At 46.6% G+C, this 142,005-nt stretch overlaps 6 protein-coding genes, 1 long non-coding RNA gene and 2 pseudogenes across 8 annotated transcripts; 3 read left to right on the forward strand and 6 right to left on the reverse strand.

Annotated features, from left to right (window-relative positions):
• Positions 1-556: 556 nt before the first annotated feature.
• Positions 557-2,264, forward strand: LOC143670308 (heat shock transcription factor, X-linked member 3-like). The gene is made up of 2 exons (XM_077145014.1): positions 557-1,138; positions 1,571-2,264. The coding sequence occupies exons 1-2, from the start codon at positions 647-649 to the stop codon at positions 2,147-2,149; spliced, it is 1,071 nt and encodes a 356-aa protein (XP_077001129.1). The 5' UTR covers positions 557-646; the 3' UTR covers positions 2,150-2,264.
• A 1,758-nt stretch (positions 2,265-4,022) lies between these two features.
• Positions 4,023-47,526, reverse strand: LOC143670457 (uncharacterized). The gene is made up of 3 exons (XR_013169363.1): positions 47,505-47,526; positions 12,073-12,230; positions 4,023-4,579 (listed from the first exon to the last, which is right to left on the reverse strand). It is a non-coding gene; the product is annotated as an uncharacterized LOC143670457 (long non-coding RNA).
• Positions 40,911-43,412, reverse strand: LOC143671196 (ATM interactor pseudogene; annotated as a pseudogene).
• A 698-nt stretch (positions 47,527-48,224) lies between the features above and the next one.
• Positions 48,225-62,330, forward strand: PLXNA3 (plexin A3). Its single transcript, XM_077146271.1, has 32 exons — positions 48,225-49,006; positions 49,345-49,884; positions 50,170-50,352; positions 52,361-52,489; positions 52,562-52,662; positions 52,943-53,066; positions 53,171-53,327; positions 53,413-53,512; positions 53,722-53,836; positions 53,955-54,155; positions 54,302-54,398; positions 54,791-54,981; positions 55,080-55,225; positions 55,333-55,453; positions 55,557-55,693; positions 55,810-55,980; positions 56,293-56,386; positions 56,470-56,709; positions 56,797-56,940; positions 57,027-57,261; positions 57,376-57,518; positions 57,604-57,860; positions 58,194-58,260; positions 58,360-58,506; positions 58,607-58,766; positions 58,875-58,978; positions 59,124-59,220; positions 59,393-59,583; positions 59,870-60,039; positions 60,538-60,750; positions 60,890-61,040; positions 62,004-62,330. The coding sequence occupies exons 1-32, from the start codon at positions 48,407-48,409 to the stop codon at positions 62,097-62,099; spliced, it is 5,622 nt and encodes a 1,873-aa protein (XP_077002386.1). The 5' UTR covers positions 48,225-48,406; the 3' UTR covers positions 62,100-62,330.
• Positions 62,331-65,540: 3,210 nt separating this feature from the next.
• On the reverse strand, positions 65,541-67,583 carry LAGE3 (L antigen family member 3). Its single transcript, XM_077146270.1, has 3 exons — positions 67,411-67,583; positions 66,859-66,987; positions 65,541-66,606 (listed from the first exon to the last, which is right to left on the reverse strand). Exons 1-3 carry the CDS (start codon positions 67,581-67,583, stop codon positions 66,492-66,494), a joined length of 417 nt encoding a protein of 138 aa, XP_077002385.1. The 3' UTR covers positions 65,541-66,491.
• Positions 67,584-83,380: 15,797 nt separating this feature from the next.
• On the reverse strand, positions 83,381-84,435 carry UBL4A (ubiquitin like 4A). The gene is made up of 4 exons (XM_077146597.1): positions 84,338-84,435; positions 84,100-84,205; positions 83,632-83,852; positions 83,381-83,512 (listed from the first exon to the last, which is right to left on the reverse strand). The coding sequence occupies exons 1-4, from the start codon at positions 84,383-84,385 to the stop codon at positions 83,402-83,404; spliced, it is 486 nt and encodes a 161-aa protein (XP_077002712.1). The 5' UTR covers positions 84,386-84,435; the 3' UTR covers positions 83,381-83,401.
• A 735-nt stretch (positions 84,436-85,170) lies between these two features.
• Positions 85,171-88,871, reverse strand: SLC10A3 (solute carrier family 10 member 3). The gene is made up of 2 exons (XM_077144904.1): positions 88,799-88,871; positions 85,171-86,930 (listed from the first exon to the last, which is right to left on the reverse strand). The coding sequence occupies exon 2, from the start codon at positions 86,808-86,810 to the stop codon at positions 85,389-85,391; it is 1,422 nt and encodes a 473-aa protein (XP_077001019.1). The 5' UTR covers positions 86,811-86,930; positions 88,799-88,871; the 3' UTR covers positions 85,171-85,388.
• An 11,293-nt stretch (positions 88,872-100,164) lies between these two features.
• On the reverse strand, positions 100,165-107,747 carry FAM3A (FAM3 metabolism regulating signaling molecule A). 2 transcript variants are annotated; one of them, XM_077146684.1, is made up of 10 exons: positions 107,631-107,747; positions 107,220-107,295; positions 105,213-105,326; positions 103,516-103,539; positions 102,894-103,017; positions 102,721-102,779; positions 102,357-102,407; positions 101,897-101,981; positions 101,695-101,821; positions 100,165-100,901 (listed from the first exon to the last, which is right to left on the reverse strand). In XM_077146684.1, exons 2-10 carry the CDS (start codon positions 107,230-107,232, stop codon positions 100,806-100,808), a joined length of 693 nt encoding a protein of 230 aa, XP_077002799.1. In that variant the 5' UTR covers positions 107,233-107,295; positions 107,631-107,747; the 3' UTR covers positions 100,165-100,805. The 2 variants fall into 2 exon arrangements, with proteins under 2 accessions (XP_077002799.1, XP_077002800.1); XM_077146685.1 differs by lacking the exon at positions 107,631-107,747 and adding an exon at positions 107,402-107,622.
• A 23,177-nt stretch (positions 107,748-130,924) lies between these two features.
• On the forward strand, positions 130,925-132,860 carry LOC143671409 (KATNB1-like protein 1; annotated as a pseudogene).
• Positions 132,861-142,005: the final 9,145 nt, after the last annotated feature.

The raw sequence follows: 142,005 nt of genomic DNA on the forward strand, positions 1-142,005 counted from the left end.
GATAACATGGTGGAAATGCTGCTTTAGAGGCAGCTACTACAAGGCAGTCCACTGACAGAAAGGTCACTGACTGAACTTGACTGTTTGGGGAAGGAGATTTGGAAGGGACAGTCAAAAGCAGGTACTCCATAGTGAGCACGCCCTTGGGCAGCGAGAACAATATTTATGGGGACGAAATGGAAATTAAAGAAAATACCATCATGATATATAAAGAAATGAGATTTGGAGGCAACAGAGCTGAAAAGGAGCCCCCAAATTGTGGTGGAGAATGTGGTCATCCTATCATGAACTCTGTGGTGATTTGGGTACACTATCATTGAGGAAGGAGTTCCCACCATTCGTTCTACTGTGAATGATTATGTTTCCACACTTTTAGAAAAGAGAGAAGCTGGCGACCCTGGTACTGATCCCCTCCCCCTCACCTGCCCAGGGTTCTTTTCCCCAGACTGCCTCTGCCCCATCGTTCTGACATCACATGTCATATGAAGAGGATGATGACTTCAGCTGGTTGCCCCACGACCAAGGTTCTAGAATTTTCTGGACACTATTTATTGGGTACCGCTGGGCTCACAGAAGCCATTTTGGACTTGACACAAAGGTGCTCTGGTCTTGAGTACAAAAGTGCTCCTGATGTTAGCCTAGCTCCATGGCTACTCAGGATACCAAAGAGAAAAATAAAGTCAAGCTTCCTCCATCTATTGATGAGCAGCAGGAAGAAGGGACTCCATGTAAATCTCCTGTTGATCTGAATATGGATTCCAGGGAGTTCCTGGAAGGGCACAGTGACCAAAGCGCAAACCCAGGTCCAGCCTTCCCACACAACCCGCAACCACAAGACCAAAACCAAAGCAAAGAAAATGAGGAAGAAGCCAATGTTCTTGGGCTTGCCTTCCCAAGAAAGCTTTGGATGATAGTGGAGAATGACGCATTCAAGTCTGTGCGCTGGAACGACAGAGGGGACACTGTGATCATCGACGCAGATCTTTTTCAGACGGAAATTCTTCATCGGAGAGGCGCAGAGAGATTTTTTGAAACAGACAGCTGGAAGACTTTCATTCGAGAACTTAACCTCTATGGATTCGGCAAAATACACCAAACCAACTCTTCAGATCACTCTCCAGAGAACAAGAGAATCATGGTAAAGTAGAAAGTTACCCATTTTCTCTGTTACTTAGTACCTTCATAATACACCAGATGAATGATATAATGAGAGAGTTTACTTCTCTGAAACTGTTCTTTTCATATGGGACATTATTTAAGGAAAGATTAAAGTATAGATTTTGAAAACACAGATTTTCATATTAAACTACAATCCCTTTAGAGATAATCTGCAGGCATGACTGAAATTTCAAAGAGGCCAGTTAAGATTAGACATCAACTCCGTAATCTAGGAAAAGATTTACCTTTAGTGAGCTCATGATTTAGGGCATAAGGAAACTTGCTAAGAATTATTGAACAAAAATATTTTTCTGTAGTCCCACGAGCAAAATGAGACCGTTATGATTGGGGGGCAGGGTAGAGGAATGAATACTTTTTCCTGGAATAACTAAAATGTTTCATTTTGTTTTAGAGCTACCGCAACTCAAATTTCAAGAGAGACAACCCTCTGCTCCTCCAAAATATTCAGAGAAAATTCAACTTCCCCCAAAGTATTGCTCAGCCACAGATCTATACACCATCTCCAAAGAGACCGAAGCTGGCTGCTACAAGACACTCACCGAGATTCCAGAAGGATAACTCCATGCAAGAAACCAAGCAAACTTCGCATAACACCTCCCCAAATGTTCAGGGACCCAGGGGCAGCCCGGCCTTTATGGCCTCTAATGTCTGGCCTTTGAGGAGTGTAATTGGGCGTTCCATGGAAAACTGGCCCCTTACTCAAGTTCCAAGTGAGGAGGGCACCTCCCAACAAGCTATACCTGCATCTCTGGCTGTTGCTGGACCCTCAGGTGCAGGGGCACTGCCCATGGGCCCCACAGGTTACCCAGCTAGTGCTTCCATAATGCACCTGTTCAATACCTGTTACTCCATCCTGATGAGTGCCCTTTCAGTCATGGCTCCAAATGAGCCCTTTGACGAGCAACAGGAGAGTCCCTCTGATTACCACTGCGTGCTGTGTGAGCAGTTCAAGGACCAACCACCTCCATAAACTCACAGGTCCTTGGGGACTGAAAAAGATAGCTGTTTTGGACCGATCAACCTATTTCAGAAGTTAATAAAGAAAAACAAAACCCCAGGACGGTAAATAAACAGGTTAACAAGAATTATGAGTGTGTTGTTCCTCATGTTCTGTTTCTTACACATCTCATCACAGAAGCCAGAGGCGGCTGAAAATCTTTCCCATGAAAGGTTTTGGTCTGCATTGTCTTGTTTCATTTTTAGAAGTAGCATTTTTCACATACTCACGTAAGGGTTTCGTTAGGGAGTGCTGAGGGCAAGCCCAGTTAGCTCTGGTTCACTGAGACTTGCCTGCTGGTCAGGAGACACACCAGACTTGCAACTAACTTCTTGGGTACCACCTAACATTATATATATACCTTCTAAAAGGAGATTTTTTTCCTCACAGCTCCTCTCAATGTTGCTAGGAATTTTCTGACCAACAGCTGAATGTCTCCAGACAAAGAGGCCACTTGCCAAGAGTTGTACAACCACCACATTCCAGCTTGGAAAAGAAGGGCCATTCCAGTCAGTGTCAGGGGTGGGACAGCAAGCCCATCATCCTCGTGGGCAAGAACATTAGAAACTTTGCTAATAAATGACACACACAAGAGAAAAGAAGGAACACATTTGAGACAAAATAACACTAGTTACCACTTTTCAAAGTCAAATTCTAACAAATTCTAAAGGCTGTGTTTAGGATCTTTTCTTTGGACATGAAGTAGCTGTGTCATATGTGACACAAGCATGCGTCATGAACTAAAGAACACTTTTTCAACACAGCAAGGGTAATTTGGAAGAGCAGATGGTTGCTGTTTCAAATTATGATATTGTCTTCACTGTGCAGTGGTCCATCAATGGCTGGTCCCCACCAGGAAAAAAGCAGTCAGTGCCTGGTCCTAGCCTTTCCACGATGTCCCTGGATGCTGTTAAAAAAAATCTATGTGGGGCTCTCCCTTTCTCTCAGCTGATATGGTAAGTGAACTCACTGTCCTTTCCCCCTTACATGGGACATGAATCCCAGGGGTGTAAACCTTCCTGGCAATGTGGGACAGAAATCCTAGAATGAGCTGGGACTCCGCATCAAGGAATTGAGAAAACTTTCTTGACTGAAAGGGGAAAGAGAGAAATGAGACAAAATAAAGTGCCTGTGGCTGAGAGATTTCAAACAGAGTCGAGAGGTTATCCTGGAAGTTATTCTTACACATTATATAGCTATCACCTTTTTAGTTTATGGTGTATTAGAGTGGTTAGGGGAAAGTACCTGAAACTGTAGTGGTGTGTTCCAGTAGCCGTGTTTCTTGAAGATGATTGTATAATGATATGGGTCTCACAGTGTGACTGTATGATTGTGAAAATCTTGTGTCTGATGCTCCTTTTGTCTAAGGTATAGACAGATGAGTTAAAAAAATATGGATAAGAAATAAACAAATAATAGGGGGGCAGCTGGTACAATGGTGGCTCAGTGGCAAGAATTCTTGCCCACGGAGCTGGAGACCCAGGTTCAATTCCCGGAGACTGCCCATGCCAAAACAAACAAACAAACAAACAAAATAATAGTGGGAACAAAGGTTAAAATAAATTGAGTAGATTGAAATATTAGTGGTCAATGAGAGGGAGGGGTAAAGTGTATGGATGTACAAGTGTTTTCTTTTCTCTTTCTTTTGCTGGGGTGATGCCAATGTTCCCAAAATATGATCATAGTGATGAATACACAACTATGTGATAATATTATGAGGCACTGATTGTAACCATTGTCAAAAACGTTTGTATGTGAAGGAAGTTTGTATGTTTGTCATTTACAATAAAAATACTTAAAAAAAAATCTATGAGTTTGGACCAGAATAAAGAGAAGGGAAAACAAATAAGGGATCCCTCAAAGAATGTTTATTTGTCCAATCCAGAAATGATCAGGACCAAAATCAGTGGCAGTACTGAGACTCTTACTAGTAGCTTTTCATTTTTAATTAAGGTCAAAGTTGACGAGCCCAGAGACAGGATGCCAAGGAAGTCTTGATCTATCCCCCCTCCCCTTTCTCTAAGCAGAGATATCTGTTTTATGAACAGCATTTAGTCGATAGCACTCTAAAATGCAGTGGCATTTAGAGTGAAATCCTGATTTCAACTGGATTTCTTTATTTGCATCATGATGGTAAAAGGCATGTAGCTTGCTTCTCCATAATGTTCCTCTTAGGAGCCTATACTTCCTGCCCCAAAGGGATTAGGTACTCTGGGATGTCCACCTGGAATATATCCTTTCCCCCTTTTCTAGGTATGGGCTCTAGTAACCACCTGGCGTTTGAAATCACGGTCAGGTACTTCTGTTTCAGGTCGGTCAGTATAGCTTGATTTTCTAGTTCCACAACCTCGTCAGGAGCTAAGTCTTCAGGGCACTGTGAAGTTTCCCCAATGTCAATGAGCCCTGTGCACAAAGAGAAAAAGACAGAGGTATTTTTCAACTTCCATAAGCCAAACCCTGCGTGTGTGACATGGTTATTCAAAGTGACCATCACCACAGACTAAGATGATACCATCAAAAGGAAATTAGAATTGAATCCCTTTTACTAAGCATTTATTATGTTTCAAATTGTTCAGGGAATTTGGGGGAAGGCAGAGGGAGGGCTCCAGAAATAAAGACAATGAGGGGCTTATCGTCAGTGAACCCACAGAGGTAGTGGGTGAGTCCAAGCAGAACTGCTAAGGGGCAGCAGTTACAGACTGGAAGGGCACCAGCCACTGTGAGGGAACTTAAAGTCAGGTGATGCCTAAGCTGCTCACCAGTAACAGGTGTAGACCCTGATGACATACCTCCACACCTGGAGGTCAGGGGCGTTGCCCAGGATCTCGTGGGCAGTGGGGGTGGGGCAGCTGTGTGAATCTGGCAGACAGTGTGACTCCCAGAGGGCATCCCAATCTGCTGTGTGCTGCCTCTCCTGGTCTGACAGACACACACACGTAGATATGGACCTGTCTCAGCCGCTCTGATCACACATGGAGGACTGAGGCCCAGAGTAAGGATATGATTTATGCAAAATCGCAGAGACTGTCCCAGGCAGAGCTCCAACTGGTACCTAGGCCTGCTGAACCCCTTGCACTGTTCTGCTGTCCCACTGAAGGTATGTTGCTTAAAGAAACCACAACAAACACAAGATCAACTATATAGAAAACAGAAGCCACCAAAACTCCCCAGTAAGATCCTGGGTGATAGCATTTAAACCTATCACATACACGCACTGTGCCATGCCCTGACTTCGCCTCTGTGCCTCCACACCCTGCACCCCTCATGCCACATGCCCTGTTCCCTCATGTCCCTCTGGCACTCCCCATGCCTGTGCCCACATGCCCCATGCCCGCTGTGCCTCATGTCCAATGCTTCCATGCTCCCATGTCCTACCACATTCCATCATCCCTCTTCCCTCTGCCCTCTGCCCCATGCCACACCCCACACTCCACAACCCTCACCCCTGCCCTGCATTGCACACCCTGCCCTGTATCCTGTGCAACATGTCCTCACACTGTGTGTCCTAGCTGGCATTTCCAGGTTAACTGTGATCAGGGTCTGCTCACATACTGAGTCCTAAAGCCGAAGGTCCTTCCAAGAAGGTGACTGGGGGCTATGAGACCAACTGGGCCAACAAGCAGAATCTCTGTTGAAGTGCATACTGTCCATTCTCCACTCCTGGGGTTGGCAGCCTTTACCATGCTCTACAACCAGCAGACCTGGCTGGAATTCCGCCAGGTCTCCATTCAGCTCACCCAGCTGCCTCAGTTGGGAAGGAGGCCTGAGGGGGAAAGGAGGCACAAGAGTACCATCTACTGAAAAGTAACAGGAAGTGGAGTCTGGCAAATTGCCTATCTGTCTACCTTAAAACAGATACTCAAGTAGAGTTGTATCCCCTGTATGAGGTTCATGACTTGGTTTGGTGAGGAATTCCTGACAAACCTAGTGCAAAATGCAAACCCAAGCAAATACAAAACCTTAGATGACTGAGGGAAATCAACTATCAATATAACCCTGTCAAGATAATCAAATGCCTTAAAGCCAACAGAAAATCACAAAGCATAAAAGAAGCAGGCAAATATGGCCTAGCCAAATTACCAGATTAAAACACCAAAGGAGACATGAACTTTGGAAGAAATAATCAAAGGTGGTCATACAACTTTCCTAAAAAAGATTCAATGTGTTGTCAAATGACAAAAAAAAGGATTTCAAGAACATACTAGAAGAGCAGAAAGAAGAATTAGAAAGAATAAGTAGAAAAACAGCAGATATTACAGATGAAAGATACCATAGACCAAATTAAAAATATAGTAGAGACACAAAACGGGAGATTTGAAGAGGCAGAAGAAAGATTGAGCAAACTATAGGACAACCAAATTTGAATGTGCAAAAGAACAAATGAAGAAAAAAATGGAAAACTTTGAATTGGATCGCATGGAAATGATGGAAAATACGAAGCACACAAACATAAGAACTACTGGTTTCCTGGAAGGTGAAGAGAAAAATAAAGGGCTAGGAAGATTGGTTGAGGAGATAATGGGGGAAAACTACACATCCCACATAAAAGACATAAATATGCAAAACAAAGAATCCAAATGGACCACAAAGAGAATAAATACAAATAGGCCTACTCCTAGACATATACTAATCAGTCTCCCAAACGTTGAAGAGAAGCAGAATTCCTAAAAGCAGCAAGAAAACAATGACTCACCACATACAAGGGAAAACACACAACACTGAGTTCATACTACTGAACAGGCAAGAAGACAGTGGTATGAAATATTTAAGATCCTGAAAGAAAAAGACTTTCAGCCAAGAATTGTTGATCCAGCAAGTTGTTCTTCAAAAGTGGGGGAGAGAGCAGGCCATGGTGGCTCAGCAGGCAGAATTCTCACCTGTCATGCTGGAGATCTGTGTTTGATTCCCGGTGCCTGCTCATGTAAAAAAAGCAAGCAAGCAAACAAACAAACAAAAAACCCACTGTTTATAAAAAATGGGGGATAGGTTAAAATATTCACAGACAGAAAAAGACTGAATTTGTCAACAAGAGAACATCCTTCCAAGAAATACTAAAAGGAGTTCTGTCATCTGAATAAAAAACACAGGAGAGTGCAGGCCATGGTGGTTCAGCAGGCAGAGTTCTCGCCTGCCAGACCAGAGACTCGGGTTCGATTCCTCGTGCCTGTTCATGCAAAAAAAAAAAAAAAAAAAATAGACAGGAGAGGGAGATCTGGAAGAGGGCACAGAATTGAAGAGTACCAGTAAAGATAACTTAAAAGACAAAAAGAGAAAGGGAAAGTAATATATAGACCTGGCAAATAAAAACCAAAGGATAATATGGTAGATTCAAGAACTGCCTTTACAGTAATAACTTTGAATATTATGGAGTAAACTTACCAATTAAAAGATACAAATTGTCAGAATGGAATAACAAGTGTGGTCCATCTATATGCTGATCACAAGAGACTCATTTTAGACCCAAGGATGCAAATACTGGAAAGTGAGAGGATAGAAAAAGATGTTCCATGCGATCTGTAACCACAAGAAAACAGGACTAGCTATACTACCATCAGACAAAATACTTTAGATGGAAAGATATCATAAGAGACAAAGAAGACACTACACAGTAATAAAAGGGACACTTTGCCAAGAAGAAATAATAATCATAAATGTTTACACTCTCAATCAAGAATCTCCAAAGTACATGAGCCAATCGTTAGCAAAACTGAAGGGAGAAATAGATGTTTCAACAATTACAGTGGGAAACTTCAAAACACCAGTCTCCTCTATAGCTAGAACAACCAGATAGAGGCTCAAAATGAAAAATAGTGAATATAAGCAACTTGATAAATTAATTAGACTAGTGGACATATATAAATCATTACACCCCAAAACACTAGGACATATATTTTTCTCTAGTGCTCATGGGATGTTCTCAAGGGCACATCATATGCTAGGGCTCAAAACAGGTCTTTGTAAATATAAAAACATTGAAATTATTCAAAGCACTTTCTCCGATCACAGTGGAGTGAAGCTGGAAATCAATAACCCTCAAAGGAGGAGAAATGTCACAAATACATGGACATTAAATAACACACTCTTAAACAAACAGTGGATCAAAGAAGAAATTACTAGAGAAATCAATAACTATCTGGAGATGAATGAAAATGAGAATACAACATTTCAGAAATTATAGGATGTAGCAAAGGTAGTACTGAGTGGGAAATTTAATGTCTTAAATGCCTATATTATAAAAGAAGAAAGAGCAAAAATTGAGCACTTAACTGTTCACCTGGAGGAACTAGAGGAAGAACAGCAAACTAACCCCAAAGCAAATAGAATAAGAGAACTAACAAAGAGTAAAGCAGAATTAAATGAATTGGAGAACAAAAGAACAATAAAAAAATCAATAAAAGCAAAAGTTGGTTCTTTGAGAAAGTCAATAAAATTGAAGGAACCCTAGCTTGGCTGACAAGGGAAAAAAGGGAGAGGATGCAAATAAGCAAAATCAGAAATTATAGGGCAGTCATTACGATGGACTGAGGAAATTAAAAAAAGCATAAGAGGGTACTACAAACAACTATATGCCAACAAACTAGACAAGTTAGATGAAATGGACAAATTTGAGTCAGCTACACTGACTCAAAAAGTAGAAGATGTGAACAAACCAATCACGAAAGACATTCAATCAGTCCTAAAAACATCTTCCTACAAAGAAAAGCCCAGGGCCAGATGACTTCATAGGGGATTTTTTATCAAATATTCCAAGAAGAACTAACCAATCCTGCTTAAACTCTTCCCAAAAAATGAGGAAATAGGAACATGACCAAATTCATTTTATGAAGCTAAGATCACTCTAATATCAAAAGCAGGTAAAGACAGTGGAAGAAAGGAAATCTACAGGCCAATCTCCATAATGATCCCAGATGCAAAAATTGTCAGCAAAATACTAGCAAATCCAATCCAGTGACATGTTAAGGATATTATACATCACGACCAAGTGTATTTTATACCAGGAATGCAAGGATGGTTCAACACAAGAAAATCAGTCTGTGTAGTACAACCCATTAACAACTCAAGAAGGAAAAGTCACATGATCATCTCAAAGGAGGCCAAAAGCATTCAACAAAATTCAATGTCCTTTTCTGAGAAAAACACTTCAAAAGGTAAGAATCAAAGGAAACTTTCTCAATAAGACAAAAGGCATATATGACAAACCCATAGCCAGCATTGTACTCAATGGTTAAAGACTGAAAGCCTTACCCCTAAGGTTGGGGATGAGATAAGAATGCCCTTTGTTCCCACTATTATTCAATATTGTACTAGAAGTTGTAGCTAGAGAAATTAGGTAGGAAAAATAAATAAAATGCATACAAACTGAAAAGGAAGAAGTAAAACTTTCATTATCTTCAGATGACTTGATACTATACTTGGAAAAACCAGACATCAATTACAAAACTTCTTCAGCTAATAAGCAAATTCAGTAAAGTGTCAGGATATAAGATTACTGTGCAAAAATCAGTAATGATTTATACACAAGCGATGACCTAACTGAGGAGACAATGAAAGGAAAAAAATGCATTCAAACTACCAACTACAATAATCAAGTATCTAGGAATAAACTTAACCAGGGATATAAGGGACCTGTACACAGAAAACTACGTAATATTACTAAAAGAAATTAAAGACGTTCTAAGTTGGCAGAAGGGCATTCCCTGTTCATGGATAGAAAGCTTAAATGTAGTTAAGGTGTCAATTATACATAATTGCTTTAAAGAATCAATGCAACCCCAATCAAAATACCAACAACTCACTTCGAAGACTTGGAAAAGCTAGTGACCAATTCGTGTAGAAGGGAAAGAGACCTTGAATAGCTAAAAATATTCCAAAAGGAAAAAGAAGTGGGAGGATTGACACTTCCCGATTTTAAAGGCTTTATAAAGCCACAGTGGTCAAAACAGCATGGGTACCGGCACAAAGATAGAAGATTTGACCTATGAAATTGACTTGAGAGTGCAAAATGGACCACCAAATCTATGAACAGCTGGTCTTCAACAGGGCTCCCAAATCCACTGAACTGGGATAAAATATTCTTTTCCATGAATGGGCATGGGAGAACTGGATATCAATAGCCAAAAGAAAGAAAGAGGAAACTTACCTTACACGCTATACAAAAATTAACTCAAAGTGGATCAAAGACCTAAATATAAGAGCTAATACCATAAAACTCCTAGAAAAAAATATAGAGAAACATCTTCAAGATGTAGTACTAGGAGGTAGCTTCCTAAACTTTACACCAAAGCACAAGCAGTAAAAGAAAAATTAGATAATTGGGAACTGTTCAAAAGCAAATGCTTTTGTGCCTCAAAAGACTTTGTCAAAAAGGCGAAAAAGCAGCCAACACATGGGAGAAAATATTTGGAAGTCACGTTCAGATAAATGTTTGATACCCCGTAAATGTAAATAAACCAATAAACTAAAAGTCAAAAGAACAAACAACCCAACTATAAAGTGGGCTAAATACATGAAGACATTTTTCCAAAGAGCAACTACAGATGGCTAAAAAGCACATTAAGAGATCTTCATTCTCATTAGCTATAAGGGAAATGTAGATCAAGATTATAATGAGATACCACCTCACACCTATAAGAATGGCTGCTATTAAACAGGAAACTACAAATACTGGTGAGGATGTGGAGAAATTGGACACTTATGCACTGCTGATCATAGTCACTATGGAAGACAGTTTAGTGGTTTCTTAGAAAACTCAATATCAGGTTGTCCTATGACCTGGCAATACTGCTACTCGGTAGATACACAGAAGAGCTGAAAGCAATGACACAAAAAGACATTTGCACACTGATGTTCATTGCAGCATCATTCACAATTGCCAAAAGATGGAAACAATCCAAATGCCCATCGATAGATGAGTGGATAAACAGACTGTATTGCATACATACAATGGAACATTGTGCAGCAGTAGGATGACAGGACGTCCTGAAGCATATGCAACATGGATGAACCTTGAGGATATAATGCTGAATTAAATAAGCCAGACACAAAAGGATGGATACTGTATGGTTTCACTTTTATGACCTTGGTAAAGGTAAACTCAGAGGTTTATAGTACAAAATATAGGGGACCTAGTGATACATGGAAGCTGGAGATTGGTGAATGGTTAGCTAATGTGGTTGAACTCCCTAATGTAAGGAAATAGATAGACGTGAAGGCAGTTCTCTAGTGGGTCTATAGGTAATATCTCCATATTGAAGGTGAACATGATTGAAAGGGGTTGTATAGAGCCATGTATCTCACCGATTAACACTATAAACGGAAATAAGTTTTTGCATGAATTACTTCAAAGGTGTGAATTTTGTAGAAGGAGCAAATAATATCTGGATATAGGGGGAAACTACTATTGCATGCTATGGGCTATGGTTAACTGGAAGACTGCAACAATACCACATCAATACCAGGAGTAAATAATTGGGGGGAAGGACAAGAGTAAAGGGAATGTTTGGATTTTATATTTGGTGAGAATGTGTTTATCCCGTTATATTTCTCTTGGGAGCAATGAAAATTGTCTAAAATTGAGTGTTGATGATTGTACAATTCAGTGAGGATAATTGAAACATAGACTGTTGGCTTTAGACATTATGCATGATGCCTAATGGACGGAAGGGGCTGAAAGATACACTGAGAAGTAGAATGGCAAATACTGGTGGATACATATTACCAAATATTGTGCTGCGACAGAAAGAAATGAAGTCGTGAGGCAAGCAAAGATGTAAATGAACCTGTGGGACATTGTGTGATTCAAAATAAGCCAGAACAAAAGAGGAAATATTGCATGGTTGCATTTAGAAAATACTTGTAAGAAAGTTGGGGCATAGATTGTAAGCTCTTGTACTCACATTTAGTCCAGAGCTGCAATTAGTATTTCCAGGTTTTGAAAGGCTGTGCTATATATGTATACCCTGGTTTTTCCCTGGAAATTTGGGGCCCTATGTGGCACCCAAGACTCAGCGTAGGAGTTCTCCAGGTATGAAGGCAGCATTGTTACATACACCAACTGTTAAAGAAGCAAAAACAGCAATCAGCTTCAACTAGAGATCAGAATAAAGCTGGTTAGGTCGTGAGGAGGGTAAATCAGAATACAGGGTTAAGGAGGACACCGTCTGTATTTTAGAACTTAACCTCTGTGTGACCAAAGGAAAAGAGGTGTATTTTGTTCAAAACCTAAATTCCTGTAGCACATTATCTAAGTCAACCCATCTGGATAGATCATTTATACAACCCAAACACATGGAGCCCAGATTGGGAATGAGGGCTTGGAATTCTGTATAGCTTAATGTAATGCCTGGATACACCACAGAGTATGTTCGGCAGATAATAAAAAAGGATTGGCAATTGATTGCACACCAAGTATGGAATGTTCATACATTAAGAATGTTCATGCTGTATGTTGATTGGTTTTAATAATATAAATAAAAAAATAAAAATAAAAAAGAGTACTCAGAACAAACAACTACAAAAAACCCTAGCTGGGCTGACAAGGAAAAAAGAGAGACTCAGATCTAACAACTACAAAAAAAGTATTGGTAAAGTCCCTTGAGAGATGGGATATAAAATATGAAACTATTAAACTTTCCCACTGGAGAAAGCCCTGATACTGTCTCAATTATTATGGACTCCCAGTCAATAGACCAAACCCTTGGCATCGGGGATTGCTCTTGGGAAGTTTATTTACGTAGTGGAGAACATACGCCTCCCTACAGTTACACCTAAGAGTGACTTCCAGAGGACCTCTTTTGTTGCTCACATGTGGCCTCTCTTACTCTAAGTCCAACACTGCAGGTAAAATCATTACCCACAAACCTACATGGGACATGACATCCAGGGGTGAAAGTCTCCTTGGCAATGTGGCATATGACTCCCAGGGATGAGCCTGGCCCTGGCACCATGGGATCAACAATGCCTTCCTGACCAAGAGGGAGAAAAGAGTTGTAACAAAATAAGGTATCAGTGGCTGAGAGGGTTCAAATACATTCGAGAGGCTATTCTGGTAGCTACTCTTATGCAAACTTCAGCTCGATATTGCGATCTATCATGGTTTGCGAAACCTGAATCAAAACCATTCCTAGGGTGGGCGATGGTGGGTAGTGGCAGAATTCTCACCTGCCATGCCAGAGACCCAGGTTCGATTCTTGGTGCATGCCCATGCAAAAACAAAACAAAACAAAACCATTCCTTCCATTCCTAAAGAACACCTAGGGCTCTACCTGAGATTCTACAAAGGTTCCATGTATATGATGACTTTCCAGAAACCTATAACTGCAAGAGGGGTTTCTAGGCCAGATAAGTCCTGAAATCCAGAGGGGCCAGTCTCTCCAGAATATCAACTATTTCCATCCCCTTATGTGTTACTGACAGCCCTTTCCAACATGAAAAAGTTAGAATGGGCAAAGCCTAAATACCCTCAAGTTGGGAGAAAAATCAAAGGAGAAGGTGGAGATCTAACAGTGAAGATAAGATTCAAAAAATGAATGTGACTGCTGAATCATTATGTTGATATTTCTTTTAGTCTCCAGTGTCTTGGAGCAGCAAGAAAGTAAAATCTAGTAAGCCAGGCCAAACGCTGAAATCTGTTCAATAAATAATTGTTCTGGTGTGCTTTGAAATTGATTGCCTTTCATATGCGTATTAGTTTATTCACAATGGGAAACAAATAAAATGAATCAATTGACCATAGATCCGAGAGTCTATTTCTGAACTCTCAATTCAATGCCACTGATCAACATGGGTATCTTTGTGCCAGCGTCATGTTGTTTTGAGCACTGTAGCTTTATAATAAGCTTTAAAGTCAGGAAGTGTAAGTCATCCCATGTCATTATTAATTTTTAGGATGTTATTCACTATTCAAGGCCCCTTTCCCTTCCAAATAAATTTGTTAACTTAACTTCCAAGTCTGCAAAGCAGGTTGTTGGAATTTTTATTGGTTTTACATTGAATGTGTAGATCAATCTGGATAGAATTGACATCTTAATGATATTTAGCCTTCCTATCCATGAACACAGAATATCTTTCCACCTATTTAGATCTTTGATTTCTTTTAGCAATATTTTGTAGTTTTCTGTGTACAGGTCTTTTACATCCTTGGTTAAGTTTATTCCTAGGTACTTGATTGTTTCCTACCAGTCATAGATTTCTCAGGATTTTCCAAATATAGGCTCATGTCACCTGCAGATAATGAAAGTTTTACTTCCTCCTTTCTCAATTTACATGATTTTTATTTCTTTTATTTTCCTAAACGGTCTGGCTAATACTTATAAAACGTCAAGCACAATGTTGAATAGCAGTGGTGACAGCAGGCATTCCTGTTTCATTCCTGATATTAGAGGGAAGGCTTTCAGTCTCTTATCATTGAGTAGGATTTTGTTTTTTGTTGTTTTATTTTTATTTTTTTGCTGTCGGTTTTTCATATATGCCCTTTATCATGTTGATGAAGCTTACTTAGATTCTTACCTTTTGATGCATTTTTATCAAGAAAGAATGCTGAATTTTGTTGAATGCCTTTTCAGCATCAATCTAAGTGATCATGTGATTTTCCCTTTCAATCCGTTAATGTGTTGTATTACATTGACTGATTTTCTTGTGTTGAACCCCTCTTGCATGTCTGGTATAAACCCCACTTGATCATGTGTGTAATACTTTTAATGTGGCTTGGGATTTGATTTGCAAGTGTGTTGTTGGGAATTCTTGCATCTATTTTCATTAGGGAGACTGGCCTGTAGTTGTCCTTTCTTGTAGTATTTTTATCTGGCTTTGGTATAAGAGTGATGTTAGACTTATAGACCAAATTGGGGAGTGTTCCCTCCTCTTCAATTTTTTGGAAGGGTTTGAGCAGGAATGATGTTAGTTCTTCTTGGAATGTTTGGTAAAATTCCCCTGTGAAGCCATCTGGCCCAGAGCTTGTTTTGTAGAGAGGTTTTAGTTGACTGGTTGAATCTCTTTCTTTGTGATTTGCTTATTGATGTCTTCTATCACTTCTCAATACAGTATACGCTGTTCATGTGTTTTTAAGAAATTATCCACTTCATCAAAGTTGGCTAGTTTGTTGGCCTACAGTGGTTCATAGTCTACTCTTATGATGCTTATTTTATTTCTTCAGGGTCCGTGGGAATGCCCACCACTCTCATTTTGATTTTATTTATTTGCATCTTATCTTTTTGATTTTGTCAATCTAGCTATGGGTCTGTCAATCTTGTTGACCTTCTCAAAGAAAGAACTTTTGGTTTTATTGGTTCTCTCTGTTTTTGTACTCCAATACATTAATTTCCCCTTTAAACTTTGTCATTTCTTTTCTTCTACTTGCTTTTGGGTTAGTTTGATTTCTCTAGTTTCTTCTGTTGTTCAGTTAGGACTTTGGTTTTAGCTCTTTCTTCCTTTTTAACATAGCATTTAGAGCTGTAATTTTCCTTCTCAGCACTGCCATCCTTGAATTCCATAGGTTTTAATATGTTGTATTCTCATTTTCATTCCTCTCTAGATATGTCCAGGTTTCTCTTGCAATTTCTTATTTGACACACTGATGGTTTATGAGTGTTTTGTTTAACCTCCATATATTTGTGAAAGTACTCGTTCTTTGGTGGTTATTGATTTCTACCTTCATTCCACCATGATCAGAGAAAGTGTTTTGAATAATTTCAATCTTTTACAAATTATTGAGATCTGTTTTGTGCCTCAGCATACGATCTATCCAGGAGAATATTCCATGACCCCTTGAGAAGAATGTTCCTCATGTACTTTGAAGCTCCTTGATTTGGGCGTGTAAACATTTATGCTTGTTATTTCTTCTTGGTGTTATTCCTTTTATTAATATATGACGTCCTTCCTTGTCTCATGACATTCTTTCATTTAAAGTCTATTTTAGTTGATATTTTGTATAGCTACACCAGCTTTTCTTTAGTTACTATCTTCATGGAATTTATTGTCCATCTTTCACTTTCAAACTTTTTGTATCTTTGTGTCTAAAATGTCAACAGCATATAGATGGATCACACCTTTTATCCCTTCTGTCAATTGGCATCTTTTGATTGGGGAGTTTAGTCCATTAACATTCAAGTTATTACTGGAGAGGCAGTTCTTACTTCAAACATCTCATCTTTTTTTTTTCTCTCTCTCTCTTCTTTTTATCCTTTGAGTTACCCTTACTGATTGTGCCAGTGTGAAACTTGTTTCAGACAGAACAGGGTCCAGAAAAGCCAGGTTCTTTAATCCTGATTTAGTATTGTAGGGTGGGGTATTTTTCATTAAGCTGTTTGCATGGAGATATGATCCATCTAACTGTGCGTGGGACTTTTTGATTAGTTGGTGTCCATGGAGATATGTTTCCACCCATCCAAGGTGGGTCACTTTCTGGAGTCCTTTAAGAGGGAACCATTTTGGAAAAAGCTTCAGAGCTGACACAGACAGAGATGTTTGGAGATGCCGAAAGAAAATGCCTCCAGTGAAGCCATCTCTATGGAGAAGCCAAGAGAGAAAGCCAGCAGCTGTCTCTATGTGCCTTCCCAGCTGACAGAGAAACCATGAACATCGTTGGTCCTTTCTTGAGTCAAGGTATCTTTCTCTGGATGCCTTAGTTTCAGCATTTTTATGGCCTTAGATCTGTAAACTTGTGACTTAACAGCCAACCCTTTTCTAGTATATTGCATGTCCAGCAACATTAACAAATGAAAACACTAGTACTCTTCAGTTTTGTATCTTCTTCAGACCTCTCTCTCCTGTATTTTTCTTTCAGCTAACAGAACTTCCTTTAGTATTTCTTGCAGGACATGTCTCTTTTGAACAAATTCCCTCAGCCTTTGTTTATCTGTGAAAATTTTAAACTCACAGTTCTTAAGGACAGCTCTTCTGAATGATGAACTCTGGTTGGCAATGTTTTTCTTTCAGAATCTTAAATATATTGCCTCCTCTTCATGTCCTCCCTCAATTTATTGATTTGGTTTTTTTTGTTTTGTTTTGTTTTTGTTTGTTTGTTGTTATATATATATATATATTTTTTATTAATTAAAAAAATTAACTAACACAACAATAGAAATCAATCCATTCTACATATGCAATCAGTAATTCTTAATGTCATCACATAGGTGTATGGTCATCATTTCTCAGTACATATGCATCGATTTAGAGAAAGAAATAGCACTACAACAGAAAAAGAAATAAAGTGATAACACAGAGAGAAAACACAAATAAAAATAAAAAGTACAAAAATATATAAGAGAAAAAAAAACAAAACAAACAAACAAAAAACTATAGATCAGATGCAGCTTCATTCAGCGTTCCAAGATAATTACATTACAATTAGGCAGTATTGTGCTGACCTTTTTTTTTTTTTTTTTAGACGTCATACCATTCTACATATGCAATCAGTAATTCTTAACATCATCACATAGATGCATGATCATCGTTTCTTAGTACATTTGCATCGGTTTAGAAGAACTAGCATTATAACAGAAAAAGATATAGAATGTTAATATAGAGAAAAAAAATAAAAGTAATAATAATAAGAACAAAACAAACAAAACAAAACAAAACAAAAACCTATAGCTCGGATGCAGCTTCGTTCAGTATTTTAACATGATTACTTTACAATTAGGTATTATTGTACTGTCCATTTTTGAGTTTTTGTATCTAGTCCTATTGCACCGTCTGTATTCCATCAGCTCCGATTACCCATTATCTTACCCTGTTTCTAACTCCTGCTGAACTCTGTTACCAATGACATATTCCAAGTTTATTCTCGAGTGTCGATTCACATCATTGGGACCATACAGTATTTGTCTTTTAGCTTTTGGCTAGACTCACTCAGCATAATGTTTTCTAGGTCCATCCATGTTATTACATGCTTCATAAGTTTATCCTGTCTTAACGCTGCATAATATTCCATCGTACGTATATACCACAGTTTGTTTAGCCACTCGTCTGTTGATGGACATTTTGGCTGTTTCCATCTCTTTGCAATTGTAAATAACGCTGCTATAAACATTGGTGTGCAAATGTCTGTTTGAGTTTTTGCCCTTAATTCCTTTGAGTAGATTCCCAGCAATGGTATTGCTGGGTCGTATGGCAATTCTATATTCAGCTTTTTGAGGAACCGCCAAACTGCCTTCCACAGTGGTTGCACCATTTGACATTTCCACCAACTGTGGATAAGTGTGCCTCTTACACCGCATCCTCTCCAGCACTTGTCATTTTCTGTTTTGTTGATAATGGCCATTCTGGTGGGTGTGAGATGATATCTCATTGTGGTTTTGATTTGCATTTCTCTAATGGCCAGGGACATTGAGCATCTCTTCATGTGTCTTTTGGCCATTTGTATTTCCTCCTCTGAGAGGTGTCTATTCAAGTCTTTTTCCCATTTTGTAATTGGGTTGGCTATCTTTTTGTTGTTGAGTTGAACAATCTCATTATAAATTCTGGATACTAGACCTTTATCTGATATGTCGTTTCCAAATATTGATTCCCATTGCGTAGGCTGTCTTTCTACTTTCTTGATGAAGTTCTTTGATGCACAAAAGTGTTTAATTTTGAGGAGTTCCCATTTATTTATTTCCTTCTTCAGTGCTCTTGCTTTAGGTGTAAGGTCCATAAAACCGCCTCCAATTGTAAGATTCATAAGATATCTCCCTACATTTTCCTCTAACTGTTCTATGGTCTTAGACCTAATGTTTAGATCTTTGATCCATTTTGAGTTAACTTTTGTATAGGGTGTGAGATATGGGTCTTCTTTCATTCTTTTGCATAAGGATATCCAGTTCTCTAGGCACCATTTATTGAAGAGACTGTTCTGTCCCAGGTGAGTTGGCTTGACTCCCTTATCAAAGATCAAATGACCATAGATGAGAGGGTCTATATCTGAGCACTCTATTCGATTCCATTGGTCGATATATCTATCTTTATGCCAATACCATGCTGTTTTGACCACTGTGGCTTCATAATATGCCTTAAAGTCTGGCAGTGCAAGACCTCCAGCTTCGTTTTTTTTCCTCAAGATGTTTTTAGCAATTCAGGGCACCCTGCCTTTCCAGATAAATTTGCTTATTGGTTTTTCTATTTCTGAAAAATAAGTTGTTGGGATTTTGATTGGTATTGCATTGAATCTGTAAATCAATTTAGGTAGGATTGACATCTTAACTATATTTAGTCTTCCAATCCATGAACACGGTATGCCCTTCCATCTGTTTAGGTCTTCTCTGATTTCTTTTAGCAGTTTTTTGTAGTTTTCTTTGTATAGGTCTTTTGTCTCTTTAGTTAAATTTATTCCTAGGTATTTTATTCTTTTAGTTGCAATTGTAAATGGGATTCGTTTCTTGATTTCCCCCTCCGCTTGTTCATTGCTAGTGTATAGAAATGCTACAGATTTTTGAATGTTGATCTTGTAACCTGCTACTTTGCTGTACTCATTTATTAGTTCTAGTAGTTTTGTTGTGGATTTTTCCGGGTTTTCGACGTATAGTATCATATCGTCTGCAAACAGTGATAGTTTTACTTCTTCCTTTCCAATTTTGATGCCTTGTATTTCTTTTTCTTGTCTAATTGCTCTGGCTAGAACCTCCAACACAATGTTGAATAATAGTGGTGATAGTGGACATCCTTGTCTTGTTCCTGATCTTAGGGGGAATGTTTTCAATTTTTCCCCATTAAGGATGATATTAGCTGTGGGTTTTTCATATATTCCCTCTATCATTTTAAGGAAGTTCCCTTGTATTCCTATCCTTTGAAGTGTTTTCAACAGGAAAGGATGTTGAATCTTGTCAAATGCCTTCTCTGCATCAATTGAGATGATCATGTGATTTTTCTGCTTTAATTTGTTGATATGGTGTATTACATTAATTGATTTTCTTATGTTGAACCATCCTTGCATACCTGGGATGAATCCTACTTGGTCATGATGAATAATTCTTTTAATGTGTTGTTGGATACGATTTGCTAGAATTTTATTGAGGATTTTTGCATCAATATTCATTAGAGAGATCGGCCTGTAGTTTTCTTTTCTTGTAATATCTTTGCCTGGTTTTGGTATGAGGGTAATGTTGGCTTCATAGAATGAGTTAGGTAGTTTTCCCTCCACTTCGATTTTTTTGAAGAGTTTGAGGAGAGTTGGTACTAATTCTTTCTGGAATGTTTGATAGAATTCACATGTGAAGCCGTCTGGTCCTGGACTTTTCTTTTTAGGAAGCTTTTGAATGACTGCTTCGATTTCTTTACTTGTGATTGGTTTGTTGAGATCATCTATCTCTTCTTGAGTCAAAGTTGGTTGTTCATGTCTTTCCAGGAACCCGTCCATTTCCTCTAAATTGTTGTATTTATTAGCGCAAAGTTGCTCATAGTATCCTGTTATTACCTCCTTTATTTCTGTGAGGTCAGTAGTTATGTCTCCTCTTCCATTTCTGATCTTATTTATTTGCATCCTCTCTCTTCTTCTTTTTGTCAATCTTGCTAAGGGCCCATCAATCTTATTGATTTTCTCATAGAACCAACTTCTGGCCTTATTGATTTTCTCTATTGTTTTCATGTTTTCAATTTCATTTATTTGTGCTCTAATCTTTGTTATTTCTTTCCTTTTGCTTGCTTTGGGGTTAGCTTGCTGTTCTTTCTCCAGTTCTTCCAAATGGATAGTTAATTCCTGAATTTTTGCCTTTTCTTCTTTTCTGATATAGGCATTTAGAGCAATAAATTTCCCTCTTAGCACTGCCTTTGCTGCGTCCCATAAGTTTTGATATGTTGTGTTTTCATTTTCATTCGCCTCGAGGTATTTGCTAATTTCTCTAGCAATTTCTTCTTTGACCCACTCGTTGTTTAGGAGTGTGTTGTTGAGCCTCCACGTATTTGTGAATTTTCTGGCACTCTGCCTATTATTGATTTCCAACATCATTCCTTTATGGTCCGAGAAAGTGTTGTGTAAGATTTCAATCTTTTTAAATTTGTTAAGACTTGCTTTGTGACCCAGCATATGGTCTATTTTTGAGAATGATCCATGAGCACTTGAGAAAAAGGTGTATCCTGCTGTTGTGGGATGTAATGTCCTATAAATGTCTATTAAGTCTAGTTCATTTATAGTAATATTCAGATTCTCTATTTCTTTGTTGATCTTCTGTCTAGATGTTCTGTCCCTTGATGAGAGTGGTGAGTTGAAGTCTCCAACTATTATAGTATATGAGTCTATTTCCCTTTTCAGTGTTTGCAGTGTATTCCTCACGTATTTTGGGGCATTCTGGTTCGGTGCGTAAATATTTATGATTGTTATGTCTTCATGTTTAATTGTTCCTTTTATTAGTATATAGTGTCCTTCTTTGTCTCTTTTAACTGCTTTACATTTGAAGTCTAATTTGTTGGATATTAGTATAGCCACTCCTGCTCTTTTCTGGTTGTTATTTGCATGAAATATCTTTTCCCAACCTTTCACTTTCAACCTATGTTTATCTTTGGGTCTAAGATGTGTTTCCTGTAGACAGCATATAGAAGGATCCTGTTTTTTAATCCATTCTGCCAATCTATGTCTTTTGATTGGGGAATTCAGTCCATTGACATTTAGTGTTATTACTGTTTGGATAATATTTTCCTCTAACATTTTGCCTTTTGTATTATATATATCATATCTGATTTTCCTTCTTTCTACACTCTTTTCCATATCTCTCTCTTCTGTCTTTTTGTATCTGACTCTAATGCTCCCTTTAGTATTTCTTGCAGAGCTGGTCTCTTGGTCACGAATTCTTTCAGTGACTTTTTGTCTGAGAATGTTTTAATTTCTCCCTCATTTTTGAAGGATAATTTTGCTGGATATAGGAGTCTTGGTTGGCAGTTTTTCTCTTTTAGTATTTTAAATATATCATCCCACTGTCTTCTAGCTTCCATGGTTTCAGCTGAGAAATCTACACATAGTCTTATTGGGTTTCCCTTGTATGTGATGGATTGTTTTTCTCTTGCTGCTTTCAAGATCCACTCTTTCTCATTGACCTCTGACATTCTAACTAGTAAGTGTCTTGGAGAACGCCTATTTGGGTCTAATCTCTTTGGGGTGCACTGCACTTCTTGGATCTGTAATTTTAGGTCTTTCATAAGAGTTGGGAAATTTTCAGTGAAAATTTCTTCCATTAGTTTTTCTCCTCCTTTTCCCTTCTCTTCTCCTTCTGGGACACCCACAACACGTATATTTGTGCGGTTCATATTGTCCTTGAGTTCCCTGATACCCTGTTCAAATTTCTCCATTCTTTTCCCTATAGTTTCTGTTTCTTTTTGGAATTCAGATGTTCCATCCTCCAAATCACTAATTCTATCTTCTGTCTCTTTAAATCTATCATTGTAACTATCCATTATTTTTTCTATGTTTGCTACTTTATCCTTCACTTCCATAAGTTCTGCGATTTGTTTTTTCAGTTTTTCTATTTCTTCTTTATGTTCAGCCCATGTCCTCTTCATGTCCTCCCTCAATTTATCGATTTCATTTTTGAAGAGGTTTTCCATTTCTGTTCGTATATTCAGGATTAGTTGTCTCAGCTCTTGTGTCTCATTTGAGCTATTGGTTTGTTCCTTTGACTGGGCCATATTCTCAATCTTTTGAGCGTGGACAGTTATCTTCTGCTGCTGGCGTCTGGGCATTTATTCAGATTTCTCTGGGTGTTGGACCCAGCAAGGTTGTAAGATTTTTCTGTGAAATCTCTGGGATCTGTTTTTCTTATCTTGCCCAGTACGTGGCGCACGTGGCACACGTTTGTCTCAAGTGTTTGGAATGGGTCTCCCCCAGTCACCGATCTCCGTGGCCTGGGGCTTTCGGATCCAAATCTCTCCGTTGGTTCAGGGGCCGCGCGTGGTGGGGGCGTCAGCTGCCGCGGCTTGAGGGGACCCTGTGGCTGGTTGCGGGCCGCAGCGGGCCTGGGGGATTCCCCACCGGACCAGGAAGCCTCCCGTGGGGGGGGGCTTCCGCGGCTTGGATAGCCCTCCTATCTGAGACTCGTATCCGCGGACTCGAAGCAGAGGCTCGAAGCCGCCCGCAAAAGAGGGGTGCCACCTGCCTCGGCTTGGGAAACTTGCTTCTCCAATACTCTCAGCCGGCCCGGAAAGGGGGGAGGGAGTAGCTCGGACCACCGCAGCTGCCGCTGAACGGGAGATCGCACGCCGCTCGGGGGTCTCACTGCAGCCGAGTCTCGCAGTCAGTCTAGCCAGCCCAGACTTTGGATAGCCCTCTGATCCGGGACTCGTAGCCGCGGACTTAAAGCCGAGACTCGAAGCCGCCCGCAAAAGAAGGGCGCCGCCTGCCTCGGCTTGGGGAACTTACTTCTCCGATACTCTCAGCCGGCCCGGGAAGGAGGGAGGGATTAGCTCGGACCGCCGCAGCTGCAGCCGCTCGGGGGTCTCGCCGCAGCCAAGTCTCGCAATCAGACTTGCCAGCCCAGACTTTGGATAGCCCTCTGATCCGAGACTTGTAGTCGCGGACTCGAAGCCGCCCGCAAAAGTGTGGCGCCGGCCGCCTTGGCTGAGAAGCTTGTCTCTCCGAGTCTCTCAGCCAGCCCCGGAAGGAGGGAGGGGTTAGCTCGGACCGCCGCAGCTGCGGCCGCTCGGGGGTCTCGCTGCAGCCAAGACTCGGAATCAGACTTGCCAGCCCAGACTTTGGATAGCCCTCTGATCCGAGACTTGTAGTCGCGGACTCGAAGCCGCCCGCAAGAGTGTGGCGCCGGCCGCCTTGGCTGGGAAGCTTGTCTCTCCGAGTCTCTCAGCCAGCCCCGGAAGGAGGGAGGGATTAGCTCGGACCGCCGCAGCTGCGGCTGCTCGGGAAATCGCCCGCCGCTCGGGGATCTCACCGCAGCTGAGTTTCGCAGTCAGACTAGCCAGCCCAGACTTGGTTACGCTGTGTGTCCATTCCCTGCTGTAGCCCCGGGAGTTGTTTTGTACTGTTTCTGTTCACCTATTAGTTGATTTGGAGTCGGAGGAACTAAGACGCATGTACCTTACTAAGACGCCATCTTGGATCTCTTGATTTGGTTTTTGAAGAGGATTTCCATTTGTTCGTATATTCAGAATTAGTTGTCTCAGCTCCTGTATCTCATTTGAACTATTGGTTTATTCTTTTGATTGGGCCATATCTTCAATTTTCCTGGTGTGATTTGTTATTTTTTGCTGGCGTCTGGACATTTAATTACCTTAATTAGTGTATTCTGGAAATTGCTTTCACTTATCTTACCTAGGGTTTTCTTGATAGATGAGTTTGTTGTCTATCTGTTCATTGACCTTCAGTTCAGCTTTTTCTGGGCCTCTAGCTTAAGTTTTGTTTAACAGAGGGTAAATTTTCCAGTTCTTATTTTCTTGTTTCTTGTCCTGCTTGTAAGGTGCCTTTTCCCTCCCTACCCTTAGGAGGGTCTACATAGGTATTACAGACTCCAGCCAGGTTTTCCCGGACTAAGCTGGCCTCCTTTCGGGGGAAAGGAATCACCTGCATCAGTTTTCCCAGAGTGTGAGACCCAGCAGGTTGAAACTGATCAGGGCAGAGGTCGCCTGTTGGGCTGACTGAAAGAGAAGAAAGGGGATGAAACAGAGCCTTCTGCGGCTGTTTCTGTGGAGGCCTGGTTGCCTATGGACCCCGTGGGAAAGGCCCAGGTGGCAGACAGCCCAAAAAGCAGCCTGCTTCTGCGTTTGGGGCAGTTGCAGCCTGTGCAATCCTGGCACTGAGTCCATAGGCAACCAGTTTCGCCTGAGCTGGGGGCCCACCCCTAGTAGTCAGAATTTGTCCATCAATGCCACCACCGGTGTTTGGTTGGACTCAGTCCCTGCTAATGTTGGAGACTCTTTCCTTTCCCTCCAGGAAGCCGCCTGTGGGGGAGGGGCGCGGTTGCCGGCCGCTGTGGCTTGGGGAACTTGCCGCTCTGAGACTCGCAGCCGGTCCGGAGACCCGCAGCTGGTCCAGGGAGCCGCCCGTTGGGGAGAGGTGTCGGCCACTGGCCGCCACAGCTTGGGGAACTCGCCACTCCGAGACTCGCAGCCGGTCCAGAGACTCGCAGCTGGTCTGGGAAGCCACCTGTGGGGGAGGGTCGCCGGCCGCCGGCCGCCGCGGCTTGGAGACCTCACTGCTCCGAGACTTGCAGCCGGTCCGGAGACTCGCAGTCGGTCCGGGAAGCCACCTGTGGGGGAGGGGTGCCCATCACCGGCCGCCACGGCTTGGTGAACTCGTTTTTTCTGAGACCCGCAGCCGGTCCGGGAAGCTGCCTGTGAGGGAGGGGCGCCAGCCGCCAGCCACCACGGCTTGGGGAAGCATGCGCTGCTCAGGAAACTCACTGCTGCGGAGATTCACAGCCAGTCCAGCTGGTCCAGACTGGGGTACGCTGTGTGTCCGGTCTCTGCCGTGGCTCCAGGAGCTGTTCTGTACTGTTTCTGTTCACTTAGTAGTTGCTCTGGAGGATGAACTAAAACGTGCGCACCTTACCAAGCCGCCATCTTGGCCCCCCACTCCAGTTAAAAGGAACTTTATGTAAGTACTATAGTCTAGTTTATAAAGCAGTTTCCCACAGAATTCATAATTCTGAGACCACTATACATTTACAAAGGAATTGACAAAGTAATTATATGGATGGTAGATGGTAGGAGGCTGTCTTCCTGCTGTTGGAGTGGAAAGTTACAGATAAACAAAGGCAAGAGACTAAAATGAACCTTGTAGTAATGAGTTGGAGTTGGAAATATCAGTATGAATTCATGTTCAGTTCAGTATATACACAAGTGGTTATATATAAAATATTTATAGAAATGTGTATTAGTTCGGGTTCTCTAGAGAAACAAAATCAACAGGAAACACTTGCAAATAGAAAATATATAAAAGTGTCTCATGTAACCAGGAGAACACAGAGTCCAAAATCCATAGGGCAGACTGTGAAGCCAATGATTCCAGTGGAGGATCTGGATGAACTCCACAGGAGAGGCTCAATGGCCAAAGCAGGAAGAGAGCTTGTCTCTTTTGAATTCTCCTTTAAAGGCTTCCGTGATTAGATTAAGCATCACTCATTGCAAAAGAAACGCCCCTTGGCTGATTACAAATGGAATAAGCTGTGGATGCAGCTGACGTGATCATGATTTAATTCTATGAAATGTCCTCATCACAACAGACAGGCCAGCACTTGCCCAACCAGGAAAACACGTACCACCACTTGGCCAAGTTGACACATGAACCTGACCATGACAATATGTTTATATCTATGGCTAATATACCCACATACATTTCATTGCTCTGTTAACAGCAAGAATACACAAGCAAAAGCTCAGCAATGAGCACATTTAATTAAATTAATTAATTTATTTATTTATTTTTACATGAGCAGGCTCTGGAAAACAAACCCACGTCTCCAGTACAACAGGCGAGATTCTGCCACTGAGCCACCAGTGCACTGCTCTTATTTCTAGATCTAGGACTTTGATACTAGGATTCTAATTCTCTAATTAAAGAACCGGAGGTCCATGAGAAATGACTTACCCTATGACTTGGTCTGGAAGTATATAAGATGTTGTACTTGTAGTGCGAGAAAAAATGAAATGCTAAAAATTAATGTAATGATGGGCAACATTAAATGGAAATAAGAACCAACTGAAAAAGCATGAAAAATTTCAGCAACTAATGTGGCATTTTATCATAAATCTAAGCAGAAAAGAAATGTCTGTGCATACATAATGAGATAAGTAAGTGATTGAGAAAGTACATAAATGGGAGAGAGTAGTCAAACAACCTGATTTGGTTTGTTAAAGTTGCCAGAATGCAATATACCAGAAATAGAATAGCTTTTGAAAAGGGAAGTTATTAAGTTGGAAATTTACAGTTCTTAAGTGTCAAAACTAATGCATGCATGGACAGCCACCTCGACTCATGAGAGGGCTGGTGATGTTCAGGGTTCTCTATCAGCTAGGAAGGCACATGGCGATGTCTGCTAGCTTTCTCTCCTAGATTTTTCAAACAGCTTTCCCAGGGACATTTTCTTTCTACATCTCCAAAGGTTTCTGGCTGTGGGGGCTTTGAAGCTTTTCCCAAAATGGTTCCCTCTTAAAGGACTCTAGTAAGCAGATTAAGACCCTGCTTCAATAGGTGGAGACACATTTCAATGGAAACCACCAAATCAAAAGGTCCCATGACAAGTGGGTGGGTCACATCTCTATAGGAACAACTTAAATTAAAAAGATCCTGTGCAACAATACTGAATGAAGGTTAAAGAACATGGCTTTCCTGGGGGTACACAACAGTTTCAAACTTGCACATTCCACTCTGTGGACCCTAAGAAAAAGATATGTTCTTTCCATATATAAAATACATTCATTCCATTACAATTTCACAAAGCCATAAATCATTTCAGTAGCAATACAGATACAATACAAAGTGAAAAGCAGTACAAAATCTCATCAAAATTTGGGTCCTTGGACCAGATAAGCCCTGAAATGCAGAGGGGCCAGCCCTTCCAGAATATCTATTAATTCCATCCCCTATCCCATGTTATTGACAGGCCCTTCCAACATGAAAAAGTTAGAATGGCCTTAACCCAAATACCCCTAAAGAGTGGGAGAAAGATTAAAGGTGATAGTGGAGTTATACAGAGAAGGTAGGATTTAACATATGAATATGACTGCTGAATCATTATACTGATATTTCTTTTAGCCTCCAGTACCCTAGGGCAGCTAGAAATAAGAACGTAAAATTGTGGAATTGTAACCCACACCAAACTCTCAAATCTGATCTACAACTGATTGTTGTGATGCACTTTGACATTTATTGCTTTTATGTATATATGTTATTTAAAGAGAAGCAGAAGTATAACAGAGAAGATAGGATTTAACAAATGAATATGACTGCTGAATAGCTATATTGATATTTCTCTTGGTCTCCAGTGCCTTGGAGCAGCTAGAAGAAAAAAAAAACATAGAACTGTAAGCCATACCAAACTTTAAAATCTGTCCTATAACTACTTGTTAAAACGTACTTGTACCCATTTCGTAAAGGCAGAATAATCCCTATTCAATACTATATGTTTGAAACTGTAATCAGATCATCTCCCTGGAGATGTGATTTAATCAAGAGTGGTTGTTAAACTGGATTAGGTGACGACATGTCTCCACCCATTTGGGTGGGTCTTGATAAGTTTACCAGAATCTTATAAAAGAGGAAACATTTTGGAGAATGAAGGAGATTCAGAGAGAGCAGAGCAGAATGTCATAGCCACAAGAAGCAGAGTTCACCAGCAAGTGACCTTTGGAGATGAAGAAGGAAAATGCCTCCTGAGGAGCTTCATGAAACAGGAAGCCAGGAGAGAAAGCTAGAAGATGATGTTGTGTTCACCATGTGCCCTTCCAGATGAGAGAGAAACTGTGACTGTGTTTGCCATGTGCCTTCACACTTGAGAGAGAAACCTTGAACTTCATCAGCCTTCTTGAACCAAGGTATCTTTCCCTAGATGCCTTTGATTAGACGTATCTATAGACTTGTTTTAATTGGGACATTTTCTCGGCCTTAGAACTGTAAATTAGAAACTTATTAAACTCCCCTTTTTAAAAGCCAAAAAAATGTACTTGTAAATTTATTGCTTTTTTGTATATATATATTTCACAATACAAAATAACGTTAAAAAAATCTCATCAAAATCAATTACAAGCATAGTGTGTTCTAAGGCAAGATTCTCCTCTAGTTCTGGGCCTGTAAAATTCCGAACAAGTTATCTACTGCCAACATACAAAGGAGGAACATTCATAAGGTAGACAATCCCACTGCAATTGGAGGAGACTGGAAGGAAATTGGGTCTCTGGACCCATATAGTCCCAAAATCCTGTAGGGCAAACTCCATTAGATTTCAAAGTCCGAGGGTCATTCATTATTAGGGTTTAGAAAGCAATAGTCCCACCCTTAGTGTTTGTGTTTCTATCAACTGTCTCTTTAAAGCATACAGGCATTCTTTATCAAGCTCCTCAGGCTCTCCCAGAGTCTTCCTTTATCCATTTAAAAAGCTTCTCTAACATTTTTGGTATTGGCAAGCTGCAGTCCCCCACCTATCTGATACCAAAACCTGTTTTGGTTTGTTAAAGCTTAGGAAATCCAATATACCAACAATGAAATGGCTTTTAAAAAGAGAACTAAGTTGCAAGTTTACAGTTCTAAAGCTATACAAATGTCAAAAGTAAGGCATCCAGGGGAGAGACCTTTGACTCAAGAAAGACCTGATGATGTTCAGGGTTCTCTGTCAGCTGGGAAGTCACATGACAACATTTGCTAGCTTTCTCTTCTAGCATCTCCAAACAGCTTCCCTGGGGACATTTTCTTTCTGCATCTTCAAAGGTCGATGGCTGTGAGGAATCTGGTGCTTTTTCTAAAATGATTCCCTCTTAAAGGACTCCAGTGGATGAATTAAGACCCATTTTGAATGGGGGGAGATATATCTCCATGGAAACCACCAATCAAAAAATCCCACCTGCAATTGGGTAGATCACCCCTCCATGGAAAGAACTAAACAAAAAAGATCCCACCCAAAGTACCTGAAACTATTGATCTGTGTTCCAGTGGTGTTCTAGTTTGCTAGGTGCTGGAATGCAAACACCAGAGATGGATTGGCTTTTAATGAAAGGTGATTTATTTCATGTAAAATGTGTAATAAAAGCAGTCTTAAAGGGGAAGGCAAAATGGTCCTCTTAAAGGTACCAAAACCTAGAGAATTGTAGCCATTAAACAATATAAGCACCTGGGGGGGACATCAGGATATTTCTGCAACCATTAAAGAACTCTGAAGGAATAGGAATATTAGTACCAAATCATAGCCCTTATAATAGCCCTGTATGGAAACCTGATAGAACCTGGCACATGACAGTGGATGACCATGAATTAAATAAAGCAACACCACTTTTGTATGCAGTAGTTCCAAGCATTGCCTCTTTACGACAAGAAATTAGCACTCATTTATGTCATCATTTTGGTTTAGATTTAGTTAATACTTTCTTCAGTATTTGCTTAGATAAAGTCTTCCAACCTGTTTTTGCCTTCACCTGAGAAGGACAACAGAGGACTTTCACCATGATTCCACAAAGCTGTTTATATAGCCCAACCATTTCCCATGGTTTAATGGCAAAAGACTTGGTCCATTGGGAGAAACCCAAATTTGTGACTTTATTTCATTAAATTGATGATATTATGTGAACCAGCAATTCTCTTTCAGAACTAAAAGAGGTATCAGAGACCTTAATATCTCATTTTGAAACCCAGGAATGGGCACTCAACCGTGATAAGCTACAAGGCCCTGGCTTCTCTGTCAAACTCTTTTGGTCGTATGGTCAGGTAAGGCAAAAACTATCCCTTCTGCAGTAATTGATTAGGTGGAATGTATCCTATGCTTCATATGCTAAAGCAGTTAATGGCTTTTCTAGTAGGATAGAAAAAACTACTAGGATATTCGAGACCTTGCATTTCCCATTTGGCTCAAATATGAAAACCATTGCATATGCTAATTAGAAAAGATCATCCTTGGGAGTGGGATGACGCCCAGCATGCTGCTTTTTGTAAAGATATTTTCTTATTGTGAAATATAACACATATACAAAAACCAATACATTTCCATGTACATTTTAACAAGTAGTTGTAGAACATAGTATAAAGTTTGGTATGGGTTACATTTCCACAGTTTTAAGTTTTATCTTCTAGCTGTGCCAAGACAGTGGAGACCAAAAGAAATATCAAGATGATGATTTAGCAGTCATACTCATTTGTTAAATCCTATCTTCTCTGTTATGCTCCTCCTTCTCTTTTTTCTTTTTTGTGAAAAATAACATATATACCAAAGTGTAATAAATATCAAAGTATATCACAACAATTAATTGTAGAACAGATTTCAGAGTTTGGTATGGGTTACAATTCCACAATTTTATGTTTTAGTAGTAGCCGCTTTAAGGTGATGGAGACAAAAAGAAACATCAATGTAATAATTCAGCAATCATATTCATTTGTTAAACCCTACCTTCTCTGTTTAACTCCACCATCACCTTTGATCTTGCTTCTTCTCTTTTGGGGGATTTGGTCTGTGCCCATTCTAAGTTTTTCATCTTGGAAGGGGCTGTCGATACCATGTGATAGGGCTATGAACTAGTTGATGTTCTAGAGAGGCTGGTCCCTCTGCATTTCAGGACTTATCTGGCAAAAGCAACATTCTAGGGTTCTGGTCACAATTATGGAAAGGGACAGAATTAAGATATGATCCCCTAGAAAAGCAACTGTGTGGTGCATATAGAACTCTATTGCAAGTGGGCAGTCTTAGGCAGAAATATCCTGACATCTTGAAGACCATCCTCCCTATACAGGAGTGAATTGCAGACATCCCAATAAGTTGCCCTCTGGCAGTGCACAATTAAGTACCTTAGCAAAGTAGAAACCCTACTTGTTGCAAAACAGCATTTTAAGTACTAGTTCTCTTAGTGCCATGATGCAAAAAATTTTAGACCATTGTCCTTTGTAGAGGATTCAACACCAAAATTGCCACACCTGAAATAGCTACTGAAATACCCACTATATAGGGGACAGACACAATTCCCGAGTCTGCTTGATATACTGATGGATCTGCTAGCAGGCAGCCTGCCGCATGAACACCATGGCAGTACAACTCAGCACTGACAAAACATGGTGGGAGGCTGTGCTATGCAAAGCAGTCAGTGGTCTGAGTTAAAAGCAGTATGGATGTAGCGTGCATCAACCTGGTGATGTGTCTCATGACCTAGGTGGCAACCTGGAAACAAGAACAATGAATAGTCATAGTTCACCCCCTGTGGGGATGAGAGCTATGGGAAGACATCTGGGATGCATCTCAATGACTAACGGTAACTATCATGTTCCTGACCATCCTCCTAATGCACTACCCAAGAAGGTTGAGGCAGATGCCCTTGTTTGAGTCTGGAGTCATACTACTGAAACCCAAGAAGCTGCTGAGTGGCTTCATCGAAAGAGTGCCTCTCAAGGATTTCAAATGTTATCGGTTTAGCCCAGCAGTTCCAGCTACCCATCAGCACCGAAAACTTATAGACATCACATGGGAGTGCCCATTGTGCTCCCTGCAACAACCACACTGATTGCCCCTCTAGATGGAACACATTGGCCAATCACAGGTCTAGTAACCCCATGGCAAGTGGTCTATATTGGCACCCTCCTGCTCTTGGAGGGGCAAAGTATGCTTTCACCTCAGTAGATACTACCATGAGACATCTTTTAGCCTTTCTGGTGAGGAAAGCAAATCAGTGAGCAACCATATGCTGCCTAGAAAGGGAAGGTGCCCTTTATGGAATACCTATGTAAATTGACAGTGATTAGGGAACCTCCTTCGTTGGACAAATGACCCATGCATGAGCTGTAAACTAGGATGTAATGTGGACTTTTCATCTACTCTATAACCCCATAGATGTAAGCCTTACAGAAGGAATGAATGGCCTCTTAAAGGAACAACTGAAAGATGATAAGAAATTCCTACAATTGACTAAAGGCTTTATCAGGCCATAACCTGCTTAAACTCTACATCAGGGGCTACACACCCAGTCCCAATTGAAATGCTAATGGCAAGGCCAGTGCAAGCACTAGGGATATAAATTTAAGGGCCAGCTGCTTTATAGCCTAAAAGGAGAAATAATAAATAATGTATTGTGGCCTATGTATCAAGCCATACAAATGGGGGAAAATGAGGTTCATTGACCTTGGTGCTGGCCTATGCAGTGGTGCTGGATAGAAATCTTAAGTGCCTGGGGAAGAGGAGTGCCCCAAAACATCATAATATGGCCACAATTTATACCAAAAAATGCCTGTTACATTTTTTTTCCACCAAACTTGGGCCTGCTATTCACACAAAAACCTTATATATAACTGTTTGGCCCTTTCTTATGCCTAGACTAGCGATTGATGTCATGGTGGAGGACTCTCAAGATTTGCAGGGAGAGAATATCTGGCATTTAAAATCTCCCCATAATGTCTCTTTGCCGAGTACCTTACTATCTACCAGTGAAACTCTTGCATGTATATTAGATCAACAGTATTTACCTGTTATTGTTTCTTTTTATCAATAGCCCCCTATCAAAAACCTTTCTACAGTGGGCTTCAGTGGTAACTCATCCCCACAATCAAACCCAATGTTGGATTTGCACAGACTAGCCATCTTTGAGTGCTACTGGCCTTCCCTGGACCGTAACTCCTGCCTCCTGGACTATGTAGAATGCCCTGTTAATGTGGCAGAGCTTGACACACTGGCAAATCTGAAGTGAGATTTTCTCTTTTAAAATTGAAATCCAGTTACCATCTCATAATGACATTCAGGCTTATATCTTTTCCATTGTAAGGAAACAGGTAAATAACCCCAGGCCTATATTAGAGTATGCTGTACATGATGGAATAGGATGGCTGACAGCAGAAGCAGTAACCTTTGACCCTATTGCCGCTCTCTGCATGGAATGTCTTCATGGGAACTGAGATATCAGGTGCTTACCCTCAAAAACGTGAAATTTTACAATCAGTCTATTAAAGTATAGCTTTTTCCAATGGCAAAGTTCCCCCAACAGATATGGAGCATGTGCCTCCCCCATTGGGTCGCTATGGACCTGTGGGCAATAAGGATGACCCTGTTTACCTTATGATAGACAGGATGATGTGCTTGGGGGCAACCATAAGTCCCTGCCACACTTTATGATTCTTTAGCATACACTTCTAGCAATTGAGAAATGGTTAAATATAGATATTGAGTGAAGCATAACCCATGCTGGTTTTAACCTTTAACTATTCTTGCCCCAGTGGAAGCTGTGATGGTTACCAAAAAGCATATAACAACTTTAGCTAATCATAGAGCTCATGCATTTAATGACTCTAAATTAGCAATATCATAGTTGAATGATGAGACCACCCAATTATAGAAAGTGGTCTTACAAAATAGAATGGCTTTGGACATTTTAACTATGGCACAAGGCAGAACCTGTGTCCTTATAATCATGCAATGTTGTACATATATATTCCTTATCACTCACGTAACATTTCACAAGCTTTAAGTCATATGCAAGGGCACATACACAGTATTGATGATCTATTTACCCCATTCCTACTTGTTTTAATTCTCTTAGCCTTGGCAGGATTTCTTTATAGGATTATCTGCCTATGTGTTGGATTCTTACTCTTCTGTTTTCTTTTATATTGTTGTTGTGGTATACGGATGCAATCTGTTACATGGGGATAGATTGTGGTGGCCTAGAACCCAGGCCACCACCTAAAGAGGAATGACGCGCTGAGCACATAACAGGACTGCTTTGACCAAAGGCTGAGAAAATATACAATCTCCTGAAGGAAAAAGAATGCAATCACAGATGTAAAATGACACTGATGGTATCTGTGCAGTTTTGAAATTATGTACCCCAGAAGAGCCATATTTTCTTTCCTAATCGAATCTTGTGAGGACACAACTATTGTTTAGGGTGGAGATTTTGATTGGATAGTTTCCATGGAGTTATGACACACCCAGTTATGGGTGTTACCTTTTTATTGGATTGTTTCCATGGACATGTGACAGACCCAATTGTGGATGTGACCTTTTGATTTGATGGGATATGGCTCTGCCCGTTCAAAGTGCATCTTTATTAGTTTAGTGGGGTTCTTGAAAAGGGAAACATTTTGAAGGAATTTCAGATGCTTGGAGAACAGTTGCTTGAGAACTGACAGAGACACAGATATTTGGAGATGCTTTGAGTGCTGACAGAGAGAGCAGATGTCTAGACAAGGACGTTTGGAGATGTGGAGCCCAGCAGACATCGCCGTGTACCTTCCCATGAGATGCTAAGCAAGCCAACACCCAGAGTTGTGCCCCAGAGGAGCTAAGTGAAGGCCCACAGATGCTTAGAGAGAAAACCACTGACATCAGAAGCTGAAAGAAATAGAACCAGGAACAAGGATCAGCAGTCACCAGCTACATGCCTTCCCATATGACAGACCAGCATTTCTTGAGTCAAGGTATCTTTCTCTGGATTCCTTAGTTTGGACATTTTTATGGCCTTATACCTGTAAACTTGAACCATAATAAACTCCCTTTTAAAAACCATTCTATTTCTGGTATATTGCATTCTGGCAGCATTTAACAAAGTTAAAATAGGATCTTAGTCCATTCAATGATTATACTACAATCCTGATATTTATCCTAGAATCCCGATGTCCTCATATTCTATAAAATGCCTTTGTCCTTTTTTTTAATTAAAAAATTAACTAACAAAACAATTAAAAATCATTCCATTCCACATATACAATCAGTAATTCTTTACATCATCACATAGTTGCATATTCATCATTTCTTAGTACATTTGCATCGATTTAGAAAAAGAAATAAAAAGACAACAGAAAAAGAAATAAAACGATAAGAGAGAAAAAAAAAACTATACGTACCATACCCCTTATCCTTCGCCTTCACCTACCACTATTTCAAACTGAATTCATTTTAACATCTGTTCCCCCTGTTATTTATTTTTATTCCATATGTTCTACTCTTCTGTTGATATAGTAGCTAAAAGGAGCATCAGACATAAGGTTTTCACATTCACAGAGTCTCATTGTGAAAGCTATATCATTGTTCAATCATCATCAGGAAACATGGCTACTGGAACACAGCTCTACATTTTAAGGCAATTCCCTCCAGCCTCTCCACTACATCTTGAACAACAAGGTGATATCTACTTAATGCGTAAGAATAACCTCCAGAATAACCTCTCAACTCTGTTTGGAATCTCTCAGCCATTGACACTTTGCCTCATTTTATTCTTCCCCCTTTTGGTCGAGAAGGTTCTCTCAGTCTCTTGATGTTAATTCTCAGCTCATTCTAGGGTTTTTCTCAGTCCTTTGATGCTGAGTCTCAGCTCATTCCAGGATCTTTGTCCCACGTTGCCAGGAAGGTCCACACCCCTGGGAGTCATGTCCCACGCAGAGAGGTGGAGGGTGGTGAGACTGGTCATCATGTTGGTTGGAGAGAGAGGCCACATCTGAGCAACAAAAGCGGCTCTCTTGGGGGTGACTCTTAGGCCTAAATTTTAAGTAGACTTGACCTATCCTTTGTGGGGTTAAGTTTCATGTGAACAAACCCCAAGACTGGGGGCTCAGCCTATAGCTTTGTTTGTCCACACTGCTTGTGAGAATATCAAGAATTCAACTTGGGGAGGTTGAATTTCTCCCCACTCTCACCATTCCCCAAAGGGGGCTTGCAAATACTTTTCCAGTCACTGATCAAATCATTCTGGGATTCATCGAGGCATCACTCTGGACAAACCAAAAAAACTCATGTGCTACCTGAGATTCCAAGTACTTATGACATTCAGTCAAACTATCTACATGAGTTATATTAGGAAATGCTCTAGTCAAAATCTAAATTTTGTAACAAATAAACATTTTTTGCTTTAGTCTCACACATAAGGTGACATTTTAAAGTATTAATTATCATCTATTTTCAGCACCCTGCAATAATGACATTTCTTTGTTCCTCATGCCAAAACATTTTAAAAATTTGTACATTGTACATTTCACTATTATTATACACTCTAGGCATTCCTAGATTATACCATCTCGATCTTTAACATCTATCTTTCTTTCTGATTTCATTTATGTCCCCAGCCCTCCTCCCTCTATCATTCTCACATGCAGCTTCATTCAGTGTTTTAACATAATTACATTACAGTTAGGTAGTATCGTGCTGTCCATTTCTGAGTTTTTGTATCCAGTCCTTGGAACAGCTTTTAACAAGGGGAATTTAATGAGTTGCTAATTTACAGTTCTAAGGCCATGGAAATGTTCCAATTAAAGCAAATCTATAGAAATATCCGATCTAATGCATCCAGGGAAAATACCTTGGTTCAAGAAGGCCGATGACGTTCAGGGTTTCTCTCTTGGCTGGAAGGGCACATGGTGAACATGGCAGAGTCTGCCAGCTTCCTCTCCAGGCCTCTTGTTTCATGAAGCTTCCCCGGGGGCATTTTCCTTCTTCCTCTCCAAAGATGGCTGCGCGGGCTCTGGCTCTCATCATTCCCGTGACTGTGCCCTGTTGCCCTCCCGTCATTCTTAGGCCCTCTCCAAATTGCTTCCTCTTTTAAAGGATTCCAGTAAACTAATCAAGCCCCACCTGAAAAGGATTCTAAATATTTTTCTACCTGACAGGAACCAGGGCTCCTTGGAAGAATGGCCAATTCCGGCGGGGGTAGGGGGAGGGCAAAAGGGCAAAGAAGAGCCTGGAACTTCTTGTTGTGCGGAGAGTGAGGGGGTTGTCAAAGAATGGCAGGGACATATGGGAGGGGCACAGGAGGCAGCCTGAAGGAACCAAATCAAACACAATTTGAGCATCAAAATCAATAAATAGCAATAATGAATTATAAGCCCAGTGAAGAAAAAAAAACCTGTGAGTCCATCCTTGTTTCGCTTTGCTAAAGCTGCTGAAACGCAGTACACCAGAAATGGGCTGGGTTTCTTCAATGGAACTTCTATTAGCTTACAGATTTACAGTTCTAAGGCCATGAAAATGTCCTAATTAAAGCATCAAGAGGAAGACACCTTCTCAGAGGAAAGGCTGCTGGGGTTCCTCTGTCACATGGGACGGCACATGGCAACGTCTGGTGGCCCTTCTCTCATGGATTCTGGTTGTAAAGTGGCTCTCTCAGCTCCTGTGGGTCCTTCTGGCTTCTCCTGGGGGCGTTTTCTTTCGCTCTGAGATCTCCCCAAAATGTCTCTGCCTTTTATCTGCTCATAAAGGAGGCCAGCAAGGGGATTAACACTCAAGTTAAGTGGGCTGGGCCACCTCTCCCTGGAGACAACCTAGGCAAAAAAAGGTCCCATCACAGTAGGTGTGCACCCACAGAGATGCATTAAAAGAACAAGCTTTTCTGGGGTACATCACAGTTTCAAACCAGCACAAAACTGATAACGGACACACAGATCAATAGAGGAGCCCATCCTTACAGCAGAAGGCCAACAAACAACTGCAGAAGGAGTGATGGAGGGAGCAAATTGGCATTTTGCTACAATCATAGTAATTATTGATTCAAGAGACTTAACAACTAGGTGAGATTTTGATGGGGAACAGGATATTTATCTGGTCTCAAAGCATCTTCCTACAAATTAATTACTAGTCACAAAGGGAAAGTGGCAGCCATCACCTCATCCAAAGGGATCCAAGGGATGTGCCTCCTGGTAAGACACACCTGAGGAACACAACATCAGACAAAGCCAAACTGAGGGATGGTCTAAAGAATAAACTGGCCTATAATCTCGACAAAATGTCCCTGTCGTGAAAGGCCAAGAAAAGCCCAGAGGTTCTTCCAGATTGAAGGAGGTAAAGACTCCTGGAATTTCCGGAACTTCTCAAAGGCCACGTGTGATCCTGAATTGGATCCCAGACCAGAAAAACCAAAGCTGCGAAGGGCGTTATAGGGACAACTGGTGACATTTGAACAACAGCTGTACGATAGCTAACATCGTATCGATGTTAAGATTTCTGATTTTGCTTATTATTCTTTAGCTATGTAAGAGCTTACGGAAGCCATACTGTAGTTATGAAATGCACAGTGAAGCACTGAGGGGCAAAGGGGCAAGGCGTACTCAACTTACTCTGAAACGGTTCAGAAAAACATTTTGCAATATTTTGCAAACACGCAGACACACAGAGGCAGAGAGAGGCAGCATGAGCAGGAATGACGAAGGAAATGGGACAAAATATGAGCAATCGGTGAATCTGCGTTAATGGTCCGTGGGAGCTCTCTGTACTGTTCCTACAGCCTTTCCGTCAGTTTGAAATCATTTCAAAATGTACAATTAAAAAGAGGGCTATGTATAGGACATGAGATTTTGTTGGTTTGTCCAGGTGATGCCCTGATGAATCCCAGAGTGATTTGATCAGTGAGTGGAAAAGTATTTGCAAAGTCCCCTTCAGGGAATGGTGAGAACGGGAGAAAACTGAACTTCCCCAAGTTGAATTCTTGATATTCTCACAAGCAGTGTGGACAACCAAAGCTATAGGCTGAGCCGCCAGTTTTAGGGTTTGTTCATATGAGCCTTAACCCCACAGGGGATAGGTCAAGCCTACTTAAAACTGGGCCTAAGAGTCACCCCCAAGAGAACCTTTTTTGTTGCTCAGATATGGCCTCTCTCTCCAACCAACACAACAAGCAAACTCACCACCCTCCCCCTGTCTATGTGGGACGTGACTCCCAGGGGTGTGGACTTTCCTGGCAATGTGGGACAGAAATCCCAGAATGAGCTGAGATTCAGCATCAAGGGATTGAGAAAAACTCTAGAATGAGCTGAGACCCAGCATCAAGGGATTGAGAGGGTCTTCTTGACCAAAAGGGGGAAGAGTGAAATGAGACAAAGTGTCAATGGCTGAGAGATCCCAAACAGAGTCGAGAGGTTATCCTGGAGGTTGTTCTTGCACATTAAGTAGATATCACCTTGTTATTCAAGATGTAGTGGAGAGGCTGGAGGGAACTGCCTGAAAATGTAGAGCTGTGTTCCAGTAGCCATGTTTCTTGAGGATGATTGAATAATGATACAGCTGTCACAATGTGACTGTGTGATTGTGAAAACCTTGTGTCTGATGCTCCTTTTATCTACCTTGTCAAGAGACAAGCAGAACATATGGAATAAAAATAAATAATAGGGGGAACAAATGTTAAAATAAATTTAGTTTGAAATGCTAGTGATCAATGAAAGGGATCAGTAAGGGGTATGGTATGTATACTTTTTTTCTGTTTTCGCTTTATTTTTGTTTCTGTTTTCTTTTTCTGAATTGATGCAAATGTACTAAGAAATGATCATATGATGAATATGCAACTATATGATGATATTGTGAATTACTGATTATATATGTAGAATGGAATGAACATATGTTAAGAATGTTTGTGTTTCTTTCTTGTCATTTTTTTAATTTAAAAATTAATTAAAAATTTTTTTAAAAAATGAACCAAAAAAAATCGATTGTAGGGTGCACGGGTGGTTCAGTGGTAGAATGCTTGCCTCCCATACAGGAGACACGGGCCCGATTCCCGGACCATGCACCCCCCTCCCAAAATATCAATCATATTTGCATACATACTTGCAATAAACAATATGAAAATGAAATTAAGACACCAATTCTACCTACAAAAGCATTCCAAAGAATACAACAGGAACAAGTTTAACAAAAGGAGGGCCGGACCTGTAAACTGAAGACTACAAAACATCACTGGAAGAAATAAAACAAGACCTAAATAAATAGAAAGATATTCCATGTTTATGGATCAGAAAGCTTAACCTTGTTAAGATGGCAATACCCGCCACTCCCAAACTGATCCACAAATTCACTGCACCGCCTGTCAAAATTCTAAATGCTTTTATTTTTCTGCTCTAATCTTCATTATTTCTTTCCTTTTGCTTGCTTTGGGGTTAGTTTGCTGTTCTTTCTCAAGTTCTTCCAAGCGGACAGTTCATTCCTTGATTTTTGCTCCTTCTTCTTTTTCGATATAGGCATTTAGGGCAATAAATTTACCTCTTGGCACTGCCTTTGCTGCGTCCCATAATTTTTTTTTTTTTTAGATCAATATCATACAGTTTATAATACACTCACATTTATACACAAATTTCAGGTTTACAAATACTAAAGGCAAAAGAACCACAAAGAATCTAGACATCTACATTCAATAGTTAATACTGTTGTCCCCAATCCCCACTTTGTAAATCCAGAAGAAAACTAAATGGCATCCTGAATGTGGACTTCACTTTTAGAAGTTGGAGACTGTGTGTAGTTCTGCACATGTCTGAGTTTCCACAGAACTGAACTGAGACTCCATCGTGTTCCAGGCCAAATCAGCCAGAAGGAAATCATCCATGGCTGTCTGAGTTTCATTGCTGGTGAAAAACAAACTCCCCAGGGTTTCAAAACCAGAATTCATGGTCTGTGTTTCTGTACTGTTCAGCTGAACTTTGCTTTCTAGAGCAGGGAGGTTTTTAGTGGAAATCACTTCTGTTTGGGTTTCTGTGTCAGATGAATCAGTGCTCATGGAAAAGCTGGAGTGTTTCAGAAGACTGCCCAGAGGCAGATGAGGGCTACTGTCTAAAAAGAAGTTTAAGTCTGTCTGCATCTGCGTATCAAACATTTCAAGGCACAAGAAGTTAGCATTTCCCCTACAACTGTAGGACTGAGCAGAGGTGTCTGCAAGTAAAAAGTCAGTCTGGGTCTCTATGTCCAGTGATTCCAAGACTGGTTCAGTGTTCATACTGCTAAGTTCACTCTCTTCTGTTTGAGTTTGGATGTTTGAGGCTGAAAAGAACTCTTCAATATCAAAATCTATTCCGGGATTCTGGGTTGGGCCAGATGGGAGCTGGGTGTCGGGTCCAGTGTTCGTGTCAGACAAAAGACTGCGATTATCCAATGTCTGACCTGGCAGGTTACTTGACAAGATGTTTTCTAAATCGCTTAATAAATCTATGGTTTGGGTCTGATTATCTGTCATGTTTTGTGAAGGAAGTATACTGTTCTGCTCACTGAAGTTTATAATTGGTGCAGATTTCTCAATATCTTGATTTAAAGTCTTAGGGTCATTCTGAGGTAACAAATCATGAGTTATGGTCTCTGCTACCAAACTGTTGCTTATAATATTGTCTGTAGAAACCCTGAATGAAGAATGGACATTCTCAAAAATGTCTCCACACATTACTGCTGGGTCCATGTGGACTGCGTCATCTGTGGAACTTTGCAGTCCACTAGTTTGAGTTTCTCTGGAGATCCCACCTGACTGGAAACCAGCATCTGAAAAAGGATCGGTCTGAGCAGTGATGGATGAAGTTGCTCTGGAACTGGGTAACAGTGTTTGCGTATGAACACTAATGGGAAGTGAAACTTGAGAACCAAATGTCAAATCAGTCTGAGAACAAGACGATACAGAGGAGTCTGGGGAAGCCCATTGTGCAGAAGGCATGAAGCTTGGTGAGGCATAAGACAGATCTGTCTGCACAGTGCTGGAAGAAATGCTGTTCTTCTGACATGTATTCCCTAGTTGTTGTAAAGTACTAGGTGGACTTTTACCCAAGTTCACTTGAATACCTGTGCTAATTGGCTCCACATTAATGGGATTCACAATTTTTGAGAGAGGCAGGCTCTCCCTAAGAGAGCAAGTCTCTGAATCTAGGCCGAGGATCAGGGTTCCTATGGACAAGGGAAGCAAGTGAATGGTGCCCACGGCAGAGCCCTGCTGATCCACACCCACCACCACAGGCTGGCTGAGGAGTCGGCTGTAGTAGGCACAAAGACAGGCATGGGAGAAAACTGCATAACTGGTAGTTTTACTAAAGCCACTTTGGGCTTTGGTAAAAGCAACTTCTGAGGATATCTTGGAGGTGTTGTAAGAGTCTGTTTTCTGGCATTAGAGCTGCAGGAGTCTTCAAAGGAAGCCACTAGCTTTATTTCTGAAGTTTCTAGTTCTTGTGTGTCTGGTGTTGAGGATGGTTTACTGAGCAATGATTCAATGGTCTTTTTTGACAACTTCTGGTTGTTCATGGAGTTCTCCATTTTCCTTTTCTTACTAGGTGGATCCCTGTGCTCAGCAGGGATCTCATGGCCAGTTCGGTAGATGTGTGACTGCAAGGCAGTTCTGCTGGCATAAGGACAGCCACACGTGCACTGGAAGGTCTTGCCACAATCCTCTGCATGTCTTTTTAAATCCCATTCAGTACCATAAGAATTGCTGCACTTACTACATTTATGCTTCTTTTCAGCATGCATTTTCATAAAGTGCTGTTTAACAAGAGAGAATTGAGAAAATGGTCTGTCGGGGCCTCTAGGGCATCCTTCAATTGGACAGCAGTAGAATTTCGGTACAGTTTTCAAATCTTTCCTTATAGTTGGATTTACTATGCCATCCTGCAGGCGGTGGCTCTTGACCAGGTGCATGTTGAGCGCGGGGCTGTTGGGTAGGATCTTGCCGCAGCCGCGCACGGTGCACAGGATGTTGGTGCGCATGGCCCGGGACAGCTCGCTCACCGACGGCTGGATCAGCTCCTGGGCAGGCAGCGCCGGGGTTGCAGGCTGCTGCCCTGGCGCTGCGGGCTGCGACCGACTGCCCCTCAGCGGTCCAGGGGGACCCCACGGGCCGAGGCGGCGGCGGCTGCCCTCGCGGCCGCCAGGACGGCCGGGGTGCCCGAGCACAGAGCCGCGGGGTCCGCCGCCGCCGCCTCAGAGGCCGCCATGGCTCCCTGCGTTCCATAAATTTTGATATGTCATGTTTTCATTTTCATTTGCTTCGAAATATTTACTGACTTCTCTTGAAATTTCTTCCTTGACCCACTGGTTGTTTAAGAGTGTGTTGTTGAGCCTCCACATATTTGTGAATTTTCTGGCACTCTGCCTGTTATTGATTTCCAACTTCATTCCTTAATGATCCGAGAAAGTGTTTTGCATAATTTCAATCTTTTTAAATTTATTGAGACTTGTTTTGTGACCCAGCATATGGTCTGTCCTTGAGAATGATCCATGAGCATTTGAGAAAAAGGTGTATCCTGCTGTTGTGGGGTGTAATGTTCTATGAATGTCTGTTAAGTCTAGCTCATTTATTGTAATATTCAGATTCTCTATTTCTTTATTGATCCTCTGTCTAGATGTTCTGTCCATTGATGAGAGTGGGGAATTGAAGTCTCCCACTATTATGGTAGATGTGTCTATTTCTGTTTTTAGTGTTTGCCTCATGTATTTTGGAGGATTCTGGCTCGGTGCATAAATATTTATGATTGTTATGTCTTCATGTTGAATTGTTCCTTTTATTAATACGTAGTGCCCTTCTTTGTCTCTTTTAACTGTTTTACATTTAAAGTCCAATTTGTTGGATATTTGTATAGCTACTCCTGCTCTTTTCTGATTGTTATTTGAATGAAATATCTTTTCCCAACCTTTCACTTTCAACCTATGTTTTATCCTTGGGTCTAAGATGCTTTTCCTGTAGACAGCATATAGATGGGTCCTGTCTTTTAAAACCATTCTGCCAGTCTATGTCTTTTGATTGGGGAGGTTAATCCATTAACATTTAGTGTTATTACTGTACAAGCAGTACTTTCTTGTACCATTTTGCCTTTTGGGTTTTATATGTCATATCTAATTTTTCTTCTTTCTACCTTTACTGATAGTTTTCATTTCTACACTTTTCTCCACACCTCTCTTTCTGGTCTTTTCCTATCTGTCTCTAGTACTCCCTTTAGTATTTCTTGCAGAGCTGGTCTCTTGGTCACAAATTCTTTCAGTGATTTTTAAATGCCTTTATTTTTGCAGAAATGGAAAAGCTGATCCTAAAATTCATATGCAAATGCAAAGGGACCTCAAATAGCAAAACAGTCTTGAAAAGAAGAACAAAGTAGGCGAATTCAGAGTTCCCAATTTCAAAACTCACCACAGAGCTAAAGCAATCAAACCACGGTGGTATTGATATAAGGATAGAAGTCCAGACTGGTGGAATAGAATTGAGAGCCCAGAAATAAACCCTCACATTCACGGGCAACTGGTTTTGTTCAACAGCACCAAGACAAGTCGCTGGGGAATGAAAAGTCTTTTCAACAAACGGTCCTGGGACAACTGGAGATGTACAAGCAAAAGAATAAGATGGGCCCTTACCTCAAAACATAAATAAAAAATGAACTCAAAATGGATCAGAGACCTAAATGTAAGGGCTAAAACTGCAAAACTCCTAGGAGAAAATATGGGGGGAAATCTTCAGGAGCTCAGATTTGGCAATGGATTCTTAGACATTCTTAGACAGACATCAAAACCACGATGCAATAAAAGGACATGAGCAAAATTTAAAACTTTTGTTCTTCGAAGGACAAGCATCAAGAAAGCAAAAAGACAATGCACAGTATGGGAGAAAATGTTCTCCAATCCTAGACCTAAAGGCCCGTATCTCCTTCAATGCCATAATGCATAGATAAATAATCCAGTTGAAAAATGGGCAAAGGATTTGAAGGGACATTTCTTCCAACAACAGACACTAAGAAGCCAATGGAAAGATGCTCAACATCATCTTTGATTTGCAGAAAAATGCAAATCGAAACCCACAATGAGATACCATTTTGTGCCCACTAGGATTGCTGTCATCGAAAAGACTGACAAGGATGAGAGTTGGTGAGGATGTGGAGATACAGGTACCCTGGTGGGCGGGACGTGGTGGCAAACAGTCTGGCGTGCCTCAAAGGGTTAAATAGAGAGCTACCCTGTGACCCAGGGATTCCACTTCTAAGGCAAATATCCAAAAGAACTGAAAGCAGGGACTCAATGAAAGCTCTGTAAAGGAATGTTCCAGAAGCACATTCACAGTAGCCCCAACGTGGAAACCACCCAAATGTCCATCAGCGGATGAACGGATACACAAAACGTGGTCTAGTCCCACAATGGAATCTTAGCCACTTTAGAGAGCACTGAAGGGCTGAGACCTGCTCCAACGTGAATGAACCCTGGAACCACTGCACTAAGGAAAGCAGCCAGACACAAGACGCACATTTTATCAGATTCCGTCTATGTAAGACACCCAGCAAGAGGCAAATCCGTAGACACAGAAAGCAGCTGAACGGCTGCCTGGGGCTGGGAGACGGTGGGCGGGGGAAGAGGGAGCGCCCGCTAAAGGGTACCCCCCCTTGCTTTTGGGGGTGCCGCAAATGTCCTGGAATTAGTGGCCACGGCTATACAAGCCTGATACTCGACTAAGAGCCACCGGGCGGTAAGCTTTAAACGGGGGGATTGTCTGGCACTGAATGAAATCTCGTTGCTGCTGCTGAAGCAGAGAACAGGACCAGACAGGCTGAGCCCGGGGAGCGGGTCGCGGCGCGCGGCCGGGGAAGGCGCCAGGTGTCCGTGGCCTGCGCTGGGCGTGTGTATTCTTCCCAGAGGGCCCTCGGGGACCGCAGCCCGTCACCGGGAGGGCGACCAGGGTGGAGCCGCCGACCCCGGGGCCCCGGGCGCACCTGAGATGAGGCCGGGACCGGGGGTGGGGGGGCGGGGGGGCCGCGGCGGGGACGGCGCGCGCTCCGGGCAGCAGGTGTCTCGGGCCGCGCCTCGGAGCGACGGGGTGGGGCGGGCTATCCCACCCCGGCCCAGCCCAAGCGCGCCCGCGAGATCGGGGCCGCGCCCGGGCTCCGTGGGCCTGAGGGGGGTGTGGCGCGGGCGCGCGGGGTTGCGGGGGGACTCCCGGTGGCCGGAGGCGGCCGGCGGGAGCGCGGGGAGGCGCGCGCCGCCGACGCGGCCATTGAGCGAGTGGGGGTGGGCTCGCGAGGGCCCCCGGCGGTGCCGCGGGGCCGGGCTCTGCGCGCCGGGTGGGGGTGGAGTGGGGCTGGCGGGTGGGGGACCCGTTCCCTCCCGGGCCTGGCGGTTGCCCCGCGCCCCGGCCGGCCCTCCCTGGGCGCCCCCGCCCTGCGCGGTGGTACGGTCCGGGTTTAAAAGGCCCCGGCGGCCGCGGGCTGGCCCAGTGTGTGGGCGGCGGCGGCGGCGGCGGCGCGCGCGGGGCGCGGGCGAGCGGCGGGAGGAGGGGGGGCCGCGGAGCCGGGCGCTGCGGGGGCCGGGGGCGTCCACGTGGCCGGGGCCGCCCGGAGCCAGCGGCGGCGGAGGGACAGGTAGGTGGCCGCCAGCCGCCTGCCCGCGGCCCGGGGCTCGGCCTGGCCCATCCTTGCCCACGCCGCTGGAGTCTGGCCGCCCGAGCCCAGCCCCCCTGGCCCCCAGGGGGGGCCCCTTTGTGGCGGCGGCGCGGCCCGGTGCAGGGCAGGGCGACCCGGGCGGGCGCGGGACTCAGCGCGATGTCCGCGTCCGGGCTGCCGGAGCGAGGGTCGGAGCAGCAGGCCGGGGGCTGGGGTGGGGTCCCGGGTGCACGCCCTGCCTCTCCGGGTCTGCCCCCCACACCTCCACGTCGCCCCTTCCTAGACTTGCATCCCAGCTGTTTTGTGGAGGGGGCGAGGCGGCGACGTCGGATGGCGGAGCGGGACAGATCCGGCCTCCCCCCACTTTCTCTCTCTCTCTCTCTCTCTCTCTCTCTCTCTTTCTCTCGCGTTCCTTTCTTCTCTCTTGCTTTCGGGGACCGGGAGGTATCTACGGCCCGAGGTGACAGAGCCGAGCTGAAACTTTGCGGTTTCTAGCCGGGGGCGGTGTGGGGGGGCGCTGCTCCTCGTTCTCTCAGAGGCGTTCCCCCCCCCCCGTCGCCCCCGCCCCGCGCCACCTCCTCCATCGTTTGTTTCCCCGCCTCCCCCCCCTCCCCGCCGGGTACCTCCCGTCTCCCCGGGGACTCCGGCGAGAGGGTGGTGCTGAGCGCTGACCGCTGCCACGACGCGCCTCTGCTGTCTTCGCAGCCCAGGGTGGCCGGAGGGCTGGGTGTGGCCTGGGAGGGGGCGGGGTGAGGCGTCCGGTGGGCACTGTCCCTCCTGCCCCGTTGTATATGGGGGCACTGATCCCCTTTCCTTAAGCTCCTGGGGCTCCCGGGGATGGGCCAGGCGCCCCGCGCACCTCCCCTTCCCCAGCCAACCTGTGGCGGCGGCGGACGCGCGGGGTGCAGGGCGTCTCAGCTCGTGGCTGGGGCTGGGGCGGGGCGGGGGCGGGCAGGCGCGCCTCGCTTTGTGTTGCAGCGGGGCTGCCCCCGGGACCCTGGAGGTGGCTGGGGCCGGGAAGGGGCGGGGTGGGGTATGTGGCGGGGCAGGGGCCAGCCGCAGTCCTTGATTTTCCAGAGCCTTGTCCCAGGGCTCTCCGTGGCAGCATTGCTTTGGGAAGGCTCCCCTATCCCCACCCCACCCCCCTCCTGGGCTTCTGATTGTCTCTCCCTGCTTTTGGGGGCTCGGGGAGTCTCTGCCGCCTGGGGGCTTCCTAAGTTGGTCCTTATATGGGGTGGACCACTCTGGGCTGTGGGGTCGGGAAGCAGCTGGCTCTGCTGCCCCTTTGGGTGTGGCCTGGCCCCGGGGCAGGTCTCCCTGGCTCCCTTCCAGCGCGGGATGGGTGGGTGGGTGCGGGGGTGTGTGATTGATGGCCCCCAAGTCTACCAGAGCCCCTGCTGGAGGCCCCTCCTCTCCAGCCGTGGCCACCATCTGGCACTCCAGGGTGCCAGAGTGGAGGGTGGAGGGTGGGGAGCAGGAGGGGGACCTGGGCAGGTGGGGCAGGACTCCACCAAAGAGGAGGCTGCCTGCCACCCGCCATCTCTCTTTAGGCCCCTGGCCAGGCGCAGCTGCCGATGATGCTCGGCCTCTCCGTCCTCCCGCTGCTCCTCCTGGTCGTGGGGGGGGCCCTGGGCCGCGCTCGGCCCTTCCGCACCTTCACCGTGACAGACACCACGCTCACACACCTGGCCGTGCACCGGGTAACGGGGGAGGTGTTCGTGGGCGCCGTGAACCGCGTCTTCAAGCTGGCCCCCAACCTGACGGAGCTGCGCGCCCACGTCACGGGGCCCGTGGAGGACAACGCGCGCTGCTACCCGCCGCCCAGCATGCGCGTGTGCGCCCACCGCCTGGCCCCCGCCGACAACGTCAACAAGCTGCTGCTCATCGACTACACCGCCCGGCGCCTGGTGGCCTGTGGCAGCATCTGGCAGGGCATCTGCCAGTTCCTGCGGCTCGATGACCTGTTTAAGCTGGGTGAGCCGCACCACCGCAAGGAGCACTACCTGTCCGGGGCCCAGGAGCCCGATTCCATGGCCGGGGTGATCGTGCAGCAGGGCCAGGGGCCCAGCAAGCTGTTCGTGGGCACCGCCGTGGATGGCAAGTCTGAGTACTTCCCCACCCTGAGCTCCCGCAGGCTCATCGGCGACGAGGACAGTGCTGATATGTTCAGCCTGGTGGGTGAGGCCCGTCGCCCACGCCCCCCCTCCTACCGCCCCCCACCCCCGCACCCCCCCTCCTACCGCCCCCCACCCCCGCACCCCTCCTCCACCGCTCGGAAGGGCGCTGGGCCTGGAGCCGGGATGCCGGCACCATGGAAGGGGCTGATGCCAAGCTGCTGGGGGGTGGGGTGGGGTGGGGTGGGGTGGGGGTGGGGGGACGGCCCCGGGTGCGGGGACCCTGGTGCCTCTGCCCACTGGGGGAGCCTTCCTGGCCTGGGATTCCCGGGCCTCAATCCCCCTTCCCCCCACCCCACCCCTGCCCCCGCCCCCTTCTCCCCTGCGACGGCCCCCAGGTGTACCAGGACGAGTTCGTGTCGTCCCAGATCAAGATCCCCTCGGACACGCTGTCCCTGTACCCCGCCTTCGACATCTACTACGTGTACGGCTTCGTGAGCGCCTCCTTCGTCTACTTCCTGACGCTGCAGCTCGACACCCAGCAGACGCTGCTGGACGCGGCCGGCGAGAAGTTCTTCACGTCGAAGATTGTGCGCATGTGTGCCGGCGACTCCGAGTTCTACTCCTACGTGGAGTTCCCCATCGGCTGCTCCTGGCGGGGGGTGGAGTACCGCCTGGTGCAGAGCGCCCACCTGGCCAAGCCGGGCCTGCTGCTGGCCCAGACCCTCGGCGTGCCCCCCGACGAGGACGTGCTCTTCACCGTCTTCTCCCAGGGCCAGAAGAACCGCGCCAGCCCGCCCCGCCAGACCATTCTGTGCCTCTTCACGCTCAGCTCCATCAACGCCCACATCCGGCGCCGCATCCAGTCCTGCTACCGGGGGGAGGGCACACTGGCCCTGCCCTGGCTCCTCAACAAGGAGCTACCCTGCATCAACACCGTGAGCCCCCCGACCCCCACCCCCACCCCCGCCTGCGCCCACCGGCACCGGGAACCCTGTCCCCACCCCCAGCCCCGCTGTTGCTCCCTCGTCCTCTCCCGACACCTGCTGGTCCGCTTGGCTCCCAGCCTCCTTCTTTCCCACCGTGTCTCTTTGCCCCGTGCTCCGGTGGCCCCTGGGGCCCCAGGGAGGCAGTGGGCTCCCACCTGGCACAGGGGCGTCAGGGTCGCTGGGCTGTGTCTCCTGCACGCCCCTGAAGCCCCCCTCCCCTCTTTCTCTCACCAGCCCATGCAGATCAATGGAAACTTCTGCGGGCTGGTGCTGAACCAGCCCCTCGGCGGCCTGCACGTGATTGAGGGGCTGCCCCTGCTGGCAGATAGCACCGACGGCATGGCCAGCGTGGCCGCTTACACCTACCGCCAGCACTCGGTGGTCTTTGTGGGCACACGCAGTGGCAGTCTGAAAAAGGTGGGCCCAGGGCATCTGGTGTGTGTGTGTGTGTGTGTGTGTGCGTGTGTGTGTGTGCAGGGGGGCGGTGCAGGGAGGGGAGCCCCGGGATCTTGGGAATGATGCCCAAGGCCGAACCCAAGGGGACTGACTTCGCTCTCCCCAGGGCAGCCCCAGCAGCCACCTTGCCCCTGCCAGCTTCCCTGCTGCCACTGCCCAAGGCGCCAGCTTCCTGGAGCTCTGGGGACAAACACCTGACCTGCCGGGAGGTCTCCCTGTTGGGAAAGCAGGGGCTGGGGCTGGCAGTGCATTTCGGGGCCTTTGACTGGATAGGTGAATGGGGCCTCGAGCAGAGGCACTCCTTGTTTGCAACCCCTCTCTGGGCCCGGCCTGGGGTCTCACGGCTGCTCTTAGTCTCCTGGTCAGCCCCGGGGCCTTGCTGCCACTCTCTCACCCGGGGACACTACTCCTCCTGCCCTCCTACTCAACTCATCCTGTCATCCGGTCTCCACCCAAATGCCACTTTCCCAGAGAGGGCTCTCTTGATCCTGTCCCCATCCTACCAGGTCCACCTCTCCATAACACCTGTTTTTGCTTTTTCACCGTCTCGTGTATTTGTGGGCACTGGGGCTGCAGGGCTGGCCAGGCTGTGGCGCTGTCACTAGGGAGAGGCAGAGCTGCTATGCTCCAGTCGTGGTGCTCCAGCGGGGAGCCCAGGGGCCTGGAGAGCCCTGAGCGGCTGCTGGGGAGGGTTCCAGGGATCACCCATAAATTAGCGTGGAACGTGGGGTGGGGCAGGCTGCACCCCCAACCAGCAGGAGAACATGCAACCCCCCACTTGTCAAGAGGCCATTGGGGAGAAAGAAGGAGTCTTTGGTGTCTGCTGCAGCTGGGTGGGGTTGCCAGGCTGACCGGGCAGGAGGCTGCAGAAAGGACTTGGGATCAGGCTCGGGGAAGCTGGGCAGCCAGGAGCAGGGCTCCCTGGTGGAAGCACCCTGCAGCTTCCACCAGGGAGCACCCCCACCCACCCACCCAGCTGCAGCAGACACCAAAGACTCCTTCTTTCTCCCCGATGGCCTCTTGACAAGTGGGGGGTTGCATGTTCTCCTGCTGGTTGGGGGTGCAGCCTGCCCCACCCCACGTTCCACGCTAATTTATGGGTGATCCCTGGAACCCTCCCCAGCAGCCGCTCAGGGCTCTCCAGGCCCCTGGGCTCCCCGCTGGAGCACCATGACTGGAGCATAGCAGCTCTGCCTCTCCCTAGTGACAGAGCCACAGCCTGGCCAGCCCTGCAGCCCCAGCCCGGTCACTGGTGGAAGGATCCATTGGGAAGGGACAAAGCAGGACGGCCAGCCCTGCTTGGTGTGGAGTGCAAGGGGAGCTGGCTCCCAGGAGCTCAGATACCTCCCGAAGGGAGAGGGGTGCAGCCACCTGCTAAGTTCCCTTCCCCACACACTGGGGTAGATGGGATGCTGTTGGTGGGGATGGGGAAGCAGTGGCCTGGGGGTAGGGCAGGCAGGGCAAGGTTTGTGACAGGAGACACTGCATGGAACACAAGGACCCCTGTGGGTAGATTTGAAAGCGCTCTGACATACAGCTCACCTGCCACACTGTTCTCCCATTTCAGAGTTGTGCAGCCATCAGCACTCTTTCCCAAATGCTTATATCACTCCAAAAGGAAATCCAGACCCGTTAGGTCAAGGCCCCCCTCAGCCGCTAGCCCCAGGCAGGCAGCACTCTCCTTGCTTTCTGACTTTCTCTCCTGGGACCTCACTTGCTGTCTGTGTCTCCCCCGAGGACCTCCAGGAGGCACCCTCTGAGCCCCGGTGTTGGGATGATGTTGGGGGTGCCTGGGATGGGAGGCCCCAGTTCCTGGTCCAGGTCTGGCTCCAGCCAGGCCTCCCCCTGGGAGGGTGCTGGTTGGAGAAGAGGACACTGGGGTCCGAGGGTGGGAGGCTGTGTGCAGAGCAGGCCCCTCACTCTTCTGTTCCACCCCTGCCCCGCCCTCCCCTCCCACCTCCTGGACCAGGTGCGGGTGGATGGCTTGCAGGACGCCCACCTGTACGAGACGGTCCCCGTGGTGGACAGCAGCCCCATCCTGCGAGACCTGCTCTTCAGCCCCGACCACCAGTACATCTACCTCCTGAGTGAGAAGCAGGTGGGCCCGAGGCGGGCCGGTGGTGGGGCCTGCGGGGTGGGCGCGGGGCGGTGCTGACACGGGTGTCCCCAGGTGAGCCAGCTCCCGGTGGAGACCTGCGAGCAGTACCTGAGCTGCGCGGCCTGCCTGGGCTCCGGGGACCCGCACTGTGGTTGGTGTGTGCTGCAGCACAGGTGAGGGTGGGGCATGTGGGGTGGGTGGCGGGACCCGGGGGTGGGGGTGGGGGTGGGGGTACTGCTCTGTCCCTCCCCTCCTTCCATGGAGCTTAGGGCCTGGAGGCCGGGGCCGTGTGTGTGTGTGTGTGTGTGTGTGTGTGTGTGTGTGTGTGTGTGTGTGTGTGTGTGTGTGTGTGTGTGTGTGTGTGTGTGTGTGTGTGTGTGTGGCCCCTCCCTCCCTCCCTCCCTGGGCGGCTGCGGGATAGGCTCTGGCGTGCCCCACCCCCACCCCGCGCAGATGCTGCCGCGAAGGGGCCTGCCCGGGCGCCTCTGCTCCGCACGGCTTTGCGGAGGAGCTGACCAAGTGCGTCCAGGTGCGGGTCCGGCCCAACAACGTGTCGGTGACGTCGCCCGGCGTGCAGGTGCGCGTGGGGAGCAGGCCAGGCTGGGGGGCGCGGCCTGAAGGTGAATGGTTTGTGGGGGGGAACCACCGGCCCACTCTGAGACCCCCTGGCCCCTCCCCCAGCTGACCGTGGCCATGCGCAATGTGCCGGACCTCAGCGCGGGCGTGAGCTGCGCCTTCGAGGAGGTGACGGAGAGCGAGGCCCTCCTGCTGCCCTCTGGGGAGCTGCGCTGCCCCTCGCCCTCCCTCCAGGAGCTGCGGGCTCTCACCCGCGGGCATGGTCAGTGCGCTGGGCGGCAGGGGGTGGGGGCGGGGCCAGACCCTGTCACCCGCCTGCTTCACGGACCCTCCCCCGCCCGCCGCAGGGGCCACGCGGACGGTGCAGCTGCAGCTGCTCTCCAAGGAGACCGGGGTGCGCTTCGCCAGGGCCGACTTGGTCATCTACAACTGCAGCGTCCTCCAGTCGTGAGTGCTCCACCCCGGGGACACCACCGGCCTGCAGGGCGGCTGTCTCCAGGGACCTCGGGCCTTCCCCACCTCTGGCCCCTCGTGTCCCGCGGGCCCTGGCCCCGTCGCTGCCACCTTCCTCGGGCTCCTCCCATGTCCTGGAGATGGGAGCGGGGGTGGCCATCCCCACCTGTGCCATTTCTGAGGTTGCGACCCCTCCCCTCCAGGTGCATGTCCTGCGTGGGCAGCCCCTACCCCTGCCACTGGTGTAAGTACCGCCACGTGTGCACCAGCCACCCCCACGAGTGCTCCTTCCAGGAGGGCAGGGTCCGCAGCCCCGAGGTGAGCGGGAGCCGGGCAGTCCCGTGGGCTGGCCTCTGGCCTTTCTGGAAACATCCACTGCCCCCCCACCCCCACAGCGGGGCCCCAGCACACAGGTGACTTGGCCGTCCGCCCCCAGGGCTGCCCTGAGATCCTGCCCAGCGGGGACCTCCTGATTCCGGTCGGCGTCATGCAGCCTCTCACTCTGCGGGCCAAAAACCTGCCCCAGCCGCAGTCCGGGCAGAAGAACTATGAGTGTGTGGTGCGCGTGCAGGGCCGGGAGCAGCGCGTGCCCGCCGTGCGCTTCAACAGCAGCAGCGTGCAGTGCCAGAACTCCTCGGTGAGGCCCCGCGCCCCTTGGGCGTCGGTGGGGTGGGGGTGGGGCCTGGCTGCAGGCACAGCCGGATAGGGCGTGGGGGGAGCGAGCCAACCCCCCTCCCCCCTGCCCCCGTGCCTCATTGGGGCCACCCGGCTCCCTGTCCCCAGTACTCCTATGACGGCGACGAGTACGGGGACACTGAGCTGGACTTTTCTGTGGTCTGGGATGGAGATTTCCCCATCGACAAGCCTCCCAGTTTCCGAGGTGAGGGGCGGGATGGGGGCTGAGAGGTCTGCCCCCAGGGGTAGAGTGGGTGCCAGCTGGAGCCAGGTCCCTGGGGTCCCAGGGCTCCCCACCTTCCCCAATGCTGCCCCTCTGTCAGGGCCCTCCAGGGCCTTCCTCCCCGCAGGCTGCCCCTCCCCTTGCTTCTCCCACCCATTGGCTGCCCCTCCCACCCATTGGCTGCCCCTCCCCCTGCTCCTCCTCCCTGCTGGCTGCTCCTCCCAACTGGTTGCCTCTCCCCTTGCTCCTCCCACCTACTGGCTGCCCCTCCCCCGGCTCCTCCTTCCCAGTGGCTGCCCCTCCCCTGCCCCTCCTCCCACCGGCTGCCCCTCCGGGTCCCCCGCCTGCCCCAGTGGCGCCCCTTGTGCCCGCAGCCCTCCTGTACAAGTGCTGGGCGCAGCGGCCCAGCTGCGGCCTCTGCCTCAAGGCCGACCCCCGCTTCAACTGTGGCTGGTGCATCTCGGAGAACAAGTGCCAGCTGCGGGCTCATTGCCCGGTCCCCAAAACCAACTGGATGCACCCGAGCCAGAAGAGCCCCCGCTGCAGCCACCCCCGCATCACGCAGGTCTGCCCCTGCCCGTCCAAGCCGACCCCGCGCCCTGCGGCCCTCCTACCCCACTTGGACGCCAACCCGCCCTGAGACGTCCCCACCCGACCCTGCAGGTCCACCCCCTCATGGGGCCCAAGGAGGGCGGCACCCGCGTCACGCTGGTGGGCGAGAACCTGGGCCTCAGCTCCCGGGAGCTGGGCCTGCGGGTGGCTGGCGTGCGTTGCAACTCTGTCGCCACTGAGTATGTTAGCGCCGAGAGGTGAGCACCAACGAGGGGGCGCCCGGGGCCGCCCTGCCCGTCGCGGCCTGGCCCTGAGCCTTACTCCCTCCCCCTTTGCACCCCATTCCCCTCCCTCCGCCCCCCAGGATCGTCTGCGAGATGGAGGAGTCGCTGGTGCCCAGTCCCCCGCCCGGGCCGGTGGAGCTGTGCGTGGGCGACTGCTCCGCGGACTTCCGCACGCAGTCGGAGCAGCTCTACACCTTCGTGGTGGGTGGCGCGTGGGGCTGTGGGGTCGAGTCCGGGACCTGGGCTGCCTCCCCCCTTCCCCGCCTCGCCCCCCCTCCCCCCCTCATGAACGCTTCTTCTGCAGACCCCGACTTTCCACCGCGTGAGCCCTAGTCGGGGCCCGGCTTCGGGGGGCACGCGGCTCACCATCTCCGGCAGTTCCCTGGACGCCGGCAGCCGGGTCACCGTGAGCGTGAGAGATGGCGAGTGCCAGTTCGTGAGGTGGGTGAGGGCCAACACCCACTCCCACCCCCACCCCCGTGGAGGGAACAGCCTGGACGTACCTCCCCCAGTCCTCCCATGGCCACCTCCTTCAAGGGTGCTGCCTTCCCACGCAGAAGAGACGCCCAGGCCATCGTGTGCATCTCGCCCGGGTCCACCCTGGGACCCAGCCAGGCCCTCATCACCCTTGCCATCGACCGAGCCAACATTTCCAGCCCCGGGGTCACGTACACTTACACCCAAGACCCCACTGTCACTCGCCTGGAGCCCACCTGGAGCATCATCAAGTGAGACCTGGGTGGGGAGAACGGGTGGGGAAAGGTGTCTCCCAGCTCCACTCCTGTGGTGTTGCCTGGTGGCCGGGGACCTGGGGTGTCAGGTCCCGTCTCCTTTGAGCCTGAGTCCTCTTTGGCCAAGGGGCTAGGGCCTCCCTTACGTTGTGGCCTCGGGGAAGTGGCCAGGACCTGGCACCCACTGGGTGATCCAGGTTGGGGGGGTGACTGTCACTGAGATTTCCGGTGTCCTTGATACCTTCCCCCCACCCGGGGACCAGCCGGGTTGGTGGGGACAGGAGCTGAAGCCCCCTGCCCTGCTCCCAGCGGCAGCACCGCTATCACAGTCAGCGGCACCCACCTGCTGACGGTCCAGGAGCCCCGCGTGCGCGCCAAGTACCGCGGCATCGAGACCACCAATGTGAGTGCCACCCCCTCACCCCCCACCCCCGCCACCTCCCCTGTGGCCTCTCACGCTGCAGGGCTGCCTCCTTGTCCCTGCAGACGTGCCAGGTGATCAACGACACGGCCATGCTGTGTAAGGCACCCGGAATCTACTTGGGACGGCCCCAGCCCCGGGCCCAGGGCGAGCACCCTGACGAGTTCGGCTTCCTGCTGGACCACGTGCAGGCAGCCCGCTCCCTCAATCGCTCGGCTTTCACCTACTACCCCGACCCCAGCTTCGAGCCACTTGGGCCCTCGGGAGTGCTGGATGTCAAGCCCGGCTCCCACGTGGTGCTGAAGGTGGCCGCTGGGGGGTAGGGGGCGGGGCAGGGGCGGGGCCTCAGGGGCGGGGCTGACAGTGTCGCTACCCCCACTCTCCACCCCCAGGGCAAGAACCTGATCCCCGCCGCCACGGGCAACTCCCGCCTCAACTACACGGTGCTGATCGGGGGCCAGCCCTGTGCGCTGACCGTGTCCGACACGCAGCTCCTCTGCGATTCACCCAGCCAGACAGGCCGGCAGCCCGTCCTGGTGGGTGGGATCGTGGTGGGTGGGGAGGAGGCCTAGGCTCCTGGGGAAGGGGGGGCGCTGAGCTCACCGGCGGCCTGGGCCCCCAGGTGCTGGTGGGCGGTCTGGAGTTCTGGCTGGGCACGCTGCACATCACTGCCGAGCGCGCACTCACCCTGCCGGCTGTGGCGGGGCTGGCGGCGGGGGGCGGCCTCTTGCTGCTGGCCATCACCGCAGTGCTGGTCGCCTACAAGCGGAAGACGCAGGATGCCGACCGCACGCTCAAGCGCCTGCAGCTGCAGATGGACAACTTGGAGTCCCGCGTGGCCCTGGAATGCAAGGAAGGTGCCTGGGAGGGGTAGGGGGAGGGGTGGAAGGGTGGGGGGGCAGGGCAGGGGGGGCCCCCTCCCGCTGTTCCCGGCAGCTCACGCCCTCCCTGCCCTGCCTTGCCCTGTCCAGCCTTTGCCGAGCTGCAGACGGACATCAACGAGCTGACTAACCACATGGACGGCGTGCAGATCCCTTTCCTGGACTACCGCACCTATGCCGTGCGCGTGCTCTTCCCCGGCATCGAGGCCCACCCGGTGCTCAAGGAGCTGGACGTGAGCCCCGCCCCCCGCCCTGGCCCCGCCCCATACATAGCAGCCCCGCCCTGCCCCTGAGACCACGCCCCCCTCTTCCCCACAGACGCCCCCCAACGTGGAGAAGGCCCTGCGCCTGTTTGGGCAGCTGCTGCACAGCCGCGCCTTCGTGCTCACCTTTATCCACACCCTGGAGGCCCAGAGCAGCTTCTCCATGCGTGACCGGGGCACCGTGGCCTCGCTCACCATGGTGGCCCTGCAAAGCCGCCTTGACTATGCCACTGGGCTGCTCAAACAGCTACTGGCCGACCTCATCGAGAAAAACCTCGAGAGCAAGAACCACCCCAAGCTGTTGCTGCGCAGGTACGGGAAGGCCCTCCTCTCCCCCGTCCCCGCCCCCATCCCGGCCTCACCTCACCAGGCCCTGCCCCTCTCCCAGTCTGGACCGCCCTAGTTCCCATGCTCAGACCCCGCCCCACCCCACCAGGATCCCACTCCTCTCCTAGCGGGGTCTACCTCTGCCCGGCCAGGCCCCGCCCCCACGGTCAGGCCCCGCCCCTCCCGGCTTGGCCCGCTCCCATGCTCAGGCCCCACCCCTTCCTACGCCCCTACCCTGCCAGGCCCCGCCCCTCTCCCGGCCTGGCCCGCCCCCGCTCCCACGCTCAGGCCCGGCCCCAGCGCGCCCCTCCGTCCTAGGACCGAGTCAGTGGCTGAGAAGATGCTCACCAACTGGTTCACATTCCTGCTGCATAAGTTCCTGAAGGTGCGCTTGGCGGACGCGGGCCAGGGGAGGCGGGCGGGGGAACCCCCTCCCCCCGCGGTGTCCAGCGCGACGCGAGCTGTGTGTCCCACCCTGCCACAGGAGTGCGCCGGGGAGCCGCTGTTCCTGCTCTACTGCGCCATCAAGCAGCAGATGGAGAAGGGCCCCATCGACGCCATCACGGGCGAGGCCCGCTACTCCCTGAGCGAGGACAAGCTCATCCGCCAGCAGATCGACTACAAGACGCTGGTGAGGGGCCTGGGGTATGGGGTGGGGGGTGGTGGTGAGGAGCACGGTGGGAGGGGGTCTGGGGACAGACACCGACCCGTGGGCCCACCCCCTCCACCAGACCCTGCACTGCGTGTGTCCGGAGAGCGAGGGCAGCGTCCAGGTGCCTGTGAAGGTCCTTAACTGTGACAGCGTCACCCAGGCCAAGGACAAGCTGCTGGACGCCGTGTACAAGGGCATTCCCTACTCCCAGCGCCCCAAGGCGGAGGACATGGACCTAGGTAGCTCCGGCTCTCCACGGCGCCATGGCGGGGGGGGGGGAGGGGGGGTGCTCAAGGGGACTCTGGAACCCTGGGCAGGGGACCTCACGGATGCTCTGTGGCCCCCAGAGTGGCGCCAGGGCCGCATGGCTCGCATCGTTCTCCAGGACGAGGACGTCACCACCAAGATTGAGTGTGATTGGAAGAGAGTCAACTCGCTGGCCCACTACCAGGTGAGGGCCACCTGGGGAACTGGGGAGCCACAGCAAGGCCAAGGCGCAGCATCCCCAGCTCCTCCCCGGTGCTTGGTAGAGGAAGGGTGGGGGTAGGTGGTGGCTCAGCCTCCTGCACCACCTATCCCGTCCCTGTGGTCTCCAGGTGACAGATGGCTCCCTAGTGGCACTGGTGCCCAAACAGGTGTCTGCCTACAACATGGCCAACTCCTTCACCTTCACACGCTCCCTCAGCCGCTACGGTAGGTCTCCTCCAGCCCCGCGTGGCAGTCACGAGAGCCGGGCGTTGGCACCCCCCCCGCCCCACGGTTCCCAGATGCCAGGCCCCTGCCCTCAAAGGGTTCCTGGTTTGGGAGCACCTAGAGGTGGGGTGGGCCGGCCCCGGCCTGAGCGGTTGTCCGGCCTGTGTCCCAGAGAGCTTGCTGCGCACGGCCAGCAGCCCCGACAGCCTGCGCTCGCGGGCGCCCATGATCACGCCCGACCAGGACACGGGCACCAAGCTGTGGCACCTGGTGAAGAACCACGAGCACGCTGACCACCGCGAGGGGGACCGCGGCAATAAGATGGTCTCCGAGATCTACCTGACGCGGCTGCTGGCCACCAAGGTGGGTGTGCACCCCCAGTGCCCTGGCCCCGGCCTGGAAGGAAGCTTCTGGTCTGGCGTCGGCCCCACCCGCTCGAGAAATGGGGCATCGGCTCATCGCGGCCTCGGCGGAGGGGCTTTTCCCGTGCCAAGCCCCTGCCCGAGCCCCTGCCCGAGCCCAAGCCTCTGCGTCCCCCCACCCCGTCCCCCCGCCAGCCCTGCCCATCTGTCCTGCTTTGGGCTGTCACCGCCTCACCACGCCCAGCGCGTGGCCTCGCCGTCCCCTCTCCCCTGCCCCCCTCCCCCAGGGCACCCTGCAGAAGTTCGTGGATGACCTCTTCGAGACGGTGTTCAGCACCGCCCACCGGGGCTCAGCCCTGCCCCTGGCCATCAAGTACATGTTTGACTTCCTGGACGAGCAGGCCGACCAGCGCCAGATCAGCGACCCCGACGTGCGGCACACCTGGAAGAGCAACTGGTACCCGGGCCCCGGTGCATCGGGGTGGGGAGCGGGGCCCTGGGCAGCTTCGGATGGCGCCACCGAGCAAAGAGGGGGACTCGCGGCTGGTGGCGGGTCAGGTGTGGGGTGGGGAGAGCAGAAGTGGGGAGAGCAGGAAGGAGGGTGGCGCTTAGGGTTCTCTCTGTCCCCGTGTGACAATGGCAGTGGCAAGGGCCTCTGGAGATGAGGACTGTGCTGGGGACAGGGTAGGCCATGGCTGGGGTGGGTGGGTGTCACCCTAGGGGCTCAGCTAGGAGGGACCGGCCACCAAAGGGCTACTCGCCCTTCTCTCGTGCTTCCTGGGCTCCCATGGGGACTTGAAGGAGAGGCCCTTGACCCTAAACCCATCCTTGCTTGTCCACTCCGGGTGCTACGTGAGCTGGCCCGACAGGAAGCACGGCAGGGGTGCGGGTAGGCAGGAGGGGCCACCGGGACCGATGGGACGCCGCGCGCTGTGCTGTCCCCCGCCCTGTCCAGCCTGCCCCTGCGCTTCTGGGTGAATGTCATCAAGAACCCGCAGTTCGTGTTCGATATCCACAAGAGCAGCATCACAGATGCCTGCCTGTCGGTGGTGGCCCAGACCTTCATGGACTCCTGCTCCACCTCCGAGCACCGGCTGGGCAAGGACTCGCCCTCCAACAAGCTGCTCTACGCCAAGGACATTCCCAACTACAAGAGCTGGGTGGAGAGGTGGGCGCCCTGCCCCGGACCCTCCCTCCCAGCCCCGGGCCACCCAGCGGGAGGAAAGCAGGGCCGCCCGGCCGGCCAGGGCATGGGGACTTTGGCTTTTTGTGGCACCTGCCTGCGTGACCCACCTAGGTCCCAACAGGTACTACCGGGACATCGCGAAAATGGCATCCATCAGTGACCAGGACATGGACGCATACCTGGTGGAGCAGTCCCGCCTGCACGCTAGCGACTTCAACGTGCTCAGCGCGCTCAGCGAGCTCTACTTCTATGTCACCAAGTACCGCCAGGAGGTGGGTGCTGCCCCTTCCCCCACTGCCGGACCCCAGCCAGGGTGGGGGGCTTGGGGGGCCGCCCGTGTCAAAGGCAGGATGCTCGATGGGGCACAGTGAGGGCCACCGGAGAGAGAGAAGGGACACAAGAGACACAGAGCCCAGCTATTGGCTGGCTCGCAGTCCCACTCCTGGCCAGGCCCCCGGCACCACCTTAGGTGCCGCCTTCTCGAGATGCTGTGCTTGGATTTGAAGGCTGCAGGGGACAAGCCACGGGCTGGAACACTGGCTCCCACTGGGCAGAAGTTCAAGGGACGGGAGCCTGGTGGCGGGGCCAGGCCACCGAGGCGGGCAGGCCCAGTTTGTAGGCACAGGGTTTGTGATTGGAGCTGCCAAAGTTGACAGCAGCATGTCAAGGTGTGGAGTTGGCAGGCTGGGGTTCCGGAAAGGGGTCTTTGGAAGTTACCAGCATGCAGAGACTCTCGCTAAAGCCCTGAGCCTGGCCCAGCCCCCCAGGGAGGCCGAGTGAGGGTGCAGGCAGGGAAGTGGCCCTCGGACAGTTGGACGGAGAGAGGAGGATGGGGAGGAGGGGCAGCCGAGGCGGGGTGGGGCTGGGGGGAACCTCCCACGAAGAGGAGGAGGGAGTCATTGGCCGCGACGGTCACCTAAGGTGACCTCTGAGAAGGCTCACAGGGTTTGGCCATGAGATCGCGGTGACCTGGACATGAGTGGGTGGCGGCGGGGAGGGTGGGGGGGTGATCAGGAGGGGCGGGAAAGTGAGGCTTGCTGCCTGCGAGTCTAGAGCCCTCCTGGAAGGGGTTGCACTTGGGCTGAGAAGAGGAGAAAGCTGTATGGAGGGAAGGGCTTTTGGGGTGAGCCATAAGAACTCTGTGAGTGACTGGGGCCCGTCTGGGGAGGGGGTCTGGGCCCAGGAGGAGCTGGCCGCGCCTCCCCACCTTGCTCCAGGGCCGCCCTCTCCCCCAGATTCTCACGGCCCTGGACCGAGATGCCTCCTGCCGCAAGCATAAGCTGCGTCAGAAGCTGGAGCAGATCATCAGCCTCGCGTCCAGCTGCAGCTAAGGCGGGCGCGGCCGGGCGGGGAGGGGGCTTCTTTCGAGGGGGCGGGCGGCTCCGCCCGGGTCCCCAGACTGAGCCCTGGGTCAGGTGGCGTGGGGGAGGGCGCCGGCGGCCCCCTTCACTAGTGCCTTTCTTTGGGCCCTGCGGTGGGGGGGTGCAGGGGGTGGCAGGACCAAGCCCCCTCCCAGCAGCAGCAGCAGCAATAGCCCCCCCACCCCCCCCACCCCGCCGTGTCCCCCCGTGCCCAGCTGTGGGATAGCCCCTGCCCTCCTGGCCAGGCCCCCCCCCCCACATACACCTATTTATTTAATTTAACTCCACCTGTCTCCACCTGTAAATACGCGGCCCTCCTGGGATGGGGCCGGCCTCACTCCCCTTCCTCTCCCCGAGCTGTTGTGGGCCCTGCTGCCCGGCCTGGGCTGCTTGTGACATGGCCAACCTTGGCCCAGCTTCTGGCCTGTCACCCCTGGGATGGTGCCAGCAGCACCCCGCCTGGGCTGTGGCGCTGCATCCGAAGCTGCCCTCGGACCGTGGCTGTGCCAAGGGGTCACAGTGTCCCCCTCCTGACTTCAGGGGAGTCGGACTTGACGTTCTCCCGGGGCCCCACTCTCTCTGAGCCCCAGGAGAGCACCGCCAAGGCATGTGACTCAGGCCTGCGGCTCCAGAACTTTCCTCCTCCTGGCCCAACTGCCAAACTTTCTCCGTGGGGGTCTGCACTTGCCCGGGCCAACCCTCCCCCTCAGCTGCCCTGTCCTGCGCCTGCCCCGAGGGGGCTGAGGCGGCAGTGCCTTACTCCTTCGTGTCTTCTGCCTCTTCTGAGGAGTCTCAAGGTCCCGGACTCCCTCTTCACTCCTCTTTTGTTGCATGAGTTTCTTTGTTCATGTTTTTCTTTTCTAATTAAATGTTGGGAAAATGGAGTCAGCCTGTGGCTTTGTTCCTGGGAATGAGCGGGAGGTGGGAAGTCAACATGGAACGAGATGGGCAGCCCCGCTGCACTCACTCTCTCTGAGACAAAGGGTGACTTGCCGAGGATTTGGGGGAGATGCAAGGCCGTGTCCAGTCCATCAGCAGGTCCCGTTGGTTCTACCTTCTAGAATCCATTCACTTCTACCCACTGTCTCTTGTGTGGACAGCCAGTCTCCCCACTTCTGCCTTGCACCTGCATTCAGCCTATTCTCAGTGGGGGAGGCAGAGAGATCCTGCAAAGAAGTGAAACAGATCACGTCACCACTCTATTCAAAACCCTCCAGTGGCTTCAGCTGCACCCCAAACTCCTTAAAATCTGACAACTCCTTCCTGTCCCAGCCACGCCTCCCATCTTCAAGCACCTACCTACCTTTTACACCTACACCTGTACAAGGAAGGTGAAAGTGGGGGGCAGGGGCAGACCCAGATTGTTCCGGGTCAAGAGAATTTGGCATTTGATAAGACCTGAGTGAGAGGCCGCGGCTGATTAAGGAGCGGGTGTGTCTGGCCTACTCTGTGCCAGGCGGGCACTGTCCTAAGAGCTGGAGCGCTGAAGGGGAGAGAAGTAAGGCAGGTGGGGGAGGTGGGTGCAATTTTAAGTAGGGTGGCCAAGAAAGCCTTGCTGAGAGGGTGGCCTTTGAGGACCCGGAGGAGGACATGGAGTGAGCCAGGTGGAAACCTGGGGGTAGACAGCGAATAGCCAGTGCAAAGGCCCTGGGGCAGGAGTGAGCCTGGTGAGTTTGGAAAGGGCAAGAAGCCTACTGTGGCTGGATTAGAGGGGGGGGCGTAGAATGGGAGGGCACGTGCCAGACAGGAAATGGGCTGCTTTGATGCTGAGTGAGCAGGGTGCCCACTGGACGGTTTTGAACGCAGGAGTGCCGTGCCATGTCTTACCTTTTAAACTGGCCCAGCAGCTCCAGCCATCCATCTGTGGGGCCAAGGTGGCAGACTACAGTGGTTACATGACTGAATGCACATGCCAAATTTCATTGAACTGTACACCTGAAAAGCCCGTAAATTATACCTCAATACATGCAAAAGCCATGCAAATAAATAGCTAAGCAAAATGGAGTAAGAGCAAAGAGAAAGACAAGTGCTCTAGCATGGGGATTCCAACCCAGGACAAAGGCAAGCGGAAGTCCCAGGTGACAGCTGTGCTATCCCTCGACCTGGAGAGAACCAGCCCAGAGGAGAAGATGCCAAAGGGGGAGGCCGTGGATGGAGCATGGAGCAGTTTTAGGGCCGTGAAACTATCCTTCGTGCTGCTGTGATGGTGGGTCTGTAGCGTTACACATTTGTCAAAACCCACAGAACTGTGCCCAGTGAACCCTCCCTGATGCTGACATCTGATTTGTCTGCTTTCTTCTATTCCCACGACTGTATCTACTGCCTCATCTTGATTTATAGCCCAAACCTGGAAAACCTACAAAAATAAGGTTTTTGTGGGTTTATCTAGGAACCATACAGAAAATATTGCTGTTATTTTTGAAAAAAATCAATTTTATACATTTTATTTCACTCTAAATAAAATGTGAATTTCAAAAATAAAAGAGCCCTCATATGGACTTCAGTTAATGTATCCATATTGGTTCAGCAACTGTAACAAATGCACCACACAAATTGCAAGATTGTAACAAGAGGAAGCAACTTGGCCTGGCACAGCCTCTGGGTGAGAGCAGGGTATGGGAAATTTCTGTACTCACTGTGCCATTTTTCTGCAAACCTAAACTGTTTTAAAAATAAAGTTTATGATGGCAAGAAGTCCTATGAAAGGAGGGGTCTTGCTGATGTAACTAACAACTATAGCAGTTACAGCTGTCGTGCATTCGCCCACTCTTACAAGTTTCTGATCAGTGGAACTTTTTCTCAAATCTTGTTACCAGGTAGCAATATATGTTTCCTGAATAACTGCTTTTAGGAAAATTACCACGGTGAGATTACAAAAAGTAAGCCAGTGGGGGAGGACTGAAGGCAGTTTTTAATCTTAGGGAAAAAAGAAATCCTAAGAAATGGATAGAATGTAATAGAACCACAACCACATTGAGAGGAAGCAGAGCAGATGGTGGAGTCAAAAAGCTTAATCGGCATCTGTCCATCAATGGCTAATATCTAAAAATGATGAATTAAAAAAGGAAGAGGTGGAGAGAGAGAAGGAGAGAATCATATCCTCACTGTAGCAACTACACCTGCCACACTCAGGTGAGATTCATCATCATTTTCACCATCACTTTCCCTAAAAGCAGCTCTCGTACCACCGAGCAAATCTACAAGCAGGAATGGAAAGGTTAAAACTTTTTCCAAGCACCTTGGCATCCCAGAAAAAAGTTCATGGAATACGTTTAGAAATGCAAAAATATCCAGCACCCAAGGTAAAATACATGATGTTTGGCATCCAATCCAAAATTACTAGGCATGCAAAGAAGCAGGAAACGCCAAGCCTCAATGAGGAAAGACATCAATCAACAAAAGACATCTGGATTGGAAAGGGAGTAAAAATGCCTTTATTGAAGGAAAATGTGATTGCTTATGTAGAAAATCCTATGAAATCTACAAAAGAGCCACTAAAATTATTAAGTGTATTTAGCAAGGTTGTAGAATGCAGGTATTTTAGAGGGATCTGAGCTCCTTCCCCCAACCCTTAAGGAATTGTCCTAACACTTTTCTTCACTGATCTGAAGCAAGGCCAGTAAGCCACAAAAAAATCCTAATTTAGTGTTTCTGGGCTGTTTGCTCTTCTCATACGAACTAAGTATTTTATTTTGGCATTAAGCAGACTTCTGGTGACAAAGGATGTGGAGAAACCAGAAGGGCACAATTTCTTGACAACAATTTTGTACCATAAATAGAAAATATTTAACTCAGTAATTCTACCTCCTGGGTTTTTTTTTTTTTTAATCTATCGTAAGGAAATAACTATTCATGCAAAAACTCATATATAAGCATCCTACTGAATCGTTACATATCATAGGGAAAATTGGAAATGATTTAAGTGGGCAACAATTTCATTAAAATACTTCTTTGATACACAGAACAGGTTTTCGCAGGATTTTTAGGAAGCAGAAAAGTTCACGTTAAATGAAAAAAAAAAAATCAGGAAAATAAATTTAACACTAGACTTGGCCAAAAATTATACTTGAATATCTGCATCGCAGACCCTTCCCTCGTTGCAATCCCAGACCAAAGGCATGAAAATCTGCAGGTTCAGCAGCTGAAAAAAAATACTGTTGTGACAGGAAAGAGTAGCTTGTTTTTATTTTCTGTTGGTGAAAACATTTAAGCACCAAATAAACCAAGTGGGACCCCAGCATCCTAGGGCCAGTATGCCCCCCAAATCAGGCCCTTATGGTAAAGTGGCAACTACTCTAGGAATCAAGGCCCCGGGGGGAAGGGCATACTGCCCAGGAGGGGACACCAGGTCAGGCCCCAGGCCTAGCGTGAAACGGGGGGCCCGAAGCGCTGCATTGTCCGCACCACCAGGGAAAGCTGGTCCAGAAAGTTCAGGATGGAAATTCGGAGGAGGCGGGGGTCACCGGCAGTCCACTGGCTGTGAGGGATGGAAAAGGCAAGTCCAGTTCAAGGTGGCAACTTCACCTTCCACCCGGCACCCTCAGACCCCCTGCCACCTGACCATTTAGTGGCTCCATCAGAGCACCCCCTCAGGTGGGGACAGGCCCACTGCGCCACGCCCCCTTCCTCAGACTTCCCCTGAGGGGATCTCTCTGACCCCATTACAGCACCCCAAGGCAGGGACTGGCCCTAAGGAGCAGCTCCCACCCGCGCCCCTTCTAGAACTGACACGGCCAGGGCGCTGCCAGCCACAGTGAGCTGCTTCTCAATCGCCTCCCGGTGGGGTTCGGCATCCGGGGCCAGGGAGCCGCAGGCGATCTCCGCCTCCCTGCGGGACGGGAAAGGGACACTGAGGGAGCTGGCAGGGGATCCGGTTAAGGCACCATCCTCCACTGACTTAGCCTGCGCCTCGCCTCCTGCCGCTCAAGGCCAGAACTGGCGCCCGGCCCGGTCACCCCATTAGTTCACCCCGATTGAGCCTGCTTCTCCCGCCCCCACCCGCCTCAGGCCTTCCCCTCCTCCCCTGGGGCCCCAACTCCCCCGGCGTCCACCGACCCAAGCGGCTCCCCTTTTCGATCCCTCCCCCCCGTTTCGCCGTCCTCCCCCCCTACCCCAGGCTCCCCTTTCCGTCGCCTCCCGCGTTAAACCCCTGCTCTCCTTCCCTTCTCCCCGCCTCCCGCCCCCCTGTCCTTCCCCCCGTCACCCACCCCCCAGGACCCCGTGCCGTCCCTGCCGCTCACGCCCCATCCCCATCCCAGGCCCGCCCCGTCGGCTAGGATACAATCGGTGTACTGGGCTTCCCGGCCCGGTGACCGCGGGCGTGGCGTCTCCACCCGGCCCTGGGGCGTGCGGTGTCCGCGCGACCCGAGACGCGTCACCGACCGGGCGGCCCCCCGAGGAGCCCGCGCCCTCGCGGCCCCCGGGGCCACTTGCGCCTGCGTCTTCCGCCTGCATGGTCGCCCGCCGCCGCCGCCGCCTCCCCCTCCCTCTCCCCCTCCCCCTGCGCCTCATGCTGCGGCTCCAGCGCCAGGCCCCGCCCCCTGCCCCGTGACATCATCTCTGGGCGCCTGCGCAGACAGGCTCCTGCCCGGCGCCGGGCCGGGGTCGGGCCGCGCTCTCAGCCCGGGTGCGGCTGCCCTGCGGGGCTTTGCGTGGCGCGGATGGCGCGATGTGTGGGGGGCTGTCCGGTGGGTCCCCCCCAGAGGTTGACGTCGTGCATCCCGTCCCCGTCGCCGAAGTATGTGGGGACACCACAGGGGGCCTTAAAGGGGGCCAGCGAACCGACGAGATGGGTGGTCGAGAGGGCCGCGGGGACGTGAGGCCTGCCCAGGGGCCTGAGCTGAAGTGGTGGTCGCGGGCATCTGGCTGATACCCCGAAGTCAAAAGCGGAAGGCAGAGCAAGCATCAATATAATCCCAGTGTAGCAAATGACCATATATCCGCGTAGAAACCTGGAAAACTACAGCAAAGTGTGAACAGCCATTTTCGCAGCCTGATGGGATTTATGGGTGATTTTAGTTTGCTTTTCGTGATTTTTGGCCTCCCAATTTTTTTTACAGTTAGCTTCTATGACAGAGTGACAGAATACTTAGACTGACAAGAACTTTCCAATGGTGATTGTAAGTGGTAGTTTTCTGTTTTCCTCCTTGCGATCAAAACGAAGGACCTGCAGCCAAGCTGTATTGGCATATCCCGTTGGATCTCTCTAAAAAATAGATCTGCAATCAGCCCACTCGTCTCCTCCCCACTGAGAGATGCCAGTGCCAGTCGCCATCTCTTCCCTTGTTGGTCCTACCTCCTATTCTCCGCACAGTAGAATGAGGTTTTACTTTTTAATGTGAATCACATCCTGTCATATCCCTGCTTAAAACCCTAAAACGATTTCCCATTGCCCTAGGAATCAAATCCAAACCCTTTGATGGGGCTTATAAAAGTCCAAGGTGATGTGACTCCCAGCTCCTTCTCCAGCCTCTTTCCCTACTTGCCTACTCCTAAAGTCTCCGCAGCCTCCTGGGCCCTTGCTCTGACCCTGACGGAGGTTGACCTGTTCCTGCCCGTGCCGGATTGAAAATATTATGTACCCCAGAAAAGCCATATTTTATTCCTGATTCAGTCTTGTGGGAGCAGCAGTTTCTTTTAATCCTGATTCAAAACTGTAGTTGGTAATATTGGATTAGATTATCTCCACAGAGATGGGACACATCCAGTTCTGGGGATGACTTTTGAATAGAGGGAAATGTGACTCCATCTGTTCCAGTTCTGTCTAGATTAGTTTACTGGAATCCTTTAAAAGAGGAAACATTTTGGAGAGAGAGAGAGCAAGAAAGATGGAAGCCTCAGAGCCAACAGAAATTTGCCAGCAGAGGTGACACAGATGCAGAAACGTGGTGGGCAGACATATAGATGTTAGGAGATGCTTGGAGTCCAGCAGACATCACCATGAGATGTGAAGCAAGCCAGAACCTGGAGAGAGCCAAGGGAAGCCAAGAGATGAAAGCCAGCCCCAGAGAAGCAAAGTGAGGAAACCCCACAGGAACAGAGGCTGAAAGCAACAGGAGCTCAGGAGCAAGGGACCAGCAGATGCCAGCCATGTGACTTCCCAGCTGACAGAGCTGTTCCTGACTCATTGGCCTTTCTTGAGTGAGGGTAACCTCTTGTTGTTGCCTGAATTTGGATACTTTCACTTTCTTAAACTTGCAACGCATTAAATTCCCCTTTTTAAAAGTCATTCCAGTTCTGGCATATTGCATTCTGGCAGCTTGCAAATGAACACACTGCCCCTTGCCCTTACACTTCTGTTTGGAAAATTGTCTCCAAACTGTCCCATGGCTGGCTCCTTGTCCTTAGGATATCAGCTTCAGTGTCACCTCTGAGCAGCCTTCGTGCTCACTAATCTAATACAATCCCCCCAGGCACTCTTTTTTAAAAATGTAATTTAATTTTTATTTAAAAAATATTTTTATTGAGAAATATCCACACGTACAGTCCAATTATATTATACAATCAGTGGCTCACAATATCATCACATAGTTGTGTATTCTTCACCATGATCATTTTTAGAACATTTACGCCACTCCAGAAAAAGAAATAAAGAAGGAAAAAAAAAAAGAATTCATACATTCCATACCTCTTACCCCTCCCTCTCACTGATCTCCAGTATTTCAATCCACCCATTTTTTACCCTCTATCCCCCCCTATTATTTATTATCCTTTTTTTAACTCATCTGTCCATACCCTAGATAAAAGGAGCATCAAATACAAGTTTTTCACAATCACATGGTCACATGGTAAAGGCTATATGGTTATACAATCGTCTTCAGGAATCAAGGCTACTTGCAGTACCCCACGCAAGAACTGTTTAAAAAGTTGAAAAAGTGACCAGACTTTGAGCTGATCTTGTTAGGACTAAGGTAACTCAGAATACAGGGTAAAGGATGATATCAGCCATATGTTAAAACTTCAACTTCTGTGTGAGACTAAAGGGAGAGATGTTTATTTAGTGCAAAATTTATATTTTGGGAAGTGCTTCAGATGCTGAGAGATTTCAAACAGAGCCAAGAGGTTATCCTGGCGGCTATTCTTATGCATTATATAGATAACCCTTTCTTAGTTTGTGGTGTATTGGAGTGGCTGGAGGGAAGTACTTGAAACTTGAGCTGTATTCCAGTAGCCTTGATTCTTGAAGATGACTGTATAAAGATATAACTTTTACAATGGGACTCTGTGATTGCAAAAACCTTGTGTGTGATGCTCCTTTTATCCAGGGTATGGGCAGATGAGTAAAAAAAAATATGGATAAAAATAAATAATAGAGGGTACAAAGGGTACAATAAATTGGGTAGTTGGAGATACTAGTGGTCAATGAGAAGGAGGGGTAAGGGGTATGGTATGATGACTTTATTTTTCTTTTTCTAGAGTGATGCAAATGTTCTAAAAAATGATTATGGTGATGAGTACAAAACTATGTGATGATATTGTGAGCCATTGATTGTACACCATATATGGAATGTATGCGTGTGAAAATTTCTCAATAAAAATATTTCAAAAAAGATGCCATTTCACACCAAGCAGATTGGCAAAAATTTAAGAGTATGATAATATCAAGTGTTAGTGAGTAAATCGACAATAATTCTCATACATTGCTTGTGGTAGTGTCAATTGGAATAATCAACTGGAGGCCAATTGGGCTACATAGGGGAAAAGTTGCAAATTCTCTCACCTTATAAGTCAGCAATTCAGCTTCTGTAAATATGTCATAGTGAAATCCTCATATAGGGTTATGAAGAGAACTCTATAATGGGTCAGCAATTTTTTTCTGTAAAGTCTAGATAGTAAATAATTTAGGCTTCGTGGGCTGTGTATTCTCTATCACAACTATTCAACTCTGCTGTATACCATTACATCAATATGTAAATAAATTGGAAAAAAAAATCAAGACTACCGGAACACAATTCAACACTTTCAGGTACTTCCCTCTAGCTACTCCAATGCACCATAAACTAAAAAGGGATGTCTATATAACTCATAAGAATAACCTCCAGGATAACCTCTCAACTCTGTTTGAAATTGCTTAGCCGTGGAAACTTTGTCTCAGTTCTCTCTTCCCTGTTTTGGTCAACAAGGCTTTCTCAGTCCCATGAAGCCAGGTCCCAGCTCATCCTGGGAGCTCTGTCCCACTTTGCCAGGGAGATTTACACCCCTGGGAGTCACGTAGAGGGCAGGATAGTGGGTTCATCTGCCAAGTTGACTTAGAGAGAGAGAGGCCACATCAGAGCAACAATAGAGGCTCTCTTGGGATGATTTTTCAGCATAATTCTCAGTAGGCTTAGCTTGTCCTTTGCAGGAATATGCTTCATAGGGCCAAGCCCCAAGATTGAGGGCTCAGCCTGTTGAATTGGTTGTCCCCACTGCTTGTGAGAATATCAGGAATTCCCCAGATGGGAAAGTATAATATTTTCTCCTTTCTCCCCAGTCCCCCAAGAGGAGTTTGCAAAATTTTCTTTTTATTCTCTGCCAGAATTACTTTAGGATATATTGACCCCCAGGGACTCTTGTTTTTTTGTTTTAATGTTTGGGTAAAAATATATTCCCCCCTCTTGATGTCTTGGCACTGTTGATATATGCATAGATTACCTGTCCATTACTCTCCTATCTTAACAGACACCAAATTGCCAAGCATGGTTGCTGAGTGATTACTTTCATACTTGAAAAAGTGATATGCCTCACATCAATACAATTATTTTAGTTTTCTTAAAAAAAACAAGTGGTCTAACATGCAGCTTACATATATGATAATTCTGCATTAACATTGAAAGTAGATTACACAAGTTTTAGAAAACATATCGGCTATTTTCAAACAGCAAAATGACAATGATCTATAGCTAGTTTAAGGCATATCAGCATATTTTAAAATTTAAAAATAGACAAAGTTCTAATGCTGTTTGTAGCTTAATTTTTGTTGTATTTTAAAAATTCCCTTCATACCTACATACAATCTAGACCTTATTATCAAAATTTCCATTAAAGAGTCATCACATATATGTCCTGTAAATGGAACTAGGACTTTTGGAAGCTGAGACTTGACAATTTCGGACGTTTGCAAAGGCAAACAAAGGGGTCTGAATGGACAGTTTTGGTAGGACCACACAGAGACAATATGATACGGGTTGGTAGACAGCTGAAAAATCTGACACAGCAGTTTGTATGTGAAAAACTTATGGATATGTCAAGAAAGTGAGGAAAACAAGTTGTATCTGAGATGCACAAAATACAGGCAAGAAATGTTATTGCTGGTGAAATTACAATGTAGAGAAGGAAGATAATAAGTAACTTATGCCCAGTGTTAAATGATTCCCCCCATTGAAATGCCTTTTCTCCCCCAGGGACTCTTGATTGCATTTGCCTATTTCAATTTTCCGGCACAGCATTTCTCATTGTTGCTTGTTGAATGAAACAATGTACCAAGGGAGAAAAAAACTCGAAGACTGTCTGGGACCCAGCAATCCTACCTGTAGGAATTTACTCCACAAATATAAAACAACATGTGCACAGTTTTAGTCACTGCACCATAACTAGTAATAGAAAAATGTTGGATACAACTTAAATGTCAATTCATGGCAGATTGGCTAAATAAACTATGGTGCAGCTACACAATAGTTCTATGCAGGAGTGAAAGAGAATAAAAAAATCTGTCTAGTCCAATAGGAATGATTTCCAGGAAATATACGATTTCTTTATTTTATTTTTTACATGGGCAGGCACCGGGAATCGAACCTGAGTCCTCTGGTAAGGCAGGCAAGTGTTCTTGCCACTGAGCCACCATGGCCTGCCCCTTATTTTATTTTTTATTGTGAAAAATAACACATATAGGAAAAAGCAATAAATTTCAAAGCACAGCACAACAATAAGTTACAGAACAGATTTCAGAGTTTGGTATGGGTTACAATTCCACAATTTTAGGTGTTCGCTTCTGGCTTCTCCAAGACACTAGAGACTAAGGGATATCAATATAATGATTCAGGGAACATATTCATTTGTTACATCCTATCTTCTCTTTTATAACTCCACCTTCTCCCTTGATCTTTTTAAAAATTATTTTTACTAATATTTATATTATATAGTCAGATACCATGTAATCACCTAAAGTGTACAATCAATGGTTCACAATATCATCATATAGCTGTGCATTTATCATCACAATAGACTTTTTTATTTTTTGTGAAAAATAAAACAAATTTCAAAGCACATCACAACAATTAGTTGTGGAACATATTTCAGAATTTGGTATGGGTTACAATTCCACAATTTTAGGCTTTTACTTCTAGCTGCTCTAAGATACTGGAGACTAAAAAAAAAATCAATATAATGATTCAGCAATTCAATCATACTCATTTGTTACATCCTATCTTCTCTGTTATAACTCCACCTCCCCCTTTGATCTTTCCCGCACTCATTAGGGGTATTGGGGCTCTGCCCATTCTAACTTTTTCATGTTGGAAGGGGCTGTTGATAATATGGGATGGGGGATGGAACTAGCTGATGTTCTGGAGAGTCTGGGCCCTCAGCATTTCGGGACTTATCTAGTCCAGGGACCCATTTGGAGGCTGTAGGTTTCTGGAAAGTTACCCTAGTGCATAGAACTTTGTAGACTCATATATAATGCCCTAGGTGTTCTTTACGTATAGGATATATTTTTATGTGAAAAAAAGCAGGATGCTTAGGCAAGGAAAAGAAATAAAAATGCATCCACAATGGAAAGGAAAAGGTCAATTATCTCTTTGCAGATGACATGATCCTCTACATAGAAAATTCCAAGGAATCCCTCCAGAAAGCTATTTCAGCTAATCAAATTCAGCAAAGTTGCAGGGTACAAGATCACACAAAAATCAGTTGTCCATCACTCTGGACAAAAATCAGTTGTGTTTCGATATTCTGGCAATGAACTATCTGAAAAGGAAAGTAAGAAAGAATAGACATCTCTCCAGAGAAGATATACAAATGGCTGATAAACACATGAAAAGATGCTTGACATTATTAGTCATTAGAGAAATGCAAATAAAACTACGGAGATACCACTTCACACTCACTAAAGAATGGCTATTATTAAAAAGTGGAAAGTGACAAATGGGTTGGCAAGGATGTGGAGGAACTGGAACTCTCCTGTATTTTTGATGGGACTGTAAAATGGGACAGCCACTGCAGAAAACATTTAGGTGGTTTCTCAAAAAGTTAAACATAGAATTTTCGTATGAACCAGCAATTCTGCTTCTAGGTATATACCCCAAAGAACTGAAAGCAGGGACTCAAACAGATACTTGTGTACTCATGTTCATAGTAGCATTATGCACAGTAGCCAAAAGGTGGAAACAACCCAAGAATCCCTCAAGAGATGAGAGAAGAAACAAAATATCTATCTACATAAGAGAATATTATTCAGCCATAAAGATAATGAAGTTCTGGTATGACATGGATGAACTTTGAACACATTATGCTCACTGAAAGGAGCCAGATACAAAAGGACAGAGACTGTATTGTTCCACTTGTAAGAGGTATCTAGGATAAGCAAATTCTTTTTTTTTTTTAAGTAGGTAAGAGATTTATTAAGTACACATGCAGAGAAAAGGAGCATGAAAGCACTCTTGCAAATCAAGAAATATAGAGGGTGATAGGGCATAGGCAATGCTGGGCTATTTGCTTTTATGGATGAGCTTTACTAATTCCCCTCCTCCTTCCTTGTTCCAGGCTCTTTTTCCTACAATCCCTTCTCCCAGGGTGGTGCCTTGGTGGTAGGCAGTGCATTTGAGTGGGTCTGTTGGTTTCACCCTTTTCTGTAGGTGACTCTAGAATAAGCAAATTTCATAGCATCAGAAAGTAGATTAGTGGTTAACAGGAGCATGTCAAAGGGACCCAAGAACCAGCCTCAAAGAGCAAAGCTAGAACAAATTGAGCATCCAAAAGGATACTGAACTTTTTGGAGAGGAGTGGTGTGCTGGTTTGAAAGGACGTATGGACCCTGGAAAAGCCATGTTTTTTTTTTTTTTTTAATTTGTTAATTAAAAAATTAAGAAACAAAATAAAACATCAACATACATAATCAGTAATTCAGAATATCATCACTTAGTCGCATATTCATCATTTCTTAGAACATTTGCATTAATTCACAAAAAGAAAAAGACAATAGAAAAAGAAATAAAACGAACACAGGAAAGAAAAAAAAATAAGATTACACTTACCGTACCCCTTACCCCTCGCTTTCATTGATCACTAGCATTTCAAACTAAATTTATTTTGGCATTTGCTCCCCCTATTATTTATTTTTATTCTATATGTTCTACTCCTTTGTTGACAAGGTAGATAAAAGGAGCATCAGACACAAGGTTTTCACAATCACACAGTCACATTGTGACAGCTGTATCATTATTCAATCATCCTCAAGAAACATGGCTACTGGAATACAGCTCTACATTTTCAGGCAGTTCCCTCCAGCCCCCCCATTACATCTTGAATAACAAGATGATATCTACTTGATGCATAAGAATAACCTCCAGGATAACCTCTCTACTCTGTAATCTCTCAGCCATTGAAAATTTGTCTCATTTCCCTCTTCCCCCTTTTGGTCGAGAAGGTTTTCTCAATCCCTTGATGCTAAGTCTCAGCTCATTCTAGGGTTTTTCTCAATCCCTTGATGCTGAGTCTCAGCTCATTCCAAGATCTCTGTCCCTCATTGCCAGGAAGGTCCACACCCCTGGGAGTCATGTCCCACGTAGAGAGGGGTAGGGTGGTGAGACTGCTTGTTGTGTTGGCTGGAGAGGCCACATCTGAGCAGCAAAAGAGGCTCTCTTGGGGGTGACTCTTAGGCCTAAATTTTAAGTAGACTTGACCTATCCTTTGCGGAGTTAAGTTTCATATGAACAAACCCCAAGACTGGGGGCTCAGCCTATAGCTTTGGTTGTCCACACTGCTTGTGAGAATATCAAGAATTCAACTTGGGGAAGTTGAATTTCTCCCTGTTCTCACCATTCCCCAAAGGGGGCTTTGCAGATACTTTTCCATTCACTGATCGAATCACTCTGGGATTCATTGGGACATCACTCTGGACAAACCAGCAAAATCTCATGTCCTACCTGAGATTCCAAGTACTTATGGCATTCAATAAAACTATCTACATAAGTTATATTAGGAAATGCACTAGTCAAAATATAAATTTTGTAACAAATAAACATTTTTTGCTTTAGTCTCACACATAAGGTGACATTTTAAAATATTAATTACCATCTATTTTCAGCACCCTGCAATAATGACATTCCTTTGTTTTTCCTCATGCAAAAAACACTTTTAAAATTGTACCTTGTATATTTCACTATTATTATACACTCTAGGTATTCCTAGATTATACTATCTCAATCGAAAAGCCATGTTTTAATCTAAATCCTATTTCATAAAAGCAGGATAATCCCTATTCAATACTCTGTGTTTGAAACTGTAATCAGATCATCTCCCTGGAGATGTGATTTAATCAAGAGTGGTTGTTAACCTTGAGTAGGGCATGAGATTTTGTTGGTTTGTCCAGAGTAATGCCCCAATAAATCCCAGAGTGATTTGAACAGTTAATAAAAAAGTATTTGCAAAGTCCCCTTGGGGGAATGGTGAGAACGGGGGAAAATTCAACTTTCTCAAGTTGAATTCTTGATATTCTCACAAGCAGTGTGGACAACCAAAGCTATAGGCTGAGCCCCCCAGTCTTGGGGTTTGTTCATATGAAACTTAACCCCACAAAGGATAGGTCAAGCCTACTTAAAATTAGGCCTGAGAGTCACTCTCAGGAGAACCTATTTTGTTGCTCAGATGTGGCCTCTCTCTCCAGCCAACACAACAAGCAAACTCACCACCCTCCCCCTGTCTACGTGGGACATGACTCCCAGGGGTGTGGACCTTCTTGGCAACGTGGCACAGAAATCCTAGAATGAGCTGAGACCCAGCATCAAGGGATTGAGAAAACCTTCTTGACCAAAAGGGGGAAGAGTGAAATGAGACAAAATAAAGCGACAATGGCTGAGAGATTCCAAACAAGTCGAGAGGTTATCCTGGAGGTTATTCTTACGCATTAAATAGATATCACCTTGTTAGTCAAGATGTAATGGAGAGGCTGGAGGGAACTGGCTGAAAATGTGGAGCTGTGTTCCAGTAGCCATGTTTCTTGAAGATGATTGTATAATGATATAGCTTTCACAATGTGACTATGTGATTGTGAAAACCTTGTGTCTGACGCTCCTTTTATCTACCTTGTCAACAGATGAGCAGAACATATGGAATAAAAATAAATAATAGGGGGAACAAATGTTAAAATAAATTTAGTTTGAAATGCTAGTGATCAATGAAAGGGAGGCGTAAGGGGTATGGTATGTATACAATTTTTTTCCGTTTTCGTCTTATTTATTTTTCTGAATAGATGCAAATGTTCCAAGAAATTATTATGATGATGAATATGCAACTATGTGATGATATTGTGAATTACTGATTATATATGTAGAACGGAATGATCAAAATAGGAATGTTTGCATTTGCTTTGTCTTTTTTGGTATTTAAAAAAATAAAAAATAAATAAAAAATAAAAAAAATTCCCCAAAAAAAAAAAATCCTAAAGAACACCTAGGGCAATATATAAGATTCCACAAGGGTTCCATGCACTAGCGTAACTTTCCAGAAACCTACAACCTCCAGATGGGTCCCTGGTCAAGATAATCCTGAAACCTAGCCCAGCCTCTCCAGTAGATAAGATAGTTCCATCTCCCTACTCCATATTAGTGACAGACCCTTCCAACATGACAAATTTAGAATTGCCATAGCCCAAACACCCCTAAAGAGAGGGATGGAAGGATCAAAGGTGGTGGTGGAGTTATACAGAGAAGGTGGGATTTGGCAGGTGAATATGGGTCCTGGGTCATCAGGTTGATGTCTCTTTTGGTCTCCAGTGTTTTGGAGTGGCTAGAAGTGAAAGCCTGGAATTGTGGGGTTGTGGCCCATGTCAAACTCTGAAATATGTTCTACAACTGGTTGTGGTGCTGTGCTTTGAAATTTATAGCTTTTTTGTATATTTGTTATTTTTCACAAAAAGAAGAAGGAAGGAAGGAAGGAAGGTCAATTGTGATGATTAAAAAAAAATGCTTGGGCCCTCTAGCCTCCTATGTTCTGGAGCAGCTGGAGGGAAGGATCTGAGAGCATCATACGGTAGCACATGACGGGCTCTGGGATCTGTCCTGTAACTGCTTGTTGAAGAGTGCTTTGAAAACTAATGCTTTTTTTTATTTCTTTGCTTTGTATATATGTTATACTATACAAAAAAAAAGTTAAACAAACATATGGATTAAAAATAAATAATAGGGGGAAGAAATGTTAAAATAAATTTAGTAGATTGAAATGCTACTGATCAATGAAAGGGAGGGGTAAGGGGTATGGTATGTATGAATTTTTTTCTGTTGTCTTTTTATTTCTTTTGCTGAATTGATGCAAATGTTCTAATGATCATGATGATGAATATGCAACTATGTGATGATATTGTGAATTACTGATTATATATGTAGAACGGAATGATCATAAATTAAAGTTTAAGCAACTAAATAATGTTATCAGTAAAAAAAAAGAGTGGTTGTTAAGCTGGATTAGGTGATGACATGTCTCCACCCATTTGGGTGAGTCTTGTAAATTTCTGGAGTCCTATAAAAGAGGAAACATTTTGGAGAATGAAAGAGATTTAGAGAGAGCAGAGCAGAATGACATAGCCACAAGAAGCAGAGTCCACCAGCCAGCGACTTTTGGAGATGAAGAAAGAAAATGCCACCCGGGGAGCTTCATGAAACAGGAAGCCAGGAGAAGAAGCTAGCAGATGACGCCATGCTCGCCATGTGCCCTTCCAGATAAGAGAGGAACCCTGACCATGTTCACCATGTGCCTTTCCAGATGAGAGAGAAACTATGACTGTGTTCCCCATGTGCCCTTCCACTTGAGAGAGAAACCCTGAACTTCATTGGCCTTTTTGAACCAAGGTATCTTTCCCTGCCTTAGATTGGACATTTCTATAGACTTGTTTAATTGGGACATTTTCTGGGCCTTAGAACTGTAAACTAGCAACCTATTAAATTCCCCTTTTTAAAAGCCATTCTGTTTCTGGTATATTGCATTCTGGCAGCTAGCAGACTAGAACAAGTGGGGAGGGTTCTGTGATTTGATCTGAGTGGGGATAGATACATGGATACATTCGCTTAAAAAATCCATTGATGCTGGTGCAATGGTGGCTCAGCGGACAGAATTCTCACCTGCCATGCTGGAGACCCAATCGGGTTCGATTCCCGGAGCCTGCCCAAGCCAAAAAAAAAAAAAAATCCATTGAGCTGCACTCTTATGATTTGTGCACTTTACTGCATACATAATGATGATCCAATACAAAATTACTCCAAAATATGATAGTCATGGATTCTTATTTGTAGAATAATAAAAGAAAAAAAAATCTGTGAGTCCATCCCTTCCAAAAAAAGAGAGCAGGAAAGAAGGAAAGCTCTTTTTTAATAGAGGAAAGCCAACTAACAAGTGTAGAAAGCAAATAAGCAGTAGAAAATCACCATTTTACGACCCTCAGTGTAATAAAGGATTCAGGGAAGGATCATCACTGAATGCGAAAACCATTAGATGAAAGATTGTCGGGGGGGCCTCGGTTTGCCACGGTTGCTGTAACAAAGTAGCCTAGTCTACCTGGTTTAAGCCACAGGAATGGATTCTTTTACAGTTTGGGCAGCCAGAAGTCCAGAATCAAAATATTTGGCAGGGTCACACTTTCTCTGAAGTCTGAAGCCTTCTGGTGATGAATTGCTGGCCATCCAGAACTTGGTCTCTGCCTCTGTCACTTGGCTGTCTCTCTCCCAGTCGGTCTCTGACTCCTGGATCGAGATTTCCTGCGTTTCCAAGGACTCCAGTCATGTTAAATGAAGGCCCACCGTGGTTCAGTTTGGCCTCATCTTCGGGTCATTCACAGGCCCAGGGTTTAGGATGTGAACCTGTCTTTGTGGAGGACATGATTCAATCCGGCAATGGTCCTAGTTGCATGCAAGTCATAAGGATCAGTTTGTTAGAGCTGCTGAAACAAAATATCACTTCCTGAGTGGCTTACAACAACAGAAATTTATTCTCTCACAGAAGCAGAGGCTAGAAGTCCAACATCAAGTTGTCGGCAGGGTTGGGCTCTCTTACGAGACTGAAGGGGAGGAATCTTTCTTTGCCTCTTGCTAGCTTCTGGGATGTCTGGTAGTCCCTGATATGCCATGACGTGTGGTGACATCACTCCAACCTCTGCCTCCCTCTTCACCGGCCTTCTCCCTCGTGTATGTCTGTGTCTCTCCTCTTCTTATAAGGACACCAGTCCGATTGGAACAAGGGCTCGCCCTACTGCAGTACGCCCTCATCTTAACTAATTATACTGCCAACGAAACAACACTGTTCCTGAATAAAATCACACCTGGAGGTACAGGGGGGTAGGACTTTAACATATCTTTTTTTGGGGGGGAGGGGTGCACGATTCTACCCATAACATTGAGGAGGAGGCTATTTCCCCAAATTACTTGTTAATTAGGAAGGGGAACATGTTCTTCTACCAGAGAGAGATTTGGCAGATGCCACCTTCGCTACGTGGCCCAATTGAACTTCATCTGCCTCCTGGTGTGAGGTGGAGGGAAGGACACGGCATCACCTGTGCATTGCCCTTGCCAGAAATGCTGAACGTGAATCTAATGAGGAAATAATTGGGAAAATTCAGTCTCTACGCCATTCTACAAGACAACTGTCCGAGGAGCTTTCAAAAATATGGTTGTCCAGTTGACTATGGAGAAAAGAGGGCTGGAAGAGGAAAAGATGGCCTCCATCTTTTCATCTTTAGGAGCCTGGGCGAATAGCATTACCACTCATCAAGGTGGGCCCTGGAGAGCCTATGGGTGCTGAGGTGGGATGGCCAGGGTTGGACCTTGGCTCCAACAAGGAAGGGGACTGGGACTTCTGGTCTCAGTGTCCATCAGCATTTGGGACATGGTAGGCTGTTACCCAGTGCCTGCTCAATGGCTGCATGAGGTGTCTGTAGGAAATCTAAGAGATGCCTACAGGTTGGGGCCTAGATATATGTCTGGAGCTCAGGGGACAGGGCAGGGATGAGACATAAAGATGGGAAAGAAGTGCTTCTAGAAATGGAAACGCAGGGTGACCAGCTCACCCAGGGAGTAAGGATAGAGGGGAGAGAAAGGGTCCAGGGAAGGAGCCCTGAGCACCCAGATATTAAGGGGTGGGGGTATGGGGAGGAATAATCACTAGCTCTCCAGGGTCTGTCTCTTCACCTAGAAAACGGGGACAGCACCTCGAAACCATTGGCAGGGGGCATGATCTCCTGGCCTCCCGGTTTGGCCTCTCCAAGGCTTCCTCCTTCACTGCCTCCCAGGTGATCCTGATCTTTCTGAAATACACACCTGCGTGTCACTCCCTCTGAGCGGACACGTTGCCATTTGGGGCCGCCCAGCCTCTGTCCAGCTCCCACCTCCCCTCGTGCAGCCCGCGTGCTTCCAGGGAGGTTCCCACTCCCAGGCCTAGGGGGCGGGGCCCCGAGAGGAACTTGGCCCCGCCCCCACCCGGCCCTCTGCCACAATGATTGGACGCACAACCAATGAGAGGAGGGCATTTATTTGCCGGGGTCATCTGGGAAAGGAGCTACACTCCGGGGAGAGAAGCTGCGGTCCGCTGGCTGTGAACAAGGGAGCGTGGGAAGGGCAGGCAGCCACGTTTGATCCTAAGAAGGGGCCACCTAGGACGAAGCATTTACTTATTGCAAAATGCAGAGCGGAAGTGGGAAGACTCCGGAGATTCAGTGAAACGGTTCATCTTCTGCAGTGCCCCTGGACTTGTCAGTTTTGTAAGCCAAGAAGGTTCCTTCATCGTTTAACCCAGTTTCCTTTCCGGTTAAACCAATGACTTAAGACCCGAAGCAGCCTCGCTAATATAGTTCCCTTTTCATAAAAATAAAACTTCGGGACGAAATCTCCCGACTCCAGGTAGGTGCGAGCTGGGGTAGGCTGGTCCGTGCCTTGCCAGCCCACCCGCCCTGCCCGCTGCCGAGGACTCCCAGCTGCCCTGGTCTCTGCCTGGCTTTGCCCCCCAAGGCCCAGGCAGGAGGGCCTTGGGGAGGGAGCCCCACTAAGGCGGGGGTCCCGCGGGAGGGCTGCCCCCTTCCAGGGAGTGAAGAGGGGCTGGAGCAGCATTCCCTAGACATGGGGCCTCCTTGGAGCCTCTAGCGCCCTGGGGTACCCTCCTTAGAGGAGCAGGTGCTGAGATTACCACCAGTAACTATGGACAGGGCAGCGAAGAGAGGGGCTGGTACCACCCAGGCCCCACTTGTGGCCCCCAAGTCCAAGGGGCACAGACAGCGACAGCCCTCCCCGCATGCAGCTGGTGACTGCATCCATCTCCCAGGCTAGGGGGCAAGTCCTAGCTCTGGAACTGTCTTCCTAGGTGACCTCCCACAAGTCACCTGTCACCCTCACGGGGAAGCACTGCCCCCTTCCAGGAGAAGACAAGCGTAGGGAGTGCCCCGGAGAAGAGTTGTACCCCATCTCCGGCCACACTTGCCCAGTGCTTCCTTTTTGGCCTCGGTTTGTTTACTTTACACAAGAGGGGAAAAGGCCCCCCTGGGGGGGGGGAGCAAGAAGGAGGGACTTAAACGGACAGGGGGGCCCTCATCAGGCAGAGTCAATGGCTGGGGGTGCCAGTATGGCACAGGGCCTTGCCCAAGGTCCCACCCGAGAGCCCCCCACCTACTTTCCCTTCGTTGAGAGCACACTGGCCACAGCAGCCCCGGGGAGGCTGAGGGTGGGGGCCAGGCCTCCCATAGGGGTGAGGGCAGGCCTGGGCTCCTGGGCAGTGGCTTCCCCTTTCGGGCTTAGGAGAAGAGTTGCTCAAAGATGCATCTGCGGTGGGCTCAGCACTGAGTGCCGAAGCCTGTCCCTTGGAAGCCTTGGAAGCCACTTGCTGCTTTCTCACCCTGAGGTACTTCAAGAGGCTGGCTCCTGGCTATCCCCGCCTCTCCTGAGGGGTCCGTGGGCGAGCCAGGCCAAGTGTTTTGAGTGGGGCGTGGGCTGTTATTACTATGATGAGCCACGTGGCAACCTGAGAACACATTTCATGCAACATGCAGCTACGGCTCTGCCCCCCCCACCCCCCCCCACCCCCACCCCCCCGCTCCAAGACCCTTATTTGGAGAGCCCCTTCTCCAGGGCCTCGGTCACTTCGGGGTGCAGGAAGCGGCTAGCCAAGCGTTCGATGTCATCCAGTGTCAGGCGGCTCAGGGACCTCTCGTAATCCTGAAGAGAGAGGGGCCAGGAGGACTCAGGGGGGTGGCGGTGCCAGAGGCAAGGTCTGGAGGCAGCTGGGACTGGAGGGACCGGAGGCCCAGGGCGTGGGGATGCTATGCAGTTCTCACCCGCTGGAGCTGCTCCAGGACCCGACTGGCATCTGCGGCGCTGAAATGTCGGCCTAAGACTTTGGAGATCAGCTGCCAGGTGGCGGGGGGTGGGGGTGAAGGCGGCGCCTCGGCCCGTCTCCGGGCCGTGTCTGCTTCCAGCAACACCTTCTCCAGGGGCTTGACTGCTAGGTTGAGCTTGGAATTGGGTCCGATGCTGTAGTCGGACAGTCGCTTCCCATCTGCCACAGCCAAGTGGGTGGCGTGCCTTACCATCTATGGCTGGGTGCGGGGGAGAGCGGGGGCGCCCCCGAGGAAGTGCTGCCCACCCCAAAGAGCGCACACCGAGGAGGCCCTGGTTGGGGACCCTGCTTCGGCGCCCGAGGGTCAAGCAGGGCACTCGGCGCCCGCCGGGGGGCAGGGCGCGGCCTCTGACACCCAGCTCCCCGACTTCCTGCGGGGCTCCCTGGGTGTCTCCACCCGGGTTACCTGCCAGGGCCTTGCCCTTGAACAGCAGCCGCTGCTGGCGCACGGGGACGTTGAGCTTCTCGGAGACCAGATGCTTGAGCGTGGCCACCAGCTCGTCCTCTGACACCTGGACGGGCCGAAAGGGGGTGGGGGGTGGGGGTGGGAGCCGGGGTTGAGCCCGCCAGCCTCGGGCCGCGCGGGGGTGGGCTCCCCGGCCGCCCCGTCCCCACCCGGGCCGGGTCCCGCGGCGCGCCGCTACCTGCAGGCTGCACTCCCGGCCCTGGAGCGCCTTTACCGTCAGCTGCATGGCGGCCGCCGCGCCGTCCACTGCGGCCCGCGCGCGCCCTCACCGCCCGCCGCCGCCGCCGCCGCCGCCCCGGGAGCGCGCCGGAACCGCCCGCCGCCGCCGGAAGCAGGCCCCGCCCCCGTTTCGCCCCGCCCCCTGGGGGAGGAGTCCCGCCGGCCGCCCGGCCACGGCCACGCGCGCGCGCTGGGGGCAGAGCCCTGCTGGGGGAGGAGGAGGCTCGAGGTGGGTCAGGGGGAGCCCCGTCCGGGGAGCCGGGCCAGGGGGAGGTGGCAGGTTCCCGCGACCGCGCTGGCCGTCTGCGGCCCGATGGGCTGCCTCTCCCGGAGTCCGCGAGCTTGTCCTGCTCTGGGCCCAGGCAGTGCGAGCGGGGTGACTGGAGGGGAGGGCCGCCCCGCCCTGCCCCGGCTAGCTCCGCGTCCCGATTGCTTTATTTCCCCCCCGCACCCACCCCCACTCCTTTTCTGGTCTAGCTGTGGAAAACCCAGCTGAGTTTGCGAGCAGGCGGGGATTGCCCAGCCCCATCCTCCCACCGCTGTCTTCGAGAACCCCGAGGCCCCACCCCTCACGGGGTGAGGGAGGGTGGGGCCTGAAAGAGCCCGACGCCCATAAAAACCAAGGCCTGAGCGCAGCCTCCTTGCCCTCCGCAGCTGCAGATGCCCAGACCAGGCAGGACCCGGGGGCACCTGTGCTCAGGCCACCGCGCCCGCTGGCCGGCCCTCCACCCTGGTGCACACCTACCCGGCACCTCCGGCCCCCAAAGGGCAAAGATCAAAAGGGACCCAAGCTGGCTTTCTCTCTTTTATTGAAATATCGTTTTGCCGGGCAGTGCCCTCACGCAGCGTGGCCTCTTTGGCACTGAAAGCTGGAGAATAAAAAAATCGGTACAAAAAATAAGCCTGGATTTTTTTTTTTTTTGAGTGCATAGTGCATGAGAACTAAAGGCCTTTGGTACACGCGGACGGTGGGTGGGCCGTGGGGCCTCGGGTTGCTGGAAGCTGGGTGCTCAGGGAACTGGGAACAGGCTGCTGTAGATGAAGTGGCCAACCACCATGGCCAGCATCTCCGAGGTGCCGCTCAGCGCCACGATGAAGGGGGCCTGGGAGGCGTAGTCGGCCTGGAGGCGGCGGAAGGACAGCTGCAGCACGGCCAAGGCCAGCAGGCTGTTCTGCACCCCGACCTCGATGCTCACGGTCCGCCGCTGGGCCTCAGGCAGCTTCAGGCACCTGGCCAGGCAGTAGCCCACCAGGAGGCCCACCAGGGGCACCGTGAGGCCGGCCAGCACAATGGGGAAGCTGACGCCCACCAGGATGAAGACCCCCATGTGGTAGGCCAGGAAGAGGCCGCCCAGGAGGAGGACGAAGCTGAAGGGCTTGATGACCTGCAGCAGCAGCTGGGAGAACTTGGGCAGCTTGCACTTGATCACCACCCCTGCCGCGATGGGGATGGCGATGAAGAGCAGGGTCCCCAGGATCTTGGAGATGGGCAGGTGGAGCGTCTCGTGGATGCTGAGCAGGTGGCTGTACATGGCGGAGGACAGGGGCAGCAGGCCGGTGGCGGCCACCGTTGAGATGAACGTCATCGAGATGGCAAGGGTGACGTCCCCTCCGAGAAGAAGGCTGAAGAGGTAGCTCCCCCCACCCCCGGGTGAAGAGCAGGTGACAATGAGGCCGAGCGCCAGGGCCTTGGGCAGCATGAAGGCCTTGGCCAGCAGGAAGGCGTAGAACGGCATGACAAGGAACTGGCCCAGCAGGCCAAGCAGCATGGGCTGGGGGTTCTGCAGAAGCCCCTTCAGGTCCTGGAGCTCCACCTTGCACCCAAACGAACACTTGTTGACGAAGATCAGCGGCAGGAGTAGGTAGAGCAGGGGGTTCTCCGAGAAGTGGACCAGGTCGGTGCTGAGGCTGGTGGGCGTGTCTTCTGCCGGGGAGACCTTGATGCGGAAATCTCTCCGCTCCTCAATCACCACGGGCTGGGCCTCCCGGTGGTCCAGGAGACTGATGTGCAGTGGGGCCAGCCCCGCCAGGCCGGAGCGGATGCTCACCACGAAGCCACGCCCGCCTCCCCAACTTAAGGCACTCACGTTCTGGATAGTTAGCACCTCCGTGTCCAGGGAGGTGACCCTGAGAGTGGGGCCGGGCCCTGTCCCGTTGTGCTGGCCTGGGTACCGGCTAGAGATGACGATGATGCCCTCGCTCTCCTCTGGGAACTCAAACTCCATCACGGAGCCATCCCCAATGTTCAAGTAGTGGGCCCCCGGAAGCGGCCCGGTGGGGCCCAGAGCCATGCCGAGGCTGGCCCCGGCTGTCCCTCGGACCCCCCATGGCAGGCTGGCCAGCAGCAGGGTAGCCCTGAACATGGCCAGGGGGCCTGTGCAATGACACCACGCGGCCTGGTGCCCCTTGGGGCTGGCCCTCCCTAACAGCATGGCTTCTCCCGGGCCCTCCTGGGCTTAGGAGAGCAGCCCAGCTGGTGCCGTAGGAGCGTCCTGGGGAGGGGCCATGGGCGAGGTCTGGCTTGTGCTGCCTTCCTTGATGGTGTGCTCTCCCTGAGGACAGAGGGGACACAGAGAGGAAGCCGGTGAGGGAGACTGCATGCCTCCGCGGGTACCGGCAGCTTGGGGGATGTGGAACACAAGGGCAGTGCCCGCTGCTGGCCCTTGAATCTCTTCAAGCTGTCCCCTGTCCCGGCATAGCTGCCTTGCCCAGAGGGGCACCTAGGGGCAGGGGTTCTGTTCAGTCTGCCGGTCTCCACGGATGTCCCTGGCCTGGCCTATCGCAGTGACAGTGCAGAGATGTCCTGAGTCAAAGGGAGTCAAGGGGAGTCACCCCAGTCCTGGCACCACTCCAACTAAACTACGTGTGCCTGTCCCCCACCGCCTTTGCCTTGGGGCCACAGTGATCCCACAACCTGGGTGAAGTCTCTGAAAGGCTTCCTGGAGATGACAAAAGCAAAAGCTGCTGCTGGGAAATGCTGGTCGGGCCAGACCTGGGCACCTTCGACCAAGTGGGCCAGGGAGTTTGAGCATCATTTCTGGGGCACAGCGAAGTCAGCAAAACCATGTGGGCAGTGAGTGACCACCAGAAGGCCCCCAGAAACATGGTTGGGGAAGCTGCTGCTGTGGCTACCTGGCTGCCCTCCTTGTGGACAGCAGAAAAGGCAGGTTCCCTTTCCCTGGGGAAGTTGCTGGAAGGAGCAGCAGGAGGGGATCAGATAGGGCCACATGTCTGCCTGGGACTTCTCCTTTTCCCCACATAGCCCCCACACCTCTGGCAGTGCCAGAACTTGAGCTTCTGGAGCTGCAATATCGTATCTGCAAGGCTCTGCTCAGAATGCAGACACTCCTCTCCCCCCACCCCACCCCTCACGCATTCTGGCCACAGCCTCTAACTCTCAATGTGACTGTGAGTGTGTTGGGGTGAGGGGTGATGGGGAGAGGGGTGCTCAGAGCTAAAGGGCCAGGTTTTCCTCCCTCCCCTTCTGGATTTCCACAACCACTGCCTTATTGTCACATCACCTGCTGGAACTGGGGCAAACAGGATGGGGACAGTTGCATGACAGGACTCTCAGTTGCCTCACACCTCACAGAGTCACGGTCACGGAAGAGCCGCCACCTGTTCCCCCAGTTCTAGTACTCTTTGGCCCTGGCCTATGCCACATTGGAGACTGGGGAGGAGGGGGAGGTGGGGGTGGGGTGGAGGATAGGTGAGGCAAATAGGTCACCACCACTCCCCACCCACACACACAATGACACGGCCTCTGCTGGTTTGGGAGCTTCGGTCACCCACCCCGAGGCCTTGGTGGAACCTTGAGTCCCACGGGGTGGGGATGGGGGTGGGGTGGGGAGGGATGCTGGAAAATCAGAGGACTGGAGGAGACTCACATGGACAAGATAAAGGCACCCTGGACCGAAGCCACCAGGGCGGTGCCAAACCATTTCAGACAGGAGAGAGGGGCCACGGGCCACCCACCCCCATGCCCCCATCTTCCCGGAATGGCTGGCGGCGTTCAGTCACCGCGCAGACTAGACCCCAGACCCCTTCTGCCAGAAGAGCCGGCGGGGTCGGGCCAGGCGGCATGGCAGGGCACGCTGTGGAAGCCGGGCCCCTGAGGCGTCGTCCCCCCTGGCCGGGCTGTGGCGGCGACGGTCGCGGGAGCCTCCCCACCTGGGGCTCCGGAAGCTCGCCCAGCACTCCCCGGGGTCCGAGCTGCCTCTCGCTCCCGGGCGCCAATCGGGGAGACCCGGTGGGAGCGCGGGGGTCAGGGCAGCCCTCGTCCCGCTCCCGGGACCCACGGCCGCGCCGGGCCTCGAGCTTGCGAGGTGGCCGGCCCGGTCCTGCCGGGGCGCCGGAGCGAGGCTGGGGCCAGACGCGGCCTTCCGCCCTCCCGCCCCCCGCCCGGCCCGGAGGCGCTCACCTTCCGCGGCCGCGGAGCTCGGCGCCGGCGCCTGCCGGGCCCGCCGGACGCCTGTGAGCTCGGCCCTCGGGGCTCCGCCCCTCCCCGCCTCGAGGCCCCGCCCCCGTGCCCGCCCCCTCCCGCGGCGGACCACTCACCTCTCGCGTCCGGGTTGGGTTCTGACCGGATGTGACATTACTGGGCGCGGCGAGGAGGGCGGAGGTGGGTGGTGCCTGGCGGCGTCCCGAGTCCCGTGGGGCCGCCCATGGGCGCGCCTCCTCCAGTCGCTGAGCCTTGTCGCGCGCCCTGTGCCGGGAAGGGGCCCTAGCCGTGCCCCGCAAAACGCTGGGGCGTGGGGCAAGGGGGACACACGGTTAGGGCCCGGACGGGGATTTCGGCTCAGAGGTGGACCAATCCGGACCCCGGGGCCCAGGCCTCATGCCGAGTTCCACTTTCATTCGTTCCGACTATTGACCTAGCGCCCGTTTCCCTGTCGTGGAACACTAAATGGACTCCTAGAAATTGTCCGCCGTCGAAACTATTTGGCGCGCCAACAGGCTTCAGGGAGAGGGATGGATGGAGCAAGTGGCCTCAAGGATGGGGACAAAGGTGGTGGGAGGGTGTGGAAAGGGTGCCAGCAGACAGTGACTCAGTGCAGAGGCTGTCGGGGATTTATAGGTTCCCAAAGGCTGCTGGGGCGACTGAAATCAGGCAGCCACCCAGTGCTCCGAAAGAACCTCTTGTCACTGCGTGATGGAGGCTAGTGGTCCCCAAAGTGGGCCATGCTCGTCCCTCAGGAGATACACAACACACGTTGGTGTAAATGTGCAAAGAAGATAAAGGAATTTCTCTCTTTTTCACTTAGTCCTGCAAAAATTTGTTTATTTTTTCCTGTGGGTTACAGAAAAAGCATACATAAGATACAGGCTTCCCGTGTGCCACCCTATTAACCCCTTGTAGAAACTTTATTTTTGCTTGTGTTGCTTGAAGTTCAACTTAGCATGGGCATGTGATATGTAATTATATAAATGGACACACTGGGAGTGCATGCTCAAAAGGGTTTGATTTATATGGGTGATCAAAAACCTTCGTAGGCCATGGTCCTAGGCTGTTCTTTTGACCCTGGGAGAGCCAGTGAGGCGTGAGCCATTGGTGTGCATCCGGTGTCCTGGAATGTTCGTCCTGTTCTTTTGAAACGGGTTGGAGGGCTCCTGATGGAAGCAAATAGTGATAAGATCTGGCACACGCTGTAGCTGAAGACTGTGGTTTGGCAAATGGCAGTGGGATTGAGGTTTATCAGAGCAGGGGGTTAAAAGGGGCTGGGGGAGAGGAAAGAGGGATTTGCCAGGGGAAGTGCCTGTGACCAAAAGACAAACTATGTTGCCAGGGGAGGAAAGCCTAAAAGAGGGGCCCTTTGTGGAAAAAAGCTGAGGTTTCATATTCACATTTCCCCAGGGTTGTTGGGCTTGCCTAATGCTGTCAGTGAGGCTCAGCTGGCCCTGACCCTTAGAGAGTGACCGATTCCAATTGCCTTGTGCCGGGGGTCAGGGACAGCCAATGTGCACTCAGAAGACTGCTCCCCAGTAGCATCCATCACTTCAGCCTGCCCTACAAAGCCAAAGTGGGCTGTTGGGAGGTCTGACATGACCTCTGTGGGAAAAGGGAATGGCTAGATCAAAAGCAAGGGGAACATTCCTCCTAAGGTTGAGAACGAGACAAGGATGCCTATTAACACCATGATTATTTGACATTGTGCTAGAAGTCCTTGCTGGAGAGATTAGAAAAGAGGAAGAAATAAAAGGCATCAAAATAGGAAATGAAGAAGTAAACTTTTGTTATTTGTAAATGACATGATCCTATACGTGGAAAACCCCGAGAAGTATACAGCAAAGCTACTTAAGCTAATAAACAAATTGAGCAAAGTGGCAGGATACAAGATCAGTGTACAAAAATCAGTAATGCTTCTATATACAAGTAATGATCTCACTGAGGAGACAATTAAGGAAAAAATTCCATTCAAAATAGCCACTAAAAGAATCAAGTATTTAGGAATAAACTTAACCATGAATGTAAGGGACCTATGCCCAGAAAACTACAAAATATTGATAAAAGAAATTAAAGAAGACCTAAACAGATGGAAAGACATTCCATGCTCATGGATAGGAAGGTTGAATGCTATTAAGATGTCAATTCTACCCAAATTGATCTACGGATTCAATGCAATACTGATCAAAATCCCAACAACCTACTTTGAAGACTTGGAAAAACTAGTGATCAAATTTATTTGGAAGGAAAAGAGAGCCCAAATAGCTAAAAATACCCTAAAAAAGAAGAGGGATGTGGGGCGGCTAATACTTCCTGACTTTAAAGCTTACTGTAAAGCCACAGTGGTCAAAACAGCATGGTACTGGCACAAAGAAGTATTGACCAATGGAACTGAATTCAGAGCACAGAGATAGACCAACAAATCTATGGACGATTGATCTTCGATAAAGCCCTCAAATCCAGTGAACTGGAACAGAACAGCTTTTTCAATAACTGGGCCTGGGAGAACTGGATATCAATAGCCAAAGAATGAAAGACGACCCCTGCCTTATACCCTATACAAAAATTACTTCAAAATGGATTAAAGACCTAAACGTAAGAGCCAGTACCATAAAACTTCTAGAGTAAAATGCAGGGAAAATCTTCAAGATCTAGTAATAGGAGGTAGCTTCTTAAACTATACACCTAAAGCACAAGCAGTGAAAGAAAAAAAATAGACAAATGGGAACTCCTTCAGATCAAGAGCTTCTGTGCCTCAAAGGACTTTGACACAAAGGTGAAGAGGCAGCCAACTCAATGGGAGAAAATATTTGGAAATGATATATCAGGTGTGCTGGTTTGAAAGGAAGTGTGCCCCCTAAGAAAAGCCATGTTTTAATGTAAGTCCCATTTCATAAGGTAGAATAATCTCTATTCAGCACCGTATGTTTGAAACTGTGACTGGATCATCTCCCTGGTTGATGTGATTTAGTCAAGAATGGTTGTTAAACTGGATTAGGGGATGACATGTCTCCACCCATTTGAGTGGGTCTTGATTAGTTTCTGAAGTCCTATAAAAGAGGAAATATTTTGGAGAAGGAGAGATTCAGAGAGAGCAGAGAATGCTGCAGCACCGCGAAGCAGAGAGTCCACGAGCCAGTGACCTTTGGAGATGAAGAAGGAAAATGCCTCCCGGGGAGCTTCATGAAATTGGAAGCCAGGAGAGAAAGCTAGTAGATGATGCTGTGTTCACCATGTGCCCTTCCAGCTGAGAGAGAAACCCTGAACTTCCTCAGCCTTCTTGAACCAAGGTATCTTTCCCTGGATGCCTTTGATTGGACATTTCTATAGACTTGTTTTAACTGGGACATTTTCTCGGCCTTAGAACTGTAAACTAGCAACTCATTAAATTCCCCTTGTTAAAAGCCATTCCGTTTCTGGTATATTGCATTCCAGCAGCTAGCAAACTAGAACAGATTTTGGTACCAGAGAGTGGGGTACTGCTGCAGTTTGCAAATACCAAACATGTTGGAAGGGCTTTTTAAATGGGTAAAGGGAAGAATCTTGAGGAGTTGTGAGAAGCTTGATAGAGAAGGCCTGGAATGCTTTGGAGAGACTGTTGGTAGAAATGTAGACTCTGAAGATAACTCTGATGAGGCCTTAGACAGAAATGAGGCACGTGTTTTTGCAACCTGGAAGGAAGGCGATCCTTGTTTTAAAATGGCAGATAATCTGGCAAAATTGACTAGTGGCTTTGGCTGGAAGGCAGATTTTAAAAGCCATGAACTTGGATATTTAGCAGAAGAGATCTCCAAATTAAACGTGGAAAGTGCAGTCTGGTTTCTCCTTGCAGCTTATAGTGAAATGCGACAGGAAAGAGATAAGCTGAAAAGTGAACTCTCGGGTACAAAGAAACCAGAAATTGATGTCCTAGAAAATTCTGGGCTTCCAGGAGAGGAGATCCCAGAGAATAGAACACTGTGTGAGGATTTAACCAAATGTGAAACCAGTCAGCCATCTCAGAGAAAGCCAGGATCGGACATGGAGTTATCCAGGAAAGATTTGTGGAAACTCCTTATGTCTGATGGGCATGATCCAACACTACTGCATAGAAAGCCAACGAGAGTGCTGTGGGACCTGTATAAACTGAGCCGCTGCCAGTCTGGACTGAGGGGTTCAGAGAAGGGACACATTGGAGGAAAAATAACTTTCGAGGCAAAGCCATGGAGACTGAGGTCTGAAGTCAAGAAGCCTCGGGCCAGGAGAGCGGACCCACCCAAGCCCGTGGAGAGGGTGAGTTTGCCCCAAAGGCAGAGAATGGGCCTTCCACCTCGTTGCAGTGGAAGAGTCTTGGAGAAGGTGAAGCACATTCCTTGGAGTTTGGGGAGAGCCTGGCTGCCACTACATGGAGGGGTTGAGCGTGTGCCCCGGAGATGGCAGAGAGCCCGGGTGTGACCCCGATGCTTGGAGAGGGTGGAGCCTAGAGAAGGGTGGTCTCCCCAATATCCCCCAAGGTTGCATTCAGAGAGAGGCAGGCGTAGGCATTTGGATAGGGTAGGACTGCCACTTTCTAAAGCCCTGAGGATAAATGACTCTCAGACTTTGAAAACTAATGGACTTTGCCCTGCAGGTTTTCGAAACTGTATGGGTCCGGTGACTCCTGTGTTCCTTCCTCCCTATGGAAATGTGTCTATGTATCCTATGAATGTTCCTCCTTTATATGTTGGCAGCAAATAACCTGTTATGAGTTTTCAAAGGTCCAGAGCAAATGGAGAGAATTTTGCCTTAGGGCAGACCATGCCTGTAACTGACTTGATGACATTTTATACTGTCTCTAATTTTGTACTTCATTGTATTGCTACTGAAAGGTTTAAGGTTTCTGATATTGTTATGAAATTAATGTATTTTGTATTTGGGAAAAACATGTCTTTTTTAGGGGCCAGAGGGTGGAATGTGCTGGTTTGAAAGGAAGTGTGCCCCCTAAGAAAAGCCATGTTTTAATATAAGTCCCATTTCATAAGGTAGAATAATCTCTATTCAACACCGTATGTTTGAAACTGTGATTGGATCATCTCCCTGGTTGATGTGATTTAGTCAAGAATGGTTGTTAAACTGGATTAGGGGATGACATGTCTCCACCCATTTGAGTGGGTCTTGTTTAGTTTCTGAAGTCCTATAAAAGAGGAAATATTTTGGAGAAGGAGAGATTCAGAGAGAGCAGAGAATGCTGCAGCACCACGAAGCAGAGAGTCCACGAGCCAGTGACCTTTGGAGATGAAGAAGGAAAACGCCTCCCGGGGAGCTTCATGAAATCGGAAGCCAGGAGAGAAAGCTAGCAGATGATGCTGTATTCACCATGTGCCCTTCCAGCTGAGAGAGAAACCCTGAACTTCCTCAGCCTTCTTGAACCAAGGTATCTTTCCCTGGATGCCTTTGATTGGACATTTCTATAGACTTGTTTTAACTGGGACATTTTCTCGGCCTTAGAACTGTAAACTAGCAACTCATTAACTCCCCTTGTTAAAAGACATTCTGTTTCTGGTATATTGCATTCCAGCAGCTAGCAAACTAGAACATCAGATAAAGGCTTGATATCCTGTGAACATAAAGAAATTATACAGCTCACTAACAAAAGAACAAGCAACCCAATTATAAAATGGGCAGAGGATATGAATAGACACTTTTCTGAAGAGCAAATATAGATGACTAAAAAGTACTTCAAGAGATGCTCATTTTCATTAGCTATAAGGGAACTGCAGGTCAAGAGTGACAATGAGATTCCACCTCACACTTATAAAGAATGGCTGCTATTAAATAAGCAGGAAACTACAAATGTTGGAGAGGGTGTGGAGAAATTGGAACACTTATTCGCTGTTGGTGAGAATGTATAATGGTGCAGCTCCCGTGGGAAACAGTTTGGCAATTCCTCAGAAAACTAAATATTGAGTTGCCCTTTGACCCGGCAATACCAATACTGACATATACCCAGATGAGCTGAAAGCAGTGACACAAACAGACATTTGCACACCAACATTCATAGCGGCACTTTTCACAATTGCTAAAAGATGGAAACAACCCAGGTGCCCATCAACAGACGAGTGGATAACCAAAATGTGGTGTATACATCAGATGGAATATTATGCAACAGTAAGATGAACTGAGGTCCCAAATCATATGAATCTTGAGGACATAATGCTGAGTGAAATAAATCGGAGACAAAAAGACAAATACTGTGTGATTTTGCTATATGATTCTGGTAAAGGGAATCTCAGAGGTTTAAACTGTAGTATATAGGGGACCTAGAGGTACACAGAAGCTAGAGAGAGGGAAAGGCTACCCAATGAGATTGAACTTAAATGCAAGGGAATGGATAGATGAGATGGTGGCTAATTAGTGGGGTTGTAAGTAACATTGCCATATTGAAGACATGAGTGAAAGGGGATATATGGTGCCATGAATCCCATTGATTAAATCTACAGTTATAAATAAGTTCTCCCATGAACTATTTCAAAAGTTTGATATTGCACGAAGAATCAATAGTGGAGGGGTATAGGGGGAAAACTAAAACTATATGCTATGACCAATAGTTAACAGGAAGACATCAACAGTTCCACAGCACTGTCAGGGGCAAATAATTGGGGGGGAGGAACAAATGATAAGGGGTAGATTTGATTTGCTATTTGGTGATGCTGGGTTTGTTGGTTCTTTGTCTCTATGGACCAATGCAAATTGTCTAAAATTTAGAGAGTGCTGCTGATTGTACAACCAAGTGAGGATATTGTAAGACATGGTTGGTTTATTTTGAACATTATCCACAATGCCCAGTAGATTGAGGGAGCCAAAGGATACAATTACTGACAAGCAGAATGCTGAACTGTGATACATGTGTATGACGGAATATCGTGTGGCTACCAAAAGGGAGGCCATTAAGAGACACGCAACAAACTGAATAAACCTTGGGGATAATGTGCTGTGCAAAATAAGCCAGAAACAAAAGAACAAATACGTTAAGGTCTCTTTCAGAAAATGCTTATAAGAAAATTGGAGCCTAGATTGTAAGCTTTTATAGCAGCCATACTTAGTCCAAAACTAAGTGTATTTCTACATTCTGAGACATTGAACTATATGTGCATTACCTGGTGTTTCCCTGGAACTCTGAGTAATTGTGTGACACGTAAGACCCAGAAATGGAATTTTGCAGCCCTGAAAGTCAGAATAGCTCCATACGGTAGCAGTTAAAGTAACCAAGAAAGAGATCAGGCCTCAATTAGAAATAAAAACAAAGCCACTGTGGCTGGGACTAAGGTAAACCAGAATACAGGGTAAAAGATGATAGTGTATGTACTCTAGACCCTCACCTACCGTATAAGGCCAGAGGCAGAGAGGTTTATTATGTCTATTATGTCTAAATTTTCTGTAACACACCATTTAAATCAACTTTTCTGGATAGCTCATCTAAACAACCCAAACTCCTGGAGTCCAGAACAGGAATTCTGTATAGCTTAATGTCATACCGAGATACATGCCAGACTATGGTGGGCTATAATTAAAAAGTATTAGTAGACTCCTTTGATGGTCTGAAGAAAAAAAAAAAGGAACTATTGAACTTATCCATTTGGGAAACCCCATGTACCCTCTCAACCACTGGGGATGCCTCAGAAAATAGGCCAAGCCCTGTATTTTGAGGCTTGTTTCTTATGAAACTTATGTCTGTAGTGGAGAAGCTAAGACTACCGATAATGAGGTCTAAGACTTGCTTCCAGGAGACCTCTTTTGTTGCTCAGATGTGGCCTCTCTCTCTTTAAGCCCAACTCTGCAAGTTACGCTCCCCCCTACGTGGGACATGACATCCAGGGGTGAAAGTCTCCCTGACAACGTGGGGTGTGACTCCCAGGGATGAGCCTGGGCCTGGCACTGCGGGATCGACAAAGCCTTCCTCACCAAAAGTAGGAAAAGAGGTGTAATAAAATAAGGCTTCAGTGGCTAAGAGAGATCAAATAGATTCAAGAGGCCATTCTGGAAGCTACTCTTATGCAAGCTTCAGATAGATGGTGCTAATTGCCACGGTTTGTTAAACCCCAACCAACATCACTCCTGTTAACTCTTTTTTATTTACATTTTTTAAATTAATCTTTAATTAAAAAAAATGACAAGAAACACAAACATTCTTAACATATGATCATTCCGTTCTACATATATAATCAGTAATTCACAATATCATCACATAGTTGCATATTCATCATCATGATCATTTCTTAGAACATTTGCATCAATTCAGAAAAAGAAATAAAAAGACAACAGAAAAAGAAATAAAACGAAAACAGAAAAACAAAATTATACATACAAAATTAAAAATACTTTGCAAATACTTTTCCACTCACTGATCAAATCACTCTGGGATTCATTGGGGCATCACTCTGGACAAACCAACAAAATCTCATGTGCTACCAGGTTCCATGTACTTATGGTGTTCCACCAAGCTATCGACATAAGTTATATTAGGAAATGCACTAGTCAGAATATAAATTTTGTACCAAATAAACATTTTTGGCTTTAGTCTCGCACATAAGTTGAAATTTTAAAATATTAATTACCATCTATTTTCAGCACCCTGCAGTAATGACATTCCTTTGTTCCTCCTCAACTCCTGTTAACTCTTAAGAACATCTAGGGCTTGAACGCAGAGTCTGTAAAAGTTTCATGCTCTAAAATTGCTCTCCTGGAACCTATAATTTCTAGAGGGTTCCTAGGCCAGGTAAATCCTGGAACCCAGAGGGCCCAGCCTCTCCAAGAATATCAGTTAATTCCACCCCCCTATCCTTTAGTGTCAACACCCTTCTCAATGTGAAAATGTCAGAATCGGCATTGCCTGAAGATCCCTATAGATTGGGAGAAGGAGTTATAATAGAGAAAATTGGATTCAACAAATGATTATGATTGCTGAATCACTGTCTTGATATTCCTTCTAGCCTCCAGTGTTTCGGAGCAGCTACAAGGAAGAATCTGAAATAGTGGAATGATAACCCATACAAACTCCGAAATCTGTTCTGTAACTACTTGTTGACGTGTACTTTGAAAATCACAGCTTTTTCTTTCTTTTCTTTGTATATATGTTATATTTCACAGACAAAAAATGTTTTTCTTTTTAAAAAGCAAGGGAAGATTTATAGTTAGTTTAGGGACATCATAATTTATCCTGGAAGGGCTCTACAAATTAAGCCAGATATCTAGTTTCAAAAGTCATCTGGACTGAGAGAACAGATGGAACAAATGATAGGGAGAGCCAAAGCAACATAGATTTACTTGAGGGCTCAGCAGGGGGACCAGTCACTGCATTATGTCACAGGGTCCTGCCCTCTGGGCAGCAGCCTCCAGGGATATCATGGGATAATTAAGCATACATAGAAAGCCTCTCTTATACCTCTTATATACCAGCATAATTATGGGATGCATTTAGTATTCATAGGGAAGTATAGTGACAGCTGTCATTTTTGCTTGCCCAGCATCAGGTGACAGCACCTCAATTTCCCTTGGGGGAACCATGCATCCTTCAGTCTCTGTACACGTGGTCTGCATGGGAATGACCCCAGCCCTGGTCACTGAGGTGGCACCTGCTTGGGTCCAGCCATTCGTAGTCACAAACACTGCTGCAAAGATGAATCTATAATCCAATCCGGACCAATGCCAGTTAGTTTAGGGACTTGTGCTCGAACTCCTGGGGAGGTGGACACCCTCTTTTCTACTGGGGTTGTGAAACTGGAACCTCTATTGTTGCTCCTTCCTACCTGGGGGAGATGGTGAGTTTGAAACCAAAGCTGATACAGGGCAAAGCAGTCAAGAGAGGGAGACCCCCCCCACCCCCCGCCCATGTCCTGCTGACCCTATGTGTCTGAAACTAGAATTACCCCTGGGCTTTTTGCTTCATTGCAGGAAACAGTAACCCCTCCCCCCTGGCCCTGCTTTAGTTCTGCTTATGACAGTCTGAGTTGGGTGTTCGTGTCACTTGTAACTGACAATGTCCTGACTCCAAAAGGGTAGGCATGCTTCAAAGCTTTACCTCCACTTTGCAATGGCAGGCAAGCTGTGCTCCACCCCACCGCGGGCTTCCAGTGCTGACCTGAGGCTTCCACCTTGGGTGACATCTGTGCTCTAGCCCTAGGAGGGCACAGATATCTGAGGAGTTGGGGACCCAGTCTGAGGCTGGGGTGCATTGAGAGGCGCCTGGCTAGGTAGCCATTTGAGAATGACTAAGGGGCCCTATGCAGTCCCCAGGTTTATCACGGGGCTCCTTCCCCCTTGGTGCTGTTTCATATAGATAAGAGCTAGTTTCTGAAGAGAAGGACATTAACGCAGGGAATTGGGTGCTTATAAAACTGTCGGAAAGGCCGGAAGAACAGGCTCTAGGATGTTCTAGAAAACCACCGAAGAATTGACTGCCAAGGGAGCTGCTGCATGTACCCCAACAGCTGCCTCCAAAACCACACCACCCCGGGCCCCCTGTCCGTGCCAAAAAAAAAAAAAAAAAAAAGTTGAGCCCTTTTTTTGCTCTGCCTCTTGACACCCTCGAAGTTAGTGACTGCAGCCAGGGACCTTCATTTTTGCCGCTGCAGAAAAACCCAACCCCCTCATGCCCACGTTCACCAGCAGAAACACCAAAGCCCACCCCTGCCCGCCTCCTTTCTCCCTGCTGGTCTCCAGGTCAGACCTTAGTGACAAGAGCTGCTGGGAAATGTAGTTTGGCGATTCTTCCTGTGAAACTACCCAAAAGGGGAAGCAGGACAGCCCTGCCTGCCAGATTTCCACTTCACATAGCCCTCTTATGTCAGTGGAAGAGGACAAACAGCGACTGCCTGGCCGGGGCGGGGGTGGGAGCCAGGATAGTTACAGAGACCCTGGGAGACACCCCTGGGGCCATCTGGCTCACTCCCCCGTTCTTAGCTTCTAGCATTGAGCTGGGCACCGGGGCGGCACGTGGCAAGAGCTTGGATAACAAATGAATTGAGTGAAATGGGAACGCGCTGGAAATCACAGCAGTTGTCCCCGAGGGGCACCGGGGTATAAGGCCAGCCTTGCAACCCGGACCTTCAATGACCGTCTGTTTCCTGTGACCTTGATCTCTCTGCGCAGTAGAGATAGTGCCCCAACCTGCTTCCTGGGGTGCTGTGAGGACTGGGTGGGTGATGCGTGTGTAACTGAAGAACTGGTGGTGGTGGGGGGGTGGGGCGGTGTGGAAGCCCTGGTGTGTGTGAAATGCACATTGGCCAGGCCAGGGAAGGTCACAGATCAAACGACAGTGGCTGCCCCCGTCCCCTCTGACTGAACACACGGCCACCCCTGACTCTGCATGTATGACTACACCTGAATGCGCTTTGTCCCACTTGGGGTCATCGATTTATTCAAGGGGCAACTAGAAAGCGGGCCCCTGGGAAGTTGCAGGAGCTGCCACAGGCCCTGCTAAGGGGTTGTAATCAGGCCCCAGTTTCCTCGCTGCCCCCTCGCCAGCCTGGCCCCGTGGCCAAGCCATGCTTGGCTCCCCAGAAGCAGAGTCCCTGGGGGCTCTGAGTGCCACCCCACAGGGCACTGAGCAGGTGACAGCAGCACCACCGTCCCGGCATGGCGGGAGGGGACGGGCCTGAGGACGCTGCCGACCAGGGGTACTGGGAAATCAGGAAGGAGGTGGCTCCGGGCAGCAGAAAGCTGCTCCCATGCAGGGCAGGCTAGGGCCGACCTTGGGCAGCAGCTTTGGGCAGAGGGGGAGATGGGTGCCTTGGGGTCCTGTGACAATGTGCGCCAGGGCCGGTCCCTGCAGCCCCCACCGCCTCAAGGCTGCGCTCCAGTCCACCTTGGAGCCCCAGCGTGTGTCTTGCAAGAGGGCGACGTGTCTGGGAGGGGGCGTGGGGGCCCAAGACCACCGCCCTGGGCCGTTGGGCTTTCTCCCCACAGTGGAGGGGTGCCGGGCCAGCATCCCCCACAGCCTCCTGCTCTTCTTGCTGGGCTGCACTGCCTAGCTCGCCATGCTCCTTCGAGGAATGCAGCCCTCCATCTCCAGCGCCTCGGGCCAACCTTCGTACTTATTTGTGTGCTTGCTGTTCTTCACGTGCTGTCAGGGGTGGGTGGGAGGGGGCAGGAAGTTACGGCCCGGGCTCCCGGTGGGGTGGGGCGTGGGACGAGCTGGGGCGGAGGGCTCTGGCATCAGCTGATTCTGCAATCTGAGGGTACCCCCTCAAGGTGTTTTTTTTTGGGGGGGGGGTGGACTTATGTCTGCTTCTGTGTGCTTGGCATTCACCAGGAAGGGAGGGCAGAGGAGGGGGTGCATGCATCTGCTCTCACCGAGCCCACAGGGAGTTATGAGAGGGGCAAGGGTAGGGGACTGTCTCTGCTCTTTCGCCAGCCAGAGCTTCCCCAAAACAGCCCCGGCAGCGTGGGGGCCTGCCGGGGGGTGGGGGGTGCGGGGCAAGCAGGACGCCTTCAGGCTGTGCGCACTCCAGGCGAAGGCACAGAGGGCAGTCAGGCATGGTGGGGTGGCAGGCAGGCAGGGAGAATGTGTGTGGGGGGGCGAGGTTTAGGGAAGATGGCATCTGGGAGATGTGGGGGGCGGGGGGGCAGGGGCCCTAGCTGTGAACCGTCTGGGGTAAAATGCACACAGGTCAGGCCAGGGAAGGTTTGCTGTGCTGCCCTTCCCAATACAGATGGCTCAGGGGGCCAGGGCCACACACCCCCTCCGCCACCTCAGCCCAGAGCCCCTCCAAGGGGTCCCAGCTCAGAGCCCTGCTGGTGCCGAATTCAGGGAGTCACAGGCAGAATGAGCAGAAGGGGGTCCCCGGGCGACCAGGCAGAAGGGGCCAGAAGGTGGTGTGTGTGTGTGTGTGTGGGGGAGCTCGACCTCCTCATACCTGCTCAAAGGGGCTCTTGTCCTGCACACCCTTGGCCCCCACAAATACCCAGCTGTCCCGGAAGGCCAGCTCCTTGGCATTCTGGCTGCCCAGCTCGCTGAAAAGCTTCCTGGTCTCCTCATTCATCCTGCCACACAGGAGGAAGAGGTGTGAGCCCGGGCCGCGACAGGCGAGGCAGAAGCCGGCCTCGGGAGTCACTCACTTGGTGGCGGGGTCATCGTAGGAGGCCACGAACACCAAGGTGCCTTCATGCAGCGGCCGGATGAACTTCAGCAGGTCATTGACATCTGGGGGAGGGGGTGGGGGTTTTTTTGGGGGGGATGGGGGTGCAGGGTGCCATGGAACTGGGAGCATCAGCCACCACTTGAAGCCCCAAGCCTTGTTGTCCAAACAAGGAAAGTGGAGTAGTAGGGCTTTGCTCAGGGATGCGCCCAGCCGAGGGTCACCAAGTGAGAACAGGGGGCGGACGGGTACAGGAAGCCGGAACTGCCCCGCTATGCCACACAGCCCCGCGAGCAAGCCCCCTTCTTGCCTCTCCCCATCCCCTGGACAGGCTGAGAACCCCCAATCCCTGGGCATGAGACAGAGAGCAGGGTTGCAGAGAAAAATGCCAAATCATCTTGCTGCACAGTAAAAAGGCAGCATCTCAGCTTATCACTCACCTCCTGCCCACATGTCGAAGGCCTTGGCTTGGATGAGCTCGCCACTGACTCCTGGGAGGGGAGGGAGAGAAGGGGCGAGGTGGTGGTGGTGGGGAAGAGAGGGAGGGGATCCTGCTGGGCCAGTCCCCAGCATCGGTGGGGCCTGACCACCATGGCTGCCAGGCAGCCCTTCCAGAAGCTTCTGAGACTTCCCCCCATTTTCCTCCCCACCATGGCCCTTATTCCAAAAGCTGCTGCCTGCCCAAAGCCAAGGAGCCCCTGCCTGGCATTCGAAGCTCTCCGTGAAGCACCCTCCAGTGTGACGACCCCCCACCTTCCAGTTATTTCCAGCGATCATAGCTTTGTTCCGCGAATCGTGACTTACCATTCACCAGGGCAATGTTCAGCCCGCGGCCCACGTTGTCCTTGACACTGCTCATGAGCCTGGGAGAGAGAAAGGAAGCCGTCCCTGGGGGGGGTGGCACATCTGCCCCACCGACTTGGCCCCTTGGCCCCCCACGCCGTCTCTCAGCTTACTGCCCACCACAGGGCTCTCACATCTTGTCCTCGAGGCAGATCTTGGGTCCGATGACGTTGGCGGCCCCACTGACCATGCGGAAGGCCAGATGTTCCTCTGGACATGGCTGGGGCAGGCCACATTTGTACTTCTTGGCCCGGGGCTCTGGGCAGAAACAGCAGATGTGACCTGCAGGCCTGCCCCAGGGTCACTCTGTGCCCTGAGAGGAGGAGGCCAGGGCCATCCCATTGGGTGGAGGGAGTAACCATGGGGCAGAGGGAAGGATGGCAGGACATGCCTCAGGCCATGGCTGGGGACACTTCCAGAGCCTCTGTGTCCCACTGGGGCTGACCTTGGGGTGGAGTGACAGGAACCCTAAGGAGAAGGCACTTCCTGCTACTGGTGGAAGAGGAGAAAGGTCAGAGGGATGGGTTGGGGTTGTTCTGTGGCAAGGAACCAAGCACAAGGGGTAGAAGGCTGAGCTATCGTGGAACGCAGCCTGCATGGGGAGGCCATTCCCCTGATGATCTCCCGTAGAAGTCCCTGTGCAGGTGGCTCTGATGGCTAGTAATCCGTGGTGGGGGGGAGGTGTCTGGGGGGGTGTCACAAAGGCAGTGTGAAGGGTGGGCACAGGGAGAAGCAGAGAGGTGACAGGAGCCTTACCTGCAGTCACTGAGTTCTCAGGGCCTGTGGGAAGAGAATCGTTTCTGTGAGCATCGAGGCCTTCCAGGGCCTGCAGCAAGTCAGCTGGCCCTACTCCATGAAGGGGAAGGCAGAAGGGTTGGTCATGCTCAGGGGTCAGGGAAGAAGCTAGATTGACCTTGGCATGGTCCCTGGTTCATTCTAAATGATGTTTGGATGAAAATATCCCTGCTTCGGGTAAACAGCAAATTAGAACTGTAAAAAGCACTCAGGTGATGTGTCACCAATAGCCATGTATAGTTTCTTGTCCCCCTCTCAGGGCCTGGCAGAAAGCCTGCAGGGAGTGACCAGGGCATCACTGCCTATATTCAGAGGAACCCCCCTGCTCCTCACTTCAACCCGACTGACTCCATTTGGGCACAGAATGCTAATTTGCATGGGTACTGGAGGGTAAAATATTGATGCTAAATAGACTATGAAAAGTTAAGTTTACTAGAGCAACCAGTAAAGACAAAAGCACTGTAAGTAAATTATCATGGAATATTAAAAATGGTTTGAAAAGAAAACAAAAAAAAAAGTTGGATCTAATTCATTAAACGTAAATGGTCTAAACAAGCCAATTAAAAGACAGAGATTTTCAAGTTGGATTAAAAAATAACAACCGCGACCCAAATATATGCTGCCTGTAAGACACTAAACCAACTAAAGGTTCTTCAGTGGGTGAATGGGCAAATGGTGTTACATCCATACAATGTACTATTTACTCAACAATATGAAAGGATGACCTGCTGACACATGCCCAACCTTGAATGATTCTCAAAGGCATTATGGCGAGTGAAAGAAGTCAGTCTCAAAAGGTTACATACAAATTCCTTTTATATGGTAGAATGAAAAGACAAAACTGCAGGGTTGGAGAACAGATAAGTTGTTGCCGGGGTGAGGAGGAGGATGGCGCAAAGGACATTTTCAGGGCAATGGAACTGTATCATATCCTGATTATGGGGATGGTCACACAAATCTATATATGTGTTAAAATTCATTGAATTTTACACCAAAAGGAAAAAAAAAGATCAATTTTAATGGCCATTAAAAAATAAAATTTTAAAAGACTACCACTCACAGAATGTGGTGCTTATTTGGATCATGATTATAAAAACTATATAAAATACTTTGGACATTTGTGAGACATTTGGAAATTTGAACACTGTACATTGATGAAATTAAGGAATTACTCATTTTAGGCATGGTTATGTTTTTTAAAATCTTTATCTCTTATAAATACACACATTTATAAGGCCATGTAAATAAATACTGACAATTATTTTATTGATAAAATTGAAAAAAAAAGCAGTATATAGGTGAAGGGTCACCAATAACAAGGTGTGAGTCTCCTCCCCCTCTCTGAGCCTGGTGGAAAGCATGCAGGGAACAAATGGGATGACATTCCTTCTGCCCCTTGCTCTGATCCTACAGACTCCAACTGGCCACTGAGTTCTACTCGGTGTGGGCACTGACTTTCCTGGCTGAAGGTGACTGGGTGGTAGGGGGAAGGCCACCACTGAAGTCAGGAGACAGACTGACGGCAGCTACTGGTGGCCCTGCCAGGGAAAAGAAGGATCCCCCACGCCACCCGCATTCCACCCCGAGCCTCAGCCAACAGGCTTGGCTGTCTGCTCTGGTGACATTGGCAGTGGGGAAATAAAGAGTGATACACTCACTGGTGAAGAGTTGCTGGATGCGAGGAAAGCCGCTGCCAGGCCCGCCCAGGAGGATGTTAGCTATGATCCAGGTGAGGCCAGCGGTGACAATTAGCACCACAATCCGGAGGGGACCTGGAGACAGGACACATGTGGGGCAATGCCCCTTAAGATGGTGGTGAGCTCCCAAGTGACTCCAAGGCCCCTCTCACCTCTAGCATCATCCACCAGGCCTAAGGGGGAGACTTGAGCTCCCCAAGTTCCAACCCTGAGGCTGCTCAGCTTGGCTTTCTCTGGCAAGGAGACTTGCCTCTGAAGGAGGCTTCCAGAACTCACTGCTCAAGAGGGGCTCTGGCACTCACCTGGGAAGCCCCTCAATCTCCTGCCACGGAGACAGTAGAGAAATTTGTGTCTCCCCTCATCCTACCTTCTTTCCTACTATTAGGATGGAGGAGGTATCCCTACTCCTTTTTTGGGGGGTACATGGTCAGGGAATTGAACCCGGGTCTCCCACATGGAAGGTGAGCGTTCTACCACTGAGCCACCCATGCACCCTTGTCCCTACTCCTTTTCAGACCAGTCCTTTCACTTGCTGTGAGCTGGATCTCACACTCTCCTCCCTTCTCAGATATCTTGTTTTAATACTGATCATTCTCTCTCTCTGGCTGTTTTCTTGCATTTTCAACATCTCCCATCTTCAAAAAGCAAAAAAAAGAAAAAGTCCCCCTACAAAGCCACATCCCCATCCAACTACTGACCCATTTCCCCTGCCTTCTCCTTCCCCATCCCACCCCTCAAAACTCATCTACCCTCAGTCTTCCCATCATCTCCCCTTCCTCTCTCTCCCCAACCTACTCCAGTCTGACCTTGGTCCCATCCCGCCACCAAAACAGCTGGTTACCAAGTCACCTAGGGACAGTTGTTGGCCCTCGTTTTTCTTGGCATCTGCGGGGCCCATGCCTGCCTGCTGGCTTCCAGGCCACCACGGTCTTCTAATGCCACCTCTCCAGACTCTCCTCATTCTCCTTGGTTAGCTCATCCTCCTCTACCCTCCCCTTAAAAGTTGGACTTCCTCAGGTGCCAGGCTGCCTTCTCCTCCTGACCATTTACTTTTTTCTTTAGTTTTCAAGTTGAATTTGTTTGTTCACATATGCATTTATTCCACGCTCTCTTTTGAGCTGATGCCAGCTCCCAGGTCTTTTTTTTAATTTTCTTTGAAATATTTCTATTGAGAAATCTTCACACACATACAGTCCATTCATGTACATACTCAATGGCTCACAATATCATCACATAGTTGTGTATTCATCACTATGATCATTTTTAGAACATTTACATCACTCTGGAAAAAGAAATAAAAAGAAAAAAGAAAAACCCCATACATCCCATACCCCTTACCCCTCCCTCTCATTGACCACTAGTATTGCAATCAACCCAATTTTTTTTACACCTTATCTCCCCCCCCTCCAATATTATTTATTTTTTGCCCTTTTCTTTTTGCTCATCTGTCCATACCCTGGATAAAGGGAGGGTCAGCCACAAGGTTTGCACAATCACATGGTCACTAAATAGTAAAAACTATATAGTCATACAATTGTCTTCAAGAATCGCTCCCAGGTCTTGAATTCAGCTCCGTGTAGCAATGACTGGCAATTTTCTACCTCCAGCTCTGACCTCTCTTGACCCTGTGCTCCCCACGCCCACTGCCTGTTAGCCATCTCCCCCTGGATACACCTGTAGCACTGTAACCTTAGCAGCTCTGAACTTGAATCCTTGAGCTGTGCTCTCCACGCGCCCCTCTCCCAACCTGTTCCTCCCAAAGCACCTTCATGGTAACCGTTAGACCCCACGGCGACTTGGCTCAGGGTCATCTCTAAGACCCCTCCTCTCTCCTCCCCCAGTCTGAGCCCAGGCCCCCTCCTTTCCTCAGGTTGCAACCCCCAAACCATCCGTTCCCCAGGGCCCCTCCAGACGCAGACGGGGGGTGGGGGGTGAGGGCCTCCCTCCCGGCCTGGGGAAGCCACCCACCTGCCAACCTCATGTCCACTTCGCCCGCCGAGTAGGGACCGCCGGCAGCTGGATGCAGTCGGGGGATCGTGCGCGGCTGCGGGGAACAAAGGTTGGGGTGTGGGCCGGGGCGGCTCGGTGCAGGGCACCTGCCGGGTGAGGGGCGCGCTCGGTGTCCCGCTTCGCTCACGGGGCCCGCAGACCTCAGGGACCGCGCGGGGGTCGGGAAGAAGCCCTGAGCCGGCCGGGACGGGTCCCCGGGCCGCCGTCGGCTCACGATCGCGCCCGCAGGAGCCGCGCCCGGGGCCTGGGAAGAGGAAGCGTGTCTCCAGGGCTCGGAGACCCTCTCATGGGAGGCCTAGGGCTCGAGCCCAGGCCGCCCCTTCGGTTCTGAGCGCCGCGACGCGGGCCGGGCCCCACGGCACGACTTGCCTGGCCGTGGGGAGACGCGGGCTCGGGCCGGGGCGAGGTGGGGGGGAGCCCGGGCTGGCCGGCCGCCCCACTCGGCTCGGCCCGGCCAGAGCAGGCGAGGGCAGAAGCGCAGCGCGCGGCCCGGCGCGGCTGTCAATGGCGGCCGGAGCGGGGCCCTCCCCACGCGGGCACCGCCTCTCCCCCCGCGCGCGCCCGGCCGCCGACGGGGAGGGGCTAGCGATGGCCACGCCCACACCGACCTGCACGCCCCGCCCCCCCCGCCGCTTGCCCCGCGGGGTGCAGGGCGCTCAGGCCCTGCGCCGCGGGGCCACCTAGTGGGTGGAACCCTGGGTGGCCCCGCCCCTGGCCCCGCCCCTGGCCGAGCGTGCGGCCCGCGCGGGCGCCGCCCCGGAAGGGCCCTCCTTACCGCTGTCCCGGGCCACCCAAGCTATCCCCCTGGGGCTAGATCGCTGAGGCCTGGGAAGAGGCGGCTGGGCTGGGGACAGATTTAGGAATTGTTCTCGAAATGATGCAGGTGCATTTTGGAAATTCGGAAGGTTCAGAAGAACAGATGGGGAAAAAACCCAGAATCCCAGGAGCCAGAGCCAGCCGGGGTTCCCTTTCCATGGGCTTTCCTTGCGTCAGCGCGTCCACACCCCAACGTGTCTCACTCTCAAAATGGGGAGGGGGCCGGCTAAGGCCTTCTTTATGGCCTTTGGAAAGCCCTTACCCATGTCCCTAGCCCGATCCCTCGTTGTTCCCCACACCGCCGAGATGACCGGGCTGTGTTTTTCTTCTCAGGGCCCCACCCCTGAAGGCCCCTGCCGTCAGAGCCCGGGGGAAGCTCCCCACCCTGCAGGAAGGCATCCCTGACCACTGCACTTGGAGAGCCTGCACGCCAGTCGGACCCTTCTTTCTGGAGGGCAGCCGGACTGTATGCACCCAGAGCCACGGAAACATCTATGTCCTTTGACGCTATGAGGCCACTCCTGGAATTCCCCCTCCCCTCACCTTAGGAGCTAATCCGCAATACAGAAAGGGGTCAGAGAGCCAGGAAGTGATGGAGCACCCGTTAGAATCCAGTAGCTTCTATTCCGGCAGACCTAACACTCCCTCTCTCCCCCAACAGGGTCAAAGGAGTCAGTTCAGCAACCTGCTGGTTTGGTCAGGGCTCAGTATTTGGGTTTGGCCCCAGACTTGTGGATCGGAGATAATGCTGACCATTTGCCAAACTCTGGGGTGTTTGGGGATCTTTCCTCCCAAAGTTTCCTCTTGTGGTGCCGGGCAGAGGCAGAGGGCAGCTGCCAGACTGGCAATTCTTAGAGGACAGCGTTTAACCCCAGCACGGAGCAGGCATGTAGAAAAGTGTGTTTAATGAGGCCCCCTGAGGACTCAGGGGCAAGCCCACCTCCCCTCCGGGGATCAGTAAGAGTTAATGGGACACTGGCCTGGGATTTGGTCCCAGGTCTTCAGTGACTTGCAGGATAGCCTTGCACTAGTCTCCTATCCTCCCTGGGGTACGATGTTTTCCATGCAAACACATAGAGGATTACACTTGAACCCCACAGTTCTTTGCCCTCTCCATCATGTTGGGGGTGTTGCCAGGGCAACCCTTCAGCCCCAGTTTTCCCTGTTGGGTTATCTCCTTTCCCCACTGAGGTCAGCATTCTGGAAAATGCCACTATTTGTCATTCCAGGTCACTCATAGCTCAGATCAGCTTCAGCAGTCTGAAGAGACATTACAAGAATGGCAAGGAGAGCGTTTAGTAGGAGTCCTACCCTAATTTTAGAAGGATACCCCAGGTGTTAATCTGGAAGGGAAAATCCAGAATCCACACACACTCAAGTAAAACCAGGAGGGGCCCCCTGGCTAAGGGCCATTAACTAAGAGAGAGAAGCTGAAGCCTCAACCAAAGAGAGAATTCTGCAAAGAGGGCACTCTTTGTGCCCTGGACAAAGGGATATGAGGAGTTTGGGGAGAGAAGAATGGAACTGGGGGCTGGGGCGGAATTGAAAAATAAAAAGCAAGTTTCAGGATGACACACAATGGATGCTAACATGTCTGCAGAAAGAAGCACACACAAAAGAATACTATATGTTTTACGTGTGCTTTTATGGGTATATATTTGTGCATTACAATGTAAAAGACTTGGGGAAGGGTATATAAACTCATAGTAGCAGTGATTTCTAGGGTGGCTTTAAACAACGGGAATTTATTGTTCCAGTTCTGGAGGCTAGAAGTCCGATTCAAGTTGTAGGCACAGCTGTGCTTACTCTGATGTCGATAGGGTCCTAGCGGTGGCGGCCACTCATGAGGTTCCCTGGTGTGTGGCATAGTGCAATCTCTGCCTCTGTCACATGGCCGTCTCCCCACCCCACCCCTGTCTCCTCTGAGCTGTGTCCAAATTTCCTCTTCTTATGAGGACACTGGGACACCAGTCATTGGATTAGGACCCACTCTAATCCAGTTTGGCCTCATTTTACCTAATCACACCCACACCTATTTCCAAATAGATCCGAACCACAGGATGGGGTAAGGATGGGAACACATCTTTTTGGGGCAGAACCCTAGCAGTGGCCACAAGGAATTTTAGATTTATCATGTCCAAATTATTTTAAAAAGAACTCTTTATTTTGAAATATGACAGGCTCATAGGAAGTTGCAAAAGTAGTGTTTTAGTTTGCAAATGCTGCCAGGATGCGATATACCAGAAGCGGAATGGCTTTTAAAAAGGGGAACTTAATAAGTTGCATATTTACAGTTCTAAGCCCACGATAATGTCCAAATTAAAGCAAGGCTATAGGAATGTCCAATCTAAGGCAACCAGGGAAAGATACCTTGGTTCAGGAAGGCCCCATGATGCTCAGGGTTTTTCTCTCAACTGGAAAGGCACATGGTGAATATGATGATGTCCACTAGCTTTCTCTCCAGGATTCCTGTTTCATGAAGCTCCCCTGGGGCCATTTTCCTTCTTCATCTTCAAAGGTCTGTGGCTGGGCAGGCTCTGTAGCTCTTTCCAAAACGGTTCCCTTTTAAAGGGCTCCAGTAAGTAACCCCACCTTGAATGGGTGGAGACACATCTCCATGGAACCCACCTAATCAAAAGTTACCACCCACAATTGGGTCGATCACATCTCCATGGAAGCAATAAAAAAAGATCCCACCCAGCGATATTGAGTGAGGATTAAAAAGCATGGCTTTTTGGGGGTCCACGATAGTTTCAAACCAGCACAAGTAGTTTAGAGACCCCTGTGCCTTTCAGTGGTGATGTCATATACAGCTGTAGCACAATACATAAAGCAGGCAACTGACTTTGTACGTTACTCTAACTATGTCCCTGACTCTTTCCTGATTTATTTGGGGTTCACCATTTTTTAAAATTCATTTTTAAAAAATATAACAACAAACAAACAAAAACATTCTTATCCACTGTTTTTTTTTTTCTTTTGCATGGGCAGGCACCGGGAATCGAACCTGGGTCACTGGCATGGCAGGCGAGAACTCTGCCACTGAGCCACATGGCCCGCTCAAACAAAAACATTCTTAACATATGATCATTCCGTTCTACATATATAATCAGTAATTCACAATATCATCACATAGTTGCATATTCATCATCATGATCATTTCTTAGAACATTTGCATCAATTCAGAAAAAGAATTAAAAAGACAACAGAAAAAAATTCATACGTACCATCTCTTACCCTTCCCTTTCATTGATCACTAGCATTTCAATCTACTAAGTTTATTTTAACATTTGTTCCCCCTATTATTTATTTTTATTCTGTATGTTTTACTCATCTGTCCATATGGTAGCTAAAAGGAGCATCAGACACAAGATTTTCACAGTCACACAGTCACATTGTGAAAGCTATATCATTATACAATCATCTTCAAGAAACATGGCTAACGGAACACAGCTCTACATTTTCAGGCAGTTCCCTCCATCCTCTCCATTACATCTTTTTTTTTTTTAAATATCAAAAAGCACCAAACGCAAACATTCTAACTTTTGATCATTCCGTTCTACATATATAGTCAGTAATTCACAATATCATCCCATAGTTGCATATTCATCATCATGATAATTTCTTGGAACATTTGCATCTATTCAGAAAAAGAAATAAAAAGACAACAGAAAAAAATTCATACATACCATACTCCCACCCCTCCCCCTCACCAGTCAACAGCATTTCAGTCCAAATTTATTTTAACATTTGTTCCCCCTATTATTTATCTTTATTCCATATGTTTTACTCGTCTGTTGATAAGGTAGATAAAAGGAGCATCAGAAACAAGGTTTTCACAATCACACAGTCACATTGTGAAAGCTATATCATTATACAATCATCTTCAAGAAACATGGCTCCTGAAACACAGCTCCACATTTTCAGGCAGTTCCCTCCAGCCTCTCCATTACATCTTGACTAATAAGGTGATATCTACTTAATGCATAAGAATAACCTCCAGGATAACCTCTCGACTCTGTTTGGAATCTCTCAGCCATTGACACTTTATTTTGTCTCATTTCATTCTTCCCCCTTTTGGTCAAGAAGGTTTTCTCAATCCCCTGATGCTGAGTCTCAGCTCATTCTAGGGTTTTTCTCAATCCCTTGATGCTGAGTCTCAGCTCATTCCAGGATTTCTGTCCCATGTTACCAGGAAGGTCCACACTCTTGGGAGTCATGTCCCACGTAGACAGGAGGAGGGTGGTGAGTTTGCTTGATGTGTTGGCTGGAGAGAGAGGCCATATCTGAGCAACAAAGGAGGTTCTCTTGGGGTTGACTCTTAGGCCTAATTTTAAGTAGGCTTGACCTATCCTTTGTGGGCTTAAGTTTCATATGAACAAATCCCAAGATTGGGGGCTCAGCCTATAGCTTTGATTGTCCGCACTTCTTGTGAGAATATCAAGAATTCAACTTGGGGAAGTTGAATTTTCCCTCTTTCTCACCATTCCTCCAATGGGACTTTGCAAATACTTTATTCACTGCTCAAATCACTCTGGGATTTATCCGGGCATTACTCTGGACAGGCCTACAAAATCTCATGTCCTACTCAAGGTTCCATGTACTTATGGTGTTAAATTAAGCTGTCTACATAAGTTATATTAGGGAATGCACTAGTCAAAATATAAATTTTGTACCAAATAAACAATTTTTGCTTTAGTCTCACACATAACTTAAAATTTTAAAATATTAATTACCATCTATTTTCAACACCCTGCAGTAATGACATTCTTTTGTTCTTCCTCATGCAAAAACATTTTTTAATTTGTACATTTAGTCACTATCATTATACACTCTAGGTATTCCTAGATTATACCATCTGAATCTTTATCGTCTATTGTTCTAGTTTGCTAGTTGTGGGAATGCAACACACCAGAGATGGACTGGCTTTTAATAAAAGGGGATTTATTTTGTTAGTTCTTCAGGGGAAAGGCAGCTAACTTTCATCTGAGGTTCTTTCTTACGTGGGAAGGCCAAGGGTGATCTCTGCTGGCCTTTCCTCCAGGTCTCTGGGTTCCAACAACTTTCCCTGGGGTGATTTCTTTCTGCATCTCCAAAGGCCTGGGCTGAGCTGTGAGTGCTGAGATGAGGTATGCTGAGCTGGTAGGGCTGTGCTACATTGCACTCTCTCATTTAAGCACCAGCCAGTTAAGTCAAACATCATTCACTGTAGCAGACACGCCTCCTAGCCGACTGCAAATGTAATCAGCAACAGATGAGGTTCACGTACCATTGGCTTATGCCCATAGCAACAGAACTAGGTGCCTTCACCTGGCCAAGTTGACAACTGACTCTAACTACCACATCTATCTTTCTTTCTGATTTTATTTGTGTTCACCCTTTTTTAACCTGTATTCATTTGTGGGTGTGTGTATGTGTGTCACTTGACTCTGTTTTACCCTAGGTAAATGTAACCACCGCCATACTCAAGAAATCGAACTGTTCCATCATCACCAAAGAATTCTCTTCTGCCCACTGTTTGGATACACACCCACTCCTAACATGATCCTCCATTTCTGTCCTCTGGCAGGCACTGATCTCTTTTCCACCCTGGGGAGCTCTCTTTTAGGAAATTTTGCATCACTCATGCTCTTGATGGCACTGAGGACAATGCAGTGAGGAAAACATCAATATCCATGACTCTGGGTCAATAAGTGTTCCAGAAGAGTCAAATTCTGAATGGAAAGAGGCATTAGAGATACTTTATTCAGTTTCTGTCACGTATTTTTCTTTATATATATATATATATATATATATATATATATATATATATATATATATATACACAAGAGTGATGTATGAAAGCACTGTCTGAATCTAAATACTCTCTTTAAATAAATTGAAAATATATGTATATAAGTGACAAGAACACTTTGTATCCTGATTTAATTGGCATCGACTTTTCTCTCTCAGTGGCTGTATTAGCCAACTATTGCTGCGATAATGCTGTGTAACAAACCACCCTTGTGTTGCCATTGTTCATTGTGACGAACATTTTTTTCCGGCTTCTGGGTCTGTGAGGATGGTTGTGATTCAGGCTGCCAGTGGGTGGAAATTTGTCCATGTTTATCTCATTCTGGCACTGGTGGGCAATGGGGACGTGCTTTCCTCATGGTGGAAGGCAGAAGTACAAGATGTCAAGCCAAATGGCTCTGGTATAGTTTGCTAGCTACTGGAATGCAATATACTAGAAACGGGATGGCTTTTAAAAAGTGGAGTTCAATAAATCGCAAGTTTACAGTTCTAAGGCCATGAAAATGTCCCAATTAAAACAAGTCCATAAAAATGTCCAAATTAAGGCACCAATGAGAGGTTACCTTCACTCAAGAAAGGCCAACGAAGTTCAGGGTTTCTCTCTCAACTGGAAAGGTACATGGCGAACATGGCAATGTGTGCTAGCTTTCTCTCCAGGCTTCTTGTTTCATGAAGCTCCCCAGGGGCATTTTCCTTCTTCATCTCTAAAGTTCTTTGGCTGCAGGGGCTCTGATAGTTCTCCTGGCTATCTCATCATTCTCAAGCCTTCTTCAAAATGCTCCCTCTTTTAAAGGATTCCAGTAAACTAATCAAGACCCACAGGGAATGGGTGGAGTCACATCTCTCTCTAATGGAAGGTTAATACCCACAACTAGGTGAGTCACATCTCCATGAAGATAATCTAATCCAGTTCCCAACCTACATTATTGAAAAGGGATTAAAAGAAATGATTGCTCCCACAAGACTGATTAGGATTAAAACATTCCTTTTCTAGGGTACATAAATTCTTTCAAACCAGCACAGGTGCGCACACACACACACACACACACACGTTTAAAGCCTCTGCTCATAGCCCTTTGGCCAAAGCAAATCAAGTGGCCAAGCTTGAAGTCAGTGGAATAAGGAAGTACTATCCTCACCAAGGCCCATGGGGAGGGGGTGAGTATTTGTGGAACAATAAACCAATGAAAGGCATTTCGATTTGATAAAATAGGGTTGACTGCTTCATGACTGTTTGGTGTCCCAGGGGTCAGCAAATATTTTGAATAAAGGGTCCGGTAGTAAATATGTTGTGCTGTGTGGGCCATCTGGCCTCCTTTGTATTCACTCAACTGCAGTCATAGGCAATACACGAACAAGCGGGCATGGCTGTATCTCATAACACTCTACCTACAAAAACAGATGTGGTTCATGCCTGTTAACCCCAAAGAACACCTATGGCTCTATTTGAGATTCTAAAAAGCTTTCATGTACTAAGTTTATTTTTCAGAAACCTATACCCTCCAGATGGGTTCCTAGGCCAGATAAATCCTGAAATCCAGAGGGGCGAGCCTCTCCACAATATCAACTAGTTCCATCCCCCTAGCCTTTATTATCGACAGCCCCTTCCAACATGAAAAAGTTAGAATGGGCATAGCCCAAATACCTCCAAAGAGCGGGAGAAAGATCAAAGGAGAAAGTGGAGTTATAACAGAGAAGATAAGATTTAACAAATGAGTATGACTGCTGAATCATTATATTGATATTTCTTTTAGTCTCCAGTGTCTTGGAGCAGCTAGAAGGAAAAACCTGAAATTGTGGAACTGTAACCCATACCAAATTCTGATATGTGTTGTTCTATAACTGCTTGCTAAAATGTACTTTGAAATTTATTGTTTTTTGTATATATGTTATATTTCACAAATAAAAAACATTAAAAAACAGATGTGGTTTGGTAACCTCTGATTTATACAATCAACGTTCATTTAGATTTAGCCATGTATTTACCTCTTTGCTCTTTATTCCTTTTTTTAAAAAAATATTTTTATGGAGAAATCTTCACACACATACAGTCCATCCACAGTATACAATCAGTGGCTCACAATATCATCACGTAGTTGTGTATTCATCACCATGATCATTTTAGAATATTTGCATCACTCCAGAAAAAGAAATAAAAAGAAAAAAGAAAAAACTCATACATCCCATATGCCCTACCCTTCCCTCTCAATGACACTAGTATTTCAACGTACCCAATTTTTTCTACCTCTTATCCCCATTATTATTTTATTTATTTATTTTTCCTTATTTTTTATTTATTTATTTTTACTCATCTGTCCATACGCTGGATAAAAGGAGACTCAGATACAAGGTTTTCACAATCACACAGTCACATTGTAAAGACTATATACTTATACAATCAACTTCAATAATCGAGGCTACTGGAACACAGCTCTACAATTTCAGGTACTTCCCTCCAGCCACTCCATTACACCATACACTAAAAAGGGATATCTATATAATGTGTAAGAATAACCTCCAGGATAACCTCTCGACTCTGAAATCTCTCAGCCACTGATACTGTACTTTGTCTCATTTCTCTCTTCCCCCTTTGGTCAAGAAGGCTTTCTCCATCCCATGATACCAGGTCTTGGCTCATCCCCGGCAATCAGGTCCCATGTTGCCAGGGAGATTTACACACCTAGAATTCATGTCCCATGTAGTGGGGAGGGCCGCGAGTTCACCTGCTGAGTTGGCTTAGAGAGAAATAGGCCACATCTGAGCACAAAAGAGGTTCTCTGGGGGTGAATCTTAAGCATAATTATCAGTAGGCTTAGCTTCTCCTTTGCAGGAACAAGTTTCATAAGGGCAAGTCCCAAGATCAAGGGCTTGGTCTATTAAATTGGCTGTCCCCATTGTTTGCAAGAATATTTAAGAATTCCCCAGGTGGGGAAGTTTAATATTTCCACTTTTTCCCACAGTCCCTCAAGGGGACTTTGCAAATACTTTTAAAATTTTCTGCTCAGATTACTCCAGAATGTATCAGGGCATCACACTAACCTGTACAAACCAACAAGATCTCATGCCCTATTTAAGATTCCATGTAATTACGGTGTTCAAGTAAACTGATCATACAAGTTAAATAAAGTAACGTGTGTTCTAGTTTGCTAGCTGCCAGAATGCAACACACCAGAGACGGATTGGCTTTTAATAAAAGGGGATTTATTTCATTAGTTCTTCAGAAGAAAGGCAGTTAACTTTCAACTGAGGTTCTTTCTTACGTGAGAAGGCACAGGGTGATTTCTTCTGTCCTTCTCTCTAGGCCTCTGGGTTCGAACAAATTTGGCCGGGGTGATTTCTTTCTGCATCTCCAAAGGCCTGGGCTGAGCTGCGAGTGCTGAGATGAGGTATGCTGAGCTGCTTGGGCTGTGTTACATTGAGCTCTCTCATTTAAGCACCAGCCAGTTAAGTTATACATCATTCATTGCAGCAGACACGCCTCCTAGCCGACTGCAGATGTAATCAGCAACAAAGATGTAATGAGTAATGTGACATGTGGTTCATGTCCACAGCAGCAGAACTAGGTACCTTCACCTAGCCAAGTTGACACCTGAATCTAACTACCACAACGTGTTACCCAAAATATAAATTTTGCACTGAATAAACATCTCTCCCTTTAGTCTCACACAGAAATTGAAGTGTGAAAATATGGGCCTGTGTTAGTTTGCAAGCTGCTGAATGGAATGCTGTGTACCAGAAACAGAATGGCTTTTAAAAAGGGGAATTTATTAAACTTCAAGTTTACAATTCTAAGCTTACGGAAATGTCCAAACTAAGGCACCCAGGGAAACATACCTTAATTCAAGAAAGGCTGATGCATCTGGAACACCTGTCACCTGGGAAGGCACGCTGGTCCCTTGCTCCTGGTCTCCTTTGCTTTCAGCCTCTGTTCCTGTCGGGGTTCCTGTTTTTGCTCCTCCAGGGCTGGCTTTCATCTCTTAGCTTCCCTTAGCTTTCTCCAGGTCCTGGATTGCTTAACACCTCATGGTGATGTCTGCTGGGTTCCAAGCATCTCCAAGCATGCGTATTTCTGTTCTCCAATGTCCACATCTGTGTCAGCTCTGCTGTGAAGTTTCTGTCGGCTCTGAGGCTTCTGTCATTTCTGTCAGCTCTGAAGTTTCTTGTCACAATATTTCTTCTTTCAAAGGATTCCAGTAAACTAAGCAAGACCCAGCTTGAATGGGTGGGGTCACATCTCCATCCAATCAAAAGGCCACACCCACAATTGGCATGTCACATCTCCATGGAGATATTCTAATCAAGCTTTCAACCTACAGTGCTGAATAGGGATTAAAAGAAATGGCTTGCTCCCACAAGATTAGACGGCTTGGTTTAAAACATGGCTTTTCTGGGGGACAAAATATTTTCAAACCAGCACAGAGCCTTATAATGCTTTACCCTGTGTTCTGATTTACCTTTAGACCTATCCAGATCAGCTGCATTCATATCTCTAGTCGAAGTCGGATCACTTTTTCAGCTTTTTAAACAGTTGCTGAATGGGGTCACATAAATATCCGAAGTTTCTGGGAGCAACCCGGTTATATACAAATAGCTCAGTATCTTGGAATTTAGAATTAACAGTTACAGCTCCAGAATAGATGTGACTGCTGTGAGAGCTTACAATCTGGGACCCTTTACCATAGGCCCCAACCTGATCCCCACACTCTCGACTTCAATTCTCTGAGTTTGCATATTATGGGGAGTCCGTATGAGTGAAGCATGATAATATTTGTCTTTTTGTTTCTGACATTAATTCAACATGTTGTCCTTAAAGTTCATTCACCTAGTTGCATGCTTCACGACTTCATTCCTTCTTGCAGCTGCTCAGTAGTCTGCTGTATGTATACACCACAGTTCCCCCTTCCAGTCTCCAGTTGTACCCTTAGGCCACCTCCATCCATTGTGAATTGCAAACACCGCTGCCATAAACACCAGTGTGCAAACGTCCACTCATGTCCGCACACTCAGTTCCTCCAGGTATGTACTGAGCAATGGGGTGGCAGGATCCTATGACAACCCCACTCCTAGCCTCCTGTGGACCCACCACACTGCCCTCCAAGGGGCTGCACCTCTCAGCTTCCCTACCCACAGTGAATAGGTACATGTCTCTCTCCACATTTTCTCTGGCACTTGTTTCTCTCTGCTCATTTTTAAACAGTTTTATTCACACGTACAATCCAACTTAAGTAAATAGCCATGCCTTCACCACTATAATCTATATGAAGACATTTCCTTTTCTTCCGCAAAGAATCCCATACCCCTGCCCCACAGCCCCCTCTTGTGGACATTAGATTTGGCATAATGCCTTTGCTACATTCAGTGGCAGCATATTACAATGTTGCTGTTGACTATAGACCCTAGCTTGCATTGACTGTATTTTTTCCCTGTATACCATCCCATTTTCAACACCTTGCAATGTTGGTATTCATTTGTTCTCCATTGTGCAAAAATGCTTTTATGTTTGTATGTTTAATCACCATCATTGACCACTCTCGATTTTGCAAGGTTATGCAGTCAAGTCTTTATCTTCTGTCTTTCCTTCTGATGTCATACATGGCCCTGACCTTCCTCTTTCAATCAGACTCACACACATCTTTGTTCAGCATACTTACAATATTGTGCTACCATGGGACAGTGCTATCCATTTCTGGCTCTATACAGTAAATCCTATTGAACACTCAGTACTCCTTTAGCATGAAATGCCCAATCTCTACCCTCTTTCTGTCTCCTGATATCCTGTGTTCTCAACTTAACTCGCAAAGTTTGCTCAGTAATGTTAGTTCATATTAGTGAGACCATACAGTATTTGTCCTTTTGTTTCTGGCTACTTTCATTCAGCATAATGTCCTCAAGATTCATCCACCCTGTTACATGCTTCAAGACTTTATTCTGTCTTCCAGCGGCCTATCGTATGTATATACCACAGCTTGTTTAGCTACTCATCCGTTGATGGACATATGGGCTGTTTCCATCTCTTGGCAACTGTAAATAATGCTGCTATAAACATTGGTGTGCAAATGTCTATTTGTGTCCTTTCCCTCATGTCCTCTGAATATATACCCAGTAATGACATTGCTGGATCATATAGCAGTTCTGTACTTAGCTTCCTGAGGAACCGCCAAACTGCCTTCCAGAGTGTTGCACCATTTGACATTCCCACCAATAGTGGATAAGTGTGCCTCTTTCTCCACATCTTCCCCAGCACTTGTCATTTTCGTGTTTTTTTTTTTGATAATGGTCATTCTAGTGGGTGTGAGGTGATATCTCATTGTTGTTTTCTTCTTGTTTTTCATTAATTTTGTTTTATTTGAGAAAACAAACAATACACTTAGAACCACCAACAGTGGATATTAGTTAGCTTAACCATAGGCATATTTAAATAAGGTATCCATATAATCATTGTAAAACCTGTGTTTGTGTAGAAAGTTTCATAAACCAATCTAAAATTAAGGCAACAAGGAAAAAATCTACATATTCAGATAGTAAAGTTCTTAAATTTCAAATATCAAACGCTAACTTAGACACTATTCGATCAGGTGTCAAAACTGGGAATGTTCTCAAAATATCAAGTAGAAAGTTCCCACAAATATCTGTACTACTATACTAATGACCTATGTTAGCAAATATTTTTCTGATTTCATGAAAATATGAAGATACAAATATTTTTACAAGTAACATATGGAAATCTTAACCACCTAAAATGGATATCTAAGTTAGCTTATCCATAGGTATATTAGAAAAAAATATCTAAGTAATCATTGTAAAGCCTGTTTGTACAATATGTTTCATAAGCCAATTTAAAATTAAAGCAAGGAAGGAAAAAAGCCATAAATACAGATATCAGAGTTACACGAATTCTACATATTAAACAGTATCTTAAATACCATTTGATTAACTATCAAAACTGTGTGCATTCTCAAAATATCAAGTAAAAAGTTATTACAAGTATCAACTTTGCTATAGCAGTGGGCTATGTTACTAAATATTTTCAAATTTATGATTTCAGAAATTAATTTCATTTAATATTACTAAAAATGCCTATAGTTTTTAAACAATTTTTAGCTGTAAAATAGAATATATATATATATATATATATATATGCAAAGAAAATAAAGAAAAAAAGCAATACTTTTCAAAAGCACACTTCAACAAGCAGCTACAGAACAGATCCCGGAGTTTTTCATGGGATACCATGCCCTCAACCCAGATTTTTCCTTCTAGCTGCTCCAAAACACTGGTGGCATTTATCAAAATCATAATAATGGAATCATACAGTATCTGTCCTTTTGTGTCTGACTTATTTCATTCAGCATTAAGTCCTCAAGGTTTGATCCACATTGTCATATATTTCGGGACATCATTTTGTCTACATGCTACGTAATATTCCACATTTTGTTTACCCACTCATCTGTTGATGGGCACCTGGATTGTTTCTATTTCCTGGCAATTGTGAATAATGCTGCTATGAATATAGGTGTGCAAATGTCTGTTCATGTCACTGCCCTCAACTCTTCTGGGTATATACCGAATATTGGTATAGCTGGGTCAGAGGGCAGCTCAATATTTAGTTTTCTGATGAATCGCCAAACTGACTTCTACAGCGGCTGAACCATTTTACATTCCCACCAACAGTGAATTAGGGTTCCAATTTCTCTACATCCTCTCCAACATTTATAGTTTCCTGTTTGTTTAATAGCAGCCATTCTTATAGGTGTGAGGTGAAATCTCATTGTTGTCTTAATTTGCATTTCCCTTATAGCCAATGAAGATGAGTAATTCTTCATGTGCTTTTTAGCCATCTGTATTTGCTCTTCAGAAAAGTGTCTATTCATTTCCTCTGCCCATTTTATAATTAGATTGTTTGTTCTTTTGTTGGCGAGCTGTATAATTTCTTTATGGACACAGGATATAAAGCTTTTATCCGATATGCGGTTTCCAAATATTTTCTCCCATTGAGTTTGCTGCCTCTCCACCTTTTTATCAAAGTCCTTTGAAACACAGAAACTCTTGATCTTAAGGAGTTCCCATTTGTCTATTTTTTCTTTCACAGCTTGTGCTTTAGGTGTAAAGTTTAAGAATCTACCTCCTATTACTAGGTCTTGAAGATGTTTCCCTACATTTGTTTCAAGACGTTTTATGGTACTGGCTCTTACATTTAGGTCTTTGATCCATTTTGAAGCTATTTTTGTATAGGATGTAAGGTAGGGGTCCTCTTTCATTCTTTTGGTTATTGATATCCAGTTCTCCCAGGCCCATTTATTGAAATGACTATTCTGTCCCAATTCAGTGGATTTGAGGGCCTTATTAAAGATCAGATGTCCATAAATTTGGTGGTCAATCTCTGCACTTTCAATTCTACTCCACTGGTCAGTCTTTCTGTCTTTGTGTCAGTGCCACGCTGTTTTGACCACTGTGGCTTTATAGTAAGCTTTAAAGTCAGGAAATGATAGACCTCTCAGTTTGCTCTTCTTTTTTAGGATATCTTTAGCTGTTCGAGGTCTCTTTCCCTTCCATATACATTTTTTTTTTTTTGACATGGGCAGGCACTGGGAATCGAACCTGGGTCTCCGGCACGGCAGGAGAGAAGTTTGCCTGCTGAGCCACCATGGCCCGCCCCCTTCCATATAAATTTGATAACCAGTTTTTCCAATCTTCAAAGTAGGTTGTTGGGATTTTTACTGGTATTGCATTGAATTTGTAGCTCAGTTTGGGTAGGATTGACATCTTGACGATATTCAACCTTCCTATCCATGAGCATGGAATGTCTTTCTATCTATTTAAGTCATTTTAAATTTCTTGTAGCAATTTTAAATTTTTATACAAGTGATCAATGAAAGGGAGGGGTAAGGGGTATGGCATGTATTAATTTTTTTCTGTTTTCTTTTTATTTCTTTTTCTGAAGTGATGCAAATGTTCTAAGAAATGATCATGATGATGAATAAACAAGTATGTGATGATATTGTGAGTTATTGATTATATAACAAGAATGGAATGATCATGGGGTAAGAATGTTTGTGTTTGTATGTGGTTATGTTTCATAAGTAAAAAAAAAATTCTGTGTATAAGTCCTTGACATCCCTAGTTAGGCTTATTTCATTTGTGGTTTTGATTTGAATTTCCCTGATAGCCAATTTAGTTGAACATCTTTTCATGTGACTTTTAGCCACTTATATTTCCTCTTTTGAAAAATGTCTGTTCATGTCTCTTGCCCATTTGTTGTTTGTCTTTTTGTTATTGAGTTGTAGAATTTATATATTCTGCATATTAAACCCTTATCTGATATGTGGTTTCCAAATATTGTCCCCCATTGAGTTGGCTGCCTTTTTACTTTCCTGACAAACTTCTTTGATGCACAAAAGTGTGCAATTTTGAAGAGATCCCATTTATCTATTTCTTTTTTTCATTGTTTGTGTTTTGGGTATAAGATCAAAAAACCACCTCTTATCACAAGGTTTATAAGATATTTCCCTACACTTTCTTCTAAAAGTTTTATGATCTTAACTCTAATGTTTAGGTCTTTGATCCACTTTGAGTTAATTTTTCTATAGGTTGTGAGATATGGATCCTCTTTCATTCTTTTGCATATGGATATCCTGTCTCTCCAAACACCATTCATTAAAGAGGCTGCTGTGTCCCAGGTGGGTTGGCTTGATTGCCTTGTCAAAGACCAATTGTTCGTAGATCAGAAGGTCTATTTCTAAACACTCAGTTCGATTCCATTGGTAAGTATATTTATCTCTATGCCAGCACCATGTTTGTTTGGGTTTTTTTTTGTTCCCTCTATTATTTATTTATTTTTAATCCATGTTTTACTCGTCTCTTGATAAGGTAGATAAAAGGAGCATCAGACACAAGGTTTTCACAATCACACAGTCACATTGTGAAAGCTGTATCATTATACAATCATCTTCAAGAAACATAGCTACTGGAACACAGCTCTACATTTTCAGGTACTTCCCTCCAGCCTCTTCATTACACCTTAACTAAAAAGGTGATATCTATATAATGCATAAGGATAACCTCCAGGATAACCTCTCAAATCTGTTTGGAATCTCTCAGCCATTGACACTTCATTTTGTCTCATTTCACTCTTCCCCCTTTTGGTTGAGAAGTTTTTCTCAATCCCTTGATACTGAGTCCTAGCTCATCCTAGGATTTCTGTCCCATGTTGCCAGGAAGGTCCACACCCCTGGGAGTCATGTCCCATGTAGAGAAGGGGAGGGCAGTGAGTTTGCTTGTCATGTTGGTTGAGAGAGAGAGGCCACATCTGAGCAACAAAAGAGGTTCTCTGGGGGTGACTCTTAGGCCTAATTTCAAGTAGGCTTAGCCTATCCTTTGTGAGGTTAAGTTTCATATGAACAAACCCACAGGTTGAGGGCTCCGCCTCTTGCTTTGGTTGTCCCCACTGCTTGTGAGAATGTCAAGAATTCTCCACTTGGGGAAGTTGAGTTTTTCCCCCTTTCTTGCCATTCTCCGAAGGGGACTTTGCAAATACTTTTTTATTCACTGTTCAAATCACTCTGGGATTTATAGGGCATCACTCTGGACAAACTGACAAAATCTCATGTACAAGGTTCCATGTACTTATGGTGTTCAATTAAGCTGTCTACATAAGTTATATTAGGAAATGCACTAGTTAAAATTTAAATTTTGTACCAAATAAACGTTTTTTTGCTTTAGTCTCACACGTAAGTTAAGATTTTTAAATATTAATTACCATATATTTTCAGCACCCTGCAGTATTGACATTCTTTTGTTCTTCCCCATACAAAAACATTTTTAAATTTGTACATTTAGTCACTATCATTGTATACTATAGGCATTCCTAGATTATACCATCTCGGTCTTTATCGTCTATCTTTCCTTCTAGTTTCATTTGTGCTCCCAGGCCTCCTCCCTCTATCATTCTCACATTCAGTTTCATTCAGTGTTCTAATATTATTGTGCTAGAATCAGACACTATTGTGCTACCATTTCTGAATTTTTACAATCAGTTCCATTGCACAATCTGTATTCCTTCAGCTCCAATTACCCAATATCTACCCTATTTCTATCTCCTGATGACCTCTGTTCTTAACTGAAATTCTCCAAGTTCATTCATTACTATTAGTTCATATCAGTGAGACCACACAGTATTTGTCCTTTTGTTTCTGGTTAATCTCACTCAGCATAATGTCCTTGAGGTCCATCTATGCTATTACGTACTTCATAACTTTATTCTGTCTTACAGCTGCAAAATATTCCATCGTATGTGTATACCACAGCTTGTTTAGCCACTAATACCATGTTGTTTTGACCACCGTAGCTTTGTAATATGCTCCAAAGTCAGGCAGTGTGAGACCTCCCACTTCATTTTTTTTTTCTCAAGAAATTTCTAGTTATTTGGGGCACACTGCCCTTCCAAATAAGTTTGCTTATTGGTTTTTCTATTTTTCCAAAGTAAGTTGTTGGGATTTTAATTGGTATTGTATTGAATCTATAAATCAATTTGGGTAGAATTGACATCTTAACTATATTATAGTCTTCCAATCCATGAACACGGTATGCCATTCCATTTATTTAAGTCTCCCATGATTTCTTTTAGCAATTTCTCATAGTTTTCTGTGGATAGGTCTTTTGTATCCTTAGTTAAATTTATTCCTAAATATTTTATTCTTTTGGTTGCTATTGTAAATGGAACTTTCTTTTCTTGTTTTCTTCCTCAGATTGCTCATCACTAGTGTATAGAAGCACTACTGATTTTTGGATGGTGTTCTTGTACCCTGTCATTTGCTGTATTCATTTATTAGTTCTAGTAGCTTTGCTGTAGATTTTTCAGGATTTTTGACATATAATATTATGTCGTGCAAACATTGAGAGTTTTCTTCTTCCTTTCCAATTCCGATGTCCTTTATTTCTTTTTCTTGTCTAATTGCTCTGGCTATAACTTCCAGCGCAATGTTGAATACCAATGGTGACAGAGGGCATCTTTGTCTTGTTCCTGATCTTAGAGGGAAAGCTTTCAGTCTTTCCTCATTGAGGATAATGTTAGCTGTTGGTTTTTCATGTATTCCCTTTATCATGTTGAGGAAGTTCCTTTCTATTCCTATCTTTTGAAGTGTTTTCATCAAGAAAGGATATTGAATTTTGTCAAAGGCCTTTTCTACATCATTCGAGATGATCACATGGTTTTACTGCTTTGACTTTTTGATATGATGTATTACATTAATTCAGTTCATTTAGTTCTGCTTTCTTCTTTGTTATTTCTCTTTGTCTATTTGCTTTGGAGTTGGTTTGCTGTTCTTTCTCTAATTGCTCCAGGTGAGCAGTTAAGTATTCAATTTTTTCTTGTTTAATATAGGCATTTAGAGCAATAAATTTCCCTCTCAACAATGCCTTTGCCACATCCCATAAGTTCTGATATGTTGCATTTTCATTTTCATTCATCTCCAGATATTTAGCAATTTCTCGAGCAATTCTTTTTTTACCCAGTGATTATCTAAGAGTGTGTTGCTTAATCTCCATATATTTGTGAAAATTATGGTTCTTTGGTGATTATTAATTCCCAGCTTCATTCTGTTGTAGTCAGAGACAGTGCTATGGATAATTTTAATCTTTTGAAATCTATTAAAACCAGTTTTGTGCCCTAGCATATGATCTATCCTGGAGAACGTTCCATGAGCAGTGGAGAAAATTGTATATACTGGTGTTTAAGGGTGTAACGTTCTGTATATGCTTGTTAGGTCTAATTCTTTTATTACATTGTTTAACTTCTCTATTTCTTTGTTGATCTTCTGTCTGGTTGTTCTATCTATAGAGAGTGGTGTATTGAAGACTCCTACTATTATGGATGAAACATCAATTGCTCCCTTCGATTTTACCAGTGTCTGTCGCATGTACTTTGGAGCTCCTTGATTGGGAGCATACACATTTATGATTGCTATTTCTTGGTAAATTGTCCCTTTTATTAATATGAAGTGCCCTTCCTTGTCTCTTATGATGTATTTACATTTAAAGTCTATTTTATCTGATATTAATATAGCTATTCCTACTTTCTTTTGGTTACAGCTTGCATAGAAGATCTTTCCTTCCTTTCACTTTCAAGCAATTTATATCCTTGGGTCTAAGATGAGTCTCTTGTAAGCAGCATATAGCTGGATTATAGTTCTTAATCCATTCTGCCAATCTGTATCTTTTAATTGGTAAATTTAGTTGGTTAACATTCAATGTTATTACCGTAAAGACATTTCATGAATCCACCATCTTATACTTTGGATTTTATTTGTCAGACCCATATATTCTTTTTCCTCTTTTCCTTTTTATCCTTTAAGTTACCTTTACTGGCACTCTTCAATTTTGTGCCCTCCACCAGACCTCCCTCTCCTGTCTCTTTTTTTCAGTCTTTCTTGTTCAGGATCTTAAATATATCATACCACTGCCTTCTCACCTCCGTGGGGCCTGTTGAGCAGTCAGAACTCAGTCCTATATGTTTTCCCTTATATGTAGTAGATCACTTTTCTCATGTTGCTTTCAGCTTCTCTTCAACATTTGACAGTCTGATTGACCGATTATGTGTCTTGGAGTAGGCCTATTTGGATTTATTCTATTTTGGGGTTTGTCGGGCCTCTTTGATTTACATATTTATGTCTTTTGTGAGGGTTCGGAAGTTTCCCCCTTTATCTTTTCAACAAATCTTCCCAGCCCTTTACTCTTTTCTTCTCCTTCTGGGATACCGATGATTCTTATATTTGTGCACCTCTTGCCCACTATTTCCCTGAGTTTCAGTTCCATTTCTTTCCATCTTTCCTGCCATTTGTTCTTGTGTGAGCTCGAGTTCAATTGTCCTGTCTTCTAGCTCACTTATTCTTTCTTCTGCCTCTTCAGATCTGCTGTTGTGTGTCTCTAGTGTATTTCTAATTTGGTGTACAATATCTTTCATCTCTGTGAGAGCTGCAATTTTTAAATTTATTCTTTCAAATTTTTCTTTATGTTCTTCCAGTGTCTTTTTTGTATCCTTTATGTCCTTATGAACTCCCTTGATTAGTGTTCCAAATTCCATGCCTCCTCCCGTGCTTTAATTTGGTTGGTTGGTTGGGCCATATCTACCTGAATCTTCACATGCTTTATGATATTCTGTTGTGTCCGGGGCATTTGATTATCTCGATAAGGTTGTTTTGCAAGTTGCTTTTCTTCACTCATCTAAGGTTTCGTATTTTCTTAGGTTTGTGCAGAAGGTCCCCTTTTGCACTTGGTTTGTCACTAATTCCCCGCCAAACCTAAGGTTCAGATCTCATGGAGGGGATGCACTTCTTCTTGAGGCTCCTCAACAGATGGCGCTCTTGAGCCACCCCTTTCCCTCAGACCTGCCTCTCACGGGCTGAGGCCGCTGGCTCAGCAAGATGGAGACCCCATGTCATTCGAGCCAGGCCCCCTGATCTCTCCGCGTGCTGACAGCTGCCAACCCCAGGGCTGGGGTGCGAACAGTGTACCCCTCAGTGGAGACTCCATTTATGGACCTGATGGGGCCGGTGGCCCCAGGCTTCTTCTTGGGATGACCTTGGGCTGTGGGGCTGAGTATTTCAACTGCCCCTGCTTGCAGCCAGCCCAGAAATGCCTGGAGACTGGTCCCGGTACCTGGCAGGCAGCTGGTCACCGCGGTTGGCTGGGTGCACTTCCCACAAAGTGTTAATGCTTTAAATGTTTATAATTTCTACTAATGGCAGCGTTATCTAAGTAAACTAAAATAAGCACTTTTACTTTTTTTTGGGGGGGGGAGGAAGTGCATGGGCTGGGAATCGAACCTGGGTCTCCTACATGGCAGGCGAGAATTCTACTACTGAACTACCCGTGCACCCCCTAAATTAAGCACTTTTGTCATAGATGTAATCAATGATTATTAATACTTTTTTCTTAAACGAACCTAAACCTCCCCAAATTTCACAGATCGTTTTATTATATGTTTCACCTAGTAGATTTTTTTTGAAAGGGTGTAGAAATTAATAGTTTCAAACTGCTTAAATACATTATACTATGTTATCAATCCATCAAATCAAGAGCAAACTACCAAACTGAATAATAAGTTACAAGGAAATAATAATTCTGTCATGTACAGAAAAGAAACGTGCAATGTTTTCAAAGCTCTTAACAGTTACCTCCTAATACAAATCTCCAAAGCTTAATTTAGCTTTGGAAGATGAGTTTCACAGTAATTTATTTTAAACCTCCAATTACATTCATTTCAATATATTACTAAGATGTTTATTCTGTGCCACAATGATGAGTTACAATGTTTATGATTTGCAGTTTCAATTTGTACATATGAATTTCGCTAACACAAGGGGCATTTATTACAAACTATCCATAAAAAGAAAAAACTCCACCTTCGTAGAATGCTGAACATGGTATGATTTAAAACAGATTAATTCCACAAGGTTTGTAACAGTTTAGCCATTTTCTAAATGGCAGCATGTAAACTTGTTTATTTAATATATGAGAGCTACAACTTTATTCATAGAGAAATTATGCACTGACTTTCTTCTACCATTCTTTTCACCTTAGCTCAAAAATCTCATTACATACTGGCTCTTTTTTCAGTGAATTTGAAAGAGGGGAGAAAAGGAAGGTGTGCCAGTTTGAAAGGATATATGTCCCCTAGAAAAGCCATGTTTTAATCCTAATCCCATTTTGTAAAAGCAGCTGTTTCTTCTAATCCCTACTCAGTACTGTATGTTTGACGCTGTAATTAGATCATCTCCCTGGAGATGTGACTCAATCAAGAGTGATTGTTAAACTGGATTAGGTGATGACATGTCTCCACTCATTTGGGTGGATCTTGATAAGTTTCTGAAGTCCTATAAAAGAGGAAACATTTTGGAGAATGAGAGATTCAGAGAGAGCAGAGCAGAACGACATAGCCACGAGAAGCAGAGAGCCCATAGTCAGTGACCTTTGGAGATGGAGAAGGAAAATGCCTCCCAGGGAGCTTCATGAAACAGGAAGCCAGGAGAAGAAGCTAGCAGATGATACCATGTTTGCCATGTGCTCTTCCAGATGAGAGAGAAACCCTGAACTTCATTGGCCTTCTTGAATCAAGGTATCTTTCCCTGGATGCCTTAGATTGGACATTTCTATAGACTTGCTTTAATTGGGACATTTCCATGGCCTAAAAACTCTTAACTTGCAATTCATTAAACTCCAATTCATTAAACTCCCCTTTTCAAAAGCTGTACTGTTTCTAGTATATTGCATTCCGGCAGCTAGCAAACTAGAACAGAAGATGATACACTGTAAAAATAAAAACAAACCAAAAAAATGCTCCTAATTTAAACTTCTTTTTAGAAAAACTTTTTACTACCACACTATTTAAATGCTTTAAGAGTCAGTTGTGACCCTAGAATGAGCTGAGACTTAGCATCAAGGGATTGAGAAAACCTTCTTGACCAAAAGGGGGAAGAGGGAAATGAGACAAAGTATCAATGGCTGAGAGATTCCAGAGTTGAGAGGTTATCCTGGAGGTTATTCTTATGCATCAAGTAGATATCATCTTGTTATTCAAGATGTTATGGAGAGGCTGGAGGAAACTGCCTGAAAATGTGGAGCTGTGTTCCAGTAGCCATGTTTCTTATAAGATGATTGTATAATGACATAGCTTTCACAGTGTGACTGTGTGATTGTGAAAACCTTGTGTCTGATGCTCCTTTTATCTACCTTGTCAACAGACGAGTAGAACATATGGAATAAGAATAAATAATAGAGGGAAGAAATGTTAAAATAAATTTAGTTTGAAATGCTAGTGATCAATTAAGGCAAGGGGTAAGGGGTATGATAGGTATAATCTTTTTTTTTTCTTTCCTGTGTTCTTTTCATTTCTTTTTCTATTGTCTTTTTGTTTCTTTTTCTGAATTAATGCAAATGTTCTAAGAAATGATGAATATGCAACTAGGTGATGATATTGTGAATTACTGATTATGTATGTTTTATTTTGTTTCTTTTTTTAATTAATAAATAAATTTTAAAAAAAGAGTCAGTTGTGGAACATGAAGGAGGTTAGGAAATCCCCCAGTTGGCTGCTTATATAAATAGGACAGACGGACAAGCTGTGAAAAGCCCAGATAAACTATGTAAGGTGATCTATCACAGAAAGATACTTCGTCATCCTTTTCCGACAACTTTGGTACATAAAACAACAGTTCCCTAGAAGTGGGGGCTGTGACACCACAAATAAAGAAATCGAAGTGACTTGTACCGGCCACCTGCCTGAAAAACTATGCCTTGATATTCGAACATATTTAGTTAACTCCAGTGATTCTGGTTCGTCACACACAGAAAACCCATCATCAAAATCTAGTGGTTGAGTGGCCTCACTTTCTCTAAGCCCAACTCTGCAAGAGAAATCATTGCCTTCTCCCCTACGTGGGACATGACATCCAGGGGTGAAAATCTCCCTGGCAACGTGGGAGGTGACTCCCAGGGATGAATCCAGCCCTGGAACCATGGGATCAACAATGCCATCTTGACCAAAAGGGGGAGAAGAAGTGTAATTAATAAAGAATCAGTGGCAGAGAAAGTTCAAATAGAGTCAAGAGTCTACTCTGGAGGCTTCTCTTATGTAAGCTTCAGGTAGACCTTGCTACCTGTCATAACCTGCCAACCCCCAACCAGGACCATTCCAGCCAATCCTAAAGAACACCCAGGGCAATATATAAGATTCTACAAAGGTTCCATGTACTAGAGTAACTTTCCAGAAACCTACAACCTCCAGATGGGTCCCTGGTGCAGATAAATCCTGAAACCTACAGCGCCCAGCCTCTCCAGAACATCAGCTTGTTCCATCTCCCTACCCGATATTATTGACAGCCCCTTCCAATATAAAAAATTTAGAATTGCCATAGCCCAAATACCCCTGAAGAGTGAGAGAAAGACCAAAGGTGATGGTGGAGTTCACTGAGAAGTGGGGCTTAACAAATGAATATAATTGCTGAATCACTATATTGATATTTCTTTTAGTCTCCAGTATCTTAGCGCAGCTAGAAGTAAAATCCTAAAATTGTGGAATTGTAACCCAGACATCCGAAATCTGTTCCACAGCTAATCGTTGCCATGTGCTTTGAAATTTATTGCTTTTTTGTATATACGTCCTTTTTCACAAAAAAGAAAAAAAATAGTCAATTGTGATAATAAAAAAAATTTATTCCTTCTAGCCTCCAATGTTCTGGAGCAGCTAGAAAGAAAAATCTGAGAGGATGGCATGGTAGCCCATGCCAAACTCTGATCTGTCCTGTAAGTACTTGTTGAAAAATGCTTTGAAAACAATTGCTTTTTTCTTTCTTTACTTTGCATATATGTTATATTATACTATAGAAAAAGTTAAACAAACAAACCTAGTGGCCGAGGTTTCTCAGGACCATGGAACAATGGCACAAACTTTGTTCAACCAGGATTTGAGGTTGAATGCAGCTTTAACTTTCTGGAGGAAGAAAAGCATAAGTGAACTCGTAGCATACTTGGTGAGAATAGAAGATCTCAGAGTTGTGGTGAATGGTCTTCCTGTGCTCATCGATAGTTTACAGGAAGAAAACCACTGCATCTCACTTGGCCACTGCGTAGACTTGTGGCCTTACTTAAAAGCAAATTGTGGGCAGGCTGCGGTGGCTCAGCAGCAGAGTCCTCATCTGCCGTGCTAGAGACCCGGGTTCGGTTCCCGTGTGCTTACTGCACACAAGGGGGAAAAAAAAGGAAAGAAACAAATTAGAAGGGTATGTAATAATTAATTTAGGCTGGCTTCAAGCAGTCATAAAAAGGTGGTGGTTAGAACTGGCATCCCAAACTGAAATGATAAAAGATGAAATTTTTCAGATTTTAAAACAACAATTAAGTGGATTGTGGGGCCAGGAAAACCATTTTACTTTGGTTCCAGGATGTGCTGGCAGTATAGCTAAGGATGCAGGTGTTTATTTACTACAGTTGCATTGAGAACTAGTGGTCAATGAGAGGGAGGGGTAAGGGGTTTGGGATGTATGTTTTTTTTCTTTTTTCTTTTTATTTCTTTTTCTGGAGTGATGCAAATGTTCTAAAAATGATCATGGTGAAGAATACACAACTATGTGATGATATTGTGAGCCATTGATTATACACCATGTATGGAATGTATGTGTGTGAAGATTTCTCAATAAAAATAGTTTTAAAAAAACAGCAACAAAAAATTGCATTGAGCAGCATCATCTACTAAACAGCGCTTGGTTATTCAAAAAGCCCCTGGACTATCTAATTTCCAAAAAAACATCTCTTCTGATAACTGAACTGTGAAAGAAATCAAAACTTTTTTTTTTTTTACTTTAAAAAAGCTGCATAAGGAAATTCTTAATAATTTACTTCATGCTGAAGTGGAAAATATCCAAAAGGAGCAGCCTCAATTTCAGTGAAGTGAAAGTGCACTAAGAAAACCATCCACCTTTCCTGCATTTGGGATTTATATGGCCATTTGGTGACATTGTTTAACAACTACTGGGTCTCAATGCAATCCTGCGTATTGCATAAGAATATAATTTATACTATGTGAAAAAAATAAGACAGGACTTATCGCTAGGAACCACAAAGATCAATCATTATTAATTTTTTAAGATTGTGTTTTGTAAGAAAACACTTAAATGTGTGCAGCTATTTTCTTATGTTGAAAAGACTGTAAGATTAAAACATAGCAAATAATCAATATTAAACATTTTTACCCACGCTGAGTTACTATGTTTGCAAAATGCATTATTAATAAGCCAATGTCTTGTGTCATGGTTAGGGACAGGTGTCAACTTGGCCAAGTTGTGGTACCTGTTCATCTGATTGGGCAAGCGCTGGCCTGTCTGTTGCAATGAGGACATTTCATAGGATTAGGTCATGATCACGTCAGCTCCATCCACAGCTGATTCCATTTGTAATCAGCCAAAGGGGAGTGTCTTCTGCAATTAGTGATGCTAAATCCAATCATGGGAAGCCTTTTAAGGAGGACTCAGAGGAGACAGGTTGCATTCCTGCTTTGGCTGGTGAGCCTCTCCTGTGGAGTTCGTCCAGGCCATCCATTGGAGTCATCGGCTTCGCAGCCTGCCCTGTGGATTTTGGACTCTGCGTTCCTACGGTCACGTGAGACACTTTCATAAATTTTATATTTGCAAGTGTTCCCTGTTGGTTCTGTTTCTCTAGAGAACCCTAACTAATACATCTTGTGATACTAATAGCTGTTAAAAAATTTAAAACCAACCATGTGTCTGACATGATAAATTAATGGAATTAAATCAGGGGCTCGCATTCATGTAGAATGTTTATGTTTGAAACGTATTTCACACCTTTTTTAAAAGTTAAGAATATTTTTAGTATCTCTGTTTTTTTTTTTGCCAGAATCATTATGGCATATATGTATATGTTTTGCCTGTATAAAAATTTAAAAGGTGAATGTATATTTGCATGAATGCTTAACTGGAAATGGCCGTGAAGGTGGCTAATTTATATTCACTTTTTATTGTATATAAATTTTTAATATTTTCAATTCTATATCATTTAAGTTTCCTTCATTTGGGTAAATTCACCAAATATTTCTTTTTGCTTTACAAAATTCTGATATTATATGAATTCTAATTATCTTTCACTACACATATATATATATATTTTGTATGCTGTATGGCGGGGTCGTATTTCATTCTTTTTCCATGTGAATATCCTGTTATTGCAGCACCATTTGGTGAATTTTTTTGTTTGTTTGTGTGTTTTTGTTTATTTGTTTTGCTTGTTTGCTTTTTTTGAAACTACATATGTTTCAAGAGTTACATCCAATGCTTTAGAAATGTTCACAGTTAGTGCTGACTTTGTTTTTTAAATTCCAACACTTTATATTACTGCCTCCTCCAATGGTTGGGATGAAATGCCAGCAGGCTGAATATGGGGTCTTTAACAAACAACAAACAAACAAACGATTTTTAGTGTCAATGAATCCAATTCTGAAATGTTGAAATAGCTGCATATCTTGTCTGTTTTGAACGTGATTGTATTTCAATACCATCCCTTGGTGGTTTGTGCATCGTCTGGTCTTTAAAAAGCCTGACAGTCATCAGAGCAAAGATTTTTAGTCATCAAATTTCTCTGCTGTAACCCTTCAAGCACTTGAATGTAATCTTTAGAATTTGCCCAGTTAGTGACTCCTCATGTGAATACCAAACAAGCATCTCTGCTGCTTTAAAAAATGTTAAAAATGTTCTCTTTCCCTCAGTTCTGTTTTTGTGTACTATATAGCTAAGTGTTCCCCACAGTGAGAGTCAATTGTGGTAATTGCTTATTGTCTTAAATCTTTAGATTAGAATCATTTCAGACTATCGCACATCTGTGATTTGAGAGGTTTTTCAGGATGTGGGGATTTGAATGGTAAAGCTCTGTCATCCCTGTGAGACCGCACGATGATGACATAGAACCTTCCTTTGTTCCTATTCATTTAGTTATCGCTGTCTTTATCAACAGTTTGAAAGAGTTAACTTAGTCGGAGCATGGCGCTTATGAGGCTAATGAGGCTAATGAGGCTAAGGACAGGAGTTCGATCCTTTAATCGGTTTATAAACTTACCACAGATACACAAATCGCACCCTTCCCCCAGTCTCCACCTCCGGAATTCAGCTCTTGGTCATAAAGAAGATTGTGTGTATAGCTTAGCATAAACTCTTCACCTCAAATGGAAAAACCACTCAAATAATTGGTATGTGTGATACTATTGACTTTTAATTTAATACTTAGAATAATATCATTAAAATACTGTTGTTCTAAAAAAAAAAGAAAGAAAGGAGTCAGTTGCTCAGATGTGCAACTCTCTCTCTGTCTCTAAGTTCAATTCTGCAAGGAAAATTATTGCCCTCCCCCCTTTACGTGGGACATGACATCCAGGGGTGAAAGTCTCCCTGGCGGCGTGGGAGAAGATGCCCGGGGATGAGCCTGGCCCTCCTTGCCACCATGGGATCAACAATGCCATCCTGACCAAAAGGGGGAAAAGAAATGTAATGAAATAAGGCATCAATGGCTAAGAGAGATGAAATGGAGTCAAGAAGCTATTATGGAGGCTATTCTTATGCAAGCCTCACTTAGATAGTGTTAACTGCCATGGTTTGCTAAATCCCAACCAGTATCACTCCTGTTAACTCTTTAAAAAAAAATTTTTTATTGAGATATATTCGTGCACATACAGTCCATCCAACATATACAATCAGTGGCTCACAACATCATTGCATAGTTGTGCATTCATCATCATGATCATTTTTAGAACATTTGCATCTCTCCAGAAAAAGAAACAGAAAGAAAAAAGAAAAAAACAAAAAAGAAATACATCCCATACCCCTTACCCCTCCCTGTCATTGACCACTAGTATTTCAGTCTACCCAATACTTTTTTTTACCCCTTATGTCCCCTCTATTATTTATTTGCCTTTTGTCTTCAACAGTTTCAGGTACTTACCTTCAGCCACCCCAATATACCAAAAACTAAAAAGGGATAGCTATACAACACATAAGAATAACCTCCAGGATAACCTCTCAACTCTGTTTGAAATCTCTCAAACACTGACACTTTATTTTGTCTCATTTCTCTCTTTCCCCTTTTGGTCAAGAAGGCCTTTTCAGTCCCTTGATGCTGTTTCCTGGCTCATCTCGGGAGTTCTGTCACATGTTGCCAGGGAGATTTACACACCTGGGAGTCATGTCCCACATAGGGGGGAGGGCAGTGAGTTCACCTGCTGAGTTGGCTTAGAGAGAGAGGCCCCATCTGAACAACAAAAGAGATTCTCTGGGGGTGATTCTTAGGCAAAATTTTTAGTTGGCTTAGCTTTTCCTTTGAGGAATAAGTTTCATAGGGGTGAATCCCAAGATGGACGGGTCAGTCTATTGATTTTTGTCCCTACTGCTTGCAAGAATATCAGGAATTCTCCAAATGGGAAGGTGGAATATTTCCCCCCTTGCTCCCCATTCCCCCAGGGGACTTTGTAAATACTTCTTTATTCACTGTTCAAATCTCTCTGGGATTTATTGGGACATCACACTAACCTGGACAAACCAACAAAGTCTCATGCCCTATTTGAGATTCCATGTACTTATGGTGTTCAACTAAACTGACCATACAATTTAAATTAGGAAATGCACTACCCAAAATATGAGCTTTGCACCAAATAAACATCCCTCCCTTTAGTCTCACACAGAAGTTGGAGTTTTAAAATATGGACGATATCATCCTTTACCCTGTATTCTGATTTACCTTAGTCCTGACCAGATCAGCTTCATTCATATCTCTACTCAAAGTCACATCCCTTTTTCAACTTTTGAAACAGTTCCTGTGTGGGGTAGTGCTGACTTACGTAGCTTCAGAGCTCTAACTCTGAGTCTCAGGTGTGCTGACGTTTACTTCTGGTGTAATGCCTTTTTAGCTTTCAGTGTAAGCGTGCTACTGTGCTACTGCTGACTATAGACCCCAGACGGCATTGATTGTACTTTTTCCTGCATGTCATCCCATTTGCATCACCGCGCAATGTTGACATTCATTTGTTCTTCTTCATGCATAATCCTGTTAACTCCTCAGAACACCTAGGGCTCAAACTGAGATGCCATAAAAGTTTCATGTGCTAAGTTTGTTTTCCTAGAACCTGTATTTCCCAGACACTTCTTAGGTCAGATAAATCCTGAAACCGAGAGAAACCAGCCTCTCCAAGAACATCAATTAATTCCATCCGCCTATGCTATATTGTTGGCACCCCTTTTCTTATTTATTTATTTATTAAGCATAGCAACATACAAACACAAACATCCTTACCGTATGATCATTCCATTCTTGATATAAAATCAATAACTCACAATATCATCACATAGTTGTATATTCATCATCATGATCATTTCTTAGAACATTTGTATCAATTCAGAAAAAGAAATAAAAAGAAAACAGAAAAAATTCATACATGCCATACCCCTCCCTTTCATTGATCACTAGCATTTAAAAAAATTATTTATTTAAAAAAATTAACAAACCAAATAAAACATCAACATATACAATCAGTAATTCACAATATCATCACTTAGTTGCATATTCATCATTTCTTAGAACATTTGCATCAATTCAGAAAAAGAAATAAAAAGACAACAGAAAAAGAAATAAAACAATAAAGAAAAAAAAGATTATACATACCATACCCTTACCCCTCACTTTCATTTATCACTAGCATTTCAAACTAAATTTACTTTAATATTTGTTTCCCCATTATTTATTTTTATTCCATATGTTCTACTCGTTTCTTGACAAGGTGGATAAAAGGAGCATCAGACACAAGGTTTTCACAATCACACAGTCACATTGTGACAGCTATATCATTATTCAATCATCCTCAAGAAACATGGCTACTGGAACACAGCTCTACATTTTCAGGCAGTTCCCTCCAGCCTCTCCATTACATCTTGAATAACAAGATGATATCTACTTAATGCATAAGAATAACCTCCAGGAAAACCTCCCGACTCTGTTTGGAATCTCTCAGCCACTGACACTTTGTCTCATTTCACTCTTCCCCCTTTTGGTCGAGAGGATTTTCTCAATCCCTTGATGCTGAGTCCCAGCTCATTCTAGGATTTCTGTCCCACATTGCCAGGAAGGGCCACACCCCTGGGAGTCATGTTCCACATAGACAGGGAGACGGTGGTGAGTTTGCTTGTCATGTTGGCTGAGAGAGAGAGAGGCCACATCTGAGCAACAAAAGAGGTTCTCCGGGGGTGACTCTTAGGCCTAATTTTAAGTAGGCTTAGCCTATCCTTTGCGGGGTTAAGTTTCATATGAACAAACCCCAAGATTGAGGGCTCAGCCTATTGCTTTGGTTGTCCTCACTGCTTGTCAACACCCCTTTTCAACACAAAAATGTAAGAATGGGCATAGGCTTAAGGTCCCTGTAAAGTAGGAGAAGGATCAAAGGAGAAGGAGGAGGTATAACAGAGAAGATAGGATTTACCAAACGCATATGGCTACTGAATCACTAAAATGATTTTTCTTTTAGCCTCCAGCGTTTTGGAGCAGCTACAACGAAAACCCTAAAGTTGTGGAATGATGGCCCATACCAAACTTTTAAATATCTTCCGTTACTACTTTTCAAAATATACTTTGAAAATTATTGCTGTTTCTTTTTTTGTATATATTTGATATTTCAGAATAAAAACACTGAAATATGAAAAAAGTGTCAGTTACAAGGTTTCATCTTTAGCACTAACGCAACTAAATTAGTGTAGCATCAGGCTGTCCTAGCATTCTTGAATCTCGAGTTCTAAATGTGTGAACACAAGAGTAAAATATTTCAACAACATTCAGTTCAGCAGTTTAGAACAGTTCTATGATGTGACTAGAGGGCCAAAGCTTGTAATTTTGCTTTTGGGGGTGGGCAGTTGAAGTACAGAGAATAACAAATGAAGTAACACAAAAATATGTCTTCCATTACGGTGGGGGGCAGACCACAGGGCAGTTTAAACCTGTTCAGTCCATTTGAATCATCCACTCAGTGCTACAATCAGATTTTCAGTTTTTTTGCATAAACCCCATGCTTTCCTTGAGTATCAAGACAACTGACAGTTACATATTTGTGCTGGTTTGAAAGGATGTACATACCCTAGAAAAGCCATGTTTTAATACTAATCCCATTTTATAAATCCAGCTGTTTCTTCTAATCCCTATTCAGTACTGAACATTTAAAACTTTAATTAGATCATCTCCCTGGAGATGTGACTCAATCAAGAGTGGTTGTTAAACTGGATTAGGTGGAGACATGTCTCCACCCATTTGGGTGGGTCTTGATTAGTTTATTGGAATCCTATAAAAGAGAAAACATTTTGGAGAAAGAGAGCAATTCTGCAAGAGCAGAACGACATAGCCATGAGAAGCTTAGCGTCCACCAGCCAGCGACCTTTGGAGATGAAGAAGGAAAATGCCTCCCAGGGAGCTCCATGAAACAGGAAGCCAGGAGAGAAAGCTAGCAGATGACACCATGTTTGCCACGTGCCCTTCCAGCCGAGAGAGAAACTGTGACTGTGTTTGCCATGTGCCTTCTCACTTGAGAGAGAAACCCTGAACATTATCAGCCTTTGTGAACCAAGGTATCTTTCCCTGGATACTTTAGATTGGACATTTCTACAGACTTGTTTTAATTGGGACATTTTCTCGGCCTTAGAACTGTAAACTAGCAACTTATTAAATTCCCATTTTTAAAAGTCATTCTGTTTCTGGTATAGTGCATTCTGGCAGCTAGCAAACTAAAACAAATATCCAAACACAGTCAGAGCTTAACAGCTTGTTGAATGAAATATTAGTAAGGTCAAAAAGACAAACTGAATTTCAAATTGGGAAAATTTCTACTCAAGTATTATATTCAGTTTTTAAATTATTTACTAATGTGACAACAGGTTTGGCTTCACTCACTCTTGCATGCGTTTGCACCCACCCCAGGCACCTAGTCAATGATTTGCTTTGCAATACAAGGCCATATCTGCAGACACAGCATGCTCCAAGTCAAGCTTTAAATAGATTTTTTAAAGTAATTTATAATTTTATAGAAATGACCCCCCAAATACATGCTCTCATTCTATCTCCTGTACTGAAGGATATATACCAATATGCTTTTTGTCCCAGTTAAATCTGAACCCTCAAAATTGATTCAAGGCAGAAAATCCCTGCAAATTAAATTCAAATAGAAAAATTATACTACACACACATACACACACACACGGATTGAAATCCTCCAGATTTTAAAAATCACTTTAGAGATGATTTGGGGGTCCTACTGTTCACGACTTCAAAATCCATAATCATTTAAGGACTTATTTTTTTCCCCGGTTTTTTCCTCGCTATCCCCTCCCCTCCAAAAGAGTTCAATATAGCCATGGCTTAAGTTTAATTGAGAAGAGAGAGAAGTTTTTGAATAGCTTTTCTGTTGCTGTGGTTTTTTGGTTCCCTTGGTGATCTGTGGCTGTGCCGGTTTGAAGCTATTATGTACCCCCAGAAAAGCCAGGTCCTTTAATCCTCATTCAATACTGCTGAGTGGACTTTTTTTTTATTGTTTCCATGGAGATATGACCGACCCAATTGTGGGTGGTAACTTGATTAGATGGTTTCCATGGAGATGTGTCTCCACCCATTCAAGGTGGGGTTGCTTACTGGAGCCCTTTAAGAAAGAACCATTTTGGAAAAAGCTTCAGAGCCACGAGAACCCATGTAGCCAGAGACCTTTGGAGGTGAAGAAGGAAAATGCCCCTGTGGGAGCTTCATGAGACAAGAAACTGGGAGAGAAAGCTATCAGACATCGCCATGTGCCCTCCTGGCTGAGAGAGAAACCCCGAACTACATCGGCCTTTCTTGAGTGAAGGTAACTTCTTGTTGGTGCCTTAATTAGGACATTTTCACAGCCTTTGAACTGTAAACTTGCAATGTGATAAATTCCCCTTTATAAAAGCCATTCCAGTTCTGGTAGTTTGCATTCCTGCAGCTAGCAAACTACAACAGTGGCACACATTGCTCTTTGCTGTAACTGATTCCATCTGCAATGGCCCTATCTCCATATAAGGTCACAGTCTGAGAGACTGGGGGCTAAGACTTATATTTTGGAGGAACACAATTCAACCCATAACAATTACTTTTTTATGCTTTCTTGATCTCTGAAGATCTCTCCAGCATGTTTATTTATTTATTTATTTTTAACCAGAACAAGCAGAGTTGTTTTACAATGCATGTCTAATAATTCCAACATCTGGAAACTTTATGGATTTGTTAGTTCTCTCTGACTCTGGGCTAGCCCTTGGGCTTTGAAAAGTACTCATGGGAATAAGTTGAGGCTTAAGGAGGAAATACTTTCTTTTAATCTTTTTAGTTTGAAATAATTTCAAACTTACAGGAAAGTTGCAGACATAATACAAAAATAATGCAGAGAACCCCAATATATGTCCTACCCACATACCCAGATTTACCTCCTTTTGACATTTTGGTACATTTGTTATATCATTCTATCTATCTATCTATCTATCTATCTATCTATCTATCTATCATCAACATCTATTTATTGCTATCTGTTTTCTAAACCTTTGAGCGG

Source organism: Tamandua tetradactyla, chromosome X (genome assembly GCF_023851605.1).
Source record: "Tamandua tetradactyla isolate mTamTet1 chromosome X, mTamTet1.pri, whole genome shotgun sequence".
In the NCBI taxonomy this organism is placed as follows: domain Eukaryota; kingdom Metazoa; phylum Chordata; class Mammalia; order Pilosa; family Myrmecophagidae; genus Tamandua; species Tamandua tetradactyla.

Coding starts and splice junctions, on each gene's coding strand:
- LAGE3 (XM_077146270.1), bottom strand. CDS start 67,583: ATGCAGGCGGAAGACGCAGGCGCAAGTGGCCCCGGGGGCCGCGAGGGC. Junction 66,988..67,410: donor GGAAGCCCAGTACACCGATT/GTATCCTAGCCG, acceptor ATCCCCTGCCAG/CTCCCTCAGTGTCCCTTTCC. Junction 66,607..66,858: donor GCTGGCAGCGCCCTGGCCGT/GTCAGTTCTAGA, acceptor CATCCCTCACAG/CCAGTGGACTGCCGGTGACC.
- SLC10A3 (XM_077144904.1), bottom strand. CDS start 86,810: ATGCTGTTAGGGAGGGCCAGCCCCAAGGGGCACCAGGCCGCGTGGTGT.
- FAM3A (XM_077146684.1), bottom strand. Junction 102,408..102,720: donor GAACATTGCCCTGGTGAATG/GTAAGTCACGAT, acceptor CTCCCCTCCCAG/GAGTCAGTGGCGAGCTCATC. Junction 101,822..101,896: donor TACGATGACCCCGCCACCAA/GTGAGTGACTCC, acceptor CCTGTGTGGCAG/GATGAATGAGGAGACCAGGA.
- UBL4A (XM_077146597.1), bottom strand. CDS start 84,385: ATGCAGCTGACGGTAAAGGCGCTCCAGGGCCGGGAGTGCAGCCTGCAG. Junction 84,206..84,337: donor GCCGGGAGTGCAGCCTGCAG/GTAGCGGCGCGC, acceptor CGGCCCGTCCAG/GTGTCAGAGGACGAGCTGGT. Junction 83,853..84,099: donor CAAGGGCAAGGCCCTGGCAG/GTAACCCGGGTG, acceptor TGGCTGTGGCAG/ATGGGAAGCGACTGTCCGAC.
- PLXNA3 (XM_077146271.1), top strand. CDS start 48,407: ATGATGCTCGGCCTCTCCGTCCTCCCGCTGCTCCTCCTGGTCGTGGGG. Junction 49,885..50,169: donor AGCTACCCTGCATCAACACC/GTGAGCCCCCCG, acceptor TTCTCTCACCAG/CCCATGCAGATCAATGGAAA. Junction 53,513..53,721: donor AACTGCAGCGTCCTCCAGTC/GTGAGTGCTCCA, acceptor CCTCCCCTCCAG/GTGCATGTCCTGCGTGGGCA.
- LOC143670308 (XM_077145014.1), top strand. CDS start 647: ATGGCTACTCAGGATACCAAAGAGAAAAATAAAGTCAAGCTTCCTCCA. Junction 1,139..1,570: donor CAGAGAACAAGAGAATCATG/GTAAAGTAGAAA, acceptor ATTTTGTTTTAG/AGCTACCGCAACTCAAATTT.